This window comes from Dendrobates tinctorius, unplaced genomic scaffold, assembly GCF_039654945.1.
Source record: "Dendrobates tinctorius isolate UK_male_01 unplaced genomic scaffold, ASM3965494v1 ptg000165l, whole genome shotgun sequence".
Classification (NCBI taxonomy): Eukaryota; Metazoa; Chordata; class Amphibia; order Anura; family Dendrobatidae; genus Dendrobates; species Dendrobates tinctorius.
The window spans coordinates 16,084,604-16,219,528 of NW_027361832.1; the positions used below are offsets into that span (position 1 = coordinate 16,084,604).

General features: G+C 44.7%; 1 protein-coding gene across 2 annotated transcripts; it reads left to right on the plus strand.

Annotated features, from left to right (window-relative positions):
* The first annotated feature begins 41,088 nt into the window (after positions 1–41,088).
* LOC141053166 (cytochrome P450 2D15-like) lies at positions 41,089–98,711 on the plus strand. 2 transcript variants are annotated; one of them, XM_073550528.1, is made up of 9 exons: positions 41,089–41,443; positions 62,758–62,920; positions 66,701–66,853; positions 66,967–67,127; positions 74,182–74,355; positions 89,808–89,949; positions 91,261–91,448; positions 97,067–97,208; positions 98,303–98,711. In XM_073550528.1, the coding sequence occupies exons 1-9, from the start codon at positions 41,240–41,242 to the stop codon at positions 98,479–98,481; spliced, it is 1,506 nt and encodes a 501-aa protein (XP_073406629.1). In that variant the 5' UTR covers positions 41,089–41,239; the 3' UTR covers positions 98,482–98,711. The 2 variants fall into 2 exon arrangements, with proteins under 2 accessions (XP_073406629.1, XP_073406630.1); XM_073550529.1 differs by lacking the exon at positions 41,089–41,443 and adding an exon at positions 59,580–59,701.
* Positions 98,712–134,925: the final 36,214 nt, after the last annotated feature.

The following is a 134,925-nucleotide window of genomic DNA, read 5'->3' on the forward strand; positions in this document are numbered from 1 at the left end:
ATACAAGGGACAAATACCACCGCACCATGCCCAGACCACATATTACCACCACATGGTGACTGAATACTACAATACTGATCATTAATAATAAAAAAATACTATCACCATAAGTGGCATCATACACAGGAAATCTGTATTTAGTATGCAGTGTCTGTGTACAGGTAATACAGTGATCAATGACATTATACACAGGAGCTCTGTATATAATGTACAGGTAACAGTGATCACTGGTGACATTATACACAGGACCTCTGTATATAGTATACAATGTATAGTGTCAGTGTATAGGTCAGTGATTTTCAACCTTTTTTGAGCCGCGGCACACTTTTTATACGTAAAAAATCCCAGGGCACACCACCAACCAAAATGTACTCCAGCCTCATGGCCATAGTATTTCTCATTGTACCCCTTTATATTGCAGTATATGAGCCATATAATTATCCCTTTCTTTTAGTAATATGCCCCATCATTATCCCCTTCTTTTAGTAATATGCCCCATCATTATCACCTTCTTGTAGTAATATGCCCCATCATAATCCCCTTCATGTAGAAATTGCCCATTCCACTACCTCCATCATTTCCTTCTCCCCACCACCCCATTATTGCCCTTTCGACAACCCCATCATTGCCCTCTCCCCACCACCGCCTTCTTATCACCCCCATCACCGCCTTCTCCATTGCCCTCTCCCCATCACCGCCTTCTCCATGACTCCCATCATTGCTTCTCATCACATCCATCAACTCACCTACACACGCACACAAACACACACCTCTCACCTAGACACACACACACACACACACACACCCCTCACCTCTCCTCACCGGCAGCTTCATCTCACTGGCACAGCAGCCGCGGGGCTGAATGATGATGTCATCCAGCCGCGCCGCTGACTGCTGTGTCAGGGAGGAAGCGACACAGGAACACGGGACTGCTGCCTCTCCGACCCGCCGCCCTGCTTGCCTCCACATGGCTAATTTGCATCGCATGTAAATTAGCCATGCGGACACGCGGCACACCCGACCATGTGTCGCGGCACACTAGTGTGCCGCGGAACACTGGTTGAAAACCACTGGTATAGGTAACACACTAACTCACCAGTGATGTCTCTAGGTGAAGTCCTTCATCCTTGCTTTTCATTCATCCAGCACAGATCGCCATCACATCTTCCAGCCAGGGCTTGTCTCTGCAGGAAATAACACAGTTATATAGAGCTCCGCTTGCAGAACACATTACTTATTTTTTCCCAACTTCTACATTACATCACATGAAGAAAAAAAGGCAACATTGTGTCACTCTGCACAGTAACAGGACCGCCCCCCCATTTAAAACAGTATCCTCAAAAAATTAAATACATCACTGCAGTAATAATATCTCTTAATTAGCCCCTATCATTATAATATCCCCCATTCTGACCCCCGTTTGTCTCATTCCAGGCTTTAGCCATATGTTCTCCCAACCCGCCCTCATGAGTATCCATTTTTCCCCATATGATCTCCATCGTATCCATCCTGCCCCATGATCCTGTACGATCTGTTGTGAATTCTCTCTCTGGCTTCCCTCTGGTGATTACTGAAGATAGTGGAGCTGGTCAGATTGAGAGTTCTCTTTCTGAGCTCCCTCTGGTGGTTACTGGAGGTAGTGGAGCTGATCTGATTGACAGAGGCTTGCCACCTGATAATGAGGAAGACGATTGGAGATCTGGGGTTTCTGAATGGGATTTAAGACAGCTGACTCCCTCTATCCCTGCTGGTGATTTTCTTCCTGTGCCTCCTGAGGTCTGATGTCTCCTGATCTTTCCCTGCATGTTCAGCTAAGTGGTTCATTTGCTATTCTGCTTGCATTTGATCTGGTTTTGTTTATCTCTGCTTTGTGCGGGTCAGCTAGCTCAGGCTGGGGCTGCTCTGAATCACCGCCCATATGTTACTGCATGTGCCAGTTTGTTTTGTCCCCTTTTATATTGGTCTCTTTTTGCTTTGCTTTCAGAATATACCAGAGTGCTGATATAGTGTGGGCGAAGTCGTGCGACTTCAGTGTTTTTGTGCATCAGACGTGTTGGACTTTTTGCAGGGTTTTTTGTGTGATTGCAGAGAGTGTCTTTCCTTTCCTGTCCTGTCTAGTCAATGTGGGCCCCATCGTTTGCTCAGTCTATTTTTCTGCCTGTGTTTGTGTTTTCATCTTGTCTCACCGACAATATATGCTTGGGGGCTATCTATTCCTTTGGGGTCTGCTTCGGGACAGTTTAGATTTCCCCTTTCTTGCTTTAGGCTTAGTTAGCTCTCCAGCTGTGCCGAGGCATCTAGGATCATCGTAGGTATGCTCCACGGCTACTGCTAGTTGTGTGGACAGGATCAGGGGTCTGCATCCGCTTAGTTACCAACCTCTCTGCTTTTCTGTGGCTTAGCCTGGGCCTGCTATCCTCCTCGGTGACCCATTCACAACAGAATCTCCAGCCTAACTGTAGACTCTAGGGTACTCTAAAGAAGGAAAGAATTTAAAAAAAAAAAAAAGTGTCAGAATTTTTTTTTTCATATATTTTTTCCTCATTTTTTTCTCTGGGGCTGTAGGAGGATATTTTTTGTCTAAATGGAGACTAAGCAATTGTCTGATCGTGTTGAGCAGCTCGCTGCTGAAGTGTGGGGAATTTCTGCCTATCTCGCTCAATCATATGCTGTTGAACCAAAAATCCCTACTCCTGGTGTGTTTTCGGGGGATTGGTCTAAATTTTTGAATTTTAAGAATAATTGTAAATTATTTTTTGCGTTGAAACCTAACTCATCGGGGAGCTCTGTGCAGCAGGTTAAAATTGTCATCTCCCTGCTACGCAGCGATCCCCAGGATTGGACCTTTTCTTTGACACCCGGAGATCCTATTCTGGCTAATGTGGATGCGTTTTTTCAAGCCTTGGGGTTGTTGTATAATGAACCTACTGCTATTGATCAAGCTGAGAAAACTTTATTGGCATTGAACCAGGGTCAGGATTCTGCAGAGTTATATTGTCAAAAATTCCGAAAGTGGGCGGTTCTTACTAAATGGAATGATGATGCCCTGCAGCTCTCTTTCGGAAGTGTTTGGTAGAAACCGTAAAAGATGTTATGGTGGGATTTCCTGCTCCCTCTGGTCTTGACGACTCTATGTCATTGGCCATTCAAATTGATCGGCGTTTACGAAAACGTAAAACTACATGAGAGGCTTTGCTGCCTTTCAAACGAACTTCTGAACCCATGCAATGTGATAGGGTTTTGTCTAGGGAGCAACGTTAGGAGTTTAGAAGGCGTAATAAGTTGTGTTTTTTCTGTGGTGACGCCTCTCATACTATTGCTGTCTGCCCTAAACGAGAAAAGCATTTTGCTTACACATTTGCACTGGGCAGTGTACAGTCTAAGTTCCTTTTGGCGATTATCCTGATCTGTTCCCTGTCTACATTTTCCGCTAAGGCTTTTGTTTATTCAGGAGCAGCTTTAAATCTGATGGATTTGGACTTTGCTAAACGTTGTGGTTTTCCCATGATACCCCTGTGGACTCCTATCCCTTTGAGGGGTATTGATGCTACTCCCTTGGCGGAGAATAAACCCCAGTTTTGGACCCAGGTGATAATGGGGGTCGCCCTGGACCACCAAGAAAATTGTAAATTTTTGGTGTTGCACAATTTGCATGATACTATTGTTCTGGGTTTCCCTTGGTTGCAAACTCATAATCCTGTTTTAGATCGGAAATCTGTGTCTGTGGTGAGTTGGGATTGTCAATGTGTTCTTAGTGACACTCCTGTTTTCTCCACCTCTCCCCTTTTTCAAGATATTCCTGACTATTTGGCTGATTTTAATAATGTATTCAGTGAGAGTAAGTCTCCTCATAGGAGTTATGACTGTGCAATTGAGTTAATGCCTGGGTGTAAATTTCCCAAGGGTCAGCTTTTCAACTTATCGGTACCTGAACATGATGCTATGCGATCTTATTTCAAGGAGTCGTTGGAGAAGGGTCATATTAGACCATCCTCTTCACCTTTAGGTGCTAGGTTTTTTTTGTGGCTAAGAAAGATGGTTCATTAAGGCCATGTATTGACTATCGTTCCCCTAACAAAATCACTGTTAAATATCAATACCCGTTACCCTTGATTTCTGATTTATTTTCCAGAGTTAAAAGTGCCTGTTGATTTACCAAGCTTTACCTCAGGGGGGCGTATAATCTTATTCGCATCAAGCACGGGGATGAATGGAAGACGGTGTTTAATACTCCGGAGGGACATTTTGAGTACCTGGTGATGCCTTTTGGGCTCACTAATGCCCCTTCTGTATTCCAGTCTTTTATGAACGATATTTTCCGGGACTTTGTGGATAAGTTTTTGATCATTTATCTGGATGATATTTTGATCTTTTCCAGTGATTGAGATTCTCATGTGGAACATGTCCGGACTGTGGTCCAGATTTTGAGGGAAAATTCTCTGTATGTTAAGGGATCGAAGTGCCTCTTTGGTGTACAGAGGATTTCATTTTTGGGATTCATTTTGTCCCCGTCGGCTATGGAAATGGACCCGGCCAAGATACAGGCCATTTATGATTGGGTTCAGCCCACTTCTTTGAAGGCTCTCCAGAAGTTTTTGGGTTTTGCTAATTTCTACCGTAAATTTATAAGTAATTTTTCTGGTATTGTTAAACCTCTGACTGATTTGACCAAAAAGGGCGCTGATGTGGTGAATTGGTCTCCAGAAGCAGTTTCGGCATTTCAGGAGCTTAAGTGGAGATTCACTTCTGCTCCTGTTCTACGGCAACCTGATGCCTCACTCCCATTTCAAGTGGAGGTAGATGCTTCTGAGATTGGTGCAGGAGCCGTTTTGTCCCAAAGAGATCCGGTGACTTCTAAGATGAATCCCTGTGCCTTCTTTTCTCGAAAATTCTCCCCATCTGAACGTAACTATGATGTGGGGAATCGGGAATTGTTGGCCATGAAATGGGCATTTGAAGAGTGGAGACATTGGTTGGAGGGAGCTAGACATCAAGTTGTGGTCCTCACCGACCACAAGAATTTGATTTATCTTGAATCAGCCAAACGCTTGAATCCTAGACAGGCTAGGTGGGCCTTGTTTTTCACATGTTTTAATTTTGTGGTCTCTTTTCTTCCGGGCACTAAGAATGTTAAGGCGGATGCCCTTTCTAGGAGTTTCTTTGCAGATTCTCTTGATGTGACCGAGCCTACTACCATTCTAAATGAGGGTGTAGTTCTTTCCGCCATCTCAGCCGATTTGAGACGTGCCCTGGAGGAATATCAGGAGGACAAACCTGAACGTTGCCCTATGGGTAAATTGTATGTCCCTGACCAGTGGAGGAAAGGAGTAATGTCTGAAATTCATTGCTCCGCGATGGCTGGTCATCCAGGTATTTTTGGTACCAGAGATTTGGTGAGTCGGCCTTTTTGGTGGCCTGCCTTAGCTCGTGATGTCAGGAATTTTGTGCAGTCCTGTGGGACTTGTTCTCGGTCCAAGCCCTGTTCTCGTTCTAGTGGGTTGTTGATGCCCCTGCCGATGCCCAGGAGGCCATGGACTCATATCTCAATGGATTTTATGTCTGATCTTCCTGTCTCTCAGAATGACTGTTATCTGGGTGATCTGTAATAGATTTTCTAAGATGGTCCATCTTGTACCACTCCCAAAGTTGCCATCTTCTTCTGAGTTGGTGCCCTTATTTTTACAACAGGTGGTTCGGTTGCACGGGATTCCTGAGAACATTGTGTCGGACAGAGGAGTCCAGTTTGTTTCCAGATTTTGGAGAGCTTTTTGTTCCAAACTGGAAATTCAGTTATCTTTCTCCTCTGCATTTCATCCTCAGACCAATGGGCAGACTGAGAGAACAAACCAGACTTTGGAATCCTATTTGAGATGTTTCATATCTGCTGATCAGGATGACTGGGTCTCATTTTTGCCCTTGGCCGAATTTGCGCTAAACAATAGGGCTAGTTCTGCCACTTTGATGTCGCCCTTTTTCTGTAACTTTGGGTTTCATCATCGATTTTCTTCAGGGCAGGTGGAATCTTCGGCCAGCCCAAATGTGGATTCTGTGGTAGAGAGAATGCAACAGATTTGGGACCAAGTGGTGGATAAGTTGTCCGACTCTCAGGAAAAAGCCCAACGATTTTCCAACCGGCATAGGACCATTGGTCCCCGGTTTAAAGTGGGTGATATGGTTTGGTTGTCTTCAAAGAATATTCCTATGATGGTTGCGTCTCCAAAATTCATGCCAAGATTCATTGGACCTTATGAGATTTTGAAATCCTAAATCCCATTTCTTTCCATTTGGCTCTTCCAGTCACGTTTAAGATTCATAATCATAACGTGTGCCATAAATCCTTGTGGAAGAGGTTTGTAGAGCCAGTAGTTCCCATGGCGGCACCTCCTGACCCTGTATTGGTTAAAGGTAATTTGGAGTATGAGGTAGAGAAAATATTGGATTCTCGTTTGGCTAGACGGAGACACCAGTACCTGGTCAAATGGAAGGGTTATGGCCAGGAGGATAATTCTTGGGTCGCTGCTTCTGACATTCATGCTGAAAGATTGGTTTGTGCTTTCCACCGGGCCCATCCTGATCGGCCTGGTGACATGGATGAGGGTTCGGTGACCCCTCCTCAAGGGGGGGTTCTGTTGTGAATTCTCTCTCTGACTTCCCTCTGGTGATTACTGAAGATAGAGGAGCTGGTCTGATTGAGAGTTCTCTTTCTGGGCTCCCTCTGGTGGTTACTGGAGGTAGTGGAGCTGATCTGATTGACAGAGGCTTGCCACCTGATAATGAGGAAGATGATTGGAGATCTGGGGTTTCTGATTGGGATTTAAGACAGCTGACTCCCTCTATCCCTGCTGGTGATTTTCTTCCTGTGCCTACGGAGGTCTGATGTCTCCTGATCTTTCCCTGCATGTTCAGCTAAGTGGTTCATTAGCTATTCTGTTTGCATTTGATCTGGTTTTGTTTATCTCTGCTTTGTGCAGGTCAGCTAGCTCCGGCTGGGGCTGTGCTGAATCACCGCCCATATCTTATGCCGCTATATCATATGGGCAGCACGGTGGCTCAGTGGTTAGCGCTGCAGCCTTGCAGCGCTGGGGTCCTGGGTTCGAATCCCACCAAGGACAACATCTGCAAGGAGTTTGTATGTTCTCCCCGTGTTTGCGTGGGTTTCCTCCGGGCACTCCGGTTTCCTCCCACACTCCAAAGACTTACTGATAGGGAATTTAGATTGTGAGCCCCATCGGGGACAGTGATGAAAATGTGTGTAAAGTGCTGCGGAATATGTTAGCGCTATACAAAAATAAAGATTATTATCTTACTGCATGTGCCAGTTTGTTTTGTCCCCTTTTTCTCTTTTTGCTTTGCTTTCAGAATATACCATAGTGCTGATATAGTGTGGGCGAAGTCGTGCGACTTCAGTGTTTTTGTGCATCAGACGTGTTGGACTTTTTGCAGGGTTTTTTGTGTGATTGCAGACAGTGTCTTTCCTTTCCTATCCTGTCTAGTCAATGTGGGCCCCATCGTTTGCTCAGTCTATTTTTCTGCCTGCATTTGTGTTTTCATCTTGTCTCACTGACAATATATGTTTGGGGGCTATTTATTCCTTTGGGGTTTTCTCCGGGGCAGTTTAGATTTCCCCTTTCTTGCTTTAGGCTTAGTTAGCTCTCCGGCTGTGCCGAGGCATCTAAGATCATCGTAGGTACGCTCCACGGCTACTGCTAGTTGTGTGGACAGGATAAGGTGTCTGCATCCACTTAGTTACCAACCTCTCTGGTTTTCTGTGGCTTAGCCTGGGCCTGCTATCATCCTCTGTGACCCATTCACAACAGCGATCTGTCTCCAACCCTGCCCCATCTGTCTCCAATCATGCCCCGTATCTCCATTATGCCCAGTGTCTCCAATCATGCTCCATGCCCAGCATTCTGCCCCCAGCGTCCAGCATTCTGCCCCCAGCATCCAGCATTCTGCCCGTCTCCAGTATTCTGCTCCAGTCTCCAGCATTCTGCCCCATGTCCAGTATTTTGCCCCCAGTCTCCAGCAATCTTCCCCCAGTCTCCAGCATTCTGCCCCAGTCTCCAGCATTCTGCCCCATATCCAGCATTCTTCCCCATGTCCAGCATTCTGACCCAGTCTCCAGCATTCTGCCCCATTTCCAGCATTCTGCCCCAGTCTCCAGCATTCTGCCCCAGCCTCCAGCATTCTGCCCCATGTCCAGCATTCTGCCCCAGTGTCCAGCATTCTGCCCCCAGTCTCCAGTATTCTTCCCCATGTCCAGCATTCTGCCCCTAGCGTCCAGCATTCTGCCCCCAGTCTCCAGCATTCTGCCCCCAGTCTCCAGCATTCTGCCCCATGTCCAACATTCTGCCCCAGTCCAGCATTCTGGCCCAGTCTCTAGCATTCTGCTCCAGTCTCCAGCATTCTGCCCCAGTCTCCAGAATTATGCCCCAGTCTCCAGAATTATGCCCCATGTTCAGCATTCTGCCACAGTCCAGCATTCTGTCCCAGTCCAGCATTCTGCCCCAGTCTCCAGCATTCTGCCCTAATCTCTAGCATTCTGCCCCGGGCCCCCCTGATTGCCGCTGTAAAAAAAAAACAAGCAAAAAAAAACAAGTTCTCCTTACCTGGCAGCGCTCCAGCGGCGGGCGAGGCTCCCTCCACTCTGCTGAAGCAGAAGCACGCTCTAGCCGGCGGCTGACAGTGATGTCAGATGCCGGCAATATGCGTGCTGTGGCTGACGTCAGCTGCCAGCCTCCGATTGGCTGGCGGCTGTTAACTATTGACGTGCAGGCCGGCGGGCCCGCATGTCAATAGCACTTAGCTGCCGCAGCATCGCGCTAAGGGCCCGGTTTACCTGCCGGTAGGGGCACGATGAGCAGAGGAGACTGGTCCCAATGCGGGCCCCCTCTGCCCACCGGGCCCCATACGCCAGTTAGGGCTGTAATGCCCTGATGGCAGCCCTGGGGAATCTTTACTGCAGTCTATAGAGTGGATATGATAAGCCACAGATCAGAGGGGGAGCACTTTGGGGGACTTAACCCTTACCTCTCCTGCACAAGACATACAACAGTACAAGCTGGGAGCGAAGAAGGAGGTAAGGGTTAACCCTCACATACAAAGGTGACGACTCCAGTCCTCTTGCTGTGAGTGTCAGTGGGGACCCGCACAGGAACACTCAAGGGGCCGGATGTGGCCCGCGGGGGCCCGCAGTTTGCCAAGGCATGTTCTACTGTCTTTTTACTAATCCTATACTTTGTACTCAAGGCCATGTTTAGCAATAGGCACTGGTAGTCTCACAAAGGGAAGAGCCTGCATCAATTAGTAACTATTTTCTAGAAAAAAACATAGCTCTCACCTAAATCCAGCATCTTATCTAAGAAGGAAGGGTAGAAACAGTGCTGATTTATGGAGCAGTAGACAGGTGTGCTGGCTGCTTCATCTTGTTTACTTCTCTGGTATGTCTTTGGCTATGGTTTCTGGTAATCTTGTGTTTCCTTGTGAATCCTACAGCAGCTGCATGGATGAGGGAGTTAGCTGCAGGGTTTTTTTATGCTCCATAGCTCCGCTGAAATTTCTCGCATCTCCTACCGCAACTCACATGCCCAGTCAAGTTCGGCATTGTGCGGCCCCAAGGTGGTTATTTCATGACTTCAGACCATACCCACTACATTTGAGGTTGCTTGTTCTTGGACTCAACCTCCAGGAAGCTCATATTGGGGTTATAGCACAGGCGTTCTTTCAGGGCTTGCCTTAGGCAGGCGTCTCTCAGGCTAGCGATCAGCTTATCTCTCAATACTTCATCCAGGGGGTCTAGTCCCCTATATCCATCTTCAATCTTCTTAGTAATGTGAGCCATTACTTCCTGCACAGTGGTCATGTATTAGGTAACTGTTTCTAAACCTGATGGAAGAGGCGAAAACACATATTACCTAGATCGGTCATATCACCGTTGTGCATATCCTCTAGAATCTTGATCGCCTTATCTACAGTATCGAGGTCTCGTAATAGTCTGAACATGACTGTCTGTCGGGCTTCTCTTTCCAAAGTCAGCTGGGCTATCTTCGCCTGTAAGGCAGGTGTCAAAGGGTGCATATGTAACATACTTTTTAGACGTTCAACCCAGTCTCACATCATTAAATTGTCACCCGTATATTTTGGTATGTTGCTGAGCATAACTCCAAGGGTAAGTCTGCTCTCTATGGACTAAATTACTGACTGATCTGCCGTTTCTGAGCTTGAGTCAACTATCCTGTAGTATTCCACTCCCCAGGTAAGATGGTAACACCTGACCAGACTCCAGCACAGACACCTTAGAACAGCAGAGCACCCTTTATGGCAGCTGCTTTGGTTCATGAAGGGTGGTGGGTGGAGCTTAGAAACACTAGAGGGGAAAGCTGACAGGAAGTTAGTCAGAAGTTCCCTGCAGGGTTGAAGCAGGGAGCGGACCTCTCTGTAGAGAGGTCTCCTTCGGGGGGAGGGAAGGATAAGACATGTTTGCAGAAGCCTCCTGTGAGCTGGAGCTGCTGGCAAGGAAAGAGAAGGAAGGAAGAATCAGTTGTTCAGAAGGAAGATAGATAAGAACGGAATGTGAGGAGGAGAGAGACTGGGGATTAGGGCTAGTGCAGAGCCCTTTCCTAAGTTTAATGCGCCAAGGCCGGGTGCCGGTATCTGAGGCTGTGTGTGATACTAATGATCCTTCAGCACAAACCGGAGGAATAGAAGTTGTGACCACTTTATTCCCACCTAAGACTCGAAGACACAGTAGAAACGTGTGTGAGCCAGGACATAATTGTATGGAGTCCCCGAAGCAGGCTACAGCTGCCCATCATACGAGTGGAGTTATAAGTAACATCAAGCAGGAGGAACTTGTGTGGAGTTCAGAACCGCAAGTACTTCAGATTAGCGCTAGAAAGGAGACGTTCAGAACAGGCACACGAAAGGGAGTGCTGGAAGGGTTAATTCCATCTGCCTGGGAGTTGGCTGAGCCCCTGATCTGGAGACCACAGCACTGAAGCGGGCACCTGTCTTTGCCAGAAACGTGAGTAAAAGCATTGGAACTGCACTCATCGCCTCCTTCCTGCGCCAACCCACTCAGCACCGCTACATCTCTGTGCCTAACACTACATCATCTACCTCAACACCTACTACTACTGCCCTGGGACTACATCTCTGCCTGTGGAGAGCTATTCCATCTTTGCTGCACCCCACCATCTGTCCCAGAGGATCTGCACTGCAGCGTCGGCTTCATACCTTCATTGCCGAGTACCACAGGTGGCGTCAGGAATTATCTACCTATAAACTTTATTCAGCTTCATTTCACCTATTTTACATGGACTCCCAGGGCCATGGACCGGGTCACTGCCACCGTGACACATCCCTTTGAGACACTGGCCCGGTACCAAGTAACCCCACAGCCCTGAGGGTGATCCAGAAACAGGCTATTTGGATGCAACAGTGTAGAGAATGGGGAGGCAGCAGTGGTACTTAAAGGGGTTGTCCACTACTCAGACAACCCCTTCTTGAACTAAATGGCCCTGATAAAAAAAAACTATACTCACCTCCCATGCTGGCGCCATTCCTGCAGTGTCGCACCTGCTCTCCCTGGGGCTCTCGTGTGGAGTTGTGGCCCGTGACCCCGGTGCCAAATCAGTGTTGGCGTCACTGTCTCCACCTACATACGGTTTGAACATGAAGAGGAAGTCCGGGCTGCAACTGATCCCAGGCTTCCTCTTCATGATCTATCAGTACATATATATATATATATATACACAGTGGGGAAAAAAGTATTTAGTCAGTCACCAATTGTACAAGTTGTCCCACTTAAAAAGATGAGAGAGGCCTGTAATTGACATCATAGGTAGACCACACCTTTGAGAAACAAAATGAGAAAACAAATCCAGAAAATCATCTTGTCTGATTTGGCAAGATTTATTTTGCAAATTATGATGGAAAATAAGTATTTGGTCACCTAAAAACATGCAAGATTTCTGACTCTCACAGACCTGTAACTTCTACTTTAAGAGGCCCCTCTGTCCTCCACTCATTACCTGTAGTAATAGCATCTGTTTGAACTTGTTATCAGTATAAAATACACCTGTCCACAACCTCAAATAGTCACACTCCAAAGAGCTGTCGAGGGACTCTAGAAACAAAATTGTAGCCCTGCACCAGGCTGAGAAGACTGAATCTGCAATAGGCAAGCAGCTTGGTGTGATGAAATCAACTGTGGGAGCAATTATAAGAAATTGAAAGACATACAAGACCACTGATAATCTCCCTCGATCTGGGGCTCCATGCAAAATCTCACCCCATGAGGTCAAAATGATCACAAGAACGGTGAGCAAAAATACCAGAACCACACGGGGGGGGGGGGGGGACCTAGTGAATGACCTGCATAGAGCTGGGACCACTGCAACAAAGGCTACCACACTACGCCGCCAGGGACTCAGAGCCTGCAGTGTCAGACGTGTCCCATTGCTTAAGCCAGTACATATCTGGGCCAGTCTGAAAGTTGCTAGAGAGCATTTGGATTATTCAGAAGAGTATTGGGAGAATGTCGTATGGTCCGATGAAAAAAAAGTAGAACTTTTTGGTAGAAACAAAACTCGTCGTGTTTGGAGGAGACAGAATGTTGAGTTACATTCAAAGAACAAAATACCTACTGTGAAGCAAGGGGGTGGCAACATCATGCTTTGGGGCTGTTTCTCTGCAAAGGGCTGATCCCTATCGAGGGCTAGCAGAGGTAGCGTCTTCTTATGCAAAGAAGCTTGTATAACTAACTCAAGAGCTAACCTCAGTGCTAGGAAGAACCTGGAGGAAATTGGGGGAGTTTCCTGCAAAGGCTCAGAAATAATAATACTTATACAAACAGGAGAGTCTGACACATGGTGGCGATGAGGCTGCAGGGAAAATTTGGGGTGTAGCCACGTGCAAGCATATGTGCGTACTTACTTGCACATGAGTGTGCACTTCCTAGGTGTGGCACACTGCAGACAGGCAAAGGGGTTGTTCCCTTTCATTAAAAGTTAATCCTCACTGTCCACCATCTGGAAATGATGGCATTAAAAGCATCCTGGACCATGTAGGAGCTAAACTTTCAGCAGGCGCCAAGGAAATGATTTTTAGAGGCCGGCCGGCTGCCTACCGAGGGCCACCAGCTGTAACGTCTTCTACTGTAAAGTAACAAGCAGGAATGTGGGATGCAGTGACAGGACGCAGGCAGAGCAAGGGTTAACAGGTTTATTTACAGGGGAAATATGTGGCGTCCCTGAGGGTTCAGTCGCCACAGAGATACTGCACCTCCTCCTGGGGTGTGGTACCCCACCATTCAGGTAAGGTGGAGACACCTGACCACGCTCCAACACAGTAGTGTAGCAAAGCACCCTTTGGTGGCTCCCTGCTTTGAACATGAAGCGTGCTGGGAGGCGGGTGAAGTTTAGTTGGCACCAAAAGAGCGGGAAGAGTTTAGGATTTAGTCAGTCTGACAGAGTCAGTGGAAGAATGAAGATCCCCTGAGTGGGATGGATGAAGGAAGTGCTGCAGCTGACCTCAGTGACCTGGGTCCGCTGGCACAGGAAAGAGACATTGATGGAAAGCCTGACTCTCTCCATAAGAAGGAAGGATTAGTACGGAACATAAGGAGAGGAGGACTAAGGATTAGGGTTAGAGCAGAACCCTTCCCAAGTTCACAGCGCAAGGCCGGGGTCCGGTCCCCGAGGTTGTATGGATACTAATGGTCCTGCAGCAGACACCGGAGGAATAGAAGTTGTGACCACTTTATTCCCACACAAGACTTGGGGGCACAACAGCAACGAAGAGTGAGGACTTAGTAGCAAGGAGTCCCCGAAGCAGGCTACAGCTGTCTGCCGTACAAGTAGCGTTCATAGGAACATCTGACAGGAGGAACTCCAGTGTATCTCAGTACTGAGAGTACTTCACTATAGGCGCAAAAGGGAGACGTTCAGAAAAGGCACATATGTTGGTGGAGTGTTGGAACGGAGTACTTCATCTTGCCTGGAGGATGACTGAGCCCCTGACCTGGAGGACCCGGCACCGAGGCGGGCACCTGTATGCTCAACAGACTGTGAGTAAAGCTTTGGAACTACATGCCCTGGTGTCCTCCGCTTATTACTGCGCCAACCCACTCAGCACTGCTACATCTTGGAGTCAGACATTACACCCTCTCCCTTAACACCTATCTTCTCCATCTACACTGCCCTGGGACTACAGCCCTACCTGTGGAGGGCCACAACATCATTGCTGCACCACACCATCTGTCCCAGAGGATCTGTCTGCAGCGTCGGCTTAACATCTTCATTGCCGAACATCACAGGTGGCGTCACGAATCATTCACTCATAAACTTTAACCATCATCCACACGTTCAACATTTCCCTTTTCCAATGGACGCCCAGTGCCACGGACCGGTTCACAGCTACCGTGACATCTCGCATTGAAATCCACCGGGCCCGACTCCGAGTACTCCATGGCCCTGGCACGTGGCGATCCAAATACTCCACGCAGGGAGGTAAAGAGTTAAACAGTATTAAAGGCACAGTACAATACAATGGTTCAAATATTAGCAATCGTATAAGGAAGTCTTAATACTGCAGCTCCTGCTGCGAACTCGATGGTGCCGGCAATGGCGGACACAGTGTCCTCATTAATTTGGTCAAGCAGACAACTATATCCCTGTCTTCTGGTGACAGTGGTCTGTCTCCGGTACCTTCCACTGCCCCTGGTCCATATGTAGGAGGAGGAGTCCCCGCTGTGTGTCCGGGCCAGAACCAAGGGGGCTGTCACCAAGGTTCCTAGGGGGACTACTGTTTCCGGGGGACATAATTAGGGGATGGAACACAGAGACTTCTAGAAAGGTTGGGGGTGGAGCCAGTATAAAAGGGGCTGAGGACACTAGAAGAAGTCAGTCGACGGAGCAGAAGAGAAGGAGGAAGGAAGCTAGAGGGCGCCAGAGAGCCAGAGCGAGAGCCAGAGCAAAAAGAAGAGGGCAACGACTGGAGGGACTGAAGGGAGACTCACCGCCAGCAGAAGAGAGATGGCACCGAGCTGTCCAGCAGAGGGACCCCGACCGTCTGTCCACGCTCCCTGCGGCCACCACCGCCCGACTCCAACCTGCGGCTGCGGCCTGTCCGCTGCCGCCCATGGCTGCTGCCGCTCCACTTCAGCCCACGGTCACCGCCTCTCCGCTGCCACACGAGGCCATCCCCGCTTCACTCCAGCCTGCGGCTGCAGCCTGTCCGCTGCTACCCGCGGCTCGGCTCTAGCCCGTGGCTGTGGTTGGTTCGCCCCCTGTCTGCGGCCGCCGCTGCCCCTCCCCAGCTTGTGGCTGCGGCCTACACATAACAGTCCCCGGGCAATGCCGTACCGCCTCCGCCGTCTAGTAGATACAGGGTCGCAAGTAAAGACCATGCCAGAGACTTATTTTCAACAGCATTTTCCCGAAGCAGTGAGACCTCAGTGGGGGTCCGTAATAAAGCTGTTAGCCGCCAACCAGCAACCAGTTCCTGTCGTCAGAATAGTCTGGATGCAGATTTTGTTATGCGGCAAATCACTCGGCCGCCGAGGAGTGATCCTGACCCAGGGAGACGCAAACGACAAACATCCGGTTACCCTGGGTATGAACATATTGCAAGAGTTCGGCAGCCTACTCCTCAATGAGCCCACACAAGAGACTCTGAGCCAGAGGGGCTCCCGCATGCCCCAAGGGCGGGTCTTCCAACAGTTGGTGTGGGGAGCGTGAGTCCTACAGGACTGCAAGGAGGGCAAGATGCTGGGGAAGGTGATTGCGCCGGCGGCCCCTCCACTCCTGCTGCCGCCCGGGCAGACAGTAGTGGCCTTGCCTATCTGGGCCCCTGTGCCCCTGTAGGGAGTGGAGATGCAGATGGAGCCATGCTTTTCGGAGCGCCTACCCCCTGGAGTCCCGGTGGCCCGCACCTTGGCCGCTGTGTGGAAAGGGACTGTCCTGGTGCGCTGCGTCAACCTAGAAGACCAAGACATCGTCCTGAAACCACGGGCCGAAATGGCGAAACTGGTGAGACCTTTGGAAGAGGTGCTTCCGACCCCTGCGTTCCAATTAAAAGTGCAGGCAGGGGACCCTTGGGCGGTATCTATCTGGTCTCTTCAGACCACCAGGTCCTCGACCGAAGAAAAGGGCTGAGCCATCCTGGAGAGAAAGTGAGCAGAACTCTCTGGCCTTACCCCAGCCCAATTACTCCAGGTAGAAACGCTTCTGGGCCAGTACCAGGAGGTATTCGCCAACCATGAGGATGATTTTGGATGTACAACAGCCATCACGCATGGCATTCCCACTGCAGGAACGGCTTCTATCAGGGAACGATATCGACAGATTCCCTCACAACTATACCAGGAGGTAAAAACATTGCTGGGCCAAATGCTGCGGAAAGGAGTTATCCGAGAAAGCTAGAGTCCCTGGGCGGCCCCCATTGTATTGATCCGCAAGAAGAATGGCACCTTGCAGTTCTGTGTGGACTATCGAAAATTGAACGCTTGTACCATCAAAGACTCGTACCCGCTGCCTCGGATAGAGGAGTCCCTATCCTCCCTGGGGAAGGCAACATACTTCTCGACCCTAGATCTGGCCAGCGGGTACTGACAGATGCCAATGTCAGATGAAGACCGTGCCAAGACCACATTCATCTTACCCATGGGACTGTTTGAATTTAATCGTATGCCGTTCGGGCTGGCCAACACCCCTGGGACCTTCCAACGGCTGATGGAGTGGCGTCTGGGAGATCTCAAATTCGAGGCCACGCTGATATACCTGGATGACATTATCATCTATGCCGCCACATTTGAGGACCACCTGCGGTGGTTGGGGCAGGTGCTCGGGCAGCTGCAGAAGTACAGGTTGAAGGTAAAACCCCAGAAATGACACCTGTTTCACACACAGATCGAATTCCTGGGACATACTCTCTGCGCCGAAGGCGTTAGACTGTCCGTGGAGAAGGTCGCCACGATCCAAGGGTGGCCTACTCCCGAGACGGTAAAAGATGTATGAGCCTTTCTGGGGTTGACCGGATATTACCGTCGCTTCGTAAAGAGCTTTGCACGTCGAGCCCTGCAAGACCTGCTGAAGGGGGCCCCTGCAGGAGCAAATGGATGGAAGATTCAGTGGCGAGAACCGCAGGAGGAGGCCTTCCGAGATCTCAAAGCCGCACTCTCGGACGCCCCGGTGTTAGCTTATGCGGATTTCTCACAGCCGTTCATACTGCACACTGATGGGAGCCTACAAGGGCTAGGAGTATTGTCACAAGTCCAAGACGGCCGGGAAAGAGTGACCACTTACGGCAGTCGATCACTACACGACTCTGACGTAATCCTTTAAGTTCGAGCTCCTCGCTGTAGTGTGGGCCATGACGGATCGGTTCACAGAGTACCTGGCGGGCTCCAAGGTGGTGGTACGAACTGACATCAATCCACTGGCCCACCTTGATAATGCCAAATTAGGGGCCCTGAAGCAACGATGGGTGGCCCGGATGGCCAAGTTCAAGTACAAGATCATCTACAATAGGGGAGTGGAAAATGTACATGCTGACGCCCTCTCCAGGATTCGACGTACAACCCCGGGGCGAAGTCGAGATGACGAACTGGAAGGAGTGGAGATGCCGTTCGCTCTAGCCCCCGCCGGACTCACAGCTACGACCCAAGAACAATCCCACATAGGACTCACTAGGGGCATGTTAGAATAATCCCAGAACAAATGGATCCAGCAGCAACAAGAAGATGGAGAGATTGGGCCCCTGTGTTATGAATGAGTCACCGTAGGAGGCAAAAACAGTAATACTAGCCAAGTCTAGAAAACCAGAGAAGTTGGCAGCTATCGGATTGCAGACCCCTGAACCTATCAACAACAACTAGCAGTAGCCGTGGGGGGTTCCTACGGTGCCCTAGACCCCTCGATCACAGCCGGAGAACTAAATAGCCTAAAGACAGAAAGGGAAATCTAAACTGCCCCAGAGCAGACCCCAAAGCAATAGGCAGCCCCCAACATATAATGATGGTGAAGCAAGAAGAAAAAACACTAACACAGATAGAAAGATAGGCTGAGCAAATGATGGGGCCCAAGCTAACTAAATAGGACAGGATAGAAAAGCTGCTGTCTGCAATCCGCCAAAACCCTATCAAAACAAGAGCCAACAGACTGATAGGGAAAAAGGCCCTGAAGACGCTAGGCTTCATAGAATCATAGAATCATAGAATCGTAGAGTTGGAAGGGACCTCCTGGGCCATCTGGTCCAACCCCCTGCTCAAAGCAGGATTCGCTAAATCATCCCAGTCAGATGTCTGTCCAGCCTCTGTTTGAAGACTTCCATTGAAGGAGAACTCACCACTTCTCGTGGCAGCCTGTTCCACTCATTGATCACTCTAACTGTCAAAAAGTTTTTTCTAATATCTAATCTGTGTCTCTTCCCATTCAGTTTCATCCCATTGCTTCTAGTCTTTCCTTGTGCAAATGAGAATAAAGTTGATCCTTCTACAATGTGACAGCCCTTTAGATATTTGTAGACAGCTATTAAGTCTCCTCTCAGTCTTCTCTTTTGCAAACTAAACATTCCCAAATCCTGCAACCTTTCCTCATAAGACAGGGTTTGCAGACCGGTCACCATTCTGGTCAAAAAGACTATATCAGTACTCAGGTATTTTCTGAAGACAGAGCAAAAAGACAAAAAGGAATTCAGCTCACCCCAGCAGGGAATGGCCGAAATCCAGAAAAACAAGGCAAAATAAAACAAAACACAAATGCAAAAAGCAGAGCAGAAAACTTAGCTTTTGAGGAGCAGGAATCAGACTGGTCTCCTACAATCCCTCAGAGAAATCACCAGCAAGGCAGAAGGGCGTCGGCTGCCTTATATCCAGTCAGCAATTCCCATCACCCAGTCATCATCTATCTGCTCAGGTGCTTGGTAATCAGCCTCACTACCTTTCTTCACCAGAAGAGGGAGTTCCTCAGACCTCAATGGTGAAGGGGAAAATGAACTCACAACAGTACCTCCCCCTTGAGGAGGGGTCACCGAACCCTCTTCCACGCCACCAGGGCGATCAGGGTGAGCCCGATGAAAGGCACGCACCTATCTTTTGGCATGAATATCAGAGGCAGAGACCCAGGAATTATCCTCCTGACCATAACTCTTCCACGTAACCAAATACTGGAGTCTCCGTCTAGCCAGACGGGAATCCAGTATCTTCTCTACCTCATATTCCATGTTACCTTCAACCAATACAGGGTCCGGAGGTGCCACCCCAGGAACTACTGGTTCAACAAACCTCTTCAACAAGTACTTATGAAGCACATTATGGATTTTAAATGTGACAGGAAGAGCCAACTGAAAAGAGACCGGATTAATAATCTCCAAAATCTTGTAAGGTCCAATAAATCTAGGCTTAAACTTAGGAGAAGCCACCTTCATAGCGATATTTTTGATGATAACCAAACCATATCACCCACCTTAAACTGGGGACCAATGGTCCTATGTCGGTTGGAAAACCGCTGGGCCTTTTCCTGGGAGAGAGATAACTTATCCACCACTTGGTCCCAGATCTGGTGCATTCTCTCCACCACAGTGTCAACACCTGGGCAGGCGGAAGGCTCCACCTGCCCTGAAGAAAATCGAGGATGAAACCCAAAGTTACAAAAAAAAGGTGACATCAAAGTGGCAGAACTAGCTCTATTATTTAAAGCAAATTCGGCCAAGGGCAAAAATGAAACCCAATCATCCCGATCAGCGGAAATAAAAGATCTCAAATACGACTCCAAGGTCTGGTTTGTTCTCTCCGTCTGCCCATTGGTCTGAGGGTGAAAAGCAGAGGAGAAGGACAACTGAATTCCCAGCTTGGAACAGAAAGTCCTCCAAAATCTAGACACAAACTGAACTCCTCTGTCAGATACAATGTTCTCAGGAATCCCGTGCAAGCGAACCACCTGTTGCAAAAACAGGGGCACCAACTCAGAGGAAGATGGCAACTTAGGGAGTGGTACAAGATGAACCATCTTAGAGAACCTATCACAAATCACCCAAATAACAGTCATTCTCTGAGAGACAGGCATATCAGAGATGAAATCCATTGAAATATGGGTCCATGGCCTCCTGGGGACCGGCAAAGGCATCAACAACCCACTAGAGCGAGAACAAGGTTTAGACCGGGAGCAAGTCCCACAGGACTGCACAAAATTCCTGACATCACGAGACAAGGAGGGCCACCAAAAAGACCGACTCACCAGATCTCTAGTACCAAAAATACCTGGATGACCAGCCAATGCAGAGCAATGAACTTCAGACATCACTCTCTTCTTCCACTGGTCAGGAACATACAACTTTCCACTGCGACAACACTCAGGTTTGTCCTCCTGGAACTCTTCCAGAGCACGTCTCAAATCGGGCGAGATGGCAGAAAGAACTACCTCTTCGCCTAAGATGGTAGCAGGCTTGGTCACCACAGGAGAATCAGCAAAGAAGCTCCTAGAGAGAGCGTCAGCCTTGACATTCTTAGTGCCAGGAAGAAAAGAGATCACAAAACCAAAACGTGTAAAAAACAAGGCCCACCTAGCCTGTCTAGGGTTCAAGCGTTTGGCCGACTCCAGGTAAATCAAATTCTTGTGGTCAGTGAGGACCACGACTTGATGTTTAGCTCCCTCCAACCAATGTCTCCGCTCCTCAAATGCCCATTTCATGGCTAACAGTTCCCGATTCCCCACATCATAGTTACATTCAGATGGGGAGAACTTTCGGGAAAAGAAAGCACAGGGATTCATTTTAGATGTTACAGGATCCTTTTGGGACAAAACAGCTCCTGCACCAATCTCAGAAGCGTCCACCTCTACCTGGAACGGGAGTGAGACATCAGGTTGCCGCAAAACCGGGACAGAAGTGAATTTCGCTTCAGCTCCTGAAAGGAAGAAACAGCCTCCGGAGACCAATTCAACACATCAGCACCCTTTTTAGTCAGATCAGTCAATGGCTTGGCAATACTAGAAAATTTTGCTATAAATTTCCAATAAAAATTAGCAAAACTCAAAAACTTCTGGAGGGCCTTCAAAGATGTGGGCTGAACCCAATCATAAATGGCCTGCACCTTGGCCGGGTCCATTTCAATAGTTGACGGAAACAAAATAAATCCCAAAAATGAAATTCTCTGTACCCCAAAAAGGCATTTCGATCCTTTGACATATTCTCCCTCAAGATCCGGAACACAGTCCGAACATGTTCCACATGAGAATCCCAATCCTTGGAGAAGATCAAAATATCATCCAGATAGATAATCAAAAATTTATCCACAAAGTCTCGGAAAATGTCGTTCATGAAGCACTGGAAGACAGAAGGGGCATTAGTGAGCCCAAAAGGCATCACCAGGTACTCAAAATGTCCCTCCGGAGTATTAAACGCCGTCTTCCATTCATCCCCATGCTTAATGCGGATAAGATTATACGCCCCCCAGAGGTCAAGCTTGGTAAACCAGCAAGCACCTTTAACTCTGGAGAATAGATCCGAAATCAGGGGTACACCACCCACAGAAAACGTGTGTGCAAAACTTTTCTCTCGTTTAGGACAGACAGAAATAATATGCGCGTCATCTCCACAAAAAAACACAGCTTATTACGCCTTCTGAACTCCTGACGTTGCTCCCTGGACAGAACTCTATCACATTGCATAGGTTCAGACACTTGTTCAACAGGTGGCAACACCTCTCGTGCAGTCCTGCGTTCACGTAAACGCCGATCAACCTGAATGGCTAATGACATAGAATCGTCAAGACCAGAGGGAACAGGAAATCCCACCATAGTATCTTTTACAGCTTCTGACAAACCCTTCCAAAAGAGAGCTGCCAAGGCATTATCATTCCAGGTAGTAAGGACCGCCCACTTTCGGAATTTTTGACAGTACAATTCTGCAGAATCTTGACCCTGGCTCAATGCCAACAGTGTCTTTTCAGCCTGATCAATAGCATTATGTTCGTCATACAACAACCCCAAGGTTTGAAAAAATGCGTTCACATTAGTCAGAATAGGATCATCTGGTTTCAAAGAAAACGCCCAATCCTGGGGATCGCCACGCAGCAAAGAGATTACAATTTTTACCTGCTGCGCGGAGCTCCCTGACGAGTTGGGCTTCAAGGCAAAAAATAATTTACAATTATTTTTGAAATTCAAAAATTTGGACCGATCGCCAAAAAACACATCAGGAGTAGGGATCTTTGGTTCAGCAGCATGTGAATGAGCAAGGTAGGTGGAAATTCCCCGCATTTCCGCAGCGAGCTGCTCCACACGATCAGACAATTGCTTTATCTCCATTGAGAGAAAAAAATTCCCCCTACGGCCTCAGAGATATAGAGGAAAAAATATACACACTTTTTTTTTTTTTTACAATTCTTTCCTGCTATTGAGTACCCTAGGATCTGCGGTATGGCTAGTGATTCTGTTATGAATGAGTCACCGTAGGAGGCAAAAACAGAAATACTAGCCAAGTCCGGAAAACCAGAGAAGTTGGCAGCTATCGGATTGCAGACCCCTGAACCTATCAACAACAACTAGCAGTAGCCGTGGGGGGTTCCTACGGTGCCCTAGACCCCTCGATCACAGCCGGAGAACTAAATAGCCTAAAGACAGAAAGGGAAATCTAAACTGCCCCAGAGCAGACCCCAAAGCAATAGGCAGCCCCCAACATATAATGACGGTGAAGCAAGAAGAAAAAACACTAACACAGATAGAAAGATAGGCTGAGCAAATGATGGGGCCCAAGCTAACTAAATAGGACAGGATAGAAAAGCTGCTGTCTGCAATCCACCAAAACCCTATCAAAACAAGAGCCAACAGACTGATAGGGAAAAAGGCCCTGAAGACGCTAGGCTTCAAAAAGACTATATCAGTACTCAGGTATTTTCTGAAGACAGAGCAAAAAGACAAAAAGGAATTCAGCTCACCCCAGCAGGGAATGGCTGAAATCCAGAAAAACAAGGCAAAATAAAACAAAACACAAATGCAAAAAGCAGAGCAGAAAACTTAGCTTTTGAGGAACAGGAATCAGACTGGTCTCCTAGAATCCCTCAGAGAAATCACCAGCAAGGCAGAAGGGCGTCGGCTGCCTTATATCCAGTCAGCAATTCCCGTCACCCAGTCATCATCTATCTGCTCAGGTGCTTGGTAATCAGCCTCACTACCTTCCTTCACCAGAAGAGGGAGTTCCTCAGACCTCAATGGTGAAGGGGAAAATGAACTCACAACACCCCTGTGTCAATGGCTGGCCACCGGCAAAATGCCTAACGACACTCAGGACATTTGACTTTGACTCAGGACATTTTGTTAATGCTACGCCAATGGGAGAAATTGGTAATCAGAAGAGGACTATTGTACCGCAAAGCAGTATCGCGGACGACATCAGTGATAGCTTGGCAGGTAGTAATACTGGGAGCCCAACTTAGTGAACTAGCTCGAGAAGCCCATGAAAAAGGGGCTCATTTTGGGACTCAAAAGACTTTTCAGTGGTTGCAACAAATGGCCTACCATCCTCGCTTGCAGACTGCAGTGGAAGAAGCTTGCTGTGCGTGCCACCTAAACCAACCGCACAACAGGCCCCAGTACAGACAATAGTAACATCAGCACCCCTCGAACTCTTGATGATCAACTATTTGACCATTGGCCCCGAGCACCAGGGGTATGAACACTGTCTTGTCATGGTGGACCATTTCTCCAAATTTGCCGTGGTAACCCCTACTCGAGATCAAACTGTGGAGTCAGCCGCCTACGTGATTTGTAAAAACTTTATCCAAGTGTACGGCTGCCCCCTATGGATTCATTCAGATCAGGGTGTGTGCTTCCTGGGAAAAGTCATGGGAGAACTACACCGTCTATATGGTATCGATAAATCCCGGACCACTCCGTACCACCCACAAGGGAATGGGGCCTGCAAACGATTTAATTGGACGTTGATCCAAATGTTACACACCCTGGAGAGCGACCAGAAGGCCCGCTGGCCTGAATACATCACTGAACTGGTGTGGGTTTATAACAACCGGGTACACCGAGTCACCGGTTACACCCCTTACTCGCTGCTATTTGGCCGGGAAGGCAAGGGGATCACGGAGGTGGAGTTAAATCCGGAAGAGCAACGACCATGGACTGGGTCTCCTCGTGGGTCCGGAACCACAGGCATCGGCTACAAACCCTGCACCGAATCGTCCACACGAAAGTCCAGGACCTGGAACATCCAGGGGGGACTCTGCCACAATCCATTGACCTCCAGGCTGGGGATCGAGTACTCGTACGAGATCAGCGCCCTCAAAACAAGTTGTAACCCGCTGGGAAGAGAATCCATATCGAGTGTTGCGCCCCGATGGGCCAGTGTACGAAATACAATTTGAGAAAGGCAGGGACCTCCCTACCCATACTGTGCACTGTAATATGTTACGGTCCTGTACCTCCACCGACCCCACACAACTCGAGGCCACTCCTCAGGTCTCAGAACCTCCGCCAGCAGTATGGGATGAGGACGACAAGGAAGACCTCCCAGCAGTACAAACGGACACTTCAAGAAATAATATTCCAGTCAACCTGCCAGGCCCGACCGACCCGCCACCTTCCACCAGCCCAGAGGACTCCACCACAGTCGAACCACGGCGCTCCGAGCGGTCAACAGCTAGCAAACCCCCAGAACGCTATGAACAGGATCAGTTCATATGGCAGAAGAAACTTTTGTCTCAAGAAGCCGACCCAGGCCTCCCCAAGCCCTCGCCCGAGGACTGGCGAACATACAGGATGGAGGTGTGTAGGAGGAGGAGTCCCCGCTGTGTGTCCGGGACGGAACCAAGGGGGCTGTCACCAAGGTTCCTAGGGGGACTGCTTCCGGTGGACATAATTAGGGGACGGAAAACAGAGACTTCTAGAAAGGTTGGAGGTGGAGCCAGTATAAAAGGGGTTGAGGACACCAGCAGGAGTCAGTTGACGGAGCAGGAGAGAAGGCGGAAGGAAGAGTGAGAGCCACAGCCAGACCAAAGAGAAGAGGGCAGCGACTGGAGAGACTGAAGGGAGGCTCATCGCAGACAGAAGAGAGACGACACCGAGCCGTCCAGCAGAGGGACCCCGGCCATCCACGCTCCCAGCGGCCGCCACAACTCCACTCCAGCCCGCGGTTATGGCCTGCCCGCTGCCACTGCCGCTCCACTTCAGCCCGTGGATGTGGCCTGTCCGCTGACGCCCGCGGCTCGGCTCCAGCCCCCGGCTGTGGCCGGTTCGCCCCACCTGCGGCCGCCGCTGCCCGTCCCCAGCTTGTGGCTGCGGCCTACACATTCTGGTCCCCGGGCACCGCCGAGGAACTCTTCAGGGGCCTGCTGTGCCCCCACTTCGTCTGAGCGTAGGAATGCCCGAAGTCTCCGCCAGATCCTTGTGGCTGGGCCCAGCGGCTGAAACGCCGAAGCATCGCCGACCACCACTCTGCCCGACGTCAGAGAGGATAAGTGACACGTTGTAGTTAACACTCAGGACCCGTAGTCGGCCACACCGCGGCCCTATAGTAACTGGTCTTTGCCGGATTAGTCGTATTCGTGTTACCAGTGTATTCTTGTTTGATCCATGCGAGGATAACTATTGTTAGCTTGTTTGGTTGCTCGAGATAGCCCCTATAGGCATCTATATATAAAAGTTACATCTTAAAGTTCGTCCCGTCTCACGCCTCGTCACTGCATCCTGCGTACCTGTGATTACTACACATATACTGTAGTTTCCTACAAGGGTAAGGGCCACGAATACTGTCTATGCCCGACGAGACTCCTGCACAGCTCTCTTCACAGTCTCGGTCAAGCGAGCCCAAAGTGGCTGACAGTAAAAGGGGTCACAATCTGGTACGGGCCCCACGTGGCTCAGAAGTTGTTTAATGACATGGTCAAGGTACAAGGATCTGTCTTATCCTCGGTCACTCGTATGGAGCACGTGTGTTATACTCACAGACACGGAGCATTCTGTGCCTTGCTTTCTGACAGTCACTGGACTCACGCTGTACATCCCTTTCTCTCTGGTCCCCGCTGTTGGCGGTGGGCGACGACTGGCACTAGCTTGTACACTGCTGATATTCTCAGGACTTGGCATTTCTCTCTCTGGCAGCTGCATGGCTGGCTCAGCTCTACTGGCGTGCACGCCTCAGCTCTATGTACACAGCTTGGTCATGCACGGTTTTGTCCGGGGTATACAGCCCTGCTCTGCTCCGCTTTGCATGGCTCCGCAGCGGTCTCTCTCTCTCCAGCATGCTAAAGTACACACTTCGCTATGCTGGCAATGGGGCCCTCTCTATGCCGCTTGTTACAGCACCGCTACTCTCTGAGGGAAGGGAAGGCAAAGCACGCCACTCATCGCTCTGCACGCTGCTATGTCCTGGCGCCAAACTCCCGTCCTTCGCGCGCTTTCTCCTTTTATCTCTCTGCTGCTGCATACCCTTTTCTGGCTCTCCCCGCCCCCTCCTGTTAGTAGGAAGCTCCGTCTTACTCATGCTTCCCTCATGAAGCAGGGGATGGTCCTCCCCACTCAGGCTTCAGGATGCAGCCTTTCTAGTTCTGGACCCGGCATGTAGGTACCCGTGGTCCGGTCTATCTCCTTACACTGCAAAGAAACTTGATAACTAATCCAATCAGAAGGCTGCCCAGGAGCTATAGACTTGCTATTTTTGCAAAGATTAGTGGACTCTTATGAAACAGGTAACAGATTTCTGTTTAGGAAATGTCTAGATTTAGCATGGGTAACTCCTTTGAATATGGTGCCCATTTGTTCCACATTGGAGCAAAAATAACAGGGCAGGTTTTCCTGAAACGAACATAATGTGAATTCGCATGTGGGGATTTCAATGCTATATCTGGAACATTCATCAAGAACTAATCAATTTTGTTTTCCTCTTTTACAAAGATTATGATGTGAATTATAGGTTATTCCTCAATTTGTTGTGCCACTCAAAAAGGGAGGAAGGAGCCCTGGTATTCAATAGGCAGATCTAAACTGGAGCGGTATATGGAGCTTCAAATTGTCCCATTTTCTGCCTTAAATTGTTTTCTCCACATGGGAGAATGCCTTTTCCTCAAAAAACCAATCTTGAAAAATTCAGTGGAGTTTCTCCTAAGCTAGTGGTGGTACTTTTGGAGATCAAACCCAGGGTTGCATAGCAAAGGGCAAGGCATTCAAGTGCTGAGGAGAAAGCTCGAATGACTGTGTAAACCAAGGTGTTTCATTCTTTTAGAAATTGGGGTGAGAGTGGCAGTACATTACAAGCAATTGTATGGTGACAGTAGTGGACTCACGTGGCTGGACTGGGTACACCAATATGATATTGGCATATACATCTTTCTATCCTTTGCAGACCAGAATTGACCAGGCATTGTTTTTGCTGGGTGCTGATTGGTGGCCAGTGTAGGGCTGAATGGATACTGATAAATGATAGATGTTGGACCCGGACGTTTCATGCTATCAGCATTCTGGTAGGCATTTCAATTCAAGGTGGTAAAGTTCTATGTGCTTGCTATTGTTTGAGAAGTAATAAAGCTGTGGCCAGTCCCCACCCAGAAAAGAAGTTAATGATGTTGGTGTTAATTATCCACAAAATTTTGGCCTGCTTGTTAGTTAACTGGTGTTAACGAAAGTGTCATGCTGTGACGGTCTTTGGTAAGGAAGGGGGGGCCTCCAGCTGTCCCTGGGACCAGGACCCTAATTTAACGTGCCCCAGGAGGCCTGGGACAGATATTTAGTGTATAAACATGTAAGACAAACAGGAATAACAAAAATCAACTTTCATACAAAAACACTCACCAAGGGTAGGGAGGTAAATTGGCAATAATAGGCAGGTACTAAACAAGCAAGAAAAGGAATTAAATGGAAAGCATACACCCCAAAAACAGCACACAACAATTTCTAGTAGCAGCAATAACCTCCAATTTAGTAAAGCGTCTCCAAGGAGATAGGATGCAAAGCTATCACTGGCAAGACAGAGAGGTTCTGGACAGGTTTTATAGGGAGAGGTAATGATGACCAGATCAGAAACAGCTGAAAATGGAGCTGCAGATTTATGACCAGCATAGAAAGGGTGGTTAACCTCTTCAGCACCAAAGGAAGCAAAAATGTATTTAATATGGATCCAAAACACACAGGCTAAATGAGTCTCCCAGGTTGATGTGAGACACATGTGACAGTTGCCTCCCTTCTATGAGGGGCCCAGGACCCTCGGAACTGTTTTTAGCCCTATGGACCAAATGAAAGGACCATATCAACCTACCTCCATTATCCTCAGACTCTGGCACCTATATCCTCTCCTCCAGACCACATCCCTCCCAATGTACCAAGTACTGTATAGAGCAGCCAACCATATGGAAATTCTAAATTGTCATCAACAACAGCCAGTGGCGGCAGTAAAGGCAATGGTTAAACAGGCAGAACAAATATTTGGAGCAAAGACCTGTGAAAAACATTATGGGTCTTGAGAGTCGGCGAAGCTTGAGACAAAAAGCTACAGGGTTAATTACATTGACCACCTTATAAGGACCAATAAACCTAAGACCTAATTTCCAAGAAGGAACTTTTAGGAAAATATTTTCTGAAGAAGCCAATTGGCGAAATGCGCAATGTCACAACTCAGCTGTCGGGTGACCTGGCACCAGGGATCCCTTCCCTGTCTCTACCACCAGGAGTCACTCTAGCTTGCCCTATTCCCCAGGATACTTCTGAAGGTGAAGATCCCGGGGCCACCACCCTTGCCTTTTCTCTTGAGTTAGCCCTTCATCTGTTCTCTTGCCCCACCCAGGGAAGAGGGGTGCTATTGTACACCGCAGTACACCAATCCGAAAAACAAGGCTACACAAACAAAGGCTAAAAGAAAACTCCAGGCATGCAAAATATTGACTCACATATAACAGAGGAATGCACCGAGGAGTGGAGGATGGGGAATAAAAGGAGTGGCTAACTTAGCTCAGCTGAGAGCTCAGAGTTTTCCAACATGGACGGTAAACCCTGTTCTGCCAAAAGAAATAAACACCATTAAAACGAAGGAGAAGTGCTTCTTCTCCGCGCCAGACTAGGAGCAATCAGATGCTGCGGTCTTCTAGCTCCACACTGTTGTGGTAACCACATGACACATTTTAAGTGGATCATTGATAATTTTGGTTCACTTTATAGCCCATATGTGTATGTTATTGAAGTTTTATTTGGTTATGTGGTGTTCATAGTAGTTTAACTTGGTAGTAAATTAAATATCTAGTTGGTTACCTTCTTGCACAATGTATTTTCCATCTAGTAAATGAAATCCAATAGTCCACAAATAAATTTATCTACATATTCATATACTATTGCACCACTGCTAGCACTTTAAATCAGCATACATACATATTCAGCCATCAACTGTGATTTATCCATGCATTGTACAGGAATGTGTATATATATATATATATATATATATATATATATATATATATATATATGTTATTAGAACTGTACACTTTAATTTAAATATATATAATATATATAATATATTATATATATATTTGTAGAATTCTGTTATATAATTTACTGTAGTTATATGCTGCTATCCTGATTTGCCATCCTCTATCCTAACTACATTTTATACTAAGGTTGTCACTAAAATATGGAAACCTAAGGATTTGTGATATCTGTATGATTATTTTTGTCCACTAGGTGGAGTCAGCATCCTATGTACCGTAGATAATAATTCATTTATATGGTGTTTTTCACACTAGTGCTTATTTATGAACATACTGTTTGTAGTGCTTAATTGTTCGACGCTAAGTTTCCTCAAGAAATACAAGGAACCTGTAATCTCATACCACTATTGGGGACTAATTCCAAACTGTGTATGTGACTAATTACCACTGTATTCTCTGTACAAGCCCATAGCCTCTGCATTTTAATTTGTATTTTATCCAGTACTAGCTGAAGAGCCCGGTGCTGCCCGGGCATAGTAACTAACTGTGGTTAGTTATAGCAAATTATAATTATCCTCCATCCCATAGTCCCGTGCCCATATACCCATCATACATATCCACGATCCCATAGTCCCGTGCCCATATATCCATCATACATATCCTCCATCCCATAGTCGAGTGCCCATATACCCATCACACATCCTTCATCTCATAGTCCCATGCCTATATACCCATCATACATATCCTCCATCCCATAGTCCCGTGCCCATATACCCATCATACATATCCGCCATCCCATAGTCCCGTGCCCATATACCCGTCATACATATCCTCCATCCCATAGTCCAGTGCCCATATACCCATCATACATATCCGCCATCCCATAGTCCCATGCCCATATACCCGTCATACATATCCTCCATCCCATAGTCCAGTGCCCATATACCCACCATACATATCCGCCATCCCATAGTCCCGTGCCCATATACCCATCATACATATCCTCCATCCCATAGTCGAGTGCCCATATACCCATCACACATCCTCCATCCCATAGTCCCATGCCCATATACCCATCATACATATTCTCCATCCCATAGTCCCATGCCCATATACCCATCATACATATTCTCCACCCCATAGTCCCATGCCCATATACCCATCACACATCCTTCAAAAAACCAGGGGAAGAGTCTTGAGGAGATCATTTGCATATTCCCAGTGCCTTCTGGGATAAGTGAAGAGTCTCCGCGAGCTCAACGATCACTGGGTTTTGGCCGTTGCAGCTGAAAAGAGGAAATCGGAAAACCAGGGGAAGAGTCTTGAGGAGATCATTTGCATATTCCCAGTGCCTTCTGGGATAAGTGAAGAGTCTCCGCGAGCTCAACAATCACTGGGTTTTGGCCGTTGCAGCTGAAAAGAGGAAATCGGAAAACCAGGGGAAGAGTCTTGAGGAGATCATTTGCATATTCCCAGTGCCTTCTGGGATAAGTGAAGAGTCTCCGCGAGCTCAACGATCACTGGGTTTTGGCCGTTGCAGCTGAAAAGAGGAAATCGGAAAAACCGCGCGCCGATTTTGGCTCATCTTTCATCGTTTTTAAGAAATCTCAAGATGGAAGAGCCCAGGAGCCATTTGGTGAGCTGCATATCTTGCTACATGTTCACAGATTTACCAGTGGAAAAGCCAAACTTCACATGCCACAAATGCAAGCTTGTGTCCCTGTTGGAGGAAAAGTTGCAAAATCTCGAAGAGAGGTTAGCTACGTTGAAGATCATTAAGGAAGGTGAAGAGTTCGTGGACAGAGCAGAATTATCTCTTCATGTTACAGAAAGAGAAGAAATTCGAAGTGCACCTGAAGAAACAGAGGAATGGAGACATGTGACCCAGAGAAGCAGGAGGATCAGGAGGCAGTCAGCACCCATACTGCTCAGAAACCAGTACCAGGCTCTCACGCAGGAAAACGATGAAGAAATACATCAGGATAAGACTTTTCCAACAAACAGCAACCTTGTACGCCTTCAGAGTCCTCCTGGATGGAGAAAGAAAAATGTTGTGAAGAAGAAACGGAGAGTGGTGGTCATGGGGGATTCCCTGTTGAGAGGAACAGAGGCCACTATCTGCAGACCGGATATAACTTCAAGAGAAATGTGCTGTCTTCCAGGTGCAAAAATTAAAGATGTGTCTGACAGGATATCAGGACTCTTCAGACCTACAGATGACTACCCATTCCTGCTACTACATGTGGGGACAAATGACACCGCAAGAAACGACCTGGAAACCATCTGCAGAGACTTTGAAGACTTAGGCAAGAAAGTGAAAGAACTGGGAGCGCAGGTGGTCTTCTCTTCCATCCTCCCAGTGGATGGCCATGGAACAAGGAGGTGGAATAAGATTCTGCAGGTGAACAACTGGCTACGTCCATGGTGCCGTCAGCAACGATTTGGATTTCTGGATCACGGAGTGAATTACTTATACGATGGACTACTTGCTAGAGATGGGGTGCACCTTACGAAGACTGGAAAGCATGTATTTGGAAGTTGCCTTGCTACACTTGTAAGGAGAGCTTTAAACTAGAACAACATGGGAAGGGAAGCAAAAGACCAGAAAAAGCCATACACCTGACAAATGCTATTGAGAACTCTGCTATTAGAAGTGGAAAGGAAGAACAAAGACGAAAGAATCTAATTAATAAAAATATTGGAGAAAGAGAAACCAATCACAAACTAAAATGTTTCTATACTAATGCACAAAGCATGGGCAACAAACAAGGAGAATTGGAACTACTAACACAGGAAAAGAAATATGATGTCATTGGAATCACTGAAACTTGGTGGGACAATGCACATGACTGGAATACAAGACTAGAAGGATACAACTTATTTGCAAGAAACAGACTTGATAAACGAGGAGGGGGTGTTGCATTGTATGTTAGAAACGCGTATATCTGCACAGAGATTGAAGCTTCAGAGACTGGGAGTTCTGTGGAAACTGTTTGGGTAAGAATACAAGGACAGAACAATGGAAAGGACACCATTGTAGGCATTTACTACAGGCCGCCTGTGCAAGCTGAAGATATGGATGAACTCTTTATGCATCAAATGGCCAAGTTCTCCAAAAAATATGACATAGTTGTCATGGGAGATTTCAACTATCCAGACATTTGTTGGGAATCTCTCTCAGGCAAAACTAACAGGTTAAGGAAATTCTTATCCTCTCTTGCTGACAACTTTATCTTCCAAAAGGTAAGGGAGAAAACAAGGGGAACTGCTACCTTGGATCTAATCCTTATAAACAGGGAGGAAATGGTTGAGGAGGTAAAAGTGGCTGGGACCCTAGGAGGTAGCGACCATGCTGTTTTAGAATTTTGGATAACTAGAGGTGGAAGACCTGTGAAGACTCAGACGTCAAGGTTAGATTTCAGAAAGGCAGATTTTAAGGGATTCAGAAAGAGAATTGGAGGGATCCAATGGCTGGATATCCTTAAAGACAAAAATGTCCAGGAAGGATGGGAAATCTTGAAAAATGAAATTCTCAAAGCACAGTTGTTAACAATTCTGAAAAGAGGGAAGAATAGGAAGCATTTAAGGAAACCAGGATGGATGAACACAGAACTTAAGCACATGCTAAAAAGAAAGAAAAAAATGTTTATAAAATGGAAAGAGGGAGGCATATCTAAAGAAGAATATAATGCTGTCTGCAGAACCTGCAGGGCACAAATCAGATTATCTAAAGCTGAAAATGAATTGAGGCTTGCAAGAGATGTCAAAAGCAATAATAAAGGATTTTGGGGATATGTCAAAAGTAAAAGAAAAGTCAAAGATGCTATAGGATTTTTACAGGATGAAAATGATGAAATGGTAAGTCAGGATGTTGAGAAGGCTGAACTTTTAAATTCCTATTTTGCATCTGTTTTCTCTCAGAAAGGAAATGTAACATCAACTGTTATTCACTGTCCTATTAAGGGAATAGAAGAATCCAGGATATCTATAAACAGAAAGATAGTGAGGAAACACTTAGCTAACCTAAATGAATTCAAGTCTCCAGGTCCAGAAGAATTACACCCCAGAGTACTGAAGGAGATAGCAGAAGAAATTTTTGAACTCCTCTCCATAATCTTTGAAAATTCTTGGAGAACAGGAGAAGTGCCAGAAGACTGGAGAAGAGCAAATGTTGTTCCTATCTTCAAAAAGGGGAAGAAGGTGGACCCAGGCAACTATAGGCCGGTGAGTCTGACTTCTATACCAGGAAAGATCTTTGAACAAATTATTAAACAACATGTATGTCAATACCTGGATAAGAATGAAGTGATTAAACAGAGTCAGCATGGGTTTGTAACTAATAAGTCATGTCAGACTAACTTAATTTCCTTCTATGACGGTATCACTGATTGGGTGGATCAAGGAAATGCTGTAGATATAGTATATCTTGACTTCAGCAAAGCATTTGACAAAGTCTCTCATACAATCCTTATTGAAAAAATGACTAAGTATGGAATGGACAAGGCAACTGTTAGGTGGATTCATAACTGGCTTAGTGATCGGACCCAAAGAGTGGTCGTAAATAGCTGCACATCCAGTTGGAAGAATGTCTCAAGTGGGGTACCACAGGGCTCTGTCCTGGGCCCTGTATTGTTCAACATCTTTATCAACGATTTAGATGAAGGAATTGAGGGTAAACTGATTAAATTTGCTGATGACACAAAGCTAGGAGGGATAGCTAATACTAGAGAAGTGAGAGAGAGGATTCAAAAAGATTTAAATAAACTGGAGAAGTGGGCAGCAACTAACAGAATGGTTTTTAACAGGGAGAAATGCAAAGTACTACATCTGGGCAATAAAAATGAAAAAAGCATATATAGAATGGGAGGAATAGGGCTAAGTGACAGCACATGTGAAAATGACTTGGGTATACTAATAGATCACAGACTGAATATGAGTCAACAGTGTGATGCAGCAGCAAAAAAGACAAATGCAATTCTAGGATGTATTAACAGAAGCATACAGTCTAGATCACGTGAAGTCATTATTTCCCTCTACTCCTCTTTGGTCAGACCTCATCTGGATTATTGTGTCCAGTTTTGGGCACCGCATTTTAAAAAAGACATCAACAAACTGGAGCAAGTTCAGAAAAGAGCGACCAGAATGGTGACCGGTCTGCAAACCCTGTCTTATGAGGAAAGGTTGCAGGATTTGGGAATGTTTAGTTTGCAAAAGAGAAGACTGAGAGACTTAATAGCTGTCTACAAGTATCTAAAGGGCTGTCACATTGTAGAAGGATCAACTTTATTCTCATTTGCACAAGGAAAGACTAGAAGCAATGGGATGAAACTGAATGGGAGGAGACACAGATTAGATATTAGAAAAAACTTTTTGACAGTTAGAGTGATCAATGAGTGGAACAGGCTGCCACGAGAAGTGGTGAGTTCTCCTTCAATGGAAGTCTTCAAACAGAGGCTGGACAGACATCTGACTGGGATGATTTAGCGATTCCTGCTTTGAGCAGGGGGTTGGACCAGATGGCCCAGGAGGTCCCTTCCAACTCTACGATTCTATGATTCTATGATTCTATGATCTCATAGTCCAATGCCCATGTACCCATCATACATATCCTCCATCCCATAGTCCCGTGCCCATATACCCATCATACATATCCACGATCCCATAGGCCCGTGCCCATATACCCATCATACATATCCTCCATCCCATAGTCGAGTGCCCTTATACCTATCACACATCCTCCATCCCATAGTCCCATGTTCATATACCCATCACACATCCTCCATCCCATAGTCCCATGCCCATATACCCATCATACAAATTCGCCATCCCATAGTCGAGTGCCCATATACCCATCACACATCCTTCATCTCATAGTCCCATGCCTATATACCCATCATACATATCCTCCATCCCATAGTCCGTGCCCATATACCCATCATACATATCCGTCATCCCATAGTCCCATGCCCATATACCCGTCATACATATCATCCATCACATAGAACTTCAAATTAAAATGAGGTGGGTGAGGCATCGGTGTAGGCCTGCTGTGCTGGAAGCCCTGATACCACATGCAACGGATCACCCTGCTTTCATGCTCAGCCACTCAGCTGGCGAAAATATCAGTTTCGTAGACTACTGTTGTCAGAAAAATGTAAGGTAAGTAACATGGATAGTTTACTCAAAGGAAGTGAAGGCCTGCAGGTCTCTGAGGCCTACTGCTACATGAAACACACATGAAGGAAACCCAACCAGGAGTCTTCAAATTAAAAATAAATTAGGGGCAGACACCACCAAAGTGGCATCAATTTCACCAGAGTAGAAATAGGATAATGGTGAGTGACAGCTCTTCCACTACAGGCAACCCAGCAGATGGAGACCCAACCAGGATTGTACACATTTCCAAAGATTTGTGGCAGACACCACCCAAGTGGCATCAATTTCATCACAAAAGAAATAGTATAATGGGGAGCAACATCTTTTCCAAGACAGCCAACCCAGCAGATGGACACCCAACCAGAAGTGTTCACATTTCAAACCATTATTGACCGACACCACCAAAGTGGCATCAATCTCACCACAGTACAAATAGTATAATAGGGACCGACACATCTTCCACTACAGCTAACCCAGCAGATGGACACCCAACCAGGAGTGTACACATTTCAAAAAGTGAGGGCTTGACACCACCGAAGTGGCATCAATTTCGCAAAAGTAGAAATAGTATAGTAGAGACCGGTACGTCCTCCACTACAGCCACCCCAGCAGATGGAGACCAACCATGACTGCTCACATTTCCTCAAATTTGTGTCAACATCTGCAGCAGCAGCAAAAGCAGGCACAGAAGCCACACTAAAGATATCACAAACTGCAATTACGCAAGATCAATGCAGCACACTAAAAACTTCAACATCATCTAGTCTGTACAGTCTGCGATTGGAGTGCAAAAGACCTTGGAGATCCATGTCTGGTTCATCTTGATGAAAGTTAAGCGATCTACACTTTCAGGGGAGAGCTGGCTGCACTTATCTGCCAGGACACCACCAGTAGCGATGAAGACACGTTCTGAGAGAACGCTGGCAGCCAGACATGATAAAACATCCAAGGAATGAGGTCTGCATTATACTGTATCGAGGACTATGGGGAATACATTATACTATATGAAGAACTATGAGGTTTATTATACTATGGAAAGTGAATTGTACTACATGGATGACTGGCGGTGCATTATACTATATGGAGCACTATGAGGAGTGTATTATACTATATAGGACTAAGCAGTGTATTTTAATATATGGAGGAGTGTATTATATTATATGGAGGACTGAGCGTATTTTAATATATGGAGGCCTATGAGGAGTGCTTGATTTGAACAGCCATTCTGTGCTGACAGCCTTTAAAGAGGTGTCCAATGCACTTGAAGGATTTCTGTTATGAATGAGTCACCGTAGGAGGCAAAAACAGAAATACTAGCTAAGTCCAGAAAACCAGAGAAGTTGGCAGCTATCGGATTGCAGACCCCTGAACCTATCAACAACAGCTAGCAGTAGCCGTGGGGGGTTCCTACGGTGCCCTAGACCCCTCGATCACAGCCGGAGAACTAAATAGCCTAAAGACAGAAAGGGAAATCTAAACTGCCCCAGAGCAGACCCCAAAGCAATAGGCAGCCCCCAACATATAATGACGGTGAAGCAAGATGAAAAAACACTAACACAGATAGAAAGATAGGCTGAGCAAATGATGGGGCCCAAGCTAACTAAATAGGACAGGATAGAATAGCTGCTGTCTGCAATCCGCACAAAAACCCTATCAAAACATGAGGCTGAGGATGCATTGCTCATTGTGGCTGCATCACTACGTGTCTGTGCCATATGGCGCAATGTAACCTCCTTATCTCCCTCCTCCTCCTCAGATGACCTACTCCGCTGCGTGCCTCTGTGTTCACGCCACCTGGGATCTACCACCTCATCATCATCCTCTGTGTTATCACATTACTTGCCCTGACAGTCACCCTCCTCTCCTCCTCCTGCCCTGACAGCACAGTACAATCCGCGTGAGCCACAGATATCTGAGTCTTATGAGGATCACCTCCCAGGGGTTAACGTCTGGTGCCTAGGGTCAGGATACTGCTCTGACCCTACTTCGACCAGCCCCGGATCCAAGCTAAAAAAAAAGTTGGGGCATCAGTGCAGATGATTTCCTCCTCTTGACTTAGAAAATCTTTGGAGTACACTTTCGATGCCCATGGCATAGAATATGTGAACAGCTCTACACTCTACAGACTCACCCATCTAAACACCATAGCAAAAAACAGTTTTAGTTTCAGCAGATGTAGAGTCCCTCTACACTAATATCAAACATACAGATGGCCTTAGGGCTGTCAAATTTTTTCTAAGTACATCTAACCTCACATTGGGGTTGAGGGACCTTCTGCTGGAACTGTTAGAGTTCACCCTCACACACAACTTCTTTGTGTTTAAGGGGTCCTTCTACCTGCATCTCCAGGGGACCGCGATGGGAGCGGCCTATGCGCCCTCTTACGCTGGTCTTTTCCTGGGGCTGTGGGAGAGGGACCTATTTATGTCAGACGAGGGTGTGTCAATGTGCCGTGTCCCCTTTTGGAAGCGGTACATTGATGACATTTTCTTCGTCTGGCAGGGCACGCCCGTCGACCTTGATCAGCTAATGGTTTTCCTGAACAGCAATGACCGCAACACTCATCTCAATTTTTCACATAGTGTAGAATCTTTGGATTTCCTTGATGTTACTATTAGGAGGGACCGTGCTGGGGTCTTGCAGACTGACATCCATAGGAAGACAACCGCCACTAATTCATTATTACATGCAACTTCTAGCCACCCTAAACATATCATTCGAGCTGTCCCAGTGGGTCAATTTTTAAGGCTCCGTAGGATCTGTTCAACAGATAATGATTTTCTTCGGCAGGCCGAAATTCTGCGTCAACGCTTTCTAGCACGGGGCTATAGTCGTAGGTCTATTAAGAGGGCCTTTAAGGGCGAAATATACTTCTCGTCAGGACCTATTGTATCGCTCTCAACTAACTAGACCTACGAACACAAATCAAATTGTTAGGTTTGTCACAACATTTAGCTCCAGGTCAAATTCGGTACATCTGGCATTAAAGAAAGCGTGGCCTATTCTACAGATAGATCCGATTATGAGTAGCTTCCTAACAGACAAACCATCTATGTCTTTTCGGCGTGCTAAAAATCTTAGAGACCATTTGGTCAATAGCCATTATTCTGCAGTTAAACCATCTACATTTTTGAATGTTCTCACTCCTAGGGTGGGTTGTATCCCATGTGGCTGTTGAGTGGCATGCCCCAACATTGTGCGTAGTAACTCCTTTTGTGATTCTAGTGGCACTAAAACCTATGCCATCCGTCAACGTATCACTTGCACCACAAGATGCGTCATCTATTATGCTACTTGCCCTTGTGGTTTGACTTACGTTGGCCTCACTACACGTCAGTTTAAAGTGAGGGTAAGGGAGCATGTGTTGGGGATAAAGGCGGCACGCACACATGAGGATTCTACCACCCTGAGGACCATTCCACGCCACTTCAAGGATCATCACGCATGTGATGCTTCCCAGTTTAAAGTTAGGGGCATTGATGCCTTGAGAATTGACATCAGGGGTGGTGGTTTGTCCAAGCGACTTGGTCAGCTTGAATCAAAGTGGATATGGCAGCTTAAGACAGTTCATCCACATGGTCTTAACGAATGCCTCTCTTTTGCTCCTTTCCTATAGGCCTGTTATGTGACGCTCTTTTAGTGTGTGTTTTAACTTTTTTTTTTATTTCTAGTGACCTTGTGCTTTCTACTTTTCTGGCCGGTGTCTGTTCTATTTCGGGGTGGATTTGGTACCTACCAGTTTATGGACTTTCTTTATTCCATATTTGACGCCTATCAACATTTTGAAGATCTGGCCCATGGTTCTTCGCTTATCATATACATTATATGTTTTATGGATGATTGCTTTGTTCTTTTGTAAGTTGTAATTTATAAAAATATAAATGGGTAACAATTATATATGCTCTGTGATTTCATGCTGTACCATTTTGTGTGTAGTTTCTTTCCTTTATAAACCTATTATGTATGTCTAATATTATCTAATAGGCCTATGTAATTGTATTTCTAGTATGTGCCTTCATGGCAATGGGTGTCCCCATATGATTGTTCTGTTCTTGAGGGGTTGCTATGATTACACATATGTTCCTACACATATGTTACAACTATGGTGTTGTGTGATTTCATATATTATATTGTTATCTATTTTTGGGCGATTTGTATAGGCCTATTCATACATATGTCCTAATACTCCCTTTGGACACTATATCGCACTATTTGGCGCAGCTATATATGTTTATTTTTGTTTTAATTTTGTCGATTTTTGGTTTGCCCCCTTCCAAGATGGCTGCTGCTATAGTAGTGCGATTTGCGCATGCGTCGGATGACGCGCTGGATGATGTCACCTCGCTCCTCCTCCCTTCCGCCCACTGTCTGGCGTCTGACATCACGGGGCCCTGTTGTGTGTCAGCGCCAGCGGCGGTTGCCATGTCGGGATGGGGGGGAGGGTTTACATGCACCTGGCACAATTAGGGACTTCTCCCCGTGATTTCTTATAAATTGCTCAGACACCGGCACTAACACACGCCCCCTGAGGAAGGAACTTCTCCGAAACGCGCGTTGGGGTTCGGCTGTGTATACTGAGTTGCACCTTCCTCTTCGTATGTGGTTTTACATATTTAACGTCTTGGCAGTATATCATCTTGTTATGGTCCAGCCAGGGATTGTTCCCTTTATTCTTATGGCATTTCCATTCTATTTCTCTGCCTATGGAGTATATGTCTCACATTGCCAATAGGGTATGATACTTATATCATTTATTATGCTTTGGTGTGTGGCTCACTATACACTGCCCATTTTTTGTAGTGTCACTTTTTAGCTTATATTTTGCTTCATCCATCATTTAATAAAGATTTGTATTTTATCCTTCTGAATTGGACTTGTTACACTGTTTTTTGCTATGGTGTTTGAATTATATATATATATACAGTGTGTCCTACACTGTCCGACGATGTGCTGGAATCTTGATTGTGGTCACCAGTACATTGAGTTTTGAATATGTGGTTGACTAAGCATTCCAGCCCATTCTGTTACCATTTGTTCTTAGTAGACTCACCCATCTGTGGTTCCCTACAGTCAGTTGGGCAGTAGCAGAGTACATCACTATACCTGGTACTTCCAGGTATAGTGATGTACTTGCTTGACTAGTACTATGCTTGACAAGTGTGATCAACCTGTCAATCATTTTTCCAAGCGATGCTTCAAATCACTTGGAAAAGCGCAAGCATTCTGCAAGCTAAAAATGCTTGTGTTTTGCGGGAAAATGCATGCAAATTCCGCATGCGTTTTGCCCGCGGCAGGGAGTTGTGGAAATACTGCGGACAATTCCACAGCATTTCTGCAACGTGAGCACATAGCCTAACTCTGGATTACTAGTATCTGTTTTCTAGGAAATTCACCCTTTTACCCAGAGAGTTACTGCAGCTGAGAATTGTGATCCTGATTGAGAGGGCTGGATTTGGCGCACGGCCAGTAAGGAAGAATCAGGCATAGTGATGTATATACATCATAGATCATAAAGGGCTCAGAGACTAACAGTGGCAGACAAAGGGCTGAACATTCCAACAGTAAGATCTCGGACTCGGTGCAGTTCCTGCAGTATTATCTTACATGAGAACTACTATTTAGCTCTGTAAGGAAGAGCTAGCACCAGAACTAAGACCACCCTTGGACATGGAGCTTCTGTCTCTCCCATTATCCTTGCTGCCTGTTGGGAATGCTACTTGCATAGGCCTTGCTATTGCTGTAGTTTGTCTACTAATTCACTGGGTTAAGAACAGAAAAGGACGGAATTACCCCCCAGGACCCTTCCCTGTCCCCTTGGTGGGGAATGCCTTCCATCTGGACTTCAACAACTTACCTGAAAGTTTATCCCAGGTAAAACTATAGGAATTATTATGTCAGAGTGTGAGCAAGGGAGGGATGAACTACTAAATTTTTGGCCTAAGCCTTAATTCACACATCTGCATGATTGTTACCATAGACCCTTTTTTTTGTCTCCGGTGTCATCCTAGTTGCATCCTTAGTTTGATTCATTGGCAGTTAACCATATATCAGTTCTAATTGGATGTAACTCTGAAGTACAATTAGCTTCATCTGTGACTCACAAATTCCCGTAGACTTAAGGCCACGGTCACACGTTCACTGTTTGGTGGAGTTTTATCGACCTCGGTATTTGGTTAGTATTTTACATCAGTATCTGTAATCCAAATCCACTTGAGGTAAGGTATAAAAGAAACACGCCACCACTTCTGTATTATTCACTCACTCCTGGTTTTGGCTTACAAATACTGTTGTAAAAATACTGAATTTGTGCTACATTCTCACGATGAGCTTTTGGTGAGTTTTTGACGTGGCAGAATTGCTGTAGCATTTAAATTGGGTTGCTTGCATTGTTTCACTTTTTTGAGTCTTTATTTTAACATGCGCTTTTTTTCGCATTTTTGATGCAGCGGTTTTTGTATCTTGCTGGTGTGCCATGCTTCAAGTAAAGCTGCTTTGTTATTGATACTTCCTGTTTTTTTGCTTTGTCATAACTTTATTGATATGCTTAGGTGTGGATTACATGCGCTTTTGATGCATTTACGTCACAGAAATGCACTAAACGAACGTGCATTTTTTTATCTGCAGATTTTTCTAAGGTAAGTCTATGGGGAAAATATACATGTAAAATTCGGCATATCCACAAGAGCAATTGACATGTTGCAGATTGGAAATAAGCATCGCAAGTCATTTTATGCTGAGTAAAATAAAAGTACAGTGGCCATGAGATTTCTATACATCTCATCCACTTTTCTGGTACTGTAAGACGCTGAGTTTCTGACGCAGCAAAAATACGCAGTGTCAAAAAGCACTAAGGCCTGAGTCACACTAGCGACAAAAACGGACGAGTGTAATGCAATAAAAAAATCGCATCGCAATCGTCCCAATGTTAATCTATGGGGCAGCTCCCATCATCCGTTTTTTCCTCGGCCGTTTTCCTCGGGCCGAGACAATTGCAGCATGCTGCGATTGTCACCGATTATCGGATCAGACTCGCCAATGCAAGTCTATGGGGCGATAAAAAATCAGATTACAAACGAACCACAAGTGCGACTTGCGAGAAAATCGCACCCGGTATCCTTTAACAAAAGCTGGCAATTCATTTTGCAATACAGTAAATTCACACTGACAGGTTTAATAAAGAAACGAAAGAATAGATATATAGACACATAGAAAATATATATATATATTCTAATTTATATTTCATAGAGTTCTACATAGCATAATAGCTGCTAATTCAATTGCCGGCTTCTGTAAAATCATTACAAAACCCGACATGAAATGACACATGGTTTACATACAGTAAACCATTTCATTTCATGTATTTTTTTTATATGTCCCTGACTAATAATTAGATTAGGGTTTTTCTGTAAAATTCGGGACATTTAGGACATCGGGACTAAAGGGGTTAATTCTTTGAAAAAAATTGCATGGGCTCCCGCGGTAAAAGCGCAACCAGAGAGGGAAAGCCAGTGAGTGAGGGCATATTTTAATAGCCTTGAGAAGGACCATTGTTTTTGCCCCCCCCCCGGCTACAAAAATCTACCCCCAGACATCCCAGAATAGGCGCATCTATAAGATGCGCCTTTTCTGGCACTTAGCCTCTCTATTCCCATTGCTCTGTAGAGGTGGCTAATGGGTTAATATTAATGGATTAATGTCACCTTGCTATTGGAAGGTGACATTAAGCAGATTAATAATGGAGAGGTGTCGATAAGACACCGATCCATTATTAACCCTAGACTATTAAAAGGTTAAAAAAACACACAGACATTAATTAAAAATTCTTTTAATGAAATAAAGACACCAAGTTTTTGACAAAATGTATTCCTCTGCTAATCCAAAAATAAACCATCGACCTGTAACAAAAATAAAACAAAAAAATAACCATATCCTTACCTCTCTGCTGCTCAGTCACGTCCCCCGCTGCAATCTATCAGAAGGGGTTAAGTGGTTTAGAATGGGACCGGTGCTAATGCGACCAGCCCGCTCTAAACCACTGGCAGAATGAATTAGTTCCTCTCTGCGCAGCCTCCTCGGCTGACCGGAGATGTACTAATGAGCATGGGAAAGTTTCTGCATTTTTTTCCATGCTCATCAGTTCACCTCAGGTCAGCCAGGGATATCAGTGAGGCTGCACGGAGTCCCCTGGCTGACCTGAGGTGAACTGATGAGCATGGGAAAAAATTCAGAAACTTTCCCACAAGCCATAATCACAAGCCATCAAAGACGAACTGCTTACATTTTTGTACCAGGAGTGGCATAAGGTCACCAAAAAGAAGTGTGAATGACTGGTGGAAAGCATGCCACAATGCATGAAAGCTGTGATTAAAACTCATGGTTATTCCACAAAATACTGATTTATGAACTCTTTCTGAGTTAAAACATTAGTATTGTTGTTTCTAACTGATTATGAACTTGTTTTCACAGCATTATTTGAGGTCTGCAAGCACAACATTTTTTTATTTTGACCATTTCTCATTTTCTGAAAATAAATACAAAATGTAGTGCTTGGAAATTTGAAGACGTCAGAATAAAAAGAGCAATTCTTTACATTTTACTCAGAAATATACCTATAAATAATCAGACAAACTGAACATTTTGCAGTGGTCTCTTAATTTTTGCTAGAGCTGTATATGTAATATATATATATATATATATATATATACATATATATATATAATTTGATTTTGGCATGTGGCTATGTGCATTAAGGCTTTTCCTGTGTATCTTATAGATGTTACTGAAATTCAGAACTATGATGGATTTATTCCCATTTTTTTACCCTGTCTGAAATATGATAATGTTTTCTTCCCTGCATACTTGTTATCCGCTAAACTCTTTTTGATTTTGTTGATGGTTTGATGTATCTTGTCTTATTGTATGTCTATAAATGTTTTTTCAAATAAAAGTGTATTTTTTTTTATATAATCATTGTTTAATTTCACATTTTTGATCTATATATAGTTAATCTCTATAATGATCATTGTGTTGTATTGATATAATATGTATTTAGTTTGTAGAGAAAGAAGAAAAGCCGGTAATACATCTGCCGGATTCTGTAAAATCACTGCAGTAGCCGACAGGATAGGAATGGGAGAGATGGATTACATGCAGTAAATCCATATAGAATAGGTAGATAATTTCAGTGACAAATACAATTAGTATAGTGTGTGTGCGCAAAATTCTGGACATGTATTTAATGAATAAAAGATTATTTTATGGAAAAAATGGCGTGGGGTCCCCTTATAATTACTATTCAGCAATGGCTATGCAGACAGCTGAGGGCTGATGTGAATAGCCTAGAAAGGGGCCATGGATACTGCTCCCCCCTGGCTAAAAACATCAGCTCTCAGCCATCCCAGAAAAGGCGCATCTCTAAGATGCGCCAATTCTAGCACATAGCCTTGCTTTTCCCACTGACACCTGTAGTGGTGACATATGGAGTAAAGGGTTGATGTCACCTTTCAGGTGTCATCAAGGCCCGAGGTTAGTAATGGAGAGGCGTCAATAAGATGTCCCTATTACTAACCCCATAGTCAAATAGTGAATAAAACACAGACACCCAGTAAAAAAATCCTTTAACTGAAATAAAGACACAGACTCCTTTTATTATTAATTAAACCATACTTGCAACCATACCTATTCCATGCGAAGCCCTCATTCTCCTGTATTAAAAATAAAATATAAAAGCAACAATATACCATACCTGTCCATCGTTGTGTCCCACGCCGTAATCCGTATCTGGGGGGATATACATTTTTCAATCTGGACGGTGCTAAGATGTCCCGGCTGAAAAACCAATGGTGAATGAGGAGATGCTGCCAGTGCAGCCTCAGTGACTAGCGCTGACATCACTGAGTCTGCGCTCCCTCACAACCTGAACTGCGATGACCTCTCTACCGTGGCAAAATGCCAGTGAAGAGGGCATCGCAGTTCATGCTCAGTGTATTCACAGCTGATCACTGTGAGAATTTTGTCCTGCCCCAGATCCAAGGTAAAAAAATTTTGGGCATTGGTGCAGATTTCCTCCTCTTGACTCTGTGAAGCTTTTGAGTATACTTCTGATGACTATGGCATAAAATGTGTGAACAGGTCTTCAGACTCGCACATCTGTGGTTACCTATAGTCATTTGTACAGTTGGCAAGTTGTGACGTGGGGGGAAGCAAGAGTAGATTGGGTGCCACCTTTGTGAACTCTACTGGGTATGATGTTGAGGAAGTTTTCAACTGTGTTTTCAACTATGCAAGCTTATATCTGGTATATAGTTATTTCAACTTACTCTGCTTGTCCCCTTATGTTGTGAAGTCAAGAAACTTTTCAAAGTGCTTTATGATCCATGTAGTGCTGGACATCTGTTTATCTGGCCACAACATTTTATTGGTGTCCTGCTGTCTCAATTTAGTTTGATTGATTAACGAGAAGAGAGAGAGAGCACAAAAAAAAAAAATCTAAGCCTTAGCCTCCTATATATTCAGACATAGCTTGGGGGAGCATTTATGCAGGGGGCATTTATGCACATGTAATCGAAGTACATGTATCAAAGTACTGGCAGTTATAACATGGCAGTTAGACAGGGCAGGAGACAGGTAAGACATTTATATACATCTACTCCCTGTACATTTGGAGTACAACAAATATATACCATATGCATTTATGTAATTTATATCCTGGCCGCTGCATTCACACACATCCACCGCCCTGGCATTAACTCTCTACACTCCATCCATATCGGCCCCTCGCTCCTTTCCTCTCCTATGTATAGCACTCATGCTCTTTTCATATTGTTAAATTGCACAGATCCACTCAGCCCCACCATTCAACATAAGAGACGCTCTCACAAATCACTTAACCATCTGCTCACTCTTTCTATCCTCCTTCTCCAAGTCTCAGGAGACATTGCTCCCAACCCTGGTCCCCCATGTTATAAAAAGTCAAACCCCCCAACTGCTACACTCAGAAACCCCTTTAATCTTATTAATATTCCCTGCATGCCATCTGTCTCTCTTAATTGTGCACTTTGGAATTCTCGCTCAGTGTGTAACAAACTCTCCTTCATTCATGACTTTTTCCTTTCTAATTCTCTTAACCTCCTGGCTCTTACTGAAACCTGGATCCAGCAGTCAGACACTACCACTGCTGCTGCTCTTTCATACGGGGGACTACACTTCTCTCATACCCCAAGATCAGACAATAGAGCAGGTGGAGGCGTTGGTCTCCTCCTATCACCAAAATGTACCTTTCAGGTTATCCCTCAACTACCCTCACTAGTCTTCCCTTCTTTTGAGGTCTATGCCGTCAGACTCTACACCCCCTTCTCCATGCGAGTGGTGGTGGTGTATCGTCCTCCCGGCCCCTCCCATCAGTTCCTGGATCATTTTGCCACTTGGCTTCCACATTTTATCTCTTGTGACATCCCTACCCTCATCATGGGAGATTTCAACATCCCCATTGCTCTTCCCCTCTCCCCATCTGCTGGTCACCTTTTATCTCTAACCTCCTCGTTTGGCCTTTCGCAGCTTACTAATTCTCCAACGTATGAAGACGGAAACTCCCTCGACTTGGTCTTCTCTCGGCTTTGTGCAGTGGATGATTTTGCAAACTCCCCTCTCCCGCTCCCTGACCACAATCTTCTTTCATTCTCTATCAAGAACTGCCGGGCTTCTCAGGTCACCCCCACTGTCCATACTTATAGAAACATACAGGCCATTAACACCCAGAAACTTATGAAGAACTTGCAGTCTTCATTGGCCCCTATCTCCTCCCTCTCCTGCCCTGATTCTGCATTGAAGCATTACAATGAAACACTTCAAAGTGCCCTGGATGAATTTGCACCCCCTATAAATAAAACACCACAACACAGACGGCGACAACCCTGGCACACCCGGCAAACACGTTTCCTGCAGCGGTGCTCCTGGTGTGCCGAACGTCTGTGGAGAAAATCCAATCTACACGAAGATTTCATCCATTATAAGTTTATGCTTAGAACATACAACACTGCCCTTCACCTCTTCAAACAAACCTGTTTCAACACCCTCATAACCTCACTGTCCAATAATCCGAAACGTCTCTTTGACACTTTTCATTCTCTACTAAACCCAAGGGTACAGGCCCCAACCACGGAGCTCCGAACTGACGATCTGGCCAATTACTTCAAAGAAAAAATTGACCGGATCCGACAGGAAATTATCTCCCAATCAGCTCATACCATACATTGTTCTCCCTCCCCCACTGCATCTAGCTCACTCTCTGATTTTGAACCAGTCACTGAAGAAGAAGTAAGCAGGCTCCTTGCATCTTCTCGCCCAACCACTTGCACCAGTGACCCATTTCCGTCACATCTCCTCCAGTCCCTTTCCCCTGCTGTCCCCCCTCACCTAACTAAAATATTTAACCTCTCCTCTCTCTTCTGGTATCTTTCCCTCCTCATTTAAGCATGCCGTCATACATCCACTACTTAAAAAAAACATCCATCGACCAAAACTGTGCTGCTAACTATAGACCTGTCTCTAATCTTCCCTTCATCTCTTAACTCCGGGAACGCCTGGTCCACTCCCGTCTTATCCGCTATCTCTTTGATAACTCTCTTCTCGACCCTCTCCAATCCGGTTTCCGCTCTTTACACTCTACTGAAACTGCCCTCACTAAAGTCTCTAATGATCTACTAACAGCTAAATCAAATGGTCATTACTCCATGCTAATTCTCTTGGATCTCTCTGCAGCATTCGACACTGTGGATCATCAGCTCTTCCTCACTATGCTCCGTTCCATTGGCCTCAAGGACACCGTTCTCTCCTGGTTCTCCTATCTCTCTGACCGCTCCTTTACTGTATCTTTTGCCGGTTCCTCCTCCTCTCACCTTCTCCTTACTGTTGGGGTTCCTCAAGGTTTGGTTCTAGGCCCCCTCCTCTTCTCCTTGTACACTGCCCCTATTGGTCAAACAATCAGTAGATTTTTTTCCAGTACCATCTCTATGCTGATGACACCCAATTATGCACTTCTTCTCCTGACATCACGCCAGCATTTCTAGAAAACACCAGCGATTGTCTAAATGCTGTGTCTAACATCATGTCCTCACTATATCTGAAACTGAACCTGTCAAAGACTGAACTCCTTGTGTTTCCTCCCTCTACTAATGTACCTATACCCGACATTGCCATTTCTGTGTGTGGTTCCACTATTACTCCCCAGCAACATGCCCGCTGTTAGACTGGTTACCCATCCACTCCAGAATCCAGTACAAACTTATTACCCTCACCCACAAAGCCCTCCATGGCTCAGCACCACCCTACATCGCCTCCCTTGTTTCAGTATACCACCCTACCCGCGCCCTCCATTCTGCTGATGACCTGAGGCTAGCATCCTCAATAATCAGAACCTCCCTCTCCCGTCTCCAAGACTTTACATGTGCTTTGCCAATTCTTTGGAATGCACTTCCCAGGTCAATACGATTAGTCCCCAATCCCCACAATTTTAAGCGTGCCCAGAAAACGCATTTATTCAGATTGGCCTATCGCCTCAACACATTAACCTAATCTGTCCCTATGTGGCACACCCAAAAGTTTTACCATAACCAGGTTCCCCACATCATGCTCCCACATGCTTTATGCATCCATTAGCCCTCTGTGTCTGTTCTGTGTCCGGCAGAATCCAAATCCTTGCGCACGGACTTGACCAGGCAGTCAATCAACAGTGAAAAAGAAGGAAGGAAAATTCCAGCACGAGAAATGGAAAATTAAAAATCCATTTTATTGTGCCAATGCATATTAAAATTCCAGCAGGTACAGCATACTAGTCGGATGACTGCAGAACAACGCGTTTCGACGCCTCAGGTCTTAATCATGTTCTGACATTAAATGTAACCAGCTTCCTTTTATTGGATTCTCCCACCTACAAAAATCAGAAACACATGTGTGGACTGCTCCAAAGCAGCTCCCAATATGGTAATGGTGGGAGAGCCAAACAAAGAGGAAAAGAAAAAAAACAGTCAATGTAGACAATACAACAAAAATAACATATATAATTTAAAAGGGAGATATATATACTCCTAATGTAAGATGAAAAAGATGAATATATAACAAAAAAACAAACAAAAAAAAAACACACAAAAAAAAAAAATTTCAATTGCAATAACATATTTCAAGATACATATCACATATTGATATCACATACATAATATACTAAAATTAGATCGATAGGTTACATTACAGCCTATTACGCCACTCCAGTTTTAATCGAGTCAATTTTGACAACTCTGACTCAACAGGTGATACATCTCTGCTCTCCACTTCAGATGGAGCAACTGATCTTTCCAACTCCTCATTAAATATATCTGGCATCACTACAAGATCTAAACAATATAAAAACAAGAATCCAGCGCAAATTTTCCAAAAAAAGTCAAAAAACGTACCAGAAGAGCAGGTAGGAAACACCAGAAACAATGCCTTTCCTGTACATCATCAACATCAGAGACATTAACTCTTCCTGTATGGAATTTGTCTAGCTACGTGCTATCTGAAGAGCAGATCTCCCTGCTGAGTAGGGGTTTGGGATTTGCCCCTAATATAAATTTCAATATTTTTCAGACTATCTTGGACTTGAATAAATTTGCACGTAACATCACATTAAAACGTCATTTTTTTGATAATAGCAATGGGATCCCCCCACAGGATGTTGATGCTCTAGATAATGCTGATATGGTTATTTCTAATTGTAGTAACAGACCTTTTTTTTCTTTTTGTGAACAGAAGGCTATAATGGATCTTAGACTCCTCTCTGCTATATGGTGATACAGCTTTGATTAAACCTACTATGTTTACACAACCTGTACTCTCTAATCGGGAATATTATCCAGTACAATCAAGACCTCCAATACTGGATCTGTTCCAGGAGCTTATTGTCACTGAACTTATAGAGTTGAATGATACAATGGTCCGCCCTAAGGATAACCTAACACATAGGGAAAGATTAGCCCTGAAAGAGTTAAAACTTAACCCTGATCTTACAATCAGGGAGGCTGACAGGGGGGGGGGCATTGTATTATTGAATTCAGGTTTATATAAAAAATTGATTCTTCGGGATCTACAGGATTTAGACACCTATATAGAGTTAGATCAGGACCCCACTAGACACTATAATAATTTATTATTGAAATGTCTGGAGGAGGGGGTCTGTGTGGGTGCCATTAATGAGAAAACTAAGGATTTTTTATTTAATAAAAACCCTGTGGTTCCGATATACCATTGTCTCCCAAAAGTTCATAAAGATGTATTTCCTCCCCCACTGAGACCAATAGTTTCAGGCATTGGCTCATTGGGGGAGAATTTGGGAGGTTGGATAGATCATTTTCTTCAACCTTTGATTCTTGATATACCAGGTTATATCAGGGATACTAAAGAGGTTGTTAAGGCTTTGGATAATTTTTGTTGGAAATCTCATTACTCTTGGCTCTCCTGCGATGTAATTTCTCTATATCCATCTATACCTCATAACGTTGCATTACGCTGTCTATCTCAACATCTAGACAGATTTAGTGACTATGACACCTGTTTAAAAGATTTTATAGTCTCATCTATTGATTTTCTCCTAAAGCATAATTATTTTTCTTTTGATAAAAATTTTTATATGCAGTGCAGAGGAGTTAGTATGGGAGCTCGCTTCTCCCCCTCCCTTGCAAATATTGTTATGGCGAGGTGGGAGGAGGATTTCCTATACTCTGATGAGAACCCATTTTCCAAATGCCTGCTATGGTATGGCAGATACTTGGGCGATCTGCTGATGATTTGGTGTGGTCCAGAGGATAGTATACAAGAGTTTGTTTCATATTTGAATACCAATGAATTCAATTTAAAATTTACTTTTTACCATCATTTGACTACAATGAATTTTCTGGACGTCACCTTATCTATTAGTGACTTGGATGTTGTCATAGTCACTCCTTACCACAAACCTACTGCCACTAATTCCGTTTCTTGCCATGCGGATTCTTGCCATGCGACACAGACCAAGAACAATATTCCAGTAGGAGAATTAATTCGAACAAAACGAAACTGTTCCCAATCCAGTGATTACAATAGGGAAGAAAGTCAGGTTTGCAACAGGCTCTCCAAGAGGGGGTATCGTCCCTGGATTCTCAATAGAGCTAAATCAATCGTAAGTGAAATCAATAGAGAAGACTAAGGCTGAGTTCACACGTGGCGTTTTTTTCGCGTTTCCGCAGCGGTTTTAACCGCGCGATTTTGCCGCGAAAACGCGAAAAATAAGCATCCCATGCATTCCTATGGCAATGCTGTACTAATGCTGCGGTTTTTACCGCGGCGGAATCGCTTCGCGGTAAAAACCGCAGCATGCTCATTAATTTGCGGAATCGCAGCGATCCCGCACCCATAGGAATGCATTGTTCCGCTTACTTTCCGCATGTGGCTGTGCACACCATGCGGAAAGTAAGCAGAACATTTGCGGATGGTACCCACAGTCCGGAGGAGGAGACTGTCCTCCGGGCTTTGGGTACCATATCCCTGTAAAAAATAGAATTTAAAAATAAAAAATATTGTTATTCTCACCCTCCGACGTCCCGCGCAGCCTTCCTGCTTCTCTCCACGCTCTCGTTCCCAGTAGTCCTTTGCGAAAATGCCCGCGATGGCCTCCGTTCTCGCGGGATCGCGAAGTCTCTCGGTCATTCGCGCGACGTCATCACGAATTACCGCGAGACGTCGCGATCCCGCAAGAACGGAGGCCATCGCGGGCATTTTCGCAAAGGAATACTGGGAACGGATGCGCGGGATGTCGGAGGGTAAGAATAACACCATTTTTTATTTTTTTTTTACATTCTATCTTTTACTATTGATGCCGCATAGGCGGCCTCAGTAGTAAAAAGTTGGTCACACTTGTCAAACACTATGTTTGACGAGTGTGACCAACCTGTCAATCAGTTCTCCAAGCGATGCTACAGATCGCTTGGAGAACGCTAGCATTTTGCAAGCTAAATACGCTTGCAAAATGCTAGTTTTTCCGCTGGAAAATCGCGGGAATTTAAAATGCGATTTTCCCGCGGACTGGAATTCCGGAATTCTCGCGGTAATTTCCGCGAGAGTTCCGGTACGTGTGCACTTAGCCTTATTGTTTAAACACAAACCATCTTATATGAAAAATAAATCCAATAACAATATTGTCTTTTCAACTAATTATAGTAATCAGTTTAACACTATTAATGGTATTGTCAAAAAATATCTACCATTTCTCAATGAGGATCCTATTTTAAAACAGGTGATTCAGAGTAATATTAGGTGTGTTGCTAAACGGGCACCTACTCTTAGTACTATTCTTTCCCCTAGTCTTTTTATAAGTGATAGCGGCCAGACGGAGGGATCCTCCTGGATCACATTAAAGGGTTTTTACAAATGCGGTGCAGCTAGGTGTAAAACTTGTAATTTTGTACAAAAAGGAAAAACATTTTTTTCTATGGTAAATAAAAAAACATTTATCATTAAAAATTTAATAAATTGTAATTCTTCTTATATTGTATATTTAATAACATGCAATATTCAATACACGGGTTGCACCACGGGACCCCTGAAGGTTAGAATTAGGAGGCATCTCTCAGATGAGTCTAATCACAATGCTGTTGCGGTTTCTGCAGTATCAAAGCATTTTGCCACAGTTCACAAAGGGGATGTTAGCGGCTTTCATTTTATGGGAATAGAACAGGTGCATAGACCGATTCGGGGTGGAGATCACAGAAGGAAACTATTGAACAGGGAGTCCTTATGGATTTTCACCCTGGGCACTAGATATCCGGATGGTATGAATAGCCGACAAGATCTTATATTACATTATTGAATATGTTCGTCCCATATTTTTATTCAGAGGCTGTAATGTAACTTATCGATCTAATTTTAGTATATTATGTATGTGATATGAATATGTGATATGTATCTTGAAATATGTTATTGCAATTGAAAATTTTTTTTTTTTTGTTATATATTCATCTTTTTCATCTTACATTAGGAGTATATATATCTCCCTTTTAAATGATATATGCTATTTTTGTTGTATTGTCTACATTGACTGTTTTTTTTCTTTTCCTCTTTGTTTGGCTCTCCCACCATTACCATATTGGGAGCTGCTTTGGAGCAGTCCACACATGTGTTTCTGATTTTTGCAGGTGGGAGAATCCAATAAAAGGAAGCTGGTTACATTTAATGTCAGAACATGATTAAGACCTGAGGCGTCGAAACGCGTTGTTCTGCAGTCATCCGAATAGTATGCTGTACCTGCTGGAATTTTAATATGCATTGGCACAATAAAATGGATTTTTAATTTTCCATTTCTCGCGCTGGAATTTTCCTTCCTTCTTTTTCGTTGCACACTTAACATTATGGCTGGTCCATACAGTCAGTGCAACTGTTACCACCCACCTTTTGTGTCTACCTCTCTCCTCATAGACTGTAAGCTTGTGAGCAGGGCCCTCATTCCTCTTGGTATTTGTTATAATCTATGTGATTAGTGTTATGCTGTAATGTCTATTGTCTGTACAAATCCCCTCTGAAATGTAAAGTGCTGCGGAATATGTCGGCGCTATAGAAATAAAATGTATTATTATTATTATAAGAGAGGCCACTTGAAGCTGCGCTTGCCATCCACTCGAGCACATGCTCTTTCTGGGCTTCATCAACAAGGCATACCGCTGTTCATCTGCCAAAGAAAGATAGTGGAGTAGTCAGTTCAGTAATAGAAGTTGTCAGATGTCTTTGAATATTACGTGATGTTGTTGGTTCACTAATGCTTTCACAAACATTACCACCTATCCCACGTAGGCTTTGAACACCTTGAACAACGTCCTTGCTTCCTGTTAGTCATGTTGCTCAGATAGTGTGGTAGGAACACAGTATAGGCAACAAAAAGTTAAATTTTAAACTCTGCACCAGCTCTGCAAACAGCTGAATTTCAGCGACAGTAAATTACAGAACTCCATATTTAACCTTGTATTGTGTTAGTCACAGAAGAAAGAATTGTTTGAGTGTGGATGAGGCCTGTATGACAGAAAAGATAAGCTCCAAACAATTTTAAAATTGGATCTTTGCTACTGTATGACGCTAGAAACACAAGAAATATTTTTGGGCATGTAGAAGAGGCCACTATAACATAGAGTAGATGCTACAAACAATTTGGAAGTGAGATTTCCCCTTACTGTACAATGTTAGTAACTGATCAAAACTTTTTTTATGTGGAACAGCCCTGCACACACAAATTCACCGCCACAAAATTATATATTTATATATATATTTTTTTTTCATGTGCGTGAGCTATGCAGACTGTGGAATTTCACCACAACTAAATAACAACGTGAGATTTAGCATGGTGGACCACGGTAGTAACTGCCCCCCAATAAATTTTAAGGCACAACAGCTCAAATCAGAGAACAATATCACCACAGCACTAAATGACATGATGGTATATGACACGCTGTTTCACACTTGGCTAGTGAAAATAACGGTCAACTCGTATATGGAGCACAACAGAAGCAGTGCACAACACACTTGTATGACATGTGCCATGTTGTTGTCTTTGTCTGTGGTCCTCAGTAATGGCAAAAAAAATATTGCTGGAATGTTGATTTCACAGCAACACAGGACACTGCCTAGCTAAACAATCTAAGAAGCAACTGCGTAGCTAACTAGCTAAATTCTATCTGCTAACACTGCCAGCATCAGGAGCAGCCTCTCTGCGCTGTTAGTGTCAAAATGGCGCTAAAACAAGATGTCCGTTCTTTAAATAGAGAGGGACCTGTGATTTCAGCAGCCAATGACAAACTGTTGTCAGGACATTGTAGATGTTTCTGGGCCCTGATTGACTAATGAAATTACAGTTTACAAGCATGCCGCGCCTCTGAGCTCTGCAAACCCCCTACCCTCATCAAACAAGTGCCCCACGCTCATGATGAACCACCATTATCATAAGTGCTGAAAATACTTTAGTGGCAATGCAAATATTTTCCCTCACTCTTTATCAAATTTTTTTGTCCTGATTTTATAAAATTTTTTGCTCATGTTTCGGATCACAAATGTGTGATATTCGTGCCGAATTTGTTTGTCAATCATTTTTCAAACAAATTCGCTCATCACTACTCTTTACCCTTTCACGTTGTGGACAACTTTTGTTCTTTTAATTTTAGTTTTTTCCTGCCAAAAGCCATACCTTTTTATTTTTCGGTCTACATAGTCATATCAGGGCTTACTTTTTGCAGGATGAGTTGTACATTAGAATGACACCATTCATTTTATCATGGGATGTACTGGAAAGCGGGGAAAAACATTGAAATGTATCGAAATTGCAAATAAAGTGCAATTCCACTTTTTTTTGCTTTTTCATGTTCACTAAAAATCTATAAAACTGATCTGACGATATGAGTCTGCAGAGTGTTTTTTAAGTAGTAAAAAATTTTTTTTGTTTGGTAAATTTGTATCCCAAGTCATGTGGCAAGGCTTTTAACCCCTTTATCCCCAAAGGTTGTGTCAGGAAAATATGAGTATTTCCTAAATGTCCTATGTACACTTCTGGTGCTTCCTGCACCCTACACCCAATTGGTTTGTGCATTGTACCTCTGAATTTGAACAGGCAGCCATACCGCTGCAAGACTCTTCCCTCCTTTCTCTCTACACTGTGTAATTCTATCCACTCCCTCCCCCCTTCTTTCAGCAGAGGGGCACATTTAGTGCTCTGACCAGTTCAGAGCAGATTCTCCCTCCAAGATTTAAAACTTCCTTTGTCTATTCAAACTCAAATGTATTAACACACAATCACAGAGACAGGAAAAATATATTTCCAGAATCGGTAGAATTTAGGCTACACAAAGCAACGTTCTGCAGCCAGTGCGCCCATCAGAAGCTGGGGAAATGGTTTATGCCCCCCAGTGACACACAGACATGTCATATTTGGCCTTAAAAGAAAGATAATTTCGTAATAGAAAATGTAATACCCCTGTCGTCACTCTGTGAGCTCCCCAGCCAGAGATAAGGCAAGTAGATGTTTTAAGAACCTTTACAAAAGGGGCGTGCACCCTTCAACTCGGCCCACATAGTGAGGTCAGCAAGAGAAAAGCATAAAACTCATACGCTCCATGAGGGGGGTGTCAGATGCCTGGAGAACCAGCTACACAATGCTGTGCTGAAGGACCCTTTGCCTTGGGAAGGTTCTCCTCCCTTTTATCGACTTGTCATATCTGTGACTGACAGAGTAAGTTTTTTCTTTAAATCCCTTTTATTTGCTAACTGTTGTATATACTGTATTTTGTCTCCTTTTGTAATATCTTTTGTATTTTTGTAAATGCTGCCTTTATTTTCTTAAGTAAACTTAAAAATTTACTAGCTTTGTTTTCCTTGCTCTGTGATCAAACCGACACATACTCTACGCCAAATTACTCTACCTGCGGGTTGGTTCCTGACCCGATATAGTGGCTAGTATCAAACGAGGAACTGGTGGCAGCATAGCAGCCTGGGGGTATTGGGGAACCCTGGCAGTGATGGATCGGGGGTTTATGTGTATATTCCCTGCCTCGGGCTGATTATATACATACCGCCCTCACTGCAGAGTTCCCAATAACGAGGACGCGATCAGGCAGCCTTTCCGGTGACTACTTATCCTGGGTGCAGTTCCCTGACTGACCCGAGGGTAAGGGGGCACCAGAGAGCTGTAAGTTCCTAACCAGAACTGGAAACAGGAGTGGTGGAAGTATATAGCCTATGACCCTAATAATATGATAATTAATCCAAATTGTATTTGTGACAGGTGGTTTGCACATTAATGACCAGGCCAATTTTTACAATTCTGACCACTGTCACTTTGAGGTAATAACTCTGGAACGCTTCAATGGATCCTGTGATTCTGAGATTTTTTTTGTGACTTATTGTACTTCATGATAATAGGTATAATTTCTTTGGTACGATTTGCATTTATTTGTGAAAAAAAAGGAAATTTTGCAATTTTCCAACTTTGAATTTTCATGCCCTTAAATCAGAGAGATATGTCACACAAATACTTAATAAGTAACATTTCCCACATGTCTACTTTACATCAGCACAATTTTGGAACCAATTTTTTTTGGTACAAAAAATGGAAGAATCCCCAGAGACCCTATGCCAGCCACAATTGGTCTCATAGGTGGAGGAAATGTGTTTTTATGTATCTTGGGGAGCGCATGGAAGATTGGAACTAAATATATATATAAAATGCATATATTATAGCACTTAATTGTCCAGCCAATCATGTTATTGGCCACCATGTTAATATGCTGTTCAGTGTGAACACAGCCAGATCTTGATAAAGACCTTACGTCGAAACGCGTAGATCTGTGTTTCCATGCAGTGTTGCCAGACATAATGTGCCTGAGAATATTTTAATGCCATTTTGACAAAAAATATTTGTTTTTAACCGTCACCCGACATCGCTGGATCCTTCCATTTTTTTGTACTGATGTTTCCTTTAGCTCACTTGGATCCCTGCAGGGCGTTGGCTGATGGTGAGACAAGCTGCACACATAGCAGAAAGGTGAGCTGACTTCAACCAATTTTTTTTTTGGTTAGGAAGTTATAAGGGGAAAAAGTTGACCAGTGATTTTTTATTTTTCCAATAAAATTTACAAAACCATTTGTTTTATGGACCATGTCACATTTGAAGTCACTTTGAGGTGTCTATATGATACCCAAAAGTGACACCATTCTAAAAACTGCACCCCTCAAGATGCTCAAAACCACATTCAAGAAGTTTATTAACTCTTCAGGTGCTTCAAAGGAATTTTAGGAATGTGGGGGGAAAAAATGACGATTTCACTTTTTTTTCACATAAAATTTGCTTTTTGTCAAAATTTTTTTTTTGACAAGGGTAACGGGAAAAAATAGACCCCAAAATGTGTTGTGTAATTTCTCCTGAGCATGCGGATAAGCCATATGAGGGAGCAAAACCACAGTTTGGGCGCACAGCAGAGCTTGAAAGGGAAGGAGCGCCATTTTACTTTTGAATGCAAAATTTGCTGGAACAATTGGCAGACGCCATGTCGCGTTTGGAGAAACCCTGATGTGCCTAAACAGTGAAAATCCTCCCCAAGTGACACCATTTTGGAAACTAGACCCCTCAGAGAACTGATCTAAATGTGTGGTGAGCACTTCACAGAAGTTTTTAATGTTGAGCCGTAAAAATAAAAAAAATAACATTTTCCCCACAAATGTTTTTAGCCCAAAATAATGCATTTTCATAAGGGTAACAGGAGAAATTGCACCATACGATTTGTTGTGCAATTTTTCCTGAGTATGCTGATACCCAATATGAAGATGAAAACTACTTTTTGGATGCAGGGCTCTGAAGGGAAGGAGTGTCATTTTGACTTTTTGAATGTAAAATTTCCTGGAATCATTAGCGGACGTCATGTCCCATTTAGAGAGCCCCTGATGTGCCTAAACAGTGGAAATCCCCACAAGTGACCCCGTTTTGAAAACTAGACCCCTCAAGGAATGTATTTAGATGTGTGGTGAGCACCTTGAACCCCCAGGTACTTCACAGAAGATTATAACGTTGAGCCGTGAAAATAATAAAATCATTTTCCTCACAAAAATGTTTTTAGCCCCAAGTTTTTATCTTTTTCTAAGGGCTAATAGGAAAACACTGGACCTAAGTTTTATATAAGGCAAAAAAAAATTCCTGAGTGTGCCAATACCCTACATGTAATGGGGAAATATTTTTTCAGGCACAGTGCAAAGCCTGGAACTGCTTCTAGCACTTAGTGCTGGGTGCCAGCTGTCAGAATCAACTGACACCCAGCGACGATCGTCATAATCTGTCCCTGGTCAATAAGAGCACAGGAACGGATTTAGTCAGATGTCAGAAAGTGGTTAAAGGGTCGAGATTGTCCTTTAGGATTGCTGCCTTCAATAGGTGGCGCTAGAGTACAAGTCCTCTTCCTGTATAGTGAAAATCCCGATCTCTTATGAATGCCAACTACAGACTGGCTTTCACAGGAGTACCGTAATGACAGGTTGCAATGAGGCTGACGACCCCCTGCCTAACAGCGCCTCACAATCACATCACGGGCTCATTGACAGGTAAGTCCCTTTCTGCCATTCATCCAAGTCAGGGGCCTGACATATGACATAACTGTACATCATAAGTCCGGAAGGGATTAATGAATTCAGGGCATTGTACTGCAGCGAGCTCTTCATTAAGACTGGTGAATACAACTTAATTTTTAAAGGGAACCTATCCACTAGAAAATTAAATATTGGGTTAATCTACAGAATAATAGCATTACTAACCTACCCGGCGCTCGCTGAATGCTCTGCCGGGGGCACAGTTACAGCCGCAGCTCTCTACATACAGGGCGGTGTCTGATCAGCGCTGGCACCGCCCCGTGACTAAAACCAGAAAACTGCTGGAGGGAATAAAGCTCATGTTCTCCCCGCAGCGTTTGGCTAAGTGTGGGTATGGGCAAGTTAATAACGCTATTAACTCTGGTAATATCTCTGGAACGCTTCAACGGATCCACCCAATTCTGAGACTGTTCTCATGACATATTGTACTTCATGACATTGTTAAAATTTGTTTAAATATAATTTGCATTTATTTGTGAAAATAATGGAAGCTATAAGGGTTAAAAGATGACCAACAATTACTCATTTTTCCAACAAAATATACAAAAGCACTTGATGTGACTTTGAGGGACCTATATGACAAAAAATACCATAACGTGACACTATTCTGAAAACTGCACTCCTGAAGGTGTTTAAAAACCTCTTTAAAGACGTTTATTTACCCTTCAGGTGCTTCACAGGAATTAATGGAATGTGGAAGGAAAAAAATAAAATTTAACTTCACAAAAATCTTACTTTAGACCCAATTTTTGTTTTCACAAGGGTATCAGGAAAAAATGGACCTCAAGATTTGTTGTGCAATTTCTCCTGAGTATGCTGATTTTGCGCCCCTGAGGCTCAGTCGCAACAGAGGTACTGCACCTCCTCCTGAGGTGTGGTGCCCCACCATCCAGGTAAGGTGGAAACTCCTGACCACGCTCCAATGCCTGCACCCCGCACCACAAAGTAGTGTAGCAAAGCACCTTCAGTGGCTCCCTGCTTGGAGTATAACAAAGCACCCATTGGTGGCTCCCTGCTTGGAACACGAAATGTGCTGGGAGGTGGGTGGAGTTAGATTACATTTCAAGGAGCGGGAAGAGTTTAAGTCAGTTAGTCAGTAGTTGATTGAGGAGCTAGAGAGAAGAAGATCCCTAGAGAGAGGGATAGATGGATGGAAGTGCTGCAGCAGATCCCAGTGATCTGGGTCTGCTGACACGGGAAAGAGAGAACGAGAGAGCAACATAGACTGAAAGCTTGACTCTCCATAGAAGGAAAGGATTAGTACGGAACGTGAGGAGTATAAGAGAACCCTTCCTGGAATTTCTAAGCCCAAGGCCGGGGCCCGGTCCCCGAGGTTGTATGGATACTAATGGTCCTGCAGCAGACACCGGAGGAATAGAAGTAGTGACCACTTTATTCCCACACAAGACTTGGGGGCACAACAGCAACTGGATAGTGAGCCAGGACTTAGGAGCAAGGAGTCCCCGAAGCAGGCTACAGCTGTCTGCCGTACAAGTAGAGTTCATAGGAACATCAGCCAGGAGGAACTCAAGTGTAACTCAGTACTAGGAGTACTTCATCTAAAGGCGCTATAAAAGGAGACATTCAGAAAGGCACAAGTTGGCAGAGTGTTGGAAAGGAGTATTCCATCTGGCCTGGGGGGTTGACTGAGTCCCAGACCTGGAGGACACGGCACAGAAGCAGGCACCTGTTTGTGCAACAGACTGTGAGTAAAGTGTTGGAACTACATGCCCTGGTGTCCTCCACTTATTCCAGCATCAACCTGCCCGGCACCACTGCATCCCCTGCGCTTGACACTACACCACCTATGTGTCACCATATCTACTCTGCCCTGGGACAACAGCCCTGCCTGTGGAGGGCTATACCATCCCTGCTGCACCACACTATCTGTCCCAGAGGATCTGTCTGCAGCGTCGGCCTAACATCTACATTGCCGAACACCACTGGTGGCGTCACGACTTATTCATTCACACTGAACATTTACCATGGGCGCCCAGGGCCATGGGCCGGGTCACAGCTACCGTGACAACTCCCATTGAGATCCACCGGGCCCAGTACCGAGTACCCCACAGCCCTGGGTGTGAGGGCGTCCCACTGATACCCCATATATGAGGTAAAATTACTGTTTGAGTGCATGTCAGGGCTGAGAAAAGATGAAGTAACGTTTTGGAGTGCAGATTTTGAATGGAATGTTCTGCAGGTGTCATGTCGCGTTTGGAGAGCCCCTAATGTGCCTAAACAGGGGAACCCCCAACACAAGTGACATGTAGAAACTAGACCCCTCAAGTAATTTATCTAGATGTGTGGTGAGCACCTTGAACTCCAAAGTGCTTCACATAATGTTGAGCCATGAAAACAAAAAAAAGTTAGTTACTTACTGGTAACGGGATTTTTCGGAGCCCATGACCGCACCATGATAAAAGAGGTCCAACTTTCAAGGAAAGGAAATGTACAGACCTAAAAGAGCTTCACCTGTCCCATGCATCAGTTGGATTACAATGCACAGAGGGCCTCCCATGGTTAATTGCAAAATACATCTTAATCCAAACACCCATCAAATTTTCAAACTTGACTATATACTGTACCAGTGAAAGAAATGCTCACTCACACGTGAATGGAGGGAATATTAGGGTGCTCTCATGGGCTCCTAAAAATCCCATTACCTGTAAATAACTAATACTTAATTTGATCCCACATGACAGCTCCACAATAGAATAACAGAGGGGTAAGAATTAAGGAAGGGACCACAGCCTGGAGCACCCTTCTTCCAAATGTGAGGTCAGAAGATGCACCCATATCAAGCCTAAGTGCCCTCCTAAATAAAATTAAACAATCCCTTTAAAGGAGACTTAGTCATTGATGCCAATGCACCATTTGCCATAAATACTCATTATTACATTCTTAGCACACGCTATCCTTACTTTTTTTGTAAAATTTTTCTAAAAACATATTTTTGCTATCATTATAGAAATGCTGTTTTTAATAGTATTTTTTCTTCATTTCTCTTACAGTTGGGGAAGCAGTATGGAAATGTTTTCAGCATGCAGATTTTCTTTGAGAACGCTGTAGTATTAAATGGATATGATGCGATAAAAGAAGGACTAGTAACTAAATCAGAGGACACCGCTGACAGACCCTCCATACCAATGTTTGAGCATCTTGGATTGAATAAAGGTAAGTGTCAATACTTACAAACAGAAGAAAGTAATAGGTTAATATTCACATGAGACAAATCTGTGTAGCTGTGTCCTCTGTGGGCATATGCTATTTCACATTTATAAATTGGCCAAGATTTGATTTGCCAGTGTTATAGAGGGGAATAAGCTAATGTCCACAGAGAAGTTCTGTGGTGTATGCCCTGTTTGCTGAAGGGAAAATTTGCATGTTGGAAACTCTTTATTACAAGGGGTCATAACTTTAGAACACAGGGGCACAGAAAAAAAACCTTTCAGAATTGGTGGAACAGTACCAGTTGGATAAGGTACTCAGTTCAAACTGTCAAAAATCCAGTTAAAACAGCCTATTTAAAAACCACTCTTCATTATCCAATGGAGTAATAAAAAAATGCAGAAAAATGACAGTAAATAAAATAACGTTGCAAAAACCATCACCGGTCAGAACTGCTAGAAAATGTAAAAAAAAGCCAGTTTTCTGAAGAGTCTTCTGCTTGTAAAACTCGTCATGTGCACATGTAGCAAGGGACAATAGTCAAGGCTGAAGCACTCCTCTCCTCCATTTACGTTATGGTGCGCTAAATGGAAGTGTGGGTCCTGGCTGGGTGTTTATGCTGGGATGGCCTTGTGCCCATGCAGGCTGCCTGCAGCCGTTGGTGTTGTGGCCAGGACCATAGGTTCTGCAGTTCAATAAAGGAGACTCCCGTTCTAAAAGTCTTTACTGAATGGTAACTTGGTAAGGGTCATGTACAAGGGGAAGTTGATACAAAGTCTTATGAATGTTTCCTTCACGGTGTAAAGCATTTTCATACAGATGGTTTCCTTCCACCATAGTCTATTCCAGAGCCTGTGAAACGCTGTGTTTCACCCTACTTTGTCACAGCCTTTCTTGTTGCCACAGGCCTGATCAGCGAGTCTCTCTATTTGCTCAGCGGCTAGGGTTTCTAACATAACAAATCTTAGTCATAGAATATACAACAATGATATAAAGGGCCATATATATTGTGACAGTCACTGGTAAAGTGCTGGAGGGGAGATGTTTCACTACTCCTAACGGTGTCGGTGATATCAGTTTTTTCATCCAATACATTAAGTGTTTGCATAATAGGCTGTTTTTTTATGTGGACATCCATAGAGCAGGTAGGGGGTTGTCCACCTGATCTCCACCTGCAGAGCCGGCACTGCCGTGGGCTGACAGGACCTGTGTGATGTCAGTCATGTGATCAGTCACATGGGCGAGGAGTCACATGGTCTGGGCTTAAATAGCTGAACTCCAGGAGCAGCCAGGGATGGTGAGTCCCTGGAGAGAAAGACTCCAGGAAAGTGTGTGTGCACGTTCTACCAACATTGCCAACTCTGAGAGGCCTGACCCCCCCCCATTCAAGGACTGCACCTAGTGCTACCGTTTTTTGTTTTGCTGTTTTGTCCAGAGGGCTGGGTTTATTTTGTGCTTAAACCTTGGTTTATGCTGTAGCCAATAAACCAAGTTCATCCTTAAAGATGCAGTGACAATGCATGACTACCTCCGTGTGCAGCCAAGTGAGCTGATATAATATATACAGTGCGTTGCGAATGTATTCGGCTCCCTGGAACTTTTCAACCTTTTCCCAAATACATGCTTCAAACACAAAGTTACCAAATGTAAATTTTTGGTGAAGAATCAACATCAAGTGGAGCACAATTGTGAAGTTGAACGAAATTTATTGGTTATTTTAAATTTTTGTGGAAATTCAAAAACTGAAAATTGGGGTGTGCAATATTATTCAGCCCCTTTAACTTAATACTTTGTTGCGCCACCTTTTGCTGCGATTACAGCTGCAAGTCGCTTGGAGTATGTCTCTATTAGTTTTATACATCGAGAGACTGAAATTCTTGCCTGTTCTTCCTTGGCAAACAACTCGAGCTCAGTGAGGTTTGATGGAGATTGTTTGTGAACAGCAGTTTTCAGCTCTTTCTACAGATTCTTGATTGGATTCGGGTCTGGACTTTGACTTGGCCATTCTAACACCAGGATACGTTTATTTATGAACCATTCCATTGTAGATTTTGCTTTGCTTGGGATCATTGTCTTGTTGGAAGACAAATCTCCGTCCCAGTCTCAGGTCTTTTGCAGACTCCAACAGGTTTTCTTCAAGAATGGTCCTGTATTTAGCTCCATCCATCTTCCCATCAATTTTAACCATCTTCCCTGTCCCTGCTGAAGAAAAGCAGGCCCAAACCATGATGCTCCCACCACCATGTTTGACAGTGGGGATGGTGTGTTCAGGGTGATAAGCTGTGTTGCCTTTAAGCCAAACATATCGTTTGGCATTGCTGCCAAAAAGTTTGATTTTGGTTTCATCTGACCAGAGCACCTTCTTCCACATGTTTGGTGTGTATTCCAGGTGGCTTGTTGCAAACTTAAAACCATACTTTTTATGGATATCTTTGAGAAATGGCTTTCTTCTTGCTACTCTTCCATAAAGGCCAGATTTGTGCAGTGTACGACTGATTGTTGTCCTATGGACAGACTGTCCCACCTCAGCTGTAGATCTCTGCAGTTCATCCAGAGTGATCATGGGCCTCTAGGCTGCATCTCTGATCAGTCTTCTTCTTGTTTGAGATGAAAGTTTAGAGGGACGGCCGGGTCTTGGTAGATTTGCAGTGGTATGATACTCCTTCCATTTCAATATGATCGCTTGCACAGTGCTCCTTGGGATGTTTAAAGTTTTGGAAATCATTTTGTATCCAAATCCAGCTTTAAACTTCTCCACAACAGTATCACAGACCTGCCTGTTGTGTTCCTTGGTCTTCATGATGCTCTCTGTGCATCAACCAGAACCCTGAGACTATCACAGAGCAGGTGCATTGATACGGAGACTTGATTACACACAGGTGAATTATATTTATCATCATTAGTCATTTAGGACAACATTGGATCATTCAGAGATCCACAATGAACTTCTGGAGTGAGTTTGCTGCACTGAAAGTAAAAGGGCTGAATAATATTGCACGCCCCACTTTTCAGTTTTTGAATTTCCACAAAAATTTAAAATAACCAGTAAATTTCATTCAACTTCACAGTTGTGTTCCACTTGATGTTGATTCTTCACCAAAAATTTACATTTGGTATCTTTTTATGTTTGAAGCATGATATGTGGGAAAAGGTTGAAAAGTTCCAGGTGGCCGAATACTTTCACACGGCACTGTATATATTTTATATTAGGACCTGATCGTATGTCATTACCTTAAACCACCTAATACGCATTAACTGCAACACATGAACAGATAAATACAATATATTTATATGCAAGTAAGTATGAGTATTAAATAATACCTTCCTTTACTTTCCCTTATATATGAGTATCACATGATGGTCTTGTGTGTTTTTATACTATCTATCGTAATTGGGCATTTTGAGATACTCACTCATTTGCAGGCAGTTGTTTCGGGGGTATTGCTGAAATTCCTGTTTTTCTCTGATAAGTGGCAAGTCCTTGAAACATTCGTCTGTGTCTACGTTGCATTCCACCATTAAACCCTTGCTCTGCAATGTTGAGAAACAAATACCCCGAAACAGCTTTAACCCTTATTAACATAAGGAATCCAGCGCCGGAACCAGATGTCCCGCCAACCTTACACCTCACCCCCTGCCATTGGATTTTATGGTGGCATCTACATATGATTTTCATTATTATTTTATTACTTTAAATTCATCACATTCCTATCATGTACGAGGCATGTGCCATGGTCCTGTTGTGAGCTCTGCAGCAACTTCTGATATACAGATGTTCTTCCACAGGGATTGCATTCACTGGCTACGGCCAACATTGGAAGGAGCAAAGACGATTTACCCTTTTCACTTTGAGAAACTTTGGCATGGGAAAGAAATCTATGGAGGAGCGTATACGAGAAGAAGCCGGCTACCTCTGCTCTGCTTTTCAGGACAATGAAGGTACCTAAAGTTACAAACTTTTATTCTAGCTATTCTTACCAATTAATGTACTAAAAAAGAGAAATGATGTACAAAATACAATGTAGAACTGTTCCTTATTTGGTTGTCTTCAGGACGTCCCTTTGACCCCTTTATGGTGATTACTAATGCCATCAGCAATGTCATCTGCTCTATTATGTTTGGAGACCGATTTGAATACAGCGATTCGTCATTTCAGAGAATGATTTATTTGCTCAAAGAAACTTTTGAGCTGGAAACAAAACCCATCACTCAGGTAAATATTTATTCGTTATATCTGTCAAATACAGTATCTATATACTGTATGTATCGATCAGCCAATTTATTAACTTCTCACATGGATGGAGTTTGAACTACACATTTTTATAATGACTTTGTTGGCAGCTCTGGTGATGGAGGAGGCAGCAATGCCGGCATATCTGGGCAGTGTAGGCTACATACTAGCTTGTTGCAGTAATCCAATTAAAGGGAACAGGAAATCACCAAAACACACCAACAATCTGCAGGTAAAAAGCAAATTCCTTTGTAGCCAGGTACACAGAGAAATTGAAATTTTAAGGTACTGTCACACTTAGCGATGTACCAGCGATCCCGACCAGCGATATGACGCGGTCAGGATCGCTGGTACATCGCTAAGTGGTCGCTAGTGAGCTGCCACACAGGCAGATCTCACCAGCGACATCGCTGGGGACGGGGTCGCTACTTACCTGTCACACCAGGCGATCCTGCGTCCTCCCGCCCGGCTCCACGCGTCGCTCGTCTCCACAGCAGGAAGCGCCGCAGGAAGCTGACGACGAGAAACAGTCCTGGACGTTCTCGCGCGATCAGCGATAACCAGCGGGGGAGCGGTTTTAGGTAAGTATCAGACATAACGATATCGCTAGCAATATCGCTATAACGTCACAAGTTATAGCGATATTGCTAGCGATATCTCTTAGTGTGACATGCCCTTTAGTCACAGTGTAATCATCATGCAACTACTCTCTGACTCTCCGGGGTAGTACATGAGAGTGATTAAGTCACTGCTCAATATACTGGGAGCTCGGCCCGACACGGAGTGACAGCCTGCCCTCAGTGTATGTGTACAGAACGAGCTGTCATTCTAAGTGCCGGAGCGTGATTACAGCCGAGCTTCCAGTATACTGAGCAGTAATGAAAAATTAATTTTCTCTGTGATGCCACACTTCGTCAAGAGGCTATATTGGGTTTTAATTGTATTTCCCTGCAGATGAACCCAATAACTGCAGGTCAGTATCATATTTTATTATTGCATGATAGTTATTTTTGGGCAGGTCAGACAATTATTGTAATAGTTTTATCCCTATACTCCTGGTGCGCTATCCTTGATTGCATTCTGGTTGTCCTTGGCTGACCTCCTGGTATCTGACCCCAGCTACTCCTCTGACTTCGTTATGTCTCCTGATTTTATTTATTTTTGCCCCGATTCTTGTCCTCCAGTTTTTGACATGGCTAGTCTGACCACTGTTGCCTCAAGCTCATGCCTCTGGCTAGCAGCTACTCAGAGGTCACAACTTTCCTGTTGTAGATACCTATATGAGACTGGCTGGCTACAAGTCTGCCTGAGAGAGGCTTTTTTAGTTGATGGCCATAAATAAACCCTATATCTATGGGAGATCTCAAGGATCACTCGGTGAAACCTGTCTTTGGAAGAATATACACTGCTCAAAAAAATTAAATAAAGGGAACACGCAAACAACACAATGTAACTCCAAATCAATCACACTTCTATGAAATCAACCTGTCCAGTTGTAAGGGGGGAGTACCATGTCTCTACCCCCTTAAAGTTGTGTATTTAGTTATGCTGCTATGTATATAGTGTTTGTGTTACTGAATAATGGGCATATGTATATACTCTTCTATGTAAATATGAATAATAGGAAAATCTTAGTACTCATTTATGGTCACTAAATGGGGCATTATAGAGTACGTACTATAAGCTAGAGGTTCAGTATATTAGCGGTTAAATGTAGGAGGGTTCACTGTGGGTAAGTTGGGAACACTTCCTGAAGTGTCAGGAGTAGGACGAGGGTGCCCAGACAGCTCGGGTGGGCTTAGAGCCCGGGCTTTACAGGGACAACAGTGACCCCTTAACATTGAAGTATTGGAGCCAAGCCATCCAGGGCCAGTGGGTCAGAACAGCAGCAAAGACAGCAATGACCGCTGTAGTGGGAATTGGAACCGCAGGAGAAGTCACAGCAGTTTAGATGGGAAGGTCGCTCATCATGTGGCAGATCATCGCTTGGGCTGACACCCTCAGATCCAGGACAAAACAGTTGAGGAAACCCCCAAGCACAGAGATTCTGAACAGGGAGGACTGTTATAAATGGGTCACTGAGGAGGAGAGCAGGTCCAGGCTAAGCCACAGAAAACCAGAGAGGTTGGTACCTAAGCGGATTGCAGACCCCTGATCCTATCCACACAACTAGCAGTAGCCATGGAGCATACCTACGATGATCCTAGATGCCTCAGCACAGCCGGAGAGCTAACTAAGCCTTAAGCAAGAAACAGGAAATCTAAACTGCCCCAGAGCAGACCCCAAAGGAATAGATAGCCCCCAAACATATATTGTCGGTGAGACAAGATGAAAACACAAACACAGGCAGGAAAATAGACTGAGCAAATGATGGGGCCCACACTGACTAAACAGGACAGGAAAGGAAAGACACTGTCTGCAATCACGCAAAAAACCCTGCAAAAAGTCCAACACGTCTGATGCAAAAAACACTGAAGTCACACGACTTCGCCCCCCACTATATCAGCACTCTGGTATGTTCTGAAAGCAGAGCAAAAAGAGACTAATCTAACGGGATAAAACAAACTGGCACAAGCAGTAACATATGGGCGGTGATTCAGCACAGCCCCAGCTGGAGCTGACTGACCCCCACCAAGAAGAGATAGACAAAACCAGATCAAATGCAAACAGAATAACAAATAAACCACTTAGCTGAACATGCAGGGACAGAGCTGGAGAAATCAGACCTCAGGAGGAACAGGAAGCTAATCACCAGCAGGGATAATGGGAGTCGGCTGTCTTAAATTCCAATCTGAAACCCCAGATCTCCAATCGTCATCATCATTATCAGGTGACAAGCCTCTGTCAATTAGATCAGCTCCACTACCGCCATTAACCACCAGAGGGAGCCCAGAAAGAGAACTCGCAACCCCTCTGTTGATCTGACCAGCTCCACTACCTTCAGTAATAACCAGAGGGAGGCCAGAAAGCGAATTCACAACAGAGGACACTGAGGAACCATATGATACAGTCCATCCTGGAAACCTACTGTATAACCAGCAGAGAAGTACAGGGGAAGAGGAGAAAATGCACTCTGCGAAATCTGATGTTGATTCTGTGATGAATATGAATGTGCTGTGTTTGAAGGCCGGTAAAGTTATGTGTTTAAAAGTTGAAATGGACTGTGTCTGCATTTGTGCAAAACCAGACAGAGGGAGCCTCCAGCAATGTAGAGGAGACCCCGATGGTGCATAAAGTGAAGCCACAGGTATGCTGAGTAATGGACACTGTTTGCATGCCCTCCCTCTGTTTTGTGCCCTCCCTCACACAGTTATGAAGCAACACTGATTGTGAATCAATTTCTTCTGCTGTTGTGTAAGTGGAACAGACAACAGGTAGAAATGATAGACACCTAGCAAGACAACCCCTATAAAGGAGTAGTTCAGCAGGTGGTGACCACAAACCATTTCTCTTTTATCATCCTTTTTGGTTGTTTTGGTCACTTATACAGTTTGTCATTGCTCTCACCCCAACAGGTACTGTACATTAGCATTAGGCGGTGTCTACAACCCACAGAAGTTGCTCAGGTAGTGCAGATCATCCAGGATGGCACATCCAAGCTAAATTTGGCAAGAAGGGTAGCTGTGTTTGTCAGCACAGTGTCCATAGCATGTAGCAAATACCAGGAGATAGGTCAGTACACCAGGTGACATGAAGGAGGCTGTAGAAGAGCAACAACCCAGCATCAGGTCCACAACCCACTCCATTGTGCAAGGAGGAGCAGAAGGAGCAGTTCCAGAACCCTGGAAAATAACCTTCAACAGGCCACTAACATCCATGTGTTTGCTCAAACTGTCAGGAACAGACTCCATGAGGGTAGTATAAGGGCCCGATGTCCACAGCCCAACAACGTGCAGGGCAATTGACATTTGCCAGAGAACACCAAGATTAGCATATTTGACATTGGCACCCTGTGCTCTTCACAGATGAGAGCAGGTTTACATTGAGCATATGTGACAGTCTGGAGATGCTGTGGAGAATGGTCTGCTGCCTGCAACATCCTCAAGAATGACCAATTTAGCAGTGGGTTAGTAATGGTGTGGGGGCACTTTTTTGGAGGGCCGCACAACCCTTCATGTGCTAGCCAGAGGTACCCTGATTGCCATTAGATACCGGAATGAGATCCTCAGTCCCATTGTGAGACCATATGCATTGGTCACTGGATTCCTTCTGATGCATGACAATGCTAGACCTCATGTAGCTGAAATGTGTCAGCAGTTCCTGCATGATGAATACTTTGATGCTGTACGCTGGCCAGCCCATTCCCCAGACTTGAATTGAATCAAGCATCGTGTCACATTCCATCAACCAACGCCATGTTTCACCACAGAATGTCCAGGAGTTGACTGATGCTTTAATCCAGGTCTTGGAGGAAATCCCTCAGGAGAACATTCGCTACCTCATAAGGAGCTTGTGTTGTAAGGAGGACATTTAGGCATGTAGCAAATGGAGGCCACACACACTACTGAGCATCATTTCTGTCATGCTGTGACGATCTTCGGTAATGAAGTGAGGTCTGAAACTGGAATGGGACCCTAACTATCCCTGTCCTGGGAGTACTCTTGTAGGTAGAGTGGCCTGAGTCTCTGCCTTGCTATGCTCCTATTAAACCCTGTTTTGTCCACTTCCCCACCACATGAGGCATGGGACAGAACTGTAAGGTAAACAGAACACACAGACAAAACCGGGATACTAGAAAATCTCTATCATACAAAAGCACTAACCAACAATAGGGAGGAGGCTAGGGACAGGGGGAAATAAACTAAATGGGACCAGGGACTAGGAAATAAACACACACGTACTACAGCAAACTTTAGAACAGTGCTACAACTCTGTTCCAACCACTTAGCTTTAGCACAGGATAGGAAGACAAATCTTTCACTGGCAGGGATAAGGTCTGACCAGTTTTTATAGAAAAAGGTAATGACCAGATCAGAAGCAGCTGAAATGGAGCTGCATGTTTCTGACCAACATAATAAGCGTCGTTAACCTCTTCAGCACCAGAGGAAATTGAATCCATTTAATATGGGACACAAATCGCACCATTTCTAAAGAAGACCTGCGATTCATTACCCGACGTGACCAGCTAATTCCAGATCTTTAAGGGGGACGTGACAACCTTGTGCCAATTTCCTTGTCTTGAGCCATTTCCACTGAAGTTGGATCAGTCTGTAATTTTACTTCCCACTTTGATTTTGAGTATCATTCCAAATCCAGACCTCCAAGGGATATTCATTTTGATTTCCATTGTTCAATTTTGTTTAATTTTTCTCAGTTCCACCATGTAATGAATATTTCATTCAGTGATATCTAGGAAGTGGTATTGTAGTGTTTCCTTTGTTTTTTTTTTTTGTTTTTTTTGAGCAGTGTATTATCGTCCTCCCACAACACAGGATTTATCACTTATTTCAGTATATGAATCCTGATAGATGTAACTTGTATGTGTACAAGTAATGGTTTACAATAGAGTGACAAGTAGGTATGTGATTTGATCACTGTTGGGTCGGCCTTGACAATAATTTCCTGGTGGATTTCAAGTACAAGTGTCCAACATTGTTGGGAATATACACTCACTGGCCACTTTATTAGGTACACCTGTCCAACTGTGTGTTAAGACTTAATTTCTAATCAGCCAATCACATGGCGGCAACTCAGTGCATTTAGGCATGTAGACATGGTCAAGACAATCTCCTGCAGTTCAAACCGAGCATCAGTATGGGGAAGAAAGGTGATTTGAGTGCCTTTGAACGTGGCATGATTGTTGGTGCCAGAAGGGCTGGTCTGAGTATTTCAGAAACTGCTGATCTACTGAGATTTTCACGCACAACCATCTCTAGGGTTTACAGAGAATGGTCCGAAAAAGAAAAAAAATCCAGTGAGCGGCAGTTCTGTGGCCGGAAATGCCATGTTGATGCCAGAGGTCAGAGGAGAATGGGCAGACTGGTTCGAGCTGATAGAAAGGCAACAGTGACTCAAATTGCCACCCGTTACAACCAAGGTAGGCAGAAGAGCATCTCTGAACGCACAGTGCGTCGAACTTTGAGGCAGATGGGCTACAGCAGCAGAAGACCACACTGGGTACCACTCCTCTCAGCTAAGAACAGGAAACTGAGGCTACAATTTGCACAAGCTCATCGAAATTGGACAGTAGAAGATTGGAAAAACGTTGCCTGGTCTGATGAGTCTCGATTTCTGCTGCGACATTCGGATGGTAGGGTCAGAATTTGGCGTAAACAACATGAAAGCATGGATCCATCCTGCCTTGTATCAACGGTTCAGGCTGGTGGTGGTGGTGTCATGGTGTGGGGAATTTTTTCTGGGCACTCTTTGGGCCCCTTGGTACCAATTGAGCATCGTTGCAACGCCACAGCCTACCTGAGTATTGTTGCTGACCATGTCCATCCCTTTATGACCACAATGTACCCAACATCTGATGGCTACTTTCAGCAGGATAATGCGCCATGTCATAAAGCTCGAATCATCTCAGATTGGTTTCTTGAACATGACAATGAGTTCACTGTACTCAAATGGCCTCCTCAGTCACCAGATCTCAATCCAATAGAGCATCTTTGGGATGTGGTGGAACGGGAGATTCGCATCAGGGATGTGCAGCCGACAAATCTGCGCCAACTGTGTGATGCCATCATGTCAATATGGTCCAAAATCTCTGAGGAATGCTTCCAGCACCTTGTTGAATCTCTGCCACGAAGAATTGAGGCAGTTCTGAAGGCAAAAGGGGGTCCAACCCCTTACTAGCATGGTGTACCTAATAAAGTGGCCAGTGAGTGTAATTGATCAAGGCAATGAACTGCTGGATGTCTTATGAATCAAGAGTACCAAACTATTGTCATGAAAGTTTTTTGCTGTATTGATATATTGTTGTATAAAATGTGCTCCTTTTTTGTATTAATCAATCATTGAACTCTCCACTCTATTGAATATTTTGCAAGTTAGTTTAGTGAAGGGTAAGATCCTTATAAAAATGTTTTCCCTTTAGCTGTACAAACTCTTTCCCTGGCTGATGAAGGTGCCTGGGCCGCATCAGAAACTTTTCACTATCCAACGCACTTACCTAGACTTTTTACGAGCAATCATCCAGAAACACAGGGACACCTGGGATCCTGCAAGCAGGAGGGACTTCATTGATGCCTTTTTTGAGGAAATAGAAAAGGTAAGCAAATACTGTATTAGTCTGTGTTTCAGCTACACGTGTCATCTACCATTGAGCTTAGAGGCTATGACATAATATGGCACAATTTGCTCAGAACTTCTGAGCTGGCTGTGGTGAAGTCAAACTGATGTCAGTACTGCTCATGGGCAGACATACCGCCTGTGCGGCTGCACCGAGGCCTGGAGGTGGAGGGAGGCCCCTGGCCAGATTGTCCTCTTGTGCGACAGGGAGCGATCCCCGCAGCTCCGCTGCCTACAAGAGAAAATAGCAGCGGAGCTGCAGGGATCCATCTTGCTTCCTGTCTCTGACATAGACAGTAGAGCCGCTGGATGATGTCATCATTCAGTAGCCGGCTGTGCTAGAAGGAGGGAGCAGCCGGAGGCAGTGATGCTGCGGGAGAGCATGCCGACAGGTGAGCAGTGCTGTGAGTGTGTGTGCGTTTTTCTTGTATGTATGTGTTGTGTGTGTGGAGATGAGTGGTGGTGTGTGCATGCATGTGTAGCGCTGTGGGGGAATGTGCAGAGAGGTGAATGGTGCTGTGTGTGTGTGTGTGTGTGTAGGTGGAGGAGAGAGCAATGATGGGGGTGATGGGGAGAAGGCAATGATGGGGTGATGGGGAGAAGGCACTAGTGGGGGTGATGGGGAGAAGGCAATGATGGTGGTAGTGGAAAAGACAATGATGGGAGTGGTGGGGAAGGAGGCAGTGATGGGGTGGTGGAGGAAAGGGCATGATGGGGGTCATGGAGAGGGCAATAATGGGGTTGGGGGGAGAAGGCAATTATGGAGGTGGGGAGAGGACAATAATGGGATGGAGGGGGAGGAGGACAATGAGGGGTGTGGGGGATTGGGATGAGAGGAAGGGGGACTTATAATGGACTTAGGAACAGGGGGAGATGGAGGAAGACATCGCTTATTATGTCTAACACAGTCCCTTAGTATATAGTGTATGTAAGTATTATGTATAGCACAGTCCCTTAGTATATAGTGTACTCACTTATTATGTCTAACACAGTACTTTGGTATATAGTGTACTCACTAATTCTGTATAACACCATCCTTAATTAGTTTCCTCTTCTATTATATGTAACACCGTCCCTTAATACGTGCCATCCTTTATTTATTATATAGCTTCCTCTGCTGTTATGTACAGTGCTTTCTCTTACATAGTGTATTCTTGTTAATTTTGTTATTCACAGCGCCCTCTTTTATTACATAGTCCCCTCTCTTGTTAGATATAAAATGACTGCTGATGGAAGAGCCAGTGACCAGACTACCAGTCCATCAGCTCCTCCATTAGAAAGGAAGCTTTCCCATGCTCCATCAGCTAACAAGACAGGACGGTATGTAATAAAAAACAGGGCTCTATATAATCCAATATGTAAGGGACGGTACTGTACATAACAAGAGAGGGCACTGTGTAAGGGACAGCAATACAAATAATAAATGAGACTATGCAATATATATATATACATGTATGTGTGTGGTAAAATATATATATACAGTGGGGCAAAAAAGTATTTAGTCAGTCAGCAATAGTGCAAGTTCCACCACTTAAAAAGATGAGAGGCGTCTGTAATTTACATCATAGGTAGACCTCAACTATGGGAGACAAACTGAGAAAAAAAAATCCAGAAAATCACATTGTCTGTTTTTTTTTCATTTTATTTGCATATTATGGTGGAAAATAAGTATTTGGTCAGAAACAAGCAATCAAGATTTCTGGCTCTCACAGACCTGTAACTTCTTCTTTAAGAGTCTCCTCTTTCCTCCACTCATTACCTGTAGTAATGGCACCTGTTTAAACTTGTTATCAGTATAAAAAGACACCTGTGCACACCCTCAAACAGTCTGACTCCAAACTCCACTATGGTGAAGACCAAAGAGCTGTCAAAGGACACCAGAAACAAAATTGTAGCCCTGCACCAGGCTGGGAAGACTGAATCTGCAATAGCCAACCAGCTTGGAGTGAAGAAATCAACTGTGGGAGCAATAATTAGAAAATGGAAGACATACAAGACCACTGATAATCTCCCTCGATCTGGTGCTCCATGCAAAATCCCACCCCGTGGGGTCAGAATGATCACAAGAACGGTGAGCAAAAATCCCAGAACCACGCGGGGGGACCTAGTGAATGAACTGCAGAGAGCTGGGACCAATATAACAAGGCCTACCATAAGTAACACACTACGCCACCATGGACTCAGATCCTGCAGTGCCAGACGTGTCCCACTGCTTAAGCCTGTACATGTGCGGGCCCGTCTGAAGTTTGCTAGAGAGCATTTGGATGATCCAGAGGAGTTTTGGGAGAATGTCCTATGGTCTGATGAAACCAAACTGGAACTGTTTGGTAGAAACACAACTTGTCGTGTTTGGAGGAAAAAGAATACTGAGTTGCATCCATCAAACACCATACCTACTGTAAAGCATGGTGGTGGAAACATCATGCTTTGGGGCTGTTTCTCTGCAAAGGGGCCAGGACGACTGATCCGGGTACATGAAAGAATGAATGGGGCCATGTATCGTGAGATTTTGAGTGCAAACCTCCTTCCATCAGCAAGGGCATTGAATATGAAACGTGGCTGGGTCTTGCAACATGACAATGATCCAAAGCACACCGCCAGGTCAACGAAGGAGTGGCTTCGTAAGAAGCATTTCAAGGTCCTGGAGTGGCCTAGCCAGTCTCCAGATCTCAACCCTATAGAAAACCTTTGGAGGGAGTTGAAAGTCCGTGTTGCCAAGCGAAAAGCCAAAAACATCACTGCTCTAGAGGAGATCTGCATGGAGGAATGGGCCAACATACCAACAACAGTGTGTGGCAACCTTGTGAAGACTTACAGAAAACGTTTGACCTTTGTCATTGCCAACAAAGGATATATCACAAAGTATTGAGATGAAATTTTGTTTCTGACCAAATACTTATTTTCCACCATAATATGCAAATAAAATGAAAAAAAAACAGACAATGTGATTTTCTGGATTTTTTTTTCTCAGTTTGTCTCCCATAGTTGAGGTCTACCTATGATGTAAATTACAGACGCCTCTCATCTTTTTAAGTGGTGGAACTTGCACTATTGCTGACTGACTAAATACTTTTTTGCCCCACTGTATATATACAGTGGGGAAAAAAAGTATTTAGTCAGTCAGCAATAGTGCAAGTTCCACCACTTAAAAAGATGAGAGGCGTCTGTAATTTACATCACAGGTAGACCTCAACTATGGGAGACAAACTGAGAAAAAAAATTCCAGAAAATCACATTGTCTGTTTTTTTTTCATTTTATTTGCATATTATGGTGGAAAATAAGTATTTGGTCAGAAACAAAATTTCATCTCAATGCTTTGTGATATATCCTTTGTTGGCAATGACAGAGGTCAAACGTTTTCTGTAAGTCTTCACAAGGTTGCCACACACTGTTGTTGGTATGTTGGCCCATTCCTCCATGCAGATCTCCTCTAGAGCAGTGATGTTTTTGGCTTTTCGCTTGGCAACACGGACTTTCAACTCCCTCCAAAGGTTTTCTATTGGGTTGAGATCTGGAGACTGGCTAGGCCACTCCAGGACCTTGAAATGCTTCTTACGAAGCCACTCCTTCGTTGCCCTGGCGGTGTGCTTTGGATCATTGTCATGTTGAAAGACCCAGCCACGTTTCATCTTCAATGCCCTTGCTGATGGAAGGAGGTTTGCACTCAAAATCTCACGATACATGGCCCCATTCATTCTTTCATGTACCCGGATCAGTCGTCCTGGCCCCTTTGCAGAGAAACAGCCCCAAAGCATGATGTTTCCACCACCATGCTTTACAGTAGGTATGGTGTTTGATGGATGCAACTCAGTATTCTTTTTCCTCCAAACACGACAAGTTGTGTTTCTACCAAACAGTTCCAGTTTGGTTTCATCAGACCATAGGACATTCTCCCAAAACTCCTCTGAATCATCCAAATGCTCTCTAGCAAACTTCAGACGGGCCCGGACATGTACAGGCTTAAGCAGTGGGACACGTCTGGCACTGCAGGATCTGAGTCCATGGTGGCGTAGTGTGTTACTTATGGTAGGCCTTGTTACATTGGTCCCAGCTCTCTGCAGTTCATTCACTAGGTCCCCCCCGTGTGGTTCTGGGATTTTTGCTCACCGTTCTTGTGATCATTCTGACCCCACGGGGTGGGATTTTGCGTGGAGCACCAGATCGAGGGAGATTATCAGTGGTCTTGTATGTCTTCCATTTTCTAATTATTGCTCCCACAGTTGATTTCTTCACTCCAAGCTGGTTGGCTATTGCAGATTCAGTCTTCCCAGCCTGGTGCAGGGCTACAATTTTGTTTCTGGTGTCCTTTGACAGCTCTTTGGTCTTCACCATAGTGGAGTTTGGAGTCAGACTGTTTGAGGGTGTGCACAGGTGTCTTTTTATACTGATAACAAGTTTAAACAGGTGCCATTACTACAGGTAATGAGTGGAGGAAAGAGGAGACTCTTAAAGAAGTAGTTACAGGTCTGTGAGAGCCAGAAATCTTGATTGCTTGTTTCTGACCAAATACTTATTTTCCACCATAATATGCAAATAAAATGAAAAAAAAACAGACAATGTGATTTTCTGGATTTTTTTTTCTCAGTTTGTCTCCCATAGTTGAGGTCTACCTATGATGTAAATTACAGACGCCTCTCATCTTTTTAAGTGGTGGAACTTGCACTATTGCTGACTGACTAAATACTTTTTTTCCCCACTGTATATATATATATATATATATATATTTATTTATATTAATCTTTCTTGCCATAAAAGGAAGGGGGCCTAGACACATTTCTTGCACAGAGGCTGTCAGTGTCCATCCCTGGTACTGCTGATAAAAACAGACACTGAGAGCAGCAGCAGAGACTCAGGACTGCACCCCGGAAAAGGAATAAAGCACTGTTTGCTTTTTTTGTATTAAAAGGAAAAAAAATGCACTCAAGGGATTGGAGTTTTCTGAAAATGGGAAAGCACAGAATGACTGATGAAACTAAGTCCCACAGCTCGGAGCTTCATAGCGTGGCCTTGGCCAATTAAAATACACCTTTCCACCAGCTTGTTTTTCCTCTATCCACCCTCCCCTAATTGATCCAGAGAAGGGCGGATATAGAGGGAAAATAAGTAGGTGGGAAGGTATATATATAAATGTTTGGCCCTGCTGTGAAGCACCGACCACCTGTACTTGATTTGAACAATCATTCTGTGTTGACAGTCCCTTTTAAATCCACCATGAAAACTCAACTATCGTTTGAGGGTATGTGCAAATGTATTTTTTTTTTTTGGTGGACTCTTCCAGGAAACTGCCTGAGAAAAGCACTAAAAAAACCCCACCCAAACCATTGAACATATGCATAGCAATGTCACAAGACTTGTTGTGCATTTGTTTATTCTTTTGTCACTTCTTTTAATCACTTCAGGCTTCAAAATCCATTAAGTAGTCTAAAAAGTGACTGGTACATTCTCATACATGTACAGTATACAATTAAAAAAATATATACAAAGTGCAAAAAAATCAGAAAAGAAGCTTCAGAAGAATATCCCTGGCGTCTTCTGCTTCAAAAACTATGCAGGTTCATCAGGCTCTAAAAGACGTTGTGCGCCCATCCCCTTCTGCAAACAACCTACTTCCACTCCACTCCCATTTTTTTGCATTCATGACAAACATACCCCCATATTTGAAAAACTCCTCGCAAACCCGACTGTGGAGACACTGGGGTCAGCGGATGCGCTAGTCCGCTGACTTGAGACTGCATGGACCAGGGATCGTCCCACTGCACACCCGCTCTCCTTTTACCGTGGGCATAATACTACTCGGACAACACAGGGTGAGGGTAAAACAGTGTGTCAATACTTTATTGAACCACAAAATAGGCAAATAACACATAGAACAGTCCCAACAAAATCTCCAAGATGGTGCAAAATTACAGAGTTTAAATCCTTCCGCTGACTTGCCAGGATTAAAACCGCTTCCAGGTTCGAATACCCCTACCTGTTAGCGGAACTAACGACAAGCTTAGGAAGCTGACAGTCCATTGATGTACAAGGCCAGGTGACCGGAGGGTCACAACCTTACTTCCCCCAAACACTTCCAAGTTACTCAGGTGACCGGTGGGTCTAAATCCTGACTACTCCAAACGTATCCATGGGTTCAGCGATGGTCAATGGAGCAGATCTGTATTCTCTCAGCCGGGCCTGTGGTCACCTAAGCTGGCATTCTGTAGAATGTCAAATCTATGTCCCTCATAATAGAGCCATGATGTTCTTGCATCTGTCTTGTTGAGTGTTCCTGTCTGTGGTTTTGTAAAGCATCTCTGGATCTCTTGTTACAGAGGCATATTCCCCGTTATATAGTTCACAACTGTTGTCCTTCAAACCATTATCCAGAGGTCAATAGGAAGGTATGATGAGATTAACTCGCATTGTTTGAGTATTTAATCAATCTACACAGTTCATACTTCTATTTTTAACTGGTCAACAAACTAGTTGGCCTGGACAATGTGTAATCAACATATTAACAAACATCTATTGTTCAATTGCCCTGCGTCTCTGTCATCCAGGATAACAAAACAATGTTACAAGAAACATCAAGTTAAAAGTCAATATTTCAGGCTTAGATGGACAAAAGTCTGTTTTCTTGACCAACCAAAGAACAAACAGATAAATTCAAACGTCAGCATATAGATAAGTCTATGCCTCCTGGCTTACTGAAAATAGACATCTGGATAATTAAGATTAAATACTGTGTCATCACACAGACCCAATTACCCAACCAAATAAAACCACTCACTGCGTGCTGTTAGATGTAAAGGCCACAGCAGCCTCACTTATTAAATAACAACAAACAGTAAATATAACTTTAAATACAAATCAATGTGTATCCATAGCATAAACCACCTAGGAAAAAAAAGGGGAGGGGGAAGAAATTGAAGACTGCATTCCACTGTTTTTCATCAAACTGCTCTGTCCACCATCCTCAGCCACACTGCACCGGCTCAAGGGCACCCAGTTAAATATTGCCCATACAAAATGTCTTGCTGAGATCTTAGCTCAGTAGGGACCTGCTCATAATTTCTTTAACCTAGCACCACATGGGGGAGGTTAACCTTCCCAGCACAGGGTTCCCCCTTCCATTAGTGCAGTCCACCTCTTTCAAAATTCCCCCTACTCTTCCCAGCACAGCGAGCATACATGACCCTTTGTCTGCGAGACCCGCAACCTCAAAGCATTCTCAACACCTTCCATTAAGACCAAAGGCCAAATGTCTTTACTGACTGAGTTCAAATGAACGCCATCTGACCGAAAAAATTTCTAAGATGGAACTTCAAAATTTCCATGACTTATCACTACACCCCTGTTGCGCACAATGAAGCATCACACCTCCTGATTTGAATTTAAAGTGTGACTTGTTAATTCTCTCTATTGAATGAACATGCTTCCATGCAAAGCGCGCAACAATGTTCGGCTAAACCAATGCCAAACCCGGGTGGGAGCATCAGAACCTAAGGCAGTCATATGTGATATTGAGGATCAATGGCCTTGACGTCCTTGTACCCAAGTCATTTCCACCCACCTGCAGTACCAGTATATCAGGTGTCCGAATACCCATATCCACAAAGGGGTTCCTGGAACACATGAGCAAACAACGTGGAGTGGTGGGAAAAAAGGGAAGAGGGCTCATAGACTGAGATGACACACCACTCCCAAGCATCCCCACTAACAACATGTGTGGTCTAACATATGACCAGTATCTAGACAACTCCCGTCGACTAGTCTTGTGTACTGACTGTACTCCTAAATCCCAGTAAGCTGCTTCCACTGCAATACAATCCAGAATAGGGACCCAAAATCATCACCTTTCAAACCACACAGTATGAAGCAGTGCCAGAAAATGCTCACAGACTGATAAACCGACAGCACAAACCCATCCTTGTGCACTAAAAAGGAACCTGGGTGGAAACCCCTCATTTCCAAAAATAAGGAAAGCCATCTGACTGGACACTCCTGCAAACCTTCTACTCCCCAAAGTTCAATCACGCTACCTTTTCCACGTGTCATTCTTAGTGTCACCTCACATCATACATCCTTAAACAGACCAATGTAAGTAGGGGCAAATGACAGGGGGGTGGTCCGTCACTGGCCGCAGACAGACTCGAGACAGAGACAGGATTGTGTCCAACAGGTCTTCTTTATTGATCGTATTTTCTACAACCCACATCTCCACACAGCAGCTGCTCAACTAACCCCACAGCTTCACGCAGCAGCTGCTCGACAGACTCCGCAGCTCCACACAGCAGCTGCCCGACTTCGCAAACAGGCCCGGGTACCTTCACTTTCTTTCTTTAGCTAAGTAACGTCCCTCGCAGCTCTTCCACTGTGGTTGCCCTAGGCCTACCACCACAGCGTTTTACCAGTCCGAGTCTGTTCGTTTTATGGTATCCCAGTCTGTCTCTGTCTGTGGCCCCTCCTATCAGGGCCACCCCCCGTGACCTGTTCCCACTGTCAGTCCCCTCCGGAGCTTCTTTTCTGTCCTCTCTCCTCAGCAGACCTTGCTGTCTCCTGCGTTCCTCTCACTGACTGACCCTTCCAGAACCTTCTCTCAGCCTTTTATCCCTCCCGTTCTGGTAACCCCGCCCCCATGACTTGACAGTTTCTTTAGCCATTGGCAGTTGTTCAGTCCCATCCTCACATTCTCCACTGCCCTCTAATGGTCAAACTCCAATATTACACTCTTTATCTCCAGCTGTTTCCCATCTTTTACTCTAACAGTCCACACACATTACACTACACCTCTGCCTTCCCACTGCAAATAGGTCCGCCCGTCAGTCCACCTTCCCTACACCTCCATGATGCTTAGTTTTTACTCACTAGCTCACTTACCCTGAATGCACCAAAAAAGGACAGAACAAAACAAAAGCCATGCCAAACAAACAACATTCGTACTCTGACCTACAAACTGTCCTAAGATGGCCCAGCAGATTACCCAAAATATGAAGATACGAGATGTTTTCAATCCTTTGCTGTATATTTTTTACAAAAAGCTTTCAATGCTTGATATACCAAGAAATCCTCGGTGACATCCTTCCAACCCATTCGCTTAAAGCAAAATGATGAACATGCCATCTTGCCAGAAACGGCAAAAGATAAACCTTCCTCAAACGCTCTGCCAAGCATATATAGCAAAAGGTACACCCGGTCATCCTCCAACACTCTCTCCCCATCTGAGTCAGCAAGATCCTGCCATTGTCAGTTGCCATGAGCAACTGAATTCTTCACAAAGTTTAACGCTTCACGGAAACCAGATCCCATAGCTGGTGGGGCCAAACAGTCTCTTGATGCTCCGCAGCAGGCGCCAGCTGGTCCCACTGAAAGTGAGACAAAGCGCCAGCTATGAAGTTCAGCATACCCTGGCTCATGGGTGGCACAAAACCATACATTGAGATCCAAAGACTTCAAAACCACATGACGTAACAACTCCAACATGGGTGGCGATTACGCCGACATGTTATTTTTGCAATGGACTACACTCAAGTTATCACACATGAAATGCACTTTCTTATTTCTAAGATCTATGCCCCAATCTTCTAAAGACACAACAATAGGAAAGATTTCTAGCAGAGCTAGATTCCAAATCACATTCTAATCCTTCCATGCATCCAGCCATTCCCTAACACACCATCTGCTTCTGAAGTAAGCCCCTTGCTCCATCCGTATAAAGAACCAAGTATACATTCGACACAACTGGCTACAACCACAAAGACTGACTATTATATGAATGTAAGAAATCAGCCTAAACGTTCAGATCTGCCTTATGCCACAAATTCAGCCTCACAAAATGCAGAGGGTGTACAATGCCGGCTGTTGCTTGCACCATTCTTTGTGAAAAAACTCTTCCTATAGGTAAGATTCTGCAGGCAAATTTCAGCTTTCCTAACAGAAATTGTAACTGTTGGAGCCAAAGTTTATTAGCTTGTAAAGCCTCTTGCACGCTCCCCTTTTAAATCCATTATCTTTCTGCCTGGTAAACAGCAATCCATCCTCACAGTCAATCTCAAGGCCCAAAAACTTCAACACCGTTAAAGGACTCTGTTTTTTTGGATACCGAAACACTAAGCTATCCGCTCTAACATCCAGAGCACCAACAAATATACTGAGGACCCTGCTGGTTCAATGCATACAAATCGTCCACATAATGTAAAACAGAATTTAAACCGGACTCCTCTTTCATCACCCATTTCACAAAAGAGCTAAACTTTTCAAAATAAGCACAAGAAATTGCACACCCCATGGACAAACAGCAATCTATATAAAATGTCCAATTCCAAAAACAACCTTACAAACTTATTATGCTCCTCTTTTGGAACAACTCCCAATGGGGAAACATGTATGTCTGAAATTTATCCCTAATCATATCCCCATGCATGCGGGCCAACAGCAAATTGTTCAGCTGCATAGCACGAGGTTTAACCAGGCAAGGAATTTTAAAACCGAACTAGAAACCTCCAGTCAACAATTTTGTATCTGGATATCAGGATATCTACTTAGAAATGTAAGCATCCGATCTATTCTCATCGCAGTCCTTCCATTTTTCTGAATACTCACTTGATTTTTTCCTTTCCCTTCTTAAAACTCTTGGAGTTGCTGTGGGATCTGCTGCATCCCAAGCATTCATGCTTGAACTTGCAGGATGATCTGAAACAATACTACTTTTCAGTAAACATTTCGCATCCCTGCCAAGGATGTCGCAGCAATGGTGGCACCCCCCAGAATTCCCTGGAAAGTACTGCGAAGATTACTTCGGAGCCACCAATAAACGCAACCACAGCAACCTAGAAACTTAGTTAGTAAGGCCGAAAAAAGACATTTCTCCATCCAGTTCAGCCTATATTCCGTCAGAATAAATCCCCAGATCTATGTCCTTCTAAAGAACCTAATAACTGTAAGATACAATATTGTTATGCTCCAGGAAGACATCCAGGCCTCTCTTGAACCCCTCTACTGAGTTCGCCATTACCACCTCCTCAGCCAAGGAATTCCAGATTCTCACTGCCCTAACAGTAAAGAATCCTCTTCTATGTTGGTGGAAAAATCTTCTCTCCTCCAGACGCAGAGAAATCCCCCTTGTGACTATCACATTCTTTGGTATAAGCAGATCCTCAGAGAGATATTTGTATTGTCCCCTTATATATTTATACATAGTTATTAGAACACTTCTCAGTCGTCTTTTTTCAAGACTAAATTATCCTAATTTTGCTAATCTCTCTGGGTATTGTAGTTTCCCCATCTCCTTTATTAATTTTGTTGCCCTCCTTTGTACTCGCTCTAGTTCCATTATATCCTTCCTGGGCACCGATGCCCAAAACTGTACACAGTACTCCATGTGCTGTCTAACCAGGGATGTGTACAGAGGCAGTATAATGTTCTCATCATGTGTATCCAGACCTCTTTTAATGCACCCCATGATCCTGTTTGCCTTGGCAGGCTAATATCTTTGGGCCCCAACACAATCTAGGTCTTACCGACTTCCTCTGTCGAAACTGCTCATCATATGTCATGCGGTAAGCTTTCCCTATCAAGTCTAAGTAACAAAACAAACCTGAGTGATTTTCAGGTGCCTTCTCTCCAATAACACTGGCCAGTAAGGTAAAGACCTGCAGCAAATTATGGAAAGTCCAAGGAATGAGGCAATAGCGCCTGCTTTCTTCCTCATCTTTCTTATATTCATCTGGCATCAACCTATCCAGATTACATTTCTCAAGTGGCAATAAAGAAAAAATCTCCACATATTTGTCCTTCCATATGTTATCCCTACCCTCTTGTTTTAAATGAGCACCTAATGGACAATTGAAGCATACATATACTTCTCCCCTAGCTGTATCATCCAGACACACAAAATACACAGTGGTGGTCAGAGAAGCCACCATAGCAGCGACGCTAATAGCTGCCAGGGGGAGCCACTGAAGCTAGTCTAACAGCTGCTGGGACGAGCAAACACCTGAACATTCTTATAAATTTGGCTACCATATCAGTAACTTTCTCCACTACCATCACTAGAACCAGACTCGCTATCTCACTGTCTCCACCAACCGCACCCAAACCATCATTTACCACTTTCATACGAGGCGCACAAGAGCCACTACTACAAGTGGTCCTCGAAACAGCTGTCTCATCTTCTTTGTGATGATGCTCACTCCTCTCCTCTCTGTCTTATGACGCCTCTTTGTCCTCCTCGGATACAGCCTCAGGCACAGGAACATTGCCAGGAGTACCTAACGAAGTCAACGCGCCACTTGGTCCATGGCTACTGGACCACGCTCGTCAGCTAGGAGATGAAGCAGGGGCTTTGGCTGTACGCCTACAACCATGACTCATTGAATTACCTTGTTCCTGCCCCATGCTGACAGCCTCCTCCACTCCCTGCCTTCCACCTCTTCTAGCAGGTCAACTAGACCTGCGGGAACCCCCATTTTGCCAGTGCAGTAGGCCTAATCGCCACCTGATCTGTCTCCTTCGGCTGAGCCCTCAGTGACTGAACAGGCTGCACTTCCTGGTTCGCCATCTGGTCATGTAACATGGCCACTTGGGTCATCGCGCAGGCCTCATGCTGTAACCTGGCCAAGGAGGAGGGCCAGTGTCATCACTCGCCTCCTGAAAGCAAGACTGGTGTGGCGAATTCCTCCCATAGCGCTGGACTAACTTTGTCAATGGAGGTATCGTCCACATCCCTGAAGGGTCCATGCTGCGGTTACATATCTTGTGCCTGATCTTGGGGGGGTAGCTTCTGGGCTTAATCTCTTGGAGGCCTATACTTCCTCAAGCGCTGTCGGGGTATTGGATCCGCAGTCGCTCACTGAGTCCGCCCGATGTCATCCACTGCTTCATCTGGCTCTGGAGCCAGTGCTGTCATTTCTGTTCTGCCAATGCCCTCATCGCTCGCAAGTTCTCCATCTACCATGTCGATGTTGTAAGTACGATGTTGAAATGACAGGGTCAAAGTTACCAGCAGAAGTCCAGCTACAGAATAACGGGCCCCATTATTTATACCCCTCACATCAGGTCCACCCATCTATCAATTGCATGCAACCCTATATCTAAACTTGCCTATTCTCCTGCCCAAAGATTTCCCGCACAAAGTTGCCTGTAACTTCATCTCTTAGCCACCAAGACAGGGCCTAGCATACCTCCCCAGTCATGATGCCCTCCCCTAATCCCCCTTGGTGGGGCACGCAGTCTGGTCTGTCACAGTGTTCACTTCAACCTTTGAACACTTCCTTGTTTGATATTTGCAAAATATCCTTCTACTTTAGGAAGTTCTGTACATACAGTGCATTATTAATTCCTGAACTATTCTAGGATTAAACATGCATACTGAGCATTGTTATACGTGCTTTGTAACAATTGCATTGCAATATGTCTGCAATGTTAACTGCATAATATAGATTGTGTAGTTTAAATAATTTAATTTCTTACAAACTGACATGGAACTTGGACGTATTGTACGCGGGTCACCTTGTTAAGATTTCTACTTTCCGCAAGAGAGAATGGTTATAAAGAGCATCTCTTGCTCTGGAGGACCTGTCATGAATTACACCAACAACTCTTAGGTTTGAATGGCCGCTGTGTAATCCTTCCTTCTGTGATGGTGTAAGCAGGTTGTGGGATGCAGTGACGCAAGAAAAGCAGAGAACGGGTTAACAATTTAATTGAACAGTAAAGATACTGCTCACAGGGAGAAACAGTTAAATTGCAAATGATAGGGGAATAGACAAAAAACATGTAATAGCAGTCCACTCAATAAACTTATCGTGTTCGTGGCTTCCTCAGCGGCAGATGATCAGATGAGGGTTGTAGTCCCAGCAACGGCCGGTGCAAAGTCCTCAGTGGAGATTCCACAACTCAAGGTATATCTTCGGGCGGCAATGGGCGATCTCCAGTTCTACCCATTGAGCCACTAGTCCATAAACTTGTGCAGTTTATTGTCGAGGGAGGTCTGCGGTGTGCTGTCCGGCACAGAGGGCCCCAACGAACAGCCCTGAACACGGCCCCCGTTCCTATACCAGCGTTCTTGACTCAGCTTACGGAGCCCACGGCCCTTCCTCTACTGCTGATCTCAACAGCGTGCTCATATGAAGTCGCCAGTGGTACATTGCGGTGCTGCTGCACACCAAGCGGAGCACGCTGTGCACATACCTGCTGTCACCGTCGGCGGGAAACTGCCCGTCGCTTCACGCGCTTTCTCTTTTTACACGCCCCCTGCTTTGTGGTGACAGTCTGTTCGGTACCCTATTCTTTCTCCCAGAAATCCTGGGACGCAGCCTCGACAGTTCTGGACCCGACGCAGTACAGATGCATGCAGCCTGGCCTTCCTCCTTACACTGGTACTGCAGTAAGCAAAAAAAAATATACATAACCTCTAATTGCTGGTGGTCCTATCGGGAGGTTAGTTTGTGATCTCCATATTGTCAGAGGACCCTTCTGCCAAACATTAATTGTCCAGAACCCCTCCTGAGAAATCTATACATATTATTCAATATACTGTATGTAGAAGGGATAATACATCAACCCTATTTTAGATGCTCTTTATGGGAATTCAGAGTGTTTGTCCTAGTTTGGCTGCTCACAGGACCATAGTCTATAAACCAGAGCAGACAGAGGCAGCCATCAGCATTGTTAGCGTCATTATTGAGACAGCTAACTGATTTTGATGAGGTAGTTTTTGAGGGAGGGCTAAATTAACCCTTCACGGTTGACCAAATGATTTCCAAATTAATCCATGGGGTGTTGCTAGCAACTGGGAATGACCAGACGGAGATGGGGGTCTCTGTATGGGAGGATCAAGGGAGATCACTAAGCCCGTTTATTTTGTCACCTCTTTTTATAGTATTTTGCTTAATTATGCAAAGTACATAGCTACCAATAACATCGTCATAATACAATTACTTTATAAGCCAATAGTATTGCAAGAAAATCGGAATATGTCCCTAGCTGCGTGATGTAGAAAATAGAACAATAGCACATTCTTCAGGGTCTCGTATCTTGTACAAGCTGGAACAGCCTGGTTTCATAACAACCGTGAACTTTCATCTAGTTAAGTTACAAAATTTAACTCATAAACAACAAAATGGCATCGCAAGCATAAAAATGGAGTCTGGAGAACAAAATGTCCCCTACATCTGAATACTGTACTTCACAATTTCAATCTGAATCGTCCTGCGATCTGATAATTGTCCAGGACCCTTCTAATTGAAAGAGTTTGATACTCACAAGTGCCCACTAGAGTGGGTGACAGTGTCTGCTCCTTATTATAATGCTGCCTGTCAGGTCAGTAAGTGTATTATTAGTAGAGGGGATTTTTATTGTTTTTTCCTTTATTTACAGCCTTTTTTGCAATAGCGAGAAGGTATCTTTGTCTCTGAAGTCTCCTATAATATCTATTGTTTCTGTGCACCCAGAATAAAGACAGTCCCACCAGCAGTTTCACCGAAGAGACACTTCTCATGGTAATAGCGGATCTCTTTGTAGCTGGGACAGATACGACATCTAACACTCTGCGCTGGTCTCTCTTGATGATGTTGCTTCATCCACACATCCAGAGTAAGTGGTCAGTAGTCAATAGTTATTTTCTTGATGTATACCTCAAAGGTGATTACACTTATTTCTCATGACAAGGGTTGAATGGTAGGTAAGGCTGTGTTCACAATGTCCAGTAATCATCCATTAGAGCAGATCCAGCAGGAATCTGTTGGAAAAGGTTGCGCAGGCAACAGATTGCTGCTGCTGGATCCATCCTAACAAATTATTGCTGGACATATGAACGTGGCATTACACAGTTTGGAGAGTGGGTGGTCAGATTATCTGCACAATATTTTTACTTTTGCAGATATTTTTATTAAACTGATAACAGAACTTAATAGAAAACTAGCTCAGATAATTCTCCTACAGCTCTTGATAAAAATGTCCTTTTTTTAAATTGTCAATTTTTTAAACAGCTTTAAAACCCAGTGATCAGTTCCCATCTCTGATATCCATAGAGTTCCAGTAGCATAAAGGAGGATGGCCTGTCAGTAGGATGTAGTGGTGAGCGAGTATGCTCGTTACTTGAGATTTCCGAGCATGCTCGGGTGTTTTGCGAGTATTTTGGCGTGCTCGGAGATTTAGTTTGTGTCACTGCAGCTGCATGATTTGCGACTGCTAGACAGCCTAAATACATGTGGGGATTCCCTAACAAACAGGCAACGCTCATCACTTGTAGGCTACAAAAAATGTGGCGTTGACTTCCATGCTTTATTATCCAGTTAAAAAAAAAAAAAAAAATTTCACAAGCCATCAAACAAAGAAGAACTGCTTAAATTTTAGCACCAGAAGTAGTGTGAAAGGCTGGTGGAAAGCATGCCAAGACGCATCAAAGCTGTGATTAAAAATCATTGTTATTCCACAAAATATTGATTTCTGAACTCTTCCTGAGTTAAAACATTAGCATTGTTGTTTTTAAATGATTATGAACTTGTTTTCTTTGCATTATTTGAGGTCTACAAGCACTGTTTTTTTTAAATTTGGCCATTTTTCCTTTTCAAAAAAAGAAAATTTATTGCTTGAAAATTCTGAGACGTTGTCAGAAGTTTGTAGTCTAAAAGAACAATTTACATTTTACTCAAAAATATACCTATAAAGATAAAATCAGACAAATTTAACACTTGGAAGTGGTCTCTTAATTTTTGCCAGAGCTGTATATATATATGTATATATATATATTATGGATGTCACTGTATGGTATCCATCGCAGGTCTATTTTACATGCATACATTCATGAAGCTTCAGTAGTGTATCTGTCAATAAATATAAAGTTGTTGCTGGAGCTTTCCTAGTCGGAGGTCTACAGATGTAATGTATTATTATTTTTTGCAGAGAAGGTACATGAAGAAATTGACCGTGTAATTGGCAGAGACAGAGTACCAACAATAGAAGATCAATCTAAAATGCCATATACCAGTGCAGTCATCCATGAAGTCCAGAGATATGGGAACATCTTGCCTATAGCTTTGCTCCATATGACTTACAGAAACACAAATATCCAAGGATTTGACATCCCCAAGGTTGAGTATTATGAGTGGAAAAATGTACAGTATAAAGCTTTTAATTCAGCATCCAATATCCCAGATAGTCTGATAATTCAATTGTTATGTTGACTTCTGATATTAAAAGAACTACCAAAGGATTCTTAATAATATGTTTAAAGTAATGATTAAGGATTGCTTTTTCTCTTTGGCGACGCTCCTAGCCTCTGCATTTTGCACTTGGCTTAGTTAGAAGTCAGTTTATTTTCTTTAGCACAGCTGAAATCACTGATCTTGCTCAGTTAATCCCTTACATGCCTTGTTTGTTATCGACCACAACATCTAAGTGGTTAGAAAGAGGGAGGGGGTCACACTAGTGCCAGCCCAGGATCATGGCTGGAGGGGGTTGTTTTGGCACCTGGAAGCCTAATCATATTTTCATTGGCCTGAGGGACAGACCATAGATTGCCTGTCAGTGACAGCTAATAACAATTTATTGTACAGAATATTCCATACTTGCCAACAGTCTAATGGGCAAAATGGGGTCATTTAAGCCAAGTTCCAGGAACCCTGCGCACTGTCCCAAAACTGCTTCAATGCCCACTTTCCTATTGAATTGCAGTTCCTGGAATTTCAGGACAAATTTGCTACTGTTGGCAACTATGGTAGTTTCTAGTCATAGGACTGCATATCTTAATTCATTGATAGAATGAATGGGCAGCACGGTGGCTCAGTGGTTAGCGCTGCAGCCTTGCAGCGCTGGAGTCCTGGGTTCGAGTCCCACCAAGGACAACATCTGCAAGGAGTTTGTATGTTCTCCCCGTGTTTGCGTGGGTTTCCTCCGGGCACTCCGGTTTCCTCCCACACTCCAAAAAAACATACTGATAGGGAATTTAGATTGTGAGCCCCATCAGGGACAGTGATGAAAATATGTGCAAACTGTAAAGCGCTGTGGAATATGTTAGCGCTATATAAAAAATAAAGTATTATTATTATAGAATCAATCAATAAACTAAAAGAAAGAAAATAATTTAAGTAAAGTTTATGAAGCAAACAGTGTGTTTAAATATTGTGTTTCCTTAATATTTTTGAGTGCATGCTAAGTGGCATTTCAATCCCTCCCCACCCCCCAAAAATAGCTGGGATTGCTTTTTCCTTGCATTTCAAACCCCCCCCCCAAAAAAAAAAAAAAAAAAAATTGAAAAAAGCAAATAAATAAACATTATGTATTTGGAAAAGGTGATACTTGGTTGGATAAAAATGGGCATGTAAACATTTTTTTGGGGGTGAACTTAGTTGAACATAAATACCTATACAATTTAACCCCTTCACACCCGAGCCTGTTTTTGCCTTCGTGACCGGGCCAATTTTTTCAATTCTGACCAGTGTCACTTTATGAGGTCATAACTCTAGAACGCTTCAATGGATCCTACTGATTCTGACAATGTTTTCTCATGACATATTGTACTTCATGATGGTGGTAAAATTTTTAGATATGAGCTGCGCTTATTTGTTAAAAAAATCAAAATTTGGCGAAAATTTAGAAAATTTTGCAATTTTCAAACTTTTAATTTTTATGCCCTTAAATCAGAGAGTGATATCGCACAAAATAGTTAATAAATAACATTTCCCACATGTCTACTTTACATCTGCACAATTTTGGAAACATAATTTTTTTTTTTTAGGAAGTTATAAGGGTTAAAAGTTGACCAGCGATTTCTCATTTTTGCAACAAAATTTGCAACACCATTTTTTTTAGGGACCACCTCACATTTGAAGTGAGTTTGGGGGGGTCAATATAACAAAAAATACCCAAAAGTGACACCATTCTAAAAACTGCACCTCTCAGTGTACTCAAAACCACATTCAAGAAGTTTATTAACCCTTCAGGTGCTTCACATGAATGAATGGAATATGGAAGGAAAAAATAAACATTTAACTTTTTTTCACAAACATTTTACTTCAAAACCATTTTTTTTTATTTTCACAAGTGTAAAAAGAGAAAATGAACCACAAAATTTTTTGTGCAATTTCTCCCGAATACGCAGATACCCCGTATGTGGGGCTAAACCACTGTTTGAGCACACGGCAGAGCTCAGAACGGAAGGAGCGCCGTTTGACTTTTTCAATGCAGAATTGGCAGGAATTGAGATCGGATGCCATGTCGCATTTGGAGAGCCCCTGATGTACCTAAACAGTGGAAACCCCCCACAAGTGACCCCATTTTGGAAAATAGACCCCTTAAAGAACTTATCTAGATGTGTTGTGAACACTTTGAACCCCCAAGTGCTTCACAGAAGTTTATAACGTAGAGCCATGAAAATAAAAAATCATTTTTTTTCCACAAAAATGATCTTTTAGCCCCCAATTTTTATTTTCACAAGGGTAACAGGAGAAATTGGACCCCAAAAGTTGTTGTCCAATTTGTCCTGAGTACGCTGGTACCCCATATGTGGGAGAAAACTACTGTTTGGGCTCACGGTGGGGCTCGGAAGGGAAGTAGTGACGTTCTGAAATGCAGACTTTGATGGAATGGTCTGCGGGCGTCATATTGCATTTACAGAGCCCCTGATGTACCTAAACAGTGGAAACCCACAATTCTAATTCCAACCCTAACCCCAACACACCCCTAACCCTAATCTCAGCCCTAACCATAACCCTAACCACAAACCTAACACCAACACACCCATAACCTTAATCCCAGCCCTAGCCCTAGCCCTAGCCCTAGCCCTAACCCTAACCCTAACCCTAACCCTAGCCCTAGCCCTAACCCTAACCCTAACCCTAGCCCTAACCTGTGTACCTGCTTTTTTCTTTTTTTTTTCTTTACTTTTTTTTATTTTTGTGACAAGATCGCTGCTCTGCGATCTGACTCATAGTAACGCCACTTCTCCTCTGATCTCACACTGACAGATGATCAGAGGAGAAGCAGCGTTACTATGTGACTAGATCGCTGCCTGGCACACTGTAACATGAATTCTCCTCTGATCTCACAATGACAGATGATCAGAGGTGAAGCAGCGTTACTGTGTGACAAGATTGCTGCCTGGCACAGCTGTGCCAGGCAGCGATCAGCTGTGCCAGGCAGCGATCTAGTCACACAGTAACGCTGCTTCACCTCTGATCATCTGTCAGTGAGATCAGAGGGAGAAGCCGTGTTACAATGAGGGAGATCGCCGGGAAACAAGCAGCTTTCCCAGTGATCGCTCCCATTGGCTGCTGTGATGCTGACGTCATCAGGACCTGAACCAATCAGGTCTCGATGACGTCGGGGGTCCCAGCATGCATTGTGCACTGGGATTTACCGCATTGTAAGGTATGTGGGGGTCCCGGGGGCACAAAACCGCCGACAGTAGATAAACGTCGGCACTGCACAAAGCCCAGCAAGCGCCAACGTTTATCTACAGTGGGCGGTCGGGAAGCGGTTAAGGATTACAGTAAACATAGAGATGGGTACTGTGTGCTGACCAGTTAATGGTGTAGCTCAAAGGGAGCTTGTCATGCAACAAACCACTATTTACCTGCAGAAATAGGGTTAATAGTGTTAGAAAAGTCCCCGGCCACCATACGGAAATCGCAGCTCTCAGGAGAAAATTAAGTAATAATAATAATTTTTACATAGCGCTAATATTTTCCGCAGCACTTTGCACACATTATCATCACTGTCCCTGATGGAACTCACAATATAGATTCCCTATCAGTATGTCTTTGGAGTGTGGGAGGAAACCGGAGAACCTGGAGGAAACCCACAAACAAAGGGAGAACATACAAACTCCTTGCAGATGTCATCCTTGGTGGGATTTGAACCCAGAATTCCAGCGCTGCAAAACTGCAGTGCTAACCACTGAGCCACTATGCTGCCCTAGCTTTATATTCATCCCGGCAGCCTTCAGCTTTGTCATACAGTCGTGGTAGCGCAGCTTTAGTCACAGCACAGTATACAGTGAGTGGCAGCTATAACCACGTCCTGACACTTTGACAGCCATCTTTGTAGTGTGAGAGGTGACTGTAACCGCACCAGTACACCTGTATGACTGAAAGCTGATGGCTCCCAGGAGGAATTAAGTTCATTTTTTCAGGAGATGAGCTCTCAGTATGGCACCCTGGCACCTTCCTTACACCATTAACCCTATATCTACATTTAATAAAGTTATCTGACATGATAGTGTTTGTTTTTTTTACACATTTTCTATATTCTTTCATATGTAGCTTACTGGTTTATCACTGACAGTATGAACACCAATTTGAATTCCTGGTGACTCTGCATCCATGGTTATAGGATTGCAGTAATACTGTGCAAAAGTGTACTTTGTTTGTAATAATTTGATATAGAGTGCCAAGGGCGGCAATATTGCACCTTGTTCATTAATTATTACAAACTTTTACTTTAAACTCATTATAGCAGGTTAATCACCTGTGGGTATAATTTATGGTGTCTGCACGCTTTATGTGGTTGAGGATTCCTTATTTTTGCACTTTGGTGTTTTTGTTTTTCATGTTGTCTAATGTTTTTTAATACAATTGATTAAAAGTTAAATTTGTATCCATAAGCTAGTTCCTATTTCAAATTGTTGGATATAGAATTCCTGCTTTTCGATTAAATAAAACTTGGCCCTCAAAAATGAGCCCTATTGGAGTTACGTTAAAGGCATTGTCCACTTTCTTTACTTCTCCGGGTCTACTGCTGCATTTCTACCACTGTCCCGGTCTGTGTGTTTGCTTACAGCGCTGTCGCCATGATGTCACCACTACAGCCAAACACTGTGCTGAGTGGCTCTGCTGTCTGCATTAGCAGACGTTTGTTGAAAGGTGACAAACTCTTTTAATGCAACAGTTGAAGCATTATTGGTCTCTGAGCGTAGTGGCATAAAATTTTATTAAATTAAAAAAAAATTCCTGTGATTCTTAATGCCAAAATGGGAAAGCATCCTTAAAAAAGTATCCCACATCAATCTTTTATTCCATAAAACTTTCTAAATAAGTATGTGATGTAGTGTTGGCGCACTGCTCCGGTCCTCTTCTGTTATGACTTGAACTCTGGCTTTCCGGATCACTTTGGAGTTTCTGTGTTAACCGAAAGTCACTTTTACAATGTAAGTCTATGGAGTCTTAGAATGAGTGAACCTGGTAGCTGAGGAAGACTGTAGTATTTTGGTGCACCTACACTACATCACATCCATATTTAGAAAGCTTTATACATAAAAAGTTTGAATAAAAACACTGAGCAAATACAGTAAGTGAATAAATAGTAATAGTACATGTAAATAATATAGGGTGTTTTAGTTGACACTGTTTTGATCAAAAAAGTGTAAAAGCATTCCACGGCGACAAGGTGTACCCAATCAGGATGGTCCTTAACTCTAGTATCTTAATTCACTATGTGCCAGCAGACTCGCCATTTTGGGGCTGTGCATCTTCCCTACTTGGCTTATCACATGTGAAACAGTCATGTCTATGTCCTTCTCTGTCCCGTCTATTTTGAGACACATTTCTTTTGTTTGGTCTCCTTTATCCTGATTCATATCATGATTTCTTAGGGTATGTCCACACAACTAAATACGATCGTATAACATTATGTCTCCTGAAATTTCTGAACATAAAGCAAAAAAACCCCTAAGAATATAATGGTAGTACATGTTTTATCTTTATCATTTCAGGGCACCACAATCATACCTAACTTGACTTCAGTCTTAAAGGATAAGAGCATTTGGAAGAAACCGTATCAGTTTTACCCAGAACATTTCATGGATTCAGAAGGAAACTTTGTGAAGAATGAAGCGTTCATTCCCTTTTCTGCAGGTACCAACAAATAATGAATAGCTACAGCTAAACTTTGTTTTGAGTTCTGATGCGGGCAGAATTAATCTCTAATTACTCTAATTATTTTAGGTCTCCAAACAGTTCTCATGGTAGGGCTGTACACATGACTTTTTTATTTTTGACCCAGTAGTGCATAACTTTGATAAAGCTCCCAGCTGCTATGTTAAAAGGAGGCTGTGACCTTTGTGAAAGTGTTATCCAATAAAATAAAATCACAATTAATTAATAAATAAATAAATATATATATATATACAGTATATATATATATATATATATATATATATATAATGTGAACAGGGCCTTAAAGGTGGTCTTCAAAAACGTGGGTTGGCTATACACATTAGATGGCTGTCTACCGAATGCTGTTTTGACTGATCGTTTGACCGACAGCCATCTTCGCAAACTCTACAATACACAAAAGTGTTCATTTGGCAGCTTATCTCAGGATGAACAATATGATTAGCAGTGGATGCAGTAGACATGCGCGGGCAACATCTCTCCCAACTGTCAGTTGGCCATAGCCCCCATAGACATTAGACTGCCAGGCAGACCAGTCGATATCGGCGGGTTCCGCCAACATTAGTTTAATGTGTATGGGGACCTTTAAACGTTGTTGGGCTATCTTAAAGATGTTTTATTGGTTAATAAATTGGCCCTAAAGGGCTGCTGTGCTCCAGTGAGCTCCTTCGTTTTAACAGATATAGTAGTTTGTCCATATGCTCACCTATGAATGGTACTACCCTGATGCCTTTCAGGAGGCCCCAGGAGTTAAACTTCCACCACATTACTGTACCATCAAAGTGTATAAACGTGTCAAATGGAATGGATCTTTTACCTTACGAACCATAAATGTCGCTGTTTGGCTGTCCAAAAACTTAAAAGAATGTCCCATCCCATCATCAATGTTTCTAAAAGCCCCTTTATTTAGTTCATAGGGTCTTATATATAATTTTCCTGTAACTCCTGAAAAGTTTTCTGATCTAGCCAATGCTGTTGAGTGGAAGCATTGTTGGTCCTCAGTATCTGGATTCTTGAGCTTTGGCTTTCTTCACATTTCTCTCATTTGTGTTTAGGCCGCAGAGTATGTGTGGGAGAGCAGCTGGCAAGAATGGATCTCTTCATCTTCTTTACATCTCTTCTGCAACGTTTCGAATTCCGCATTCCAGATGATCAGCCGTTTCCCAGGCATGATCCTGTATTTACCTTCAACTACAGCCCTCATCCCTTCCAAGTCTGCTGTACAGAACGTTAATACTGAACGGACAGATACAGCATACTCAATAATAATTTGCTGAAATAAATATTTGTATTCTAAACTCTGAACAGTGTTCTTACAAACTGAATGTTATTGATTTGATTGACATTCAAAGCCTGTCTGTTCAGTTTACACCAATATTTTAATGAATGAAAATGTATCTCACCTGCCAAAAAATGTACTTGCAGATTAATGGTCCTTAAGAATAAAACTTTACAAAAAAGTCAGCATTGCCCTTAGCGATCAGTCTTTAATTTTTTTTTTAACTTGGTATCACAAGCACATATTTATACAAGATAGGAATAGTCTGTAGAATTTTATAGACTGCAATTTAAGGATTTAAGGCCCCCATACACATTTGATTTAAAGTGGATCAAACCCAATATCTTTGATTCGATCTTCTGACCATTCAATATTTAGGTCTTGTTCAACCTTGCATTTTACTGCAGAAAAATACACCGCGTTTTCAATAAATTTAATTCACTTTGCTGGTATTGTAAATCTCATGCACATTCTTAGACTCAACAAGGGAGACACAGTCCAAATCATCATTCACGAGACCTAGAGCCTCAAAAATAACATCAACCGACCACAGAGACAGTGAGTTCAACAGAAGTGAAAAGGCTAAGGCTACTTTCACACTTCAGGTTTTCGGCGTCAGGCGCGATCCGGCGTCGTGCCGGAACGCCGGATCCGGCAAATGTTTAGTAAAACCGGATGTGACGGATCCGGTTTTCTGCCGGATCCGTCTTTTTCTTGACAGACAAAACCGGATCCGTCTCATCCGGTTCATCCGTTTTTCTATCCGTTTTTCGACGGATTATGCCGGATCCGGTTTTTAAAATTGACCCTTGTGGCCTTCCGAACAGGATTGGCTACTGGAAAACTATATATAGCATGTTCCTACAGCCCTTCTTTGGCAGGTTGTAGAGGAGAAAGTGCAGGTTGGAGAGAAGAGCAAGTTACTGGCGAAGATGGATGTTGTCATTGGAAATATTTTGAAGAATTTGGCGGATTTTATAGCGGAGGCGAATCGTTTGAGGGTGATTGTTCTGGAGAAGGAGAGAGCGAGACAGCAGCGCATCAGGCATCGTAGACGACGTTTGTGGATCCACCCCATCACAGCCAAGAGAATGACGCGTGGGGTCTATTCTACACTCTGCATGGACCTTCGACGAAACCCGGATAAATTTTTTGGATATGTTAGGATGAAAATGGAGAATTTTGATTACTTGGTGGAGCGCATTGCACACCTCATAAGAAAAGCGGACACCTATTGCCGCTTCTCTGTTTCACCCACAGAGCGTCTGATGGTGACTTTAAGGTAAGCCACATTTATTGGATGTGATCGCATCAGAGCACACTTTCACTGCAATCTTGTTGGTGGTAGTTTGTATCTCCAAGTGTTATAGCTCAGTTTTGGTATGTAATGCTGTGATTTAAAACTAATTTATTGTTTTTTAATTCCCCACAGATTTCTTGCAACTGGAGAATCCCTTTCGTCACTGCATTTCCAGTACAGACTCGGGATTTCCACCATATCTGGAATAGTGAAGTACACATGCCGTGCACTGTGGGACTCCTTAGCTGAAGAGTTTTTACCAGAGCCCACAACAGAGAGGTGGATTGAAATTGCTGACAAGTTTCAACAGATATGTCAGTTTCCCAACTGCTTGGGCGCTGTGGACGGGAAACATATCCGCATTGTAAAGCCAGCTGGATCGGGATCGGAATATTTCAATTACAAGAAATATTTTTCAATTGTCCTCATGGCCATCGCTGACGCGGAATACAAATTTATTGCGGTTGATATTAGGGCCTATGGCCGCTCCAATGACTCTCAAGTTTTCAAACTGTCTGCCATGGGGCGTAAACTGTATGGAAACACCTTCCAGTTCCCACCACCTAGACCGCTGCCGCAAACATCTGGTCCACCTATGCCATTTGTCTGTGTAGGGGATGAAGCCTTCCAGCTGTCAGAACACCTTTTGAAACCGTACTCTAGCAGAGGATTGACAAGACCAAAACGCATTTTTAATTACCGCCTCACAAGAGCAAGAAGAATGGTTGAATGTACCTTTGGTATTCTGACAGCCAAATGGCGGGTCCTATTGACTGCGATCAACCTCAAGACAGAAACTGTGGACGAGGTGATCAAAGCGTGCGTGGTACTCCACAATTTTGTTATCTGCAAGGAACCCATTTCCATTGAGGACACCTCTGAAGAAACCACCTTGCAAGATTACCATGACATTACCACTAGAAGTTCTGTGACGGTTTCAGTAATGAGGGACAATTTTGCACTATACTTTATGTCACCTCAAGGCAGAGTACACTGGCAGGATGACAGAGTGTGAAAGATTTGTGCCCAACCAAACTTGTGTACCTTCTGTACCAACAGTATATACCTTTGCCAACCAAAGTTGGCTATCTTGTCATGGTCTCTATTTTTAGCTTTAGGCCACAGGTGTGTACCTGGTTGTGTTTTATGCAAAGTATTTCACCTTTTAACAAAAGTTGTGTACATTGTTATGAAATCACCAACAAAAAACACAACTTTTTAGGTGAAATACTTTGCTTCAAACACAACCAGGAACACAACTGTGGCAAAAAGCTAAAATTTACCCACAGTTATATACCTAGTTTTGAATACCATTTCACCTTTTAAATACCCTGTATTTAACCTTTTTCGCCGCAGAAAGAAATGACAGACAACCAGTGTAAAATAATTTAACTTTTATTGAAAAATGTTTTTTTTAGTAAACTTTTTTAAAATTTTAATAAACTTGTTTAATAAAGCTTTGAAACCATAAAACTGGTCATTTTTATTTAAATACACACATTATAAATCTGTGTAGTGTGTGGTGGAAATACTGCTGTAGGGGCTGCGGGACACTTTGACACTGGGAGTGTGGAGAGAGGACTGGGATCGTGGTGGGGAAGGAACAGTTAGAGGTGAAGGTGTGGAAAAAACTACAGAATGGGTGGACATGTGGGAAGCAGAAGAGGTGGTGGGTGGTGGAGTGGAGGGTTGGGCAGGGACTGTAGGAGCAGATGATGTTGATGGCAAGTTGTATGGGGAAGGAGTTTGGTACGGGGCAGGTTGCTGGAAGTGGGGAGATGTCTGGTACGGTGCAGGTTGCTGGAAGTGGGGAGATGTCTGGTACGGGGCAGGTTGCTGGAAGTGGGGAGATGTCTGGTACGGGGCAGGTTGCTGGAAGTGGGGAGATGTCTGGTACTGGGGAGGTTGTTGGTACTGGGGAGTTTGCAGGTACTGGGGAGGTTGCTGGTACTGGGGAGGTTGCTGGTACTGGGGAGGTTGCTGGTACTGGGGAGGTTGCTGGTGCTGGGGAGGTGGATGGTGCTGGGGAGGTGGATGGTGCTGGGGAGGTGGATGGTATGTAATAGGAGGGGGAGGATGGAAAGTGGCTGGAGGGGGTGTAGATGTAATAGGAGGGGGAGGATGGAAAGTGGCTGGAGGGGGTGTAGATGTAATAGGAGGGGGAGGATGGAAAGTGGCTGGAGGGGGTGCAGGTGGAGGAACTACTGTGGTGGGAGGAGGAGGTTGGGAGGTAACTTGCTGGAGAGCAGCGTGGCATGAATGCATTACATGCATCTGCTGGGCAGGAGAGAGCGTTTCCATGCGCTCCACAACAGACCTGAAAAAGGTGTGGTTTGGCGAAGATCTTGCTTCTGAATGCATGGTTTGCAGAAGTGTCTTCACCTCCAGAATGCTGGAGTTGATCTGCTGATAGCCTGCGGAGATTTGCTCTGACAAGACTTTTAGACAGTTCTGGAAAGATGCATTCAGATGCAAGAACTCTGGCGCATAAGTCTTTTCCTGACCCCTCTGCCGCTGCCGCCCAGTACCCGCAGGTGTACTAGAGGTGGCAGGGGCAGAAGGGTGGGGTAAAGGGAAAGCGATCTCCTCACCAGCAGCTTCATGTAATGTAGGCGGCCACGATGCTCCTGTGCTGGTGGATGGGACAGATGGGTCGAATGTGTGGGAAGGCTGGGAAGGTGCAGATGTACCGGGGCGGTCGAAGTGTCCCTCGGTGCCGGTCTCCTCAGGGATCGCCTCAGAAGGGTCCAATCGTGCAGGCTCCCGAGTGCTGCTCACCGTGCTGTGGAATAAAGAGAAAAAAAAACAATTAAAATAGTGACATGGCATGGCCCTGGCTGAAAAAAAAAAGTTACATCTAAACATTTTTTTGTCACATGTGGTGTGTAATATTTACGTTCTGGTGAGCATTGTCTCCCGGAGGAACGACAGGGCTCGTGCGTACTTGTACTTGCTCCTGCGTCCTCCAGATCCACTCGGGGCCCGCATCTCTTTATTGAACTCCTTCTTGAAACGATCCCTCACAGACCGCCACCGCTTCACAATTCTCTCCCCTGAAACGAGAAAGGACAAAGTGGTTAGTATACAACATCAGTGTTTCCCAAACTCCAGTCCTCATGGTCCCCAGGGGTCATGTTTTCAGGATTTCCAAAGTAAATAGAAATCCTGAACACATGATCCGTGGGGACCACGAGGACTGGAGTTCGGGAAACACTGGTTTAAATCAAGCAACCGGTACTGTATATACTTACGCTCTTTAATCTGGGCCCGAGCTTCGAGGTCCTCCCAGCGGTCCACAAGGAGCGAACAGATTTCCTCCCAGAGTCGTCGGGTAACGATCAGGTCAGCGTGGCGTCGGTCAGCCATATTCCAGAGCGGCTCCCTTTCTCTGACGAGATCGATGAGGCGGTCCACATCAATCCCTCCATCCTCACCGTCAGAGTCGGGAGCACGCTGTGAAGGCTGTTAAAGAAAAAGACAAAAATAACATAATTAGCCTCCACAAAAGAAATGAAATAAAAAGTGCAAAAAAACCAAAGCAAAAATATTTATACTTACACGCTGGTGACCGCCGCGTTGCTGTCGCCGACGACCCTGGGAGGCACTGCGAGGACCTCTTGGCCGAGCATCAGATTGGGAAGACTAGAGAAGAAAACAAAAAAGTTATGTCTTTGGATGTAGGCATTTGTTTGCTGTGTGTGGTCTGCAGAACATTGTTTTCTATGTGTTGTGTGTAGTGTGATGTTGTGTTTCTGCGTTTGATGCAAAAAACTTACCAATTGTGAGCCCACTCCAAGTGTCTGTCCACCCCTTCCTTCTTCTTCTGGGAGCTCCTCTTCATCTTGTGATTCCTGTTTTGAAATAAAAGGCAATGAATACACATATATTACAGAGATGATGGATTTTGGAAATAAAAACTTACCGTCAAACGCTGACGATGCGAGGGAGGGCTCCCAGAAGATGTGCTGTCTTCCTCATGGCCAGACTCCATGGCTGTGGGTGGTGTTTCTGCTGCTGCCATTGCTGCTGCTGCTGCTGCATCTATTGGGCGGCTGTTGAATAAAGAGAAACAAAGGGCCTATGAATATCTTGATATTCCATAGCCCTAGTTTGGAGGAATGGGGGATTTGATAATTACCGTCTCTCATCTGCTGCTGGACTCCCCTCCCGTTGTTCAGCATGCTGCTCCATTTGGGGTGGTGCTGATGGTGCTGCTGCTGCAGATGTCTGCTGCCTTCTCCTGCTCCTGGTTCTTGGCTTGGGTGGCATGTTGGGTGTGGCTGAGGGTCCCATTGTCTTGCTTTTATATATGTCCTGTGGGCAGAGCTACTGAGCATGCTCAGACCAAAGAAACCGGATCCGGCCGCCGGATCCGGCTGTCGCCGGATCCGGCGCATTGCGGCGCTCATAGGCTTTCATTGTATGAAAAAGCCGGACACGCCGTATCCGGCGTGTCCGGCTTTTTCGACGGATACAAAAAACGTTACAGTCACAGTTTTTTCCAGACGCAGGATCGCGTCACATTGCCGGATCTGGCGAAAATCGGATGAAACGCATGGCCATCCGGCTCGATCCGGCTCTAATGCAAGTCAATGGGGGGGAAACCGGATCCGGCATTGCATTTCGACGGATCCGGTTTTAGTCAAAAGCGCCGCATCGCGCCTGAAGCAGAAAACCTGATGTGTGAAAGAGGCCTAAGGATTGAGGATCTCCTTGAAGGAGAAATATAATAATTCCAACCCGTTGCTCTTTACTCCCAGAATAATTAGAACGAAGCCTGCAGGCTTTACAGAAAACCATAAATTTATCCTGTCCCCCAGAAAACTTATCCGGGAGGGCCATCTTAAGTTCTGGAACAGCCTGACTGCCCGCTAGACTAACAGTCTGCTGCTGTGAGGCTCTAGATTACAGGCCTGATAGACCCTGCAATTGTTTGGTAAGGATCCATACCAAGGTATAACATGTGGGGCCAGTGAAAATGTCATGGTCACGCTGTGACTGTCTTCGGTAAGGAAATGAGACCTCCAGCTGTCCCTGAATCTAGGAGCCTATCTATCCCATCTTCGGGGGTACTCTTTATCGTAGAGAGGCCCGAGTCTCCGACTTCACTATGCTTCTGTTATACTCTGAGCTGCCCCCTCCCCCAGGAGGCCTAGCACAGATATATTACTATATAAGCACGTAAGACAAAAAGGGATAACAAAAATCAACTTGCATACAAAAAACACTCAAGTGTAGGGAGGTATATAGGGAAGGATAGGCAGGTACTAGCCAAATGGGAAAAGGAATTAAATGGAAAGCAGACACACCAAAAACAGCACACAACAATCTCTAGTGGTAACAAAAATCTCCAATTCAGCACAACGTCTCCAAGGAGCTATAAAGCAAAGCTTTCACTGGCAAGTCAGAATGGGTCTGGCCGGATTTTATAAGGAAAGATAATGACCCGATCAGAAACAGCTGAAAATGGAGCTGCAAGTTTCTGACCAGCTTAGAAAGGTTCGTTAACCTCTTCAGCAGCAAAGGAAACCAAATTTATTTAATATGGGACCCAAACACAGACAAAATGGAATATCTACGATACACAATATGCAGTGATCTTCTACTCCCAGGTTGACAAAAAGACACTGTTCCTTACAGTCTTGGTATACAAGAAGCACAAGACTTGTCTTCACTAGAACTAAGAGCCTAGGCCAAACCGACCTTAGCATTTTGTCATAGCAGCCACTGAAATACTTAAATAACTGCAGTACATATACGGCGCCACAATCGCACAATCTCACGCTGAGTGTCACCGCAATCGGGTGCAATACCCACGATCAGTGCAAGCATCAATATCGGGCATTTAACTCCTCTGATGCCACTGTCAATAGTGACAGTGACATCGAGAAGATCGCAAAGGGAGTAGGCTCCCTGTGTGCTTCCATTGCCACAATGCAATGCGATCGTGTTGTGCTGATGGTCTCCATGGTGCCCCATGGCCACGGAGTCCCTTGGGGTCCTTCAGGGAAGGTGGCTTGTCAGTGCCTGCTAAGAGCAGGTGCTAACATGCCTCCTTCCCTGCCTGTCAGACGCTGCTGTGATGCTCTGCAGTGCAGAAGCATTGCAGAGTATCAGATTAGCGATCTGTCAGTATAAGGATGATGCCCTATAGTGAGACAATGTAAAAAGGGAAAAAATAACTTAAGTGTAAATAAAAAATCCCCAAATAAAGAACTAAAAAGAGAAAATATTAATCCAATAAATTTATGTAACAAAAAATAAACAAAAAAGTACACATTTGGTATCACTTTAGTGAACACAGTAAAAAAAAAGGCAAAAATCAATGCTTTATCGTACCGCCGAACATTTAGTGCAAGAAAACGCGATCAAATAGACAAATGTAAAAATAAAAATGGTAGTACTGAAAACGTCATCTTATCCAGGAAAAAACAAACCACTATAAGGGTATGTGCACACGCTGTGGATTACTCTGTGGATTTTTCCACGCGGATTTGGCAAAATCCGCAGGTCACCTGTGTTTTACCTGCGGATTTAGTGCAGATTTTGCGCAGATTTCCCCTGCGTTTTTACACCTGCGTTTTCCTATAGTGGAGCAGGTGTAAAAACGTTGTGGATCCGCAACAAGAATTGACATGCTGCTGATTTGAACTCACAGCAAATCCGCGGCGTGGAAAAATCCGCAGCATGTGCACAGCGTTTTTAAAAATAGGTAGACTTGAATGGTACTGTAAACGCAGCAGAATCTGCTGCGGATCCACAGGGCCAAATCCGGTGCGGATCCGCAACAGAATCCGCAGCATGTGCCCATACCCTAAAGCTCCGTCAGTGGAAAAATAAAAGATATAACTCTCCAAATAAAGCAATGGACATTTTTTTTCAATAAAATAGTTTGTGTAAGGCTGGAGTCACACTGCCGTATTTCGTATTTCTTGTGTGATAATCGCATCGCACTCTCCCGACGTGAGCATGACAGCGTGATGAATTACTATGCCGCTGTCAAGCTCAGGTCAGGAGAGCTGACAGCCAGTGCAAGTTTTACGATGCGATTCTGGCAGGAGAAATAGAGCAGTGTGTCTCTGCCCTTAAAGTGCTAAAACAGAAAAAGATAAATGGGGTATCGTTGTAATGAAACTGACTAATCAATTTTACCATGAGTGGAACCGTATGAAAAAAATTCCTGAATTACTGATTTTTGTTGAGAGTGATCAAAAAAGTGTCATGTGCCTGAAAATGGTACCAATAAAAACCGTGAACTAGTCCTGCAAAAAAACAAGCCCTCAAATGACTGTCAGCCAAAATATGGAAAAAGTATAACTGTCTAAATATGGGAATGTATAAGAGAGTTTTTGCAATAGTGTATTTTAGTGTGTGACAGCAGTCAAACCTAAAAACCCGATATAATCGCACCGACTAGAGTTGAGCGACTTTTGGTTTTTTAGGGTCGCGTTTCGTTTCGTGAAACCCGACTTTTCCAAAAGTCGGGTCGAGCAAGATCGTCCGATTATAGGGAAAAGTCGGGGTCGTCCCGAAACACGAAACCCAATGTAAGTCAATGGGGAATAAAAGTCGGCAGTGAGAGGAGGACAGGAAACACACCAGCAGTGCCCATTTGAATGCCAAAAGCATCAATTCTTCTTACTTAAGCTTGTCAACCTTAATTAACTTCATAATACAAGTTGCGCACTGAAAAATGGGGGTTATTTGGCTAAAGTTGTGGGGGGGGAGGGCTGGCTCCAGGTTTTCATGTGCCCTGGGTGAAAGAGCGCCCCTTTAACACATACCACAACTCATCATGCTCCGATACGGCAGAGAAATAGCGGTATAGTACAATGGAAAATACTTCACTTTTTACATCTCATGACAAGGCCCATCTCTTTCTCCATACAGAATCATTGGTCCCATATAATGTTTGAAACAGTATATGATGAGCTCCACATAATGCTACAGTATATGTTGGTCCCCATGGATGAAGCTCCACTGTCTTATGGGCCCAAATAATGCTCCAAACATAATGGGCCCCATTTCTAATGCTCTAGTGTATAATGGGCCCTGTAAATGCTGCTCCAGTGTCTGATGTCCACCTTTGGAATGTTCCAGTGTATGGTGGGCCCCATCTATCATTCTCCAGAGTATAGTGCTCCCCTAAAATTGCTGTCCCAACATTGAAAACAATCAAATAAGTCTCCTCGCTAGGGAATCCCTGTACTAGTCTGGACTCCTCGTCGTTCCCATCTTCCATCTCACTGCACAGTATTTCAACCTTGCAAGTGCTGTGATCCTGAGCAAGCAGGGGGGGCCCACTCGTTGGCGACGGCACTGGCACAGGGCCCCTGATAGTACGGTGGTGTGTCTGATGGCGGGTGGGCCGAACCTGCACTTTCATCTGCAGCTTCCTTTTTGTCACCGTGTAAGATGGAACTGTATATGGGAAGGGTAACCTGAGTTTCATCAGGGTCAGATTCAGGCCGGGTAGCGTGCGAGGGGAATGTAGTGGTCTGGGTCAATGTACCAGCAGATTCATCGAGCAGTGACTGGGCATCAGTGCACTTGTGTCGCCCCCAGGAGTACGGTCGCCACAGTGGCATTACCTTCCTCCTAGGGAGTGTGATGTCATGCTTGGGAGCAACGAAGGATCTCTCTAGCAGGTTAACTGATTGGGCGGCGTTATTCCCATGAGTCATGACCCTCCAAACAGCGTTCATGAAGGCAAAGTGTTTGTTTTACGTGGGCAGTATGGTTGCAAAGCTGAACCTTAAAGGAATGTCCAGAAGGGCACCACCAGGAGTGGAGCCTACGGTTTAATTCGACTCCACCTGGGAAACCTCAACCATGCAAGCTACAGAACAGATGCACACATTGCAAGCTTAATTCCGTTAACGAACGAGACTCCGTCATGCCCCGCGGTCCAAGTCTGGCTTACTAGAGGGACACGTGAGGCTCTGGCACATGAGATTGGCCAATAACTGGTGTGTCATGCCCTTACATGTCCGTGGCTGCATGTGCGCTACACTGAAAAGGCCAGCGTTTGTCGCTTACAGGTGCAGATAACCCGCTGAACAACGTTAGTGATGGGGATCTGTGATTACAATTATTACCCGTGAACGATGATTTCCCAGTAAGTGCAGGTCAACCGCAGTTCCGGAATTAGGCCTAACCGTCATTCCTGAAAAAATGAAAAACTTACGTGTGCAAACCACAGGTGCTGTAGCTTGCTTAACAGCTCGCCATCTGTTCTCAGGCCCAGTATGGATTACACGTGATTGCACAAAGGTGAGAAAGGGTACCGTATCCCCAGATAACATGTATGGATAGCATAGTGTACACATTCAAAATATATGTCTATACATCAGGAGGCAGGCTCAGACGGTGTCAGGCCCAGTATGGATTGCACGTGATTGCACAAAGGTGAGAAAGGGTTCCGTATCCCCAGATAACATGTATGGATAGCGTACACATTCAAAATATATGTCTATACATCAGGAGGCAGGCTCAGACGGTGTCAGGCCCAGTATGGATTGCACGTGATTGCACAAAGGTGAGAAAGGGTTCCGTATCCCCAGATAACATGTATGGATAGCGTACACATTCAAAATATATGTCTATACATCAGGAGGCAGGCTCAGATGGTGTCAGGCCCAGTATGGATTGCACGTGATTGCACAAAGGTGAGAAAGGGCTCCGTATCCCCAGATAACATGTATGGATAGCGTACACATTCAAAATATATGTCTATACATCAGGAGGCAGGCTCAGACAGTGTCAGGCCCAGTATGGATTGCACGTGATTGCACAAAGGTGAGAAAGGGTTCCGTATCCCCAGATAACATGTATGGATAGCGTACACATTCAAAATATATGTCTATACATCAGGAGGCAGGCTCAGATGGTGTTAGGCCCAGTATGGATTGCACGTGATTGCACAAAGGTGAGAAAGGGTTCCGTATCCCTAGATAACATGTATGGATAGCGTACACATTCAAAATATATGTCTATACATCAGGAGGCAGTCTCAAACGGTGTCAGGCCCAGTATGGATTTGACGGCCCAGACTACACAGCGCAGAATCAGGGAGAGGTAAAGATTGCAAATGCTGGGGCCCTGCCCAAGCAAGGGGGGCCCACTCGTGGGCGTCGGTACTGGCACTGGGCCCTTCATAGTACGGCGGTGTGTCTGACGACGGGTGTGCACCACCACCGTCAGAGACACTTGATTGCACTATGAGGGACCCTGTGCCAGTGCCCGCGCCCAAGAGTCGGCCTACCCACCTGTCCAGGGCAACGGCACTCGCACGGTGTCGTGCGCTAGGTGGTGACCCCGGCCATGGGGGGGGGGAGGCAGCACAGTTAGGGAGTTTTAGAAAGTGGCATATGTTGATGTTGGACATTCAGCTGATGCAAAAGGTGAAATAGGTCAAGTCCCAGGAAGAGGTGGACCAAAGCAAGCCATTTTTCTGTCACCCTATGTGTCATCAGGGGAAGGTGGGACAAAATCCTTGGAAACCCATGCGTGGTTCATTTTAATGAAGGTTAGATCATCCACATTTTGGGTTGACAGACGGGTCCTTTTTTCTGTCAGGATTGATCTAGCTGCACTGAAGACTCTTTCCGATAGCACACTTGCAGCTGGGCAAGCGAGCTCCTGTAAGGCATATTGTGCCAATTCAGGCCAGGTGTCCAGTTTAGCGGCCCAATAGTCAAAGGGGAATGACCTGTGTGGGAGAACATCGATATGGGAGGAAAAGTAGTTTGTAACCATAGTTGACAACTGCTGTCTCCTGTCACTTTCCATCGATGCAGTATTACCAGTTGTGTGAGCGGTACTTGAAAAATCAGTCCACAACATTGTCATGAAACCCCTGTCTCCAACGCCACTTCTGCTGTGTGCACCACGAACACCTCTGCCAAGCTGACCCCGGCCCGTACGGCTCGTGTGAGAACCATCACCGCTGCTGTGTGCTGGGAATGCCTCAAGCAACCGATTTACCAGAGTTGCTTGTTTATTAGCCAATATTAGGTCAAGGTTCTCCTGTGGCATGATGTTTTGTAATTTGCCTTTACAGCGTGGATCCAGGATGCTGGCCAACCAGTAGTCGTCATCGTTCATCATTTTGGCAATGCGGGGGTCCCTTTTTAGGATCTGCAAGGCATAATCTGACATGTGGGCCAATGTTCCCGGTGTCAATGATGCACTGCGAGTGCTGGTTGGAGGAGCACTTTCTGGCAAATCCACATCCCTCCAGTCACGCACAAACCCTGTACCAGACCTTGCCACGCCAACATTTTCACTTGCCCCACGAGATACATCCTCCTCCCCTAAGTAATCATCCCCATCATCCTCCTCCTCCTCCTCCTCTTCTTTCTCCACCTCGTCCAGGAGAGGTCCCTGAGCAGACAATGGCTGAATGTCATCAAGGATTCCCTCCTCCTCTTCCTCCTCATCAACATTGGCTGCAGAAGCCTGCTCCTTAAGGTGCGTCAAAGTTTGCATGAGCAGACGCATAAGTGGGATGCTCATGCTTAGGATGGCGTCGTCTGCACTTACCAGCCGTGTGCATTCCTCAAAACACTGAAGGACTTTACAGAGGTCTTTCAGCTTCGACCACTGCACACCGGTCAACTCCATGTCTGCTCTCAAAGTGCCTGGCCGTGTATCCTCCCACAAATGCATTATGGCCTGCCTCTGCTCGCACAGCCGCTCCACCATGTGCAGGGTGGAGTTCCACCTTGTTGCAATGTCGATAATGAGGCGGTGGTTGGGAAGGTGGAGCAATCGCTGCAGCTTCTGCATACGAACGGAGTGTACAGGCGACCGGCGGATGTGCGCGCACAGTCTTCGCACCTTCTGGAGCAGGGCTGTTAACTCCGGATAATTTTTGAGGAAGCACTGCACCACCAGGTTCAAGGTGTGAGCCAAGCAAGGTATGTGGCTGAGTTTTGAAAGGGCTATGGCTGCCACAAAATTACATCCGTTATCACTAACTACCTTGCCTGCCTCAAGATGTACACTGCCCAGCCATGACTCAGTTTGTCGCTGAAAGTACTCGGCCAGCACCTCGGCGGTGTGTCTGTCGCCCAAACACATCATCTGCAACACAGCCTGCTGATGCTTTCCACTAGCTGCTCGATAGGGGGACACCTCGTGTGCAACAGTGGCAGCTGCAGATGGAGTGCTCGTACGACTGCGCTCTGTGGACGAGCTTTCGCTTCTGGAGGAGGAGGAGGAGGGTCGAACGCCTACAGCCAACTCTTTACTATACCGTGGGCTAGGCAGCACTGTCCCACCACCGCTGTCCCCTGTGGACCCTGCATCCACATTAACCCAGTGCGCAGTGATGGACACGTAACGGCCCTGGCCATGGCGACTGGACCATGCATCAGTTGTGAGGTGCACCTTTCCGCTCACTGACTGCTTGAGTGCATGGACAATGCGGTCTTTCACATGATGGTGGAGGGCTGGGATGGCTTTGCGAGAGAAGAAGTGGCGACTGGGTAGGTCATAGCGTGGTACTGCATAGGCCATGAGTTCGCTGAAAGCTGCGCTTTCCACCAACCGAAAGGGCATCATCTCAAATGAGATTAGTTTGGCAATGTGGGCGTTCAAACCCAGTGTACGCGGATGAGAGACTGAGTACTTTCTTGACCTACTCATAGTGTCTGGGAGGGTGAGCTGGACTTGAGAGCTGCATATGGTGGAAGTAGCGGTGGACAGGGCGGACTGAGAGAGGGTTGATGATGGTGATGGAGTTGGTGTTCTTTCTGATGGCCTAGAATCAGTCTTTCGTTGATATAACAGTGGGATTCCCTGACTGCTGTGGCCTTGCAACGACACCTCAACATTTGCTGCTGTGCTAACCGGTGGGCTTACAGTGGGGGAAACAATGTAGCGTTGCTGACTACCTTCGTTGTGATCAGTTGCACATGTGGCACTTGAGGTTTGGTGTTGTGTCCACGCTTGCAAGTGCATGCTGGTTAAATGTCTAAGCATGCAACTGGTATTCAAATTTTTCAGATTTTTCCCTCGGCTAAAGGTCTTTGCACACTTCTTACAGATAACCTTGGCCTGATCATGAGGATTTTGTTCAAAAAAGTGCCACACTGCACTCTTCCTACTTTGGCAGACATTTTGCGGCCTAGCACGCTGTGATGTTTTGACCCTCTGGACAAGCTGTCCAGCAACTCTTTTGATTTTTGGAACCTGTCTTTGGAGTGCTCCGGGCCTGCCGGATAACAGCTGTTGCGATGTCGATGTCTGCTGTGGATGCTCCTCATCTGAGCTATTGGAAGCAGCACCCTCTTCCCCCAATGGATGCCAATCTGGGTCAACAACTGGGTCATCCATCACCTCCTCTTCAATGTCATGTGCACCTTCCTCTGTGTCACCGTGTATGGTGGTATAGTGTGCGAGAAGGGGCACCTGAGTCTCATCAGGGTCAGAATCTGGCTCTGTACACTGTGAGGACAATGTAGTGCTCTGAGTGAATGTACCAGCAGAATCATCCATCAGCGGCTGTGCATCAGTGCACTCCATGTCAGATTCATCTTGGCCTGGGTAATTCACCATTTCACTTGATAATCCAGGCATGGTATGTGAAAACAGCTCCATGGAGTAATCAGTAGTATGGCCTGCGTCATCCATCAATCTTGGTTGGGGTGAAGGACTCAAGGAAAGGTGTGGTTCATGAACATGAGCCTCCAATGACGACTCAGTGCTTTTACTTTTTACAACTGAAGAAGAGGAGGCGATAGAGCTGGAGGCTGAGTCAGCAATGTAAGACAAAACTTTTTCCTGATGCTCTGGCTTTAAAAGCGGTTTGCCAACTCCTAGAAAACTAAGCCTTCGAAGCCTTATGGAGCCAGACGATGACGCAGGCTCAACACCTCCTGCATTCGGTCCTATTTTGCTCTTGCCACTACCATCAGATCCACCACCAACACCATCATTACCAGCTGGCAACCCCCGCCCAAATCCACGGCCTCTTCCACCAGCCTTCCTCATTTTTGGTAAAAATGTAGACAAAATCCAACAAACTATATAGTAATGTAAAACAAGGTACAAGCTGTCTATAGGACAGGGGAGATTTTGAATTTCTTCTCACACTATTGGACACTGGACACTTTTGGATTGTGTGAGGCCCAATGAATATCTGAGCGCTATGTGACAGGCTCGATGGCACAGCTGTGACCAAAGTGACTAGAGGATAAGTGAGATTTTGAATTTCAGCAGACACTTGTGGACACTGGACACTTTTGGATTGTGTGAGGCCCAATGAATATTTGAGCGCTATGTGACAGGCTCGATGGCACTGCTGTGACAAAGTGACTAGAGGATAAGTGAGATTTTGAATTTCTTCTCACACTAGTGGACACTGGACACTTTTGGATTGTGTGAGGCCCAATGAATATCTGAGCGCTATGTGACAGGCTCGATGGCACTGCTGTGACCAAAGTGACTAGAGGATAAGTGAGATTTTGAATTTCTTCTCACACTAGTGGACACTGGACACTTTTGGATTGTGTGAGGCCCAATGAATATCTGAGCGCTATGTGACAGGCTCGATGGCACAGCTGTGACCAAAGTGACTAGAGGATAAGTGAGATTTTGAATTTCAGCAGACACTTGTGGACACTGGACACTTTTGGATTGTGTGAGGCCCAATGAATATTTGAGCGCTATGTGACAGGCTCGATGGCACTGCTGTGACAAAGTGACTAGAGGATAAGTGAGATTTTGAATTTCTTCTCACACTAGTGGACACTGGACACTTTTGGATTGTGTGAGGCCCAATGAATATCTGAGCGCTATGTGACAGGCTCGATGGCACTGCTGTGACCAAAGTGACTAGAGGATAAGTGAGATTTTGAATTTCTTCTCACACTAGTGGACACTGGACACTTTTGGATTGTGTGAGGCCCAATGAATATCTGAGCGCTATGTGACAGGCTCGATGGCACAGCTGTGACCAAAGTGACTAGAGGATAAGTGAGCTTTTGAATTTCAGCAGACACTTGTGGACACTGGACACTTTTGGATTGTGTGAGGCCCAATGAATATCTGAGCGCTATGTGACAGGCTCGATGGCACTGCTGTGACCAAAGTGACTAGAGGATAAGTGAGATTTTGAATTTCTTCTCACACTAGTGGACACTGGACACTTTTGGATTGTGTGAGGCCCAATGAATATCTGAGCGCTATGTGACAGGCTCGATGGCACTGCTGTGACGAAAGTGACTAGAGGATAAGTGAGATTTTGAATTTCTTCTCACCATTGTGGACACTGGATACTTTTGGATTGAGTGAGGCCCAATGAATATCTGAGCGCTATGTGACAGGCTCGATGGCACTGCTGTGAGCAAAGTGACTAGAGGATAAGTGAGATTTTGAATTTCTTCTCACACTAGTGGACACTGGACACTTTTGGATTGTGTGAGGCCCAATGAATATCTGAGCGCTATGTGACAGGCTCGATGGCACTGCTGTGACCAAAGTGACTAGAGGATAAGTGAGATTTTGAATTTCTTCTCACACTAGTGGACACTGGACACTTTTGGATTGTGTGAGGCCCAATGAATATCTGAGCGCTATGTGACAGGCTCGATGGCACAGCTGTGACCAAAGTGACTAGAGGATAAGTGAGATTTTGAATTTCAGCAGACACTTGTGGACACTGGACACTTTTGGATTGTGTGAGGCCCAATGAATATCTGAGCGCTATGTGACAGGCTCGATGGCACTGCTGTGACCAAAGTGACTAGAGGATAAGTGAGATTTTGAATTTCTTCTCACACTAGTGGACACTGGACACTTTTGGATTGTGTGAGGCCCAATGAATATCTGAGCGCTATGTGACAGGCTCGATGGCACTGCTGTAAGCAAAGTGACTAGAGGATAAGTGAGATTTTGAATTTCTTCTCACACTTGTGGACACTGGACACTTTTGGATTGTGTGAGACCCAATGAATATCTGAGCGCTATGTGACAGGCTCGATGGCACTGCTGTGAGCAAAGTGACTAGAGGATAAGTGAGATTTTGAATCTCTTCTCACACTAGTGGACACTGGACACTTTTGGATTGTGTGAGGCCAAATGAATATCTGAGCGCTATGTGACAGGCTCGATGGCACTGCTGTGACCAAAGTGACTAGAGGATAAGTGAGATTTTGAATTTCTTCTCACACTAGTGGACACTGGACACTTTTGGATTGTGTGAGGCCCAATGAATATCTGAGCGCTATGTGACAGGCTCGATGGCACAGCTGTGACCAAAGTGACTAGAGGATATGTGAGATTTTGAATTTCAGCAGACACTTGTGGACACTGGACACTTTTGGATTGTGTGAGGCCCAATGAATATCTGAGCGCTATGTGACAGGCTCGATGGCACTGCTGTGACCAAAGTGACTAGAGGATAAGTGAGATTTTGAATTTCTTCTCACACTAGTGGACACTGGACACTTTTGGATTGTGTGAGGCCCAATGAATATCTGAGCGCTATGTGACAGGCTCGATGGCACTGCTGTGACCAAAGTGACTAGAGGATAAGTGAGATTTTGAATTTCTTCTCACACTTGTGGACACTGGACACGTTTGGATTGTGTGAGGCCCAATGTATATCTGAGCGCTATGTGACAGGCTCGATGGCACTGCTGTGACCAAAGTGACTAGAGGATAAGTGAGATTTTGAATTTCTTCTCACACTAGTGGACACTGGACACTTTTGGATTGTGTGAGGCCCAATGAATGTCTGAGCGCTATGTGACAGGCTCGATGGCACTGCTGTGACCAAAGTGACTAGAGGATAAGTGAGATTTTGAATTTCTTCTCACACTAGTGGACACTGGACACTTCTGGATTGTGTGAGGCCCAATGAATATCTGAGCGCTATGTGACAGGCTCGATGGCACTGCTGTGACCAAAGTGACTAGAGGATAAGTGAGATTTTAAATTTCTTCTCACACTAGTGGACACTGGACACTTTTGGATTGTGTGAGGCCCAATGAATATCTGAGCGCTATGTGACAGGCTCGATGGCACTGCTGTGATCAAAGTGACTAGAGGATAAGTGAGATTTTGAATTTCTTCTCACATTAGTGGACACTGGACACTTTTGGATTGTGTGAGGCCCAATGAATATCTGAGCGCTATGTGACAGGCTCGATGGCACTGCTGTGACCAAAGTGACTAGAGGATAAGTGAGATTTTGAATTTTTTCTCACACTAGTGGACACTGGACACTTTTGGATTGTGTGAGGCCCAATGAATATCTGAGCGCTATGTGACAGGCTCGATGGCACTGCTGTGAGCAAAGTGACTAAAGGATAAGTTAGATTTTGAATTTCTTCTCACACTAGTGGACACTGGACACTATTGGATTGTGTGAGGCCCAATGAATATCTGAGCGCTATGTGACAGGCTCGATGGCACTGCTGTGACCAAAGTGACTAGAGGATAAGTGAGATTTTGAATTTCTTCTCACACTAGTGGACACTGGATACTTTTGGATTGTGTGAGGCCCAATGAATATCTGAGCGCTATGTGACAGGCTCGATGGCACTGCTGTGACCAAAGTGACTAGAGGATAAGTGAGATTTTGAATTTCATCTCACACTTGTGGACACTGGACACTTTTGGATTGTGTGAGGCCCAATGAATATCTGAGCACTATGTGACAGGCTCGATGGCACTGCTGTGAGCAAAGTGACTAGAGGATAAGTGAGATTTTGAATTTCTTCTCACACTAGTGGACACTGGACACTTTTGGATTGTGTGAGGCCCAATGAATATCTGAGCGCTATGTGACAGGCTCGATGGCACTGCTGTGACCAAAGTGACTAGAGGATAAGTGAGATTTTGAATTTCTTCTCACACTAGTGGACACTGGACACTTTTGGATTGTGTGAGGCCCAATGAATATCTGAGCGCTATGTGACAGGCTCGATGGCACTGCTGTGATCAAAGTGACTAGAGGATAAGTGAGATTTTGAATTTCTTCTCACACTTGTGGACACTGGACACTTTTGGATTGTGTGAGGCCCAATGAATATCTGAGCGCTATGTGACAGGCTCGATGGCACTGCTGTGACCAAAGTGACTAGAGGATAAGTGAGATTTTGAATTTCTTCTCACACTAGTGGACACTGGACACTTTTGGATTGTGTGAGGCCCAATGAATATCTGAGCGCTATGTGACAGGCTCGATGGCACTGCTGTGACCAAAGTGACTAGAGGATAAGTGAGATTTTGAATTTCTTCTCACACTAGTGGACACTGGACACTTTTGGATTGTGTGAGGCCCAATGAATATCTGAGCGCTATGTGACAGGCTCGATGGCACTGCTGTGACCAAAGTTACTAGAGGATAAGTGAGATTTTGAATTTCTTCTCACACTAGTGGACACTGGACACTTTTGGATTGTGTGAGGCCCAATGAATATCTGAGCGCTATGTGACAGGCTCGATGGCACTGCTGTGACCAAAGTGACTAGAGGATAAGTGAGATTTTGAATTTCTTCTCACACTAGTGGACACTGGACACTTTTGGATTGTGTGAGGTCCAATGAATATCTGAGCGCTATGTGACAGGCTCGATGGCACAGCTGTGACCAAAGTGACTAGAGGATAAGTGAGATTTTGAATTTCAGCAGACACTTGTGGACACTGGACACTTTTGGATTGTGTGAGGCCCAATGAATATCTGAGCGCTATGTGACAGGCTCGATGGCACTGCTGTGACCAAAGTGACTAGAGGATAAGTGAGATTTTGAATTTCTTCTCACACTAGTGGACACTGGACACTTTTGGATTGTGTGAGGCCCAATGAATATCTGAGCGCTATGTGACAGGCTCGATGGCACTGCTGTGACCAAAGTGACTAGAGGATAAGTGAGATTTTGAATTTCTTCTCACACTAGTGGACACTGGACACTTTTGGATTGTGTGAGGCCCAATGAATATCTGAGCGCTATGTGACAGGCTCGATGGCACTGCTGTGAGCAAAGTGACTAGAGGATAAGTGAGATTTTGAATTTCTTCTCACACTAGTGGACACTGGACACTTTTGGATTGTGTGAGGCCCAATGAATATCTGAGCACTATGTGACAGGCTCGATGGCACTGCTGTGACCAAAGTGACTAGAGGATTAGTGAGATTTTGAATTTCTTCTCACACTAGTGGACACTGGACACTTTTGGATTGTGTGAGGCCCAATGAATATCTGAGCGCTATGTGACAGGCTCGATGGCACTGCTGTGACCAAAGTGACTAGAGGATAAGTGAGATTTTGAATTTCTTCTCACACTAGTGGACACTGGACACTTTTGGATTGTGTGAGGCCCAATGAATATCTGAGCGCTATGTGACAGGCTCGATGGCACTGCTGTGATCAAAGTGACTAGAGGATAAGTGAGATTTTGAATTTCTTCTCACACTTGTGGACACTGGACACTTTTGGATTGTGTGAGGCCCAATGAATATCTGAGCGCTATGTGACAGGCTCGATGGCACTGCTGTGACCAAAGTGACTAGAGGATAAGTGAGATTTTGAATTTCTTCTCACACTAGTGGACACTGGACACTTTTGGATTGTGTGAGGCCCAATGAATATCTGAGCGCTATGTGACAGGCTCGATGGCACTGCTGTGACCAAAGTGACTAGAGGATAAGTGAGATTTTGAATTTCTTCTCACACTAGTGGACACTGGACACTTTTGGATTGTGTGAGGCCCAATGAATATCTGAGCGCTATGTGACAGGCTCGATGGCACTGCTGTGACCAAAGTGACTAGAGGATAAGTGAGATTTTGAATTTCTTCTCACACTAGTGGACACTGGACACTTTTGGATTGTGTGAGGCCCAATGAATATCTGAGCGCTATGTGACAGGCTCGATGGCACTGCTGTGACCAAAGTGACTAGAGGATAAGTGAGATTTTGAATTTCTTCTCACACTAGTGGACACTGGACACTTTTGGATTGTGTGAGGTCCAATGAATATCTGAGCGCTATGTGACAGGCTCGATGGCACAGCTGTGACCAAAGTGACTAGAGGATAAGTGAGATTTTGAATTTCAGCAGACACTTGTGGACACTGGACACTTTTGGATTGTGTGAGGCCCAATGAATATCTGAGCGCTATGTGACAGGCTCGATGGCACTGCTGTGACCAAAGTGACTAGAGGATAAGTGAGATTTTGAATTTCTTCTCACACTAGTGGACACTGGACACTTTTGGATTGTGTGAGGCCCAATGAATATCTGAGCGCTATGTGACAGGCTCGATGGCACTGCTGTGACCAAAGTGACTAGAGGATAAGTGAGATTTTGAATTTCTTCTCACACTAGTGGACACTGGACACTTTTGGATTGTGTGAGGCCCAATGAATATCTGAGCGCTATGTGACAGGCTCGATGGCACTGCTGTGAGCAAAGTGACTAGAGGATAAGTGAGATTTTGAATTTCTTCTCACACTAGTGGACACTGGACACTTTTGGATTGTGTGAGGCCCAATGAATATCTGAGCGCTATGTGACAGGCTCGATGGCACTGCTGTGACCAAAGTGACTAGAGGATTAGTGAGATTTTGAATTTCTTCTCACACTAGTGGACACTGGACACTTTTGGATTGTGTGAGGCCCAATGAATATCTGAGCGCTATGTGACAGGCTCGATGGCACTGCTGTGACCAAAGTGACTAGAGGATAAGTGAGATTTTGAATTTCTTCTCACACTAGTGGACACTGGACACTTTTGGATTGTGTGAGGCCCAATGAATATCTGAGCGCTATGTGACAGGCTCGATGGCACTGCTGTGAGCAAAGTGACTAGAGGATAAGTGAGATTTTGAATTTCTTCTCACACTAGTGGACACTGGACACTTTTGGATTGTGTGAGGCCCAATGAATATCTGAGCGCTATGTGACAGGCTCGATGGCACTGCTGTGACCAAAGTGACTAGAGGATAAGTGAGATTTTGAATTTCTTCTCACACTAGTGGACACTGGACACTTTTGGATTGTGTGAGGCCCAATGAATATCTGAGCGCTATGTGACAGGCTCGATGGCACTGCTGTGACCAAAGTGACTAGAGGATAAGTGAGATTTTGAATTTCTTCTCACACTAGTGGACACTGGACACTTTTGGATTGTGTGAGGCCCAATGAATATCTGAGCGCTATGTGACAGGCTCGATGGCACTGCTGTGACCAAAGTGACTAGAGGATAAGTGAGATTTTGAATTTCTTCTCACACTAGTGGACACTGGACACTTTTGGATTGTGTGAGGCCCAATGAATATCTGAGCGCTATGTGACAGGCTCGATGGCACTGCTGTGACCAAAGTTACTAGAGGATAAGTGAGATTTTGAATTTCTTCTCACACTAGTGGACACTGGACACTTTTGGATTGTGTGAGGCCCAATGAATATCTGAGCGCTATGTGACAGGCTCGATGGCACTGCTGTGACCAAAGTGACTAGAGGATAAGTGAGATTTTGAATTTGTTCTCACACTAGTGGACACTGGACACTTTTGGATTGTGTGAGGCCCAATAAATATCTGAGCGCTATGTGACAGGCTCGATGGCACTGCTGTGAGCAAAGTGACTAGAGGATAAGTGACATTTTGAATTTCATCTCACACTAGTGGACACTGGACACTTTTGGATTGTGTGAGACCCAATGAATATCTGAGCGCTATGTGACAGGCTCGATGGCACTGCTGTGACCAAAGTGACTAGAGGATAAGTGAGATTTTGAATTTCTTCTCACACTAGTGGACACTGGACACTTTTGGATTGTGTGAGGCCCAATGAATATCTGAGCGCTATGTGACAGGCTCGATGGCACTGCTGTGACCAAAGTGACTAGAGGATAAGTGAGATTTTGAATTTCTTCTCACACTTGTGGACACTGGACACTTTTGGATTGTGTGAGGCCCAATGAATATCTGAGCGCTATGTGACAGGCTCGATGGCACTGCTGTGACCAAAGTGACTAGAGGATAAGTGAGATTTTGAATTTCTTCTCACACTAGTGGACACTGGACACTTTTGGATTGTGTGAGGCCCAATGAATATCTGAGCGCTATGTGACAGGCTCGATGGCACTGCTGTGACCAAAGTTACTAGAGGATAAGTGAGATTTTGAATTTCTTCTCACACTAGTGGACACTGGACACTTTTGGATTGTGTGAGGCCCAATGAATATCTGAGCGCTATGTGACAGGCTCGATGGCACTGCTGTGACCAAAGTGACTAGAGGATAAGTGAGATTTTGAATTTGTTCTCACACTAGTGGACACTGGACACTTTTGGATTGTGTGAGGCCCAATAAATATCTGAGCGCTATGTGACAGGCTCGATGGCACTGCTGTGAGCAAAGTGACTAGAGGATAAGTGACATTTTGAATTTCATCTCACACTAGTGGACACTGGACACTTTTGGATTGTGTGAGACCCAATGAATATCTGAGCGCTATGTGACAGGCTCGATGGCACTGCTGTGACCAAAGTGACTAGAGGATAAGTGAGATTTTGAATTTCTTCTCACACTTGTGGACACTGGACACTTTTGGTTTGTGTGAGGCCCAATGAATATCTGAGCGCTATGTGACAGGCTCGATGGCACTGCTGTGAGCAAAGTGACTAGAGGATAAGTGAGATTTTGAATCTCTTCTCACACTAGTGGACACTGGACACTTTTGGATTGTGTGAGGCCCAATGAATATCTGAGCGCTATGTGACAGGCTCGATGGCACTGCTGTGAGCAAAGTGACTAGAGGATAAGTGAGATTTTGAATTTCTTCTCACACTAGTGGACACTGGACACTTTTGGATTGTGTGAGGCCTAATGAATATCTGAGCGCTATGTGACAGGCTCGATGGCACTGCTGTGAGCAAAGTGACTAGAAGATAAGTGAGATTTTGAATTTCTTCTCACACTAGTGGACACTGGACACTTTTGGATTGTGTGAGGCCCAATGAATATCTGAGCGCTATGTGACAGGCTCGATGGCACTGCTGTGACCAAAGTGACTAGAGGATAAGTGAGATTTTGAATTTCTTCTCACACTAGTGGACACTGGACACTTTTGGATTGTGTGAGGCCCAATGAATATCTGAGCGCTATGTGACAGGCTCGATGGCACTGCTGTGACCAAAGTGACTAGAGGATAAGTGAGATTTTGAATTTCTTCTCACACTAGTGGACACTGGACACTTTTGGATTGTGTGAGGCCCAATGAATATCTGAGCGCTATGTGACAGGCTCGATGGCACTGCTGTGACCAAAGTGACTAGAGGATAAGTGAGATTTTGAATTTCTTCTCACACTAGTGGACACTGGACACTTTTGGATTGTGTGAGGTCCAATGAATATCTGAGCGCTATGTGACAGGCTCGATGGCACAGCTGTGACCAAAGTGACTAGAGGATAAGTGAGATTTTGAATTTCAGCAGACACTTGTGGACACTTTTGGATTGTGTGAGGCCCAATGAATATCTGAGCGCTATGTGACAGGCTCGATGGCACTGCTGTGACCAAAGTGACTAGAGGATAAGTGAGATTTTGAATTTCTTCTCACACTAGTGGACACTGGACACTTTTGGATTGTGTGAGGCCCAATGAATATCTGAGCGCTATGTGACAGGCTCGATGGCACTGCTGTGACCAAAGTGACTAGAGGATAAGTGAGATTTTGAATTTCTTCTCACACTAGTGGACACTGGATACTTTTGGATTGTGTGAGGCCCAATGAATATCTGAGCGCTATGTGACAGGCTCGATGGCACTGCTGTGACCAAAGTGACTAGAGGATAAGTGAGATTTTGAATTTCATCTCACACTTGTGGACACTGGACACTTTTGGATTGTGTGAGGCCCAATGAATATCTGAGCACTATGTGACAGGCTCGATGGCACTGCTGTGAGCAAAGTGACTAGAGGATAAGTGAGATTTTGAATTTCTTCTCACACTAGTGGACACTGGACACTTTTGGATTGTGTGAGGCCCAATGAATATCTGAGCGCTATGTGACAGGCTCGATGGCACTGCTGTGACCAAAGTGACTAGAGGATAAGTGAGATTTTGAATTTCTTCTCACACTAGTGGACACTGGACACTTTTGGATTGTGTGAGGCCCAATGAATATCTGAGCGCTATGTGACAGGCTCGATGGCACTGCTGTGATCAAAGTGACTAGAGGATAAGTGAGATTTTGAATTTCTTCTCACACTTGTGGACACTGGACACTTTTGGATTGTGTGAGGCCCAATGAATATCTGAGCGCTATGTGACAGGCTCGATGGCACTGCTGTGACCAAAGTGACTAGAGGATAAGTGAGATTTTGAATTTCTTCTCACACTAGTGGACACTGGACACTTTTGGATTGTGTGAGGCCCAATGAATATCTGAGCGCTATGTGACAGGCTCGATGGCACTGCTGTGACCAAAGTGACTAGAGGATAAGTGAGATTTTGAATTTCTTCTCACACTAGTGGACACTGGACACTTTTGGATTGTGTGAGGCCCAATGAATATCTGAGCGCTATGTGACAGGCTCGATGGCACTGCTGTGACCAAAGTGACTAGAGGATAAGTGAGATTTTGAATTTCTTCTCACACTAGTGGACACTGGACACTTTTGGATTGTGTGAGGCCCAATGAATATCTGAGCGCTATGTGACAGGCTCGATGGCACTGCTGTGACCAAAGTGACTAGAGGATAAGTGAGATTTTGAATTTCTTCTCACACTAGTGGACACTGGACACTTTTGGATTGTGTGAGGTCCAATGAATATCTGAGCGCTATGTGACAGGCTCGATGGCACAGCTGTGACCAAAGTGACTAGAGGATAAGTGAGATTTTGAATTTCAGCAGACACTTGTGGACACTGGACACTTTTGGATTGTGTGAGGCCCAATGAATATCTGAGCGCTATGTGACAGGCTCGATGGCACTGCTGTGACCAAAGTGACTAGAGGATAAGTGAGATTTTGAATTTCTTCTCACACTAGTGGACACTGGACACTTTTGGATTGTGTGAGGCCCAATGAATATCTGAGCGCTATGTGACAGGCTCGATGGCACTGCTGTGACCAAAGTGACTAGAGGATAAGTGAGATTTTGAATTTCTTCTCACACTAGTGGACACTGGACACTTTTGGATTGTGTGAGGCCCAATGAATATCTGAGCGCTATGTGACAGGCTCGATGGCACTGCTGTGAGCAAAGTGACTAGAGGATAAGTGAGATTTTGAATTTCTTCTCACACTAGTGGACACTGGACACTTTTGGATTGTGTGAGGCCCAATGAATATCTGAGCACTATGTGACAGGCTCGATGGCACTGCTGTGACCAAAGTGACTAGAGGATTAGTGAGATTTTGAATTTCTTCTCACACTAGTGGACACTGGACACTTTTGGATTGTGTGAGGCCCAATGAATATCTGAGCGCTATGTGACAGGCTCGATGGCACTGCTGTGACCAAAGTGACTAGAGGATAAGTGAGATTTTGAATTTCTTCTCACACTAGTGGACACTGGACACTTTTGGATTGTGTGAGGCCCAATGAATATCTGAGCGCTATGTGACAGGCTCGATGGCACTGCTGTGATCAAAGTGACTAGAGGATAAGTGAGATTTTGAATTTCTTCTCACACTTGTGGACACTGGACACTTTTGGATTGTGTGAGGCCCAATGAATATCTGAGCGCTATGTGACAGGCTCGATGGCACTGCTGTGACCAAAGTGACTAGAGGATAAGTGAGATTTTGAATTTCTTCTCACACTAGTGGACACTGGACACTTTTGGATTGTGTGAGGCCCAATGAATATCTGAGCGCTATGTGACAGGCTCGATGGCACTGCTGTGACCAAAGTGACTAGAGGATAAGTGAGATTTTGAATTTCTTCTCACACTAGTGGACACTGGACACTTTTGGATTGTGTGAGGCCCAATGAATATCTGAGCGCTATGTGACAGGCTCGATGGCACTGCTGTGACCAAAGTGACTAGAGGATAAGTGAGATTTTGAATTTCTTCTCACACTAGTGGACACTGGACACTTTTGGATTGTGTGAGGCCCAATGAATATCTGAGCGCTATGTGACAGGCTCGATGGCACTGCTGTGACCAAAGTGACTAGAGGATAAGTGAGATTTTGAATTTCTTCTCACACTAGTGGACACTGGACACTTTTGGATTGTGTGAGGTCCAATGAATATCTGAGCGCTATGTGACAGGCTCGATGGCACAGCTGTGACCAAAGTGACTAGAGGATAAGTGAGATTTTGAATTTCAGCAGACACTTGTGGACACTTTTGGATTGTGTGAGGCCCAATGAATATCTGAGCGCTATGTGACAGGCTCGATGGCACTGCTGTGACCAAAGTGACTAGAGGATAAGTGAGATTTTGAATTTCTTCTCACACTAGTGGACACTGGACACTTTTGGATTGTGTGAGGCCCAATGAATATCTGAGCGCTATGTGACAGGCTCGATGGCACTGCTGTGAGCAAAGTGACTAGAGGATAAGTGAGATTTTGAATTTCTTCTCACACTAGTGGACACTGGACACTTTTGGATTGTGTGAGGCCCAATGAATATCTGAGCACTATGTGACAGGCTCGATGGCACTGCTGTGACCAAAGTGACTAGAGGATTAGTGAGATTTTGAATTTCTTCTCACACTAGTGGACACTGGACACTTTTGGATTGTGTGAGGCCCAATGAATATCTGAGCGCTATGTGACAGGCTCGATGGCACTGCTGTGACCAAAGTGACTAGAGGATAAGTGAGATTTTGAATTTCTTCTCACACTAGTGGACACTGGACACTTTTGGATTGTGTGAGGCCCAATGAATATCTGAGCGCTATGTGACAGGCTCGATGGCACTGCTGTGATCAAAGTGACTAGAGGATAAGTGAGATTTTGAATTTCTTCTCACACTTGTGGACACTGGACACTTTTGGATTGTGTGAGGCCCAATGAATATCTGAGCGCTATGTGACAGGCTCGATGGCACTGCTGTGACCAAAGTGACTAGAGGATAAGTGAGATTTTGAATTTCTTCTCACACTAGTGGACACTGGACACTTTTGGATTGTGTGAGGCCCAATGAATATCTGAGCGCTATGTGACAGGCTCGATGGCACTGCTGTGACCAAAGTGACTAGAGGATAAGTGAGATTTTGAATTTCTTCTCACACTAGTGGACACTGGACACTTTTGGATTGTGTGAGGCCCAATGAATATCTGAGCGCTATGTGACAGGCTCGATGGCACTGCTGTGACCAAAGTGACTAGAGGATAAGTGAGATTTTGAATTTCTTCTCACACTAGTGGACACTGGACACTTTTGGATTGTGTGAGGCCCAATGAATATCTGAGCGCTATGTGACAGGCTCGATGGCACTGCTGTGACCAAAGTGACTAGAGGATAAGTGAGATTTTGAATTTCTTCTCACACTAGTGGACACTGGACACTTTTGGATTGTGTGAGGTCCAATGAATATCTGAGCGCTATGTGACAGGCTCGATGGCACAGCTGTGACCAAAGTGACTAGAGGATAAGTGAGATTTTGAATTTCAGCAGACACTTGTGGACACTGGACACTTTTGGATTGTGTGAGGCCCAATGAATATCTGAGCGCTATGTGACAGGCTCGATGGCACTGCTGTGACCAAAGTGACTAGAGGATAAGTGAGATTTTGAATTTCTTCTCACACTAGTGGACACTGGACACTTTTGGATTGTGTGAGGCCCAATGAATATCTGAGCGCTATGTGACAGGCTCGATGGCACTGCTGTGACCAAAGTGACTAGAGGATAAGTGAGATTTTGAATTTCTTCTCACACTAGTGGACACTGGACACTTTTGGATTGTGTGAGGCCCAATGAATATCTGAGCGCTATGTGACAGGCTCGATGGCACTGCTGTGAGCAAAGTGACTAGAGGATAAGTGAGATTTTGAATTTCTTCTCACACTAGTGGACACTGGACACTTTTGGATTGTGTGAGGCCCAATGAATATCTGAGCGCTATGTGACAGGCTCGATGGCACTGCTGTGACCAAAGTGACTAGAGGATTAGTGAGATTTTGAATTTCTTCTCACACTAGTGGACACTGGACACTTTTGGATTGTGTGAGGCCCAATGAATATCTGAGCGCTATGTGACAGGCTCGATGGCACTGCTGTGACCAAAGTGACTAGAGGATAAGTGAGATTTTGAATTTCTTCTCACACTAGTGGACACTGGACACTTTTGGATTGTGTGAGGCCCAATGAATATCTGAGCGCTATGTGACAGGCTCGATGGCACTGCTGTGAGCAAAGTGACTAGAGGATAAGTGAGATTTTGAATTTCTTCTCACACTAGTGGACACTGGACACTTTTGGATTGTGTGAGGCCCAATGAATATCTGAGCGCTATGTGACAGGCTCGATGGCACTGCTGTGACCAAAGTGACTAGAGGATAAGTGAGATTTTGAATTTCTTCTCACACTAGTGGACACTGGACACTTTTGGATTGTGTGAGGCCCAATGAATATCTGAGCGCTATGTGACAGGCTCGATGGCACTGCTGTGACCAAAGTGACTAGAGGATAAGTGAGATTTTGAATTTCTTCTCACACTAGTGGACACTGGACACTTTTGGATTGTGTGAGGCCCAATGAATATCTGAGCGCTATGTGACAGGCTCGATGGCACTGCTGTGACCAAAGTGACTAGAGGATAAGTGAGATTTTGAATTTCTTCTCACACTAGTGGACACTGGACACTTTTGGATTGTGTGAGGCCCAATGAATATCTGAGCGCTATGTGACAGGCTCGATGGCACTGCTGTGACCAAAGTTACTAGAGGATAAGTGAGATTTTGAATTTCTTCTCACACTAGTGGACACTGGACACTTTTGGATTGTGTGAGGCCCAATGAATATCTGAGCGCTATGTGACAGGCTCGATGGCACTGCTGTGACCAAAGTGACTAGAGGATAAGTGAGATTTTGAATTTGTTCTCACACTAGTGGACACTGGACACTTTTGGATTGTGTGAGGCCCAATAAATATCTGAGCGCTATGTGACAGGCTCGATGGCACTGCTGTGAGCAAAGTGACTAGAGGATAAGTGACATTTTGAATTTCATCTCACACTAGTGGACACTGGACACTTTTGGATTGTGTGAGACCCAATGAATATCTGAGCGCTATGTGACAGGCTCGATGGCACTGCTGTGACCAAAGTGACTAGAGGATAAGTGAGATTTTGAATTTCTTCTCACACTAGTGGACACTGGACACTTTTGGATTGTGTGAGGCCCAATGAATATCTGAGCGCTATGTGACAGGCTCGATGGCACTGCTGTGACCAAAGTGACTAGAGGATAAGTGAGATTTTGAATTTCTTCTCACACTTGTGGACACTGGACACTTTTGGATTGTGTGAGGCCCAATGAATATCTGAGCGCTATGTGACAGGCTCGATGGCACTGCTGTGACCAAAGTGACTAGAGGATAAGTGAGATTTTGAATTTCTTCTCACACTAGTGGACACTGGACACTTTTGGATTGTGTGAGGCCCAATGAATATCTGAGCGCTATGTGACAGGCTCGATGGCACTGCTGTGACCAAAGTTACTAGAGGATAAGTGAGATTTTGAATTTCTTCTCACACTAGTGGACACTGGACACTTTTGGATTGTGTGAGGCCCAATGAATATCTGAGCGCTATGTGACAGGCTCGATGGCACTGCTGTGACCAAAGTGACTAGAGGATAAGTGAGATTTTGAATTTGTTCTCACACTAGTGGACACTGGACACTTTTGGATTGTGTGAGGCCCAATAAATATCTGAGCGCTATGTGACAGGCTCGATGGCACTGCTGTGAGCAAAGTGACTAGAGGATAAGTGACATTTTGAATTTCATCTCACACTAGTGGACACTGGACACTTTTGGATTGTGTGAGACCCAATGAATATCTGAGCGCTATGTGACAGGCTCGATGGCACTGCTGTGACCAAAGTGACTAGAGGATAAGTGAGATTTTGAATTTCTTCTCACACTTGTGGACACTGGACACTTTTGGTTTGTGTGAGGCCCAATGAATATCTGAGCGCTATGTGACAGGCTCGATGGCACTGCTGTGAGCAAAGTGACTAGAGGATAAGTGAGATTTTGAATCTCTTCTCACACTAGTGGACACTGGACACTTTTGGATTGTGTGAGGCCCAATGAATATCTGAGCGCTATGTGACAGGCTCGATGGCACTGCTGTGAGCAAAGTGACTAGAGGATAAGTGAGATTTTGAATTTCTTCTCACACTAGTGGACACTGGACACTTTTGGATTGTGTGAGGCCTAATGAATATCTGAGCGCTATGTGACAGGCTCGATGGCACTGCTGTGAGCAAAGTGACTAGAAGATAAGTGAGATTTTGAATTTCTTCTCACACTAGTGGACACTGGACACTTTTGGATTGTGTGAGGCCCAATGAATATCTGAGCGCTATGTGACAGGCTCGATGGCACTGCTGTGACCAAAGTGACTAGAGGATAAGTGAGATTTTGAATTTCTTCTCACACTAGTGGACACTGGACACTTTTGGATTGTGTGAGGCCCAATGAATATCTGAGCGCTATGTGACAGGCTCGATGGCACTGCTGTGACCAAAGTGACTAGAGGATAAGTGAGATTTTGAATTTCTTCTCACACTAGTGGACACTGGACACTTTTGGATTGTGTGAGGCCCAATGAATATCTGAGCGCTATGTGACAGGCTCGATGGCACTGCTGTGACCAAAGTGACTAGAGGATAAGTGAGATTTTGAATTTCTTCTCACACTAGTGGACACTGGACACTTTTGGATTGTGTGAGGTCCAATGAATATCTGAGCGCTATGTGACAGGCTCGATGGCACAGCTGTGACCAAAGTGACTAGAGGATAAGTGAGATTTTGAATTTCAGCAGACACTTGTGGACACTTTTGGATTGTGTGAGGCCCAATGAATATCTGAGCGCTATGTGACAGGCTCGATGGCACTGCTGTGACCAAAGTGACTAGAGGATAAGTGAGATTTTGAATTTCTTCTCACACTAGTGGACACTGGACACTTTTGGATTGTGTGAGGCCCAATGAATATCTGAGCGCTATGTGACAGGCTCGATGGCACTGCTGTGACCAAAGTGACTAGAGGATAAGTGAGATTTTGAATTTCTTCTCACACTAGTGGACACTGGACACTTTTGGATTGTGTGAGGCCCAATGAATATCTGAGCGCTATGTGACAGGCTCGATGGCACTGCTGTGAGCAAAGTGACTAGAGGATAAGTGAGATTTTGAATTTCTTCTCACACTAGTGGACACTGGACACTTTTGGATTGTGTGAGGCCCAATGAATATCTGAGCGCTATGTGACAGGCTCGATGGCACTGCTGTGACCAAAGTGACTAGAGGATAAGTGAGATTTTGAATTTCTTCTCACACTAGTGGACACTGGACACTTTTGGATTGTGTGAGGCCCAATGAATATCTGAGCGCTATGTGACAGGCTCGATGGCACTGCTGTGACCAAAATGACTAGAGGATAAGTGAGATTTTGAATTTCTTCTCACACTTGTGGACACTGGACACTTTTGGATTGTGTGAGGCCCAATGAATATCTGAGCGCTATGTGACAGGCTCGATGGCACTGCTGTGACCAAAGTGACTAGAGGATAAGTGAGATTTTGAATTTCTTCTCACACTAGTGGACACTGGACACTTTTGGATTGTGTGAGGCCCAATGAATATCTGAGCGCTATGTGACAGGCTCGATGGCACTGCTGTGACCAAAGTTACTAGAGGATAAGTGAGATTTTGAATTTCTTCTCACACTTGTGGACACTGGACACTTTTGGATTGTGTGAGGCCCAATGAATATCTGAGCGCTATGTCACAGGCTCGATGGCACTGCTGTGACCAAAGTGACTAGAGGATAAGTGAGATTTTGAATTTCTTCTCACACTAGTGGACACTGGACACTTTTGGATTGTGTGAGGCCCAATAAATATCTGAGCGCTATGTGACAGGCTCGATGGCACTGCTGTGAGCAAAGTGACTAGAGGATAAGTGAGATTTTGAATTTCTTCTCACACTAGTGGACACTGGACACTTTTGGATTGTGTGAGGCCCAATGAATATCTGAGCGCTATGTGACAGGCTCGATGGCACTGCTGTGACCAAAGTGACTAGAGGATAAGTGAGATTTTGAATTTCTTCTCACACTAGTGGACACTGGACACTTTTGGATTGTGTGAGGCCCAATGAATATCTGAGCACTATGTGACAGGCTCGATGGCACTGCTGTGAGCAAAGTGACTAGAGGATAAGTGAGATTTTGAATTTCTTCTCACACTAGTGGACACTGGACACTTTTGGATTGTGTGAGGCCCAATGAATATCTGAGCGCTATGTGACAGGATCGATGGCACAGCTGTGACCAAAGTGACTAGAGGATAAGGGAGATTTTGAATTTCTGCAGACACTTGTGGACACTGGACACTTTTGGATTGTGTGAGGCCCACTGATATCTGAGCGCTATGTCACAGGCTCGATGGCACAGCTGTGACAAAAGTGACTAGAGGATAAGGGAGATTGGATTGCTTTTAAAAAAGCAGTTTGCAGAGCAGTGGGTAAACAGCAATGCCAGCCTGTCAGGAAGCCTTAAAAGGCAGCCCAACAACCAACACCACTGATACACCACAATATAGCCTCCCCTTGCACTGCACACCCAGTGACTGGTGTGTTGTGCAGGCCAAATCGCTAGCAGCAGAAGCAGTTTTTTTGTCTTCTTCCCTGCCTAACGCTCTCCCTACAGAATCAGCAGCAACCTCTCCCTATACTGAGATCGGCAGAAGGAAGATGGCGGTCGGCCCTGCACGCCCTTTTATACCCCCTGTGACGCCCACCAAAGCAAGCCAATCACTTGCATGCCCTTCTGAAAGATGGTGGTGACCCGTGCCTATGTCATCACGTTGCCCACAGTGTCCGTGGATCCTGATTGGCTGAAAAAGAGCGCAAAACAAACTTTTGAAACGCGACTTTGGCGCGTAAGTCGCCGACCTCGTGGCCGACCTCATCCTAGGGTCGGGTTTCGTTTCATGAAACCCGACTTTGCCAAAATTCAGCGAGTTTTGAAATTTTTCGACCTGTTTCGCTCAACTCTAGCACCGACCCAAAGAATAAAGTCATCTAATCGCTTATGCCACACAAAGAATGGCGTAAAAAATAAATAAAACCAATTCTTCACCTGCTGTTGATTTTTTTTTTTACATTCTGCCTCCAAAAGGTCCCAGTAAGGCTCGGCTCACATTTATCCTGCGCTCTACACTGAGTGCTTACAAAGGGGTTTTCATGTAAATCCCTGAAGTATGTGATTTAGACAGAACCCCTGGCAGAAGATGATCTATAATGAGGCAGATAGAGGCACTGTGGAAGCCATAGGACCCGTGATCTGGCGGTGTCCGTCTTTTTAGGCAAATACAAAAGCGCGGTCGACCACAGTTATGCACTTCTGAAAAGAAGGACTGCGCTGAACGGAAGTCAGATGGAGTCCAGAGAAACTCTGCTGCCTCATTATAGTGAATGGATCCCTCGGGAGTTTCAACTGAATCACATCACTCAGAGATTTAGATGGAAACTCCAATGTAAGTGCTCAGTGTAGAGCGTCGGATAAACGTAATCCTAAATATTATGTAAAATGTTCCTAACAAAAGCTTTAACTCAATCCACAAAAAAATCAAGTCCCCACTCAGGTCCGTCAGCTGATAACAGAAATAAAGCAGGCTTCCACGTTACTAGTAGCACAAATGGCTCTTCATCCACCGAAAAAAATCCAACAAATTCTGCACTCCCAAATCCAAATGCCCCTCTCACTTCAGAGCCCCAGTGCATCAAAACCATATATAGCGCCTACATGTTTGGCATTTTTGAAACGATGAGAGCCCGTCTATTTTATGGGTGTATGTCTCCAGAAGCATGAACGGGACATAATGTACTGGTCACTACAATGGCAGTTTGCAATTTTCACTCAGCAACATCCACTACTTCTTGTTTCTGGAAAACACCCATGGAGTCAAAATCGTCACTACACCTGTAGATAAATTCCCAAAGGGGTATAATTTCCAAAATGAGGTCACTTGAGGGGGATTCTGCTTTTCTAGCACTTGGGGGCTCGGTATATGGAGTCTGCAAACTATTCTAGGAAAATCTGCGCTCCAGGAGGCAAATAGCGCTCTGTCTCTCCCGAGTCACTTCTACAATGGGGTATTTCTACATTCAGTAGAAATTGTGGGACAAATGCTGGTGCTATTTTTACCCATTTCCCCATGTGAAAATGTAAAACTTGGGGCTAACACACAATCTTGGTGGTAAAAATGTAAATTTTTTTTCTTCACTGCCCAATGGTATAAAAGTTTGTGACACACCTGTGTTGTCAATATAATCACTGCATCCCTAGATGAATTAATTGAGAGGTTTAATCGGTAAAATGGGGTCATTTATGTGAGTTCTGTTGTTCTGGCACCTCAAGGGCTCTGCCAGTGTGACTTGGCACCCTCAAACCAGTGCAGCAAACTATGCACTTTAATATGGCACTCCTTCCCTTCAGAGCTTTGCACTCTGCCTCAAATGTAATTTTTGACCACATATGGGGTGTGGATGAACTCAGGAGAAATTGGACAACAAACTTTGGGGTCTATTTTCTCCTTTTACCTTGTGAAAATAAAAAAAAAATGTAGCTAAAAAAGATTTGTGGGGAAAATGTTTTTTTCCATGGCTCTACGCTATAAACTTCTGTGAAGCACCTGTGAGTTCAAGGTGCTCAATACACATCTAGATAAGTTCCATAAGGGGTCTAGTTTCCAAAATGGTGCCACTTGTGGGGGGTTTCCACTGTTTAGGCAAATCAGGAGCTCTTCAAACGTGACATGGCATCCGCTAATTATTCCATCAAATTTTGCATTCCAAAAGTCAAATGGTGCTTCTTCCCTTCCAAGCCCTGCTGTGCGCCCAAACAGTTGTTTTCTTCCACATATTGGGTATTGGCA

Bases quoted from the DNA above. Each gene is read 5' to 3' on its own strand.
- LOC141053166 (XM_073550528.1), top strand. From the start codon at position 41,240: ATGGAGCTTCTGTCTCTCCCATTATCCTTGCTGCCTGTTGGGAATGCT. The intron at 74,356-89,807 runs GTAAGCAAATAC...CTGTGCACCCAG, and splicing joins TTTTTGAGGAAATAGAAAAG to AATAAAGACAGTCCCACCAG. The intron at 91,449-97,066 runs GTTGAGTATTAT...TTATCATTTCAG, and splicing joins AAGGATTTGACATCCCCAAG to GGCACCACAATCATACCTAA.